General features: G+C 41.8%; 1 protein-coding gene across 4 annotated transcripts; it reads left to right on the top strand.

The window, feature by feature from the left end:
- Positions 1-21,851: 21,851 nt before the first annotated feature.
- Positions 21,852-107,359, top strand: MFSD14B (major facilitator superfamily domain containing 14B). 4 transcript variants are annotated; one of them, XM_044266020.1, is made up of 12 exons: positions 21,852-22,209; positions 56,679-56,774; positions 68,724-68,786; positions 80,861-80,988; positions 87,751-87,865; positions 93,467-93,685; positions 95,650-95,763; positions 98,361-98,432; positions 100,200-100,312; positions 101,836-101,933; positions 104,097-104,239; positions 106,890-107,359. In XM_044266020.1, exons 1-12 carry the CDS (start codon positions 22,102-22,104, stop codon positions 106,923-106,925), a joined length of 1,305 nt encoding a protein of 434 aa, XP_044121955.1. In that variant the 5' UTR covers positions 21,852-22,101; the 3' UTR covers positions 106,926-107,359. The 4 variants fall into 4 exon arrangements, with proteins under 4 accessions (XP_044121955.1, XP_044121953.1, XP_044121954.1 ...); XM_044266018.1 differs by having other exon boundaries at positions 98,361-98,405; positions 104,883-107,359; XM_044266017.1 differs by having other exon boundaries at positions 21,853-22,209; positions 104,883-107,359.
- The last annotated feature ends 11,111 nt before the right edge of the window (positions 107,360-118,470 follow it).

A 118,470-nucleotide genomic window follows, 5' to 3' on the forward strand; every position in this document is an offset into this window, starting at 1 on the left:
TAAAAACTTATGGAACTGTAAAAAGTTCAGTTTTACTATAAGTTAACTTTAAAAAGTTAAATGAAATTATAGGACACCAAATAATAATAATAAATCTATTACATGTTAAATAACACAGCTTGTGGAAAATAGTTACATTGAAACAAGGAGAAACTTAGCATGTCTGACTCCATTTGTTTCTATTTCCCTTGCTACTGTGACCTATATATAGCTTGGAAACTTCTGCTTAGCCCTGCACATGAGCATGGTGTCATCAAAGGAATTTTGCTTATAGCCAAGAATTACAAATCTGGTTTCTTACCCAAAAACTACCTCATCCAAGGAGGTAAGAAATTACATACAGAAATGACTACGCTATGTTTACGATTTACAGGAGTGACATGACCAGAATCCTGTAATAAAAATCAACTGACCAAGACAATGAAGCTACAAACCTTTGCTCGGATGTCAGTAGACGTCAGTCACCCTTCCACTCCCACCCCCTCCCATTTCCCTGCTCAAACCTCACTCTCAGGTAGATGGTTTTTTGAGGCATTATAGTCTGCCATCTCCTTGGTTTGTTAGTTTTCCAAATACAGTCTCTTTCCCTGCCCCAACATCTTGCGTCTTGCATCATGAAATCAGGTAACATGTAACCTTTGAGACTGGTTCCAATCAACCTCATGTCTTTGAGATCCAGTCAAGTTGTTGGTTCCTTTTTTTTTTTTTTAAAGATTTTATTCATTTATTTTACATAGAGAGATCACAGTAGGCAGAGAGGCAGGCAGAGAGAGGGGAAGGGAAGCAGGCCCCTGCTGAGCAGAGAGCCCGATGTGGGACTCGATCCCAGGACCCCGATATCATGACCTGAGCCGAAGGCAGTGGCTTAACCCACTAAGCCACCCAGGCGCCCCTTGTTGGTTCCTTTTATTGCTGAGTCATATTCCATTGGTTGGATGGCTATAGACCTCGGGTGGGGATTGGGGTGGGGGTGGGTGTTAGGGTTAGCCTGACTAGGCTCTGAAACAATCCCTGGTGTGTTGTGTGGCAAGTAAAAAAGACTTGGACTTGGTCACAATATTCCCAAAAGAAAAAAAAAATGTAGCGAGAAAGTTGGTATTGTCTTAGAATTTTGCAAATCTCTTTAATGTCTGCCTTGACAGATGACATTGGAGTCTCACATCTGCTTCTGCATCCAATCCCTTTTGGTTTTGCACATCCTGTAGGCTCAGAAAAATTCAATTGTACACTCATGAAGGTAATTTAGACAAATATTCTTAGTGTTATTCTGAGAATAGTCTGACCTTGTGCTTCCCCAGAAAACTGCTGGGAACCCTTTGGGTTCCCTAGACTATACTTTGAAAACCACTGGCCTATGTTATATCTTTGCACCAGAGGAATTGCCTTTCTTTGTATGTATATGTGCTGCCGAAGCGAGCACATGCCTTTCTTTGTATGATTAATTTTTAGAAAAATATTTCTTTATTCTTTACAATGTCATTTAACGTATTTATTGTGTGATTATGATACACAGTCATAATCTTTAAAGTCAAGCTTTGATGTTTATTGCAGTTAGAGGATTACTTTGATCTATGATTTCCCACCAATGGATTGCCCAGGAACATGCCAAAGATGTTATTTTCATTTTATGGGATTAAGAATGTTAATTATTTGCCATCAAAACCTGAACACTGCCATTTCTTTGTTTGAGTAAGTAATAGAATTCCTTTTAAGAAGTAACTCACCTTGATTGAAAAGATGTTTCCGGGGTGCCTGGGTGGCTCGGTGGGTTAAAGCCTCTGCCTTCAGCTCAGGTCATGATCTCAGCGTCCTGGGATCAAGCCCCGCATCGGGCTCTCCGCTCAGCGGAGAGCCTGCTTCCTCCTCTCTCTCTCTCTCTCTGCCTACTTGTGATCTTTGTCTGTCAAATAAATAAATAAAATCTTTAAAAAAAAAAAAAGATGTTTCCATAACTGTAAGTCATAACTGCAATGTTATGTGGCAGAACTGTTCTGTTTAGAACCCATTTATGGTCTGTAACTAGAAAGCTTTGCCTCCTCAGAAGCCATGAAATCAATAAGCAGCTTATTTGAGAATAGCTTTAAGTAATCTGCATATATATAAATTGAGACTGATTGCAGCATCAGAAAGAGCAGTTTTCCCACCTCTGTGAATGTTGGGCAATGCAAAATGAGGGCAGGTGCCAACGTCCTAGGGTTCTGACTCAGCAGGTTTGCTTGGGTCTCCGCTCTGAAAGCTAACCACTACCTCAGATAACAACGACGGTAACAGGATGATTTGACAGACTCTAAACTATATTCAGAGTTGTGTTTCCCCAGTAACCATGCTTATTATCCAGGATTAGAAGCTTACCATCAACGAACACTTATGGATGGTTCGACTCCATTTCCAGCCATTCTCACAACAAGTCAGGCGGTCAGTGGAAAAGAGAGAAAGACAGACTAGGCTAGCAAGACTCTCCTTTGTCCTGGAATATTGTGAATGAAGGGAAAGTTTTTCTTCTCTATCCAAGCCTTGTTGAAACCCTTGAAAGTCCAGACTCCCAGGGAGGACTCCATGGTCCAAGATCTCCTTTAGAGGGAATACTGGGTCTAGTATGCAGAATATGTCAAGAACTCTCACAGAATAGAATGGCTATTGCCAGGGGCAGCCAGATTGTTGGGGTGGTATAGGAAGTGGGGAGAGTTGGTCAAAAGGAAAAGGTACAAACTGCAAGTTATGAGATGACTAAGTTCTGGAGATGTCCTATGGAGACAGTGACCACAGTTAGCAATACTGTATTACTGGAGCCAGGGGTCTTGGTGAGTCAGTGGTCTTGGCGTGATGACCCCGCCTGATCACTCCTTAGGTGTTCTCTATCGCGACGGAAAACTTCAAAGAAATCATTAACTCTTTGACCTTTACAAGGAGGACACACATTATCTGTACTAGAAGGCATGTGTAAGGTGGCAGTGCAGGTCCTAGGAAAGAAAGAAGCAGGAGGGGCGCCTGGGTGGCTCAGTGAGTTAGGCCGCTGCCTTCGGCTCAGGTCATGATCTCAGGGTCCTGGGATCGAGTCCCACATCGGGCTCTCTGCTCAGCGGGGAGCCTGCTTCCCTCTCTCTCTCTGCCTGCCTCTCTGTCTACTTGTGATCTCTCTCTGTCAAATAAATAAATAAAATAAAAAAAAAAGAAAGAAGCAGGAAAGGGAGCAAAAAAACAGTCCTTCGTGGGGTCCCTTTAGTTTCCCTGTCTCAAAATCATCCTGTTGTACACCTTATATGAAGTATATATCAACTATACCTTAATAAAGTCAGAAAAAAATCATCTTTCAAGAATTAAAATAAAAGAACCCTACAACAACAATAAAAAGACAAAGAACCCAATTAAGATGTGAACATAGACTCGAACAGACATCTTTCTGAAGAAGACCTACACTCAACAATCACATGAAAATATGTACAGCATCAATTGTTAGAAAAATGTAAATCAAAGTCACAATGAGGTACCACTTCACACACGTGATTAAGTGTCAACATTAAAAATAAAAGAGCCAGGGTGCCTGGGTGGCTCAGTGGGTTAAGCTTGTGCCTTCGGCTCAGGTCATGATCTCAGGGTCCTGGGATCGAGTCCCGCATCGGGCTCTCTGCTCTGCAGGGAGCCTGCTTCCTCCTCTCCATCTCTCTGCCTGCCTGTCTGCCTGCTTGTGATCTCTGTCTGTGAAATAAATAAATAAAATCTTTAAAAAAAAATAAATAAAAGAGCCAGTTACCATACTAGCAAAATCAGTTTATTCAGTAATAGCAGAGGAATTGTAATTTGGGACAAGCAAACTATGTAAACCATGGACAAGTCTGGAGAACAAAGGGAAGGTCAACTTTTTTTTTTTTTTTAAGACTTATTTATTTGAAAGAGGGAAGGAGGGAGAGGGAGGGGAAGAGAGAAGCTTAAGCACACTCCACACTGAGTGGGGAGTCCAACACAGGGCTCCATCTCATGACCCTGAGATCACGACCTGAGCTGAAACCAAGAGTCAGACACTTAAGTCAATCTACCATCCAGGTGTCCCAGGAAGGTCAACTTTTATGAGGTTTTATGAGGAAACTTGTGTTTTGAACACAAGTTTATTTGAGAAAAAAAAAAAGACTCTGAGGTTGTGGTAGTTTCTCCTCAGCAAGCAGTGGTTAGTGTGCTGTTGTTGGGGTAAAAAAAGCTCCTTTTTTTTTTTTAAATGAAATTCCTACCTGTGTCCTCCCTTGTCGAGATAAGAATTCTCGCCATTCTTGCTGCTGGATATGCAGGCAGCCGTGAGTGGCGCACACTGGACAGTCCCCACCCAGGGCTCCCTGACTCCTTCTTAACTGAGGTTTTCCTTATCTGTTTTCATACAACTATAACAAAAATAAGGAAAACAGAAAATAAGTATAGGAGGCAATGGGGAGAAACTGGAACCCTCTCACACTGCTGGTAGAAATGTAAAATGGTGTAGCCAGTATGGAAAACAGTCTGGAGGTTTCTCAAAAAGTTAAACATAGAATTATGAACAAGCAATTGTATTCCTAGGTATATACCTGAAAGAACTGAAAAAACGTGGTACACAAATGTTCATCATATCACTATCAGTGACATTGGGAAGGTAGAGCCCAAACACCCATCACATGATGAACAAATAAATAAAAGGCTGCTTAATATAAATACAAAAGAATAGGGGTGTCTGGGTGGCTCAGTGGGTTAAAGCCTCTGCCTTCGGCTCGGGTCATGGTCTCAGGGTCCTGGGATCGAGCCCCGCATCGGGCTCTCTGCTTGGCGGGGAGCCTGCTTCCCCTCCCTCTCTGCCTGCCTCTCTGCCTCCTTGTGATCTCTGTCTGTCAAGTAAATAAATTAAATCTTTTAAAAAATAAATAAATACAATAGAATGTTACTTAGTTTTTAAAAAGAAAGAACATTCTGTGATATGCTATAGCATGAATGAAACTTGAAAACATGGTGCTAAGTGAAATCAGCCATTCACACACATACATGTACACACACTACTACATAATTCCAATTTATGAGATTCCTTGAGAAGTCAGATTCATAGAGACAGACCTAGAATGCTGGTTGTCACAGGCTGGGGGACAGAGACGTGAGCCGTTACTGCTGGGGTGATTGCTTGATGGGGGCCCGGTCTCCTTTGGTGTAATACAAATGATGCGGAGTTGGGCAGAGGGGATGGTAGCACAACCTTGTGAATGTACCATATGCCTCTGATCCCTATCCTTTATCTTTTCAAAGATTTATTTCTTTATTTTATAGAGATAGAGACAGAGAGAGCGCGACAGTGAGAGAGCAAGCAGGGGGAGGGGCAGAAGGAGAGCAAGAGAGAATCCCAAGCAGACTCTCCACCAAGTATGGACCCAGACACAGGACTCGATCCCACAAACCTGAGATCATGACCTGAGCCAAAATCAAGTGTCAGACGCTCAATCAACCAAGCCATCCAGGCACCCATGAACTGTATACTTTAAAATGGCTAATTTCCTGTTCCTTAAATTTCACCTCAACTTTAAAAAAAAAAAAAAAGGCAAGAGAGGCTCCTTCACGGTGAGGAAAGTCTGGAGACCAGTGTGCAGATCATGAAAAAGGAAAAAAAAAAAAAAAGAAAAAAAAAGATCTTTGGCACAATGTATGTATGCAGGCTCGGAGCTGAGAAGAGTTCCCTCAACCAGCCGGCCCCCCTTACTGAGCAGACATTGACCATTGCCATCCTTATCTGAGACTCAGGTTTTATTTGTTCTGATTGTAAGTATCTAGTGTTATCCCCAAGTCTGTATTCATGCTTCCTTCATTATTGCAACCAGTATCTTTTCTCGAGAACCAAGATGCTTGGAAAACCAAGAAAAGGAACTGGGTATTGCAAACAGCTTTGGCCTGGAGAAGAGGGGATAAGCGGAAAACAGAGCAAGAGTTAAGAGCGGGGATGCAGACAACCTTCCAGAAAAACTTGTGGGACAAGCACACATTCAGAGGCCTGAGAAAAGGCTAGACTTCCAGCATTCACTCAGGGGGCCTGGATGAACTCTTAGTATGTGGATATCTAGAGAACATGGGGACATCTGGTTTATACTGAGAAGCACAAACATATGGCAGAAATCTGCCTGTGGAGTGGAATTCTGGAAAGGCTCATGGCCCAGAACATAGTGCCTGCCTCCAGGCACAGCCCCTGCCGGTCCCAAGAAGACTGATGGTTCTCTAGACAACAACCACTCTCCCATAACATTCAGGGAGAGGAATTCACACAAAGGTCAGACCAGATTCTCAAAATCAGGCTCGCAATCCTTGCCTTTGAAATCCCAAAAGTTGCAGGAGAGTTCGTATGAAAAGTGCCACAATAGGAGTTTCCTGGGAAGGCTGGGGTTCGGTAGAAACTCATTAGCTCTGGCTGGTGGCAGTCCGCCCTAGCCCCAAGCACATGGACTCTCTGGGGTATCCAGGATTGTTGGCAATGACGCCAAAGCCCAGCTGGGGAGACCCATGGGACACAGGCTCCCCGTGGATAGGATGTTGGCTAATGCTGAGAACACCATCTGGCACAGAGGAGGTGATAAAAATACTGATATGTATCTAAACGAGTGAGAGAGGAGAGGGCTTGATCCCAGCTGCGAAGGAAGAGACCTTATTGAATCTCCACATGCAGGTCTCTAGGGAGCATGGAAAAGAATGCTGCTGGGTCAGAGCCCAGCCCTATCTAAGCCCAGAGTGGGGAGAACAGCTGCAATTCCTTACAAGCCATTCAAGTTGTTGTTGTTGATTGGATTTTTTTTGGTAGGCTCCACACCCAGCACAGAGCCCAGTGCAGAGCTTGAACTCATGACCTTGAGATCAAGACCAGAGCAGAGATCAAGAGTCAGAAGCTTACTCCACTGAGCCATCCAAGTGCCCTTGTTTTGTTTTGGTTTCAATCCTTCTATTTTCAGATTCAGATTTCAGATTTTCAATCCTTCTATTTTCAGAGTTCAGATTCTATTTCAGATTCAGATTTCAGATTCAGATAAAAAATTTTAAAAGGAGTCAGAAAAATATGGCTGAAGGAGTTTTTTTGTGTCTTCCTCTGGTGGTTTCTTGTATACTCCACAACAGTTTCACTTTCAATATTGGTTAAGTACCAGCTGTGGGATAGGACTTCTCAGTGCCTTACTGGCCGAACCCCATGAAGGCTGAAATACTGAAAGAGAATGTACTTCAGAGGTCCAAATGCAAGGAGCTCACATTATTGGCCCAAATTTGCACATTCATGGGACCATCAAGGAGCTTGCTAAATTCCTTTACAAAGCAGTGAAAGAAGCCTAAAATTAAGGACCACCCCCCAAAAAAAGACCTATTTATTTATTTATCTATTTGACACTGAAAGAACTGGAGGAGGGAGAGGGGCAAAGGCAGAGGGAGAGGGAGAAACAGGCTCCCTGCTGTCAGGACCCTGAGATCATGACCTGAGCGGACAGATACTCAACAGAGCCACTCAGGTGCTCCAAGGAAGAAATTCTTATCCAACAGACATCAGCGGTCCATTACCAGCATCCAGTGATGTACAGTCCTGTGTAGTCTTAGACTCTCAAACTTCCTCTGCTCCCTTCTCAGACTCCCTTCTTAGTAAGTCTGTAAGATTTCCAGGACTACATTTTTGGAAGACAACTTGACACTATTCATGAATTATAATTGACAACACATGTTTATACCCAGGCATCCATTTCAGGCACTAAAAAAATGTATGTGCAGACTTACTGATAATGTTCCCACCCCCCACAAAAAAAAAAACACTCAAAAAATTAAAAATGGAAAATAAATTGAAAACAAGTTAATGCTTACCCACAGGGGAATGATGAGTTAAGTCATGATCTAGGCAGACTGAGATACGTGGATGCTCACGACAAGGTCAGGGCCATGCTGACTGCCCCAGGTTCTTTCTCTAGAGAATAACACCACCACCAGGGCATCGTACAACTTGGGAGTTGCTGCTTCCTTGTTGAGACCACTGAGCTCTGACCTCCATCCTGTCCTTCTGTCCTGCTCCCCTTTGTCACATCAGAGGATCGCAACATCCTCATATAGTGAAGATCCACATACTCTGGCTTGATCTGACTTGGCCTCACAGCCCAATCATCAGACTTTTTCCCTGAACACTTTAGAATTCAGCAGCTCACCACCCCCACTGTTATTTCTCACCCAGACCCTGGTAATAGCCTCCTAACCAGTCTCCTTCTGTCCACTCTGACCCTATATCTTATTTGTCACACAGCATTGAAGAGATCATTGCACAATGCAAATTATTGTGTCATTCTTGAAACCTCTGATGGACTCCACCACAGTTGGCAAGAAGCTGACATTGCCTCATGGAGGCCACACCTTTTGGCTTTATCTTCCTCTTTGTTACTCTCAGTTCCCTCTCAGTCACCCTAAACTCGTTGCCTTTCTGGGCCTTACACAGGCTGTTCCTTGTGTTTCCAACACTCATGTTTTAGATCTCTCCAGAGCTGCTCCCTCATCATCATTCAGATCTTAATTTAAATATCTGCTTTTCGGAAAGGCCATCTCTAACATCAGATAAAAGCACCTTAAAAATTATTATCTTTTCCGTAGTAATTAACAGTGCCTTACACGATCTTATATTTTTGTTGAAATGTTTATTTCCTATCCTTTCAGAAGAATATAAGCTCCTGTGGGCAGGACTCTGGCTTGTGATTAGAACAATGCTCGGCTGACAACAGGGAATCAAAACGCGAAACAAGAGAAACAAGCATAGGGACGCCTGGGTGGCGCAGTTGGTTAAGCGGCTGCCTTCGGCTCAGGTCATGATCCCAGCGTCCTGGGATCAAGTCCCGCATTGGGCTCCTTGCTTGGCAGGGAGCCTGCTTCTCCCTCTGCCTCTGCCTGCCACTCTGTCTGCCTGTGCTTGCTCTTGCTTCTCTCTCTATGACAAATAAATAAATAAAATCTTTAAAAAAAAAAAAAAAAAAAAAAAGAGAAACAAGCATAACACACCAAATTGCTCACATTGGTTTCCCAGAGTATGAAGAAGGCAAGAGAGATGAGAAAAAAATAAGACTGTGAATTTTTTTAAAATATTTTATTTATTTATTTGACAGAGATCACAAGTAGGCCGAGAGAGACAGAGAAGCAGGCTCCCTGCTGAGCAGAGAGCCCAATGCGGGACTCTATCCCAGGACTCTGAGATCATGACCTGTGCTGAAGGCAGAGGCTTTAACCCACTGAACCACCCTGGTGCCCAAGACTGTGAATTTTTTAAAAATGTCCATGATAAGAATGAATGTATAGTGATAACTATTTTGCACATACATAAAACTGAGCATGTATGAATGTGTGCTTATGTTATCAGTGAAAAATTATTTATGACTTTTGTTAAAGATAGTAAGGAAGACTTTACTGAAGAGGGCTACTAAAACAGGGTTGTGTAGCTGGGGGAGAGAGAGAGAGAGTTGACTCGGAATACAACAAAGAAAACTGGAAACTTAACAGCCCAGCAAGTCCATAGATAGAAAACTAAGAGGAAGCATCAAGGGCAGAGGGGATTCTGGCCAAACAGGATCCTACTGAATTCTAACAGGATGCCTGCTGAAAGCAGGCTAGGGTGATCAGATGGAACTCCAACACCCCTGAAGGGGCCATGCCTTGAGCTTCAGTAGTATGATTGTCAACGAGCTAAGAGCATGTTGAGCAGGTCGTCCCTGCAGGGGACTGTCCGTGGGCATGAGTCACAGCAAATACATGTGGGCGCCCTGCTGGGGGTAGGAGCCAAGGCTATCAATAGGGAAGGCAAGAATATCAAAGACAAAAGTCACCCAGGTGCCCAGCAGCCTCTGCCAGCTCTCATGAAGCAAGATCACCTGGCGTTATAGTTCCAATGAGGAGGAGGTGCCCCTGAGGTGTGACTGATTCCTTAGCCCTCTCCACCATGCAGCTCTGTGACTGTCTGGGAGAACCTTACATGCAAGCAGAAAAGTTCCAGGATAAAGATTATGAATCTTCCATACATTTTTAAAAAGATACATACATTTTTGCAAAAAAGAGAGAGTGCATGCACACAAGCAGGGGGAGCAGCAGAGGGAGAGGGAGATGGTCCCAGAGTAAATAGTCTTCTAGGACTGGAATTGTCACCGTGGAGCGGGGACAAAGGAAGACCTATACTACCATCTATAAACAGCAGTAGAATATATCTAGGAAGAAAGATAGTTTCATAACATAGAAGAAAATCTATGTTATTCAATGAATCTTGGAACACTGAAAAACAAAATTAAAAAAAAGAAGAAGAAGAAAATCTACATTATGAAAGTCTACAATGACCAGGGCCCCCAATGTGGAGCTTGATCCCAGGATCCTGGGATCATGACCTGGGCCAAAGGCAGCTGCTTAACCAACTGAGCCGCTGAGGCTCCCTGAAACCATTATTACGCTTTGAAAATTTGATAAAATCCCTGATAATTGCCCTGGTCATTCAATATGTTATTATCTTTAATCTTCCCACACATCCATTTGGATGAAGTGTATTCAGTAATCAGTGGATGGCCTGTATGTCTGTTTTGGCAATTTAGATTGTATTTTCCTCTGAGTTTATTTTCTCTGTGTTATGGGTCTCAATAGGGCCAACGGCTTTCAAGTTGGATTATAAGAAACCCTAGCTTTCTACACAGGGTACAACTGGCCATTGGTCTTAATTCACATCATGGTAGTTACTTATTTATTTACTTCCATTATAATTCACATACAGTGTTATGTTGGTTTCAGGAGTATATAGTTGCACTTTTATGGAAACAAAGCTAAACTTGGGACCGCACTCTAACCAAAGGCTCACTAACAGCAAGTAAATCATAACCTGTTAAATAATGTCTTAAAGACAAAAATACTGTAGTAATCCACTTTGAGCATTTATGTGGTCATGATCCCTGTCATTGTCTTTGGGATTATGAAAGAATAGCAGAATACAAATCATCTTTGTTTAATAGATAAGAACACTGTGTTTCATGGAGATGAAGTAACTTGGTCAAAGTGACACTGGTTTTAATGGCTGAACTTTAGAGAACTGGAGAAATAATCAGAGCATTATTGGAGATTTATAATGGTGTCGTGATCTGGCTATCAAGCTGTTAGGTCAATGTATGAGTGTGAGGACTTCATAAATACAACAGCAAAAAGGTTCTGATATATGGAGAACTTTCATAATTTCTTAAAGAATTGTAGTGATAGGGGCACCTGGGTGGCTCAGTGGGTTAAGCCTCTGCCTTCAGCTCAGGTCATGTTCTCAGGGTGCTGGGATTGAGCCCCCCATTGTGCTCTGTCCTCAGCGGGGCGCCTGCTTCTCCCTCTCTCTCTGCCTGCCTCTCTGCCCACTTGTGATTTCTCTCTCTGTCAAATAAATAAAATCTTAAGAAAAAGAAAGAATTGTAGTGATAACAGTATCCCAAGATTTCCCAGCTGTTAGTAACACAGTGCTACCACATGAACATGAATGTCAATCCCACAGCTCTGAGCACCCTACCACCACATACACCTGCTGACACCTGGATTCGTTTTAAGCCCGCTGTACCCTTGGGCCTCTCTGGTGGTGGTACTTTTCATTGTGATGATCTCTTGCCCTTTAAGTCCTGGATGCAAGGCCAGAGGTAGAGGCTCAGCTTCCTTGTGGCCCCACAGCTCTAAGATGAGATGAATGTTCCTCTCTTAATTCAGGTCACAGTGGGTCATCTGAGTCACAGCCTTCCCAAAGCCTATTGAAACCATATCAGTAACTTGGAGCTGTTTTGTTCATTACTTATCCAATTTGACAAATCCAATTTGTGAGATAATATCAAATTGTGGTGAGGAACTCTGGGGCAATTCTACCTTGGTAGAATTCTGCAAGTAAGGCCACAGCACTCATTGCCCCGACACAGACTTGTTCCTAAGATGTTTCTAGTTCGGTTCAGTTTATGTCAGTCAGTTGAGTTTATTTCAACAGATATTAATAATTTGTCAACAGATAATAATAAAAGTATTTTTTCTCAAAAAGATGAAACTCTACAAAGAAATACGGCTGTTTGGTAAACAAATAATTGTAATAAGTAAAATAAAAAAAAAGAAGTGTGCAGGGACGCCTGGGTGGCTCAGTTGGTTAAGTAGCTGCCTTCGGCTCAGGTCATGATCCCAGCGTCCTGGGATCGAGTCCCACGTCGGGCTCCTTGCTCGGCGGGGAGCCTGCTTCTCCCTCTGCCTCTGCCTGCCTCTCTGTCTGCCTGTGCTCGCTCTCTCTCCCTCTCTCTCTGACAAATAAATAAATAAAATCTTTAAAAAAAAAAAAAAAAAGGAAGTGTGCAGTAAAAGGTAGTAGCCACAGAGAAAGACACCAGGAACTTTAAATTTTATTGTAATGTTAACTTAAAAATAAAACGGTCAGTTATTTTACCAGCAAAACCAAAGGTAAGCCAACAAATGGAGGAGAGAACTATGATTTCATAAAGAAGATGGAGGACGTTGGTAGGAGTTGTTTTCAATGAACACCCTAGAAGAAAAGCAAGAGTTAGGTGAGTTTCTCAGGGGCTGAGTTGCAGGGAGAGTTGATTTCCCTGGGGAGATGTAGTCAACATCTTTTCCTTTCGGAGCCTGAAACTGACAATTCTTCCCTGTTGAAGATTCTTCTGCTGAAGCCTGTACTTGACATTTCTTCCTGTGTTAATGTTGAATAGTACTGTCCCCTCCTTGGAGCTTCCCCTTCCAGTCTCTCAGTTCTACTTTAGTGAGGTTTCCCTTTATTAATTTCCACAGTAATGTGGACCAGGCTACACTGGTTAACCTGCACTTCCCAACCACACTCCACAGAACCAGAATAGGATCAAGTCCTAGGTGCATTCTACTGTTCTACTGGAGACAAATGGGGACAGAAAGGTGAGGTTCGAACCAACATTCAGAGCGCTAAAGCCACATGGGTGGAGCTAAGATCAGCTGACCAGGCTGAGGGGAGAAGCCGCAGGAAACAAGGAAAGCACCACAGTGCTCAGTGAGTCAATGACAGAAAGAGGAGGATCTTGGCTTTGTCTTCAAATGGAGTTTGGAGTTCTTGAATTTTCTCCCCAGGCAATTGGCTTCAGGGTTTTGATGGTTGCTCCTTAAAACAATGTTAAATAACAAGCAAACAAACAGAACCTATTCAAACACCACAGCATTTTTAGGTTATTTAAATCACCTTATCATTAGTTAACAAATACAAAAAATTTATCTGCCAGGATACTGCAGACAGGCTTTTTTTTTTTTTTTTAAGATTTTATTTATTTATTTGACAGAGATCGCAAGTAGGCAGAGAGGGGAAGTAGGAAGGCAGAGGCTTGACCCACTGAGCCACCCAGGCGCCCCAAGAAACAGACTCTTTTTTTTTTTTTTTTAAAGATTTTATTTATTTATTTGACAGAAATCACAAGTAGACGGAGAGGCAGGCAGAGAGAGAGAGAGGGAGGCAGGCTCCCTGCTGAGCAGAGAGCCCGATGCGGGACTCGATCCCAGGACCCTGAGATCATGACCTGAGCCGAAGGCAGCGGCTTAACCCACTGAGCCACCCAGGCGCCCCCAGACTCTTAATTATAGAGAAAACACTGATGGTTAGCAGAAGGGAGGTGGGGGAGGGATGGGTGAACTAGGTATTGGGGAGTAAGGAGTACACTTTTGAGGAGGACTGGGTGATGTATGGAAGTGTGGAATCACTATCTCATACACCTGAAACTAATAGAACACGGTTAGCTAACTGGAAATAAAATAAATGAAATATTAGCACATGCTCACTAACTCTTTGGGTGAGAATTATGTTTTTAACATTTAGACAATTACATGTTGACAGAAAAATATGCATGAGGTGCACAAAAGGTCCAAGGAAAGGGTATATGACACAGAAGAGGAGACATAAAGAATACCAGGTGGAGATAATGCCTGAGTTGAGGGGGAGGGGCACAGGTTATTCTAGACAAGAGGGAACCTTAGGTATATGAGCACAATGACATTGGTATGGGATGATACCAGGTGATGAGGCGGAGAGGCGGGCAAACTGAGATCCAGGGCCATCTATGTTGTGGTAATGAATTGGAGATTTATCTTGCATAAAAATAGGATACCTTGAAGAATTTTTAGCAAGGAAGTGACCCAAGATGGATTTGTATTGGAAATACCAATTTTATTTGAAGACTATATATATAGTTGGAAGTAAACCCAAAGATAAGGACACTAAATTACTGAGAGATGAGAAGGGCATGAACTAATAAATGGCAATGGCAGTGGGAGTGAGCAGGTGCAGAATGACTTGAGATATAGAATAAATAGGGCATGATGGTTGCTTGGATGTGTAGGGAAAGAGAGGTAGGAGGTGGGAAAGGCTATAAGTAACATTTGATAATTGATTATGAGGGGGTGGCAAGGAAAAGGAGGAGCTGACCTACATCAGCAAAAATTCCTGCTTTAGGCATAGAGATTGTATCAGGTGGCAGCAACACACATTCAGCATGTGAAACAGAGAGAAGTAGGGCAAGGAAGAAAGTCCTTAAGTTCCTCACCTTTTATATAGTTCACACACATTGTAGAATAAACTCTTTGTCTACCTGACCCACTCAAAATGCCATCCTTCCTTATAAAATGTTTGCCTGTCCCTTCCGATTCTAAATTATCCTAGTATCCACTGTAGCCTAACATATCCTTTTTTTTTTCAAATGGTAAATCATGGGATACCTGCTGACTCTATTGTCTAAGCATCTGCCTTCAGCTCAGGTTATGGTCCCAGGGTCCTGAGATCGAGTCTTGTAGCAGGCTCCATGCTCAGTGAGAAGCCTGCTTCTCCCTCTGCCTGCCACTCTTCCTGCTTGTGCTGTTTCTCTCTCTCTCTGGCAAATAAATAAAATCTTTTTTTTTTTAAGATTTTATTTATTTATTTGACAGACAGAGATACCACAAGTAGGCAGAGAGGCAGGCAGAGAGAGAGAAGAGGAAGCAGGCTCTCTGCGGAGCAGAGAGCCAGATGTGGGGCTCGATCCCAGGACCCTGAGATCATGACCTGAGCCGAAGGTAGAGGCTTTAACCCACTGAGCCACCCAGGCGCCCCTAAAGACAGGCTTTGACTTAAAGTCTATTTTGTACAATATAATTATACCACCCCTACTTTCCTTTGATTAACATTTGCATGTAATATTTTTCCCATCCATCTATTCTTTCTTTTTTTTATTTAAAGATTTTTAAAAAATGTATTTATTCGACAGAGATCACAAATAGGCAGAGAGGCAGGCAGAGAGAGAGGGGGAAGCAGGCTCCCCACTGTGCAGAGAGTCCGACACGGGGCTCAATCCCAGGACCCTGAGATCATGACCTGAGCCGAAGGCAGAGGTCACCAAGCCACCCAGGTGCCCTGCCTTTTGTTCTTTCTTTTTAAAAAAGTTTTCTGTAAAGATTTATCGTTAAGCAATCTCCACATTCAACATGGGACTTGGACTCATAATCCCAACATCAAGTCACATGCTCTTCCAACTGAGCCAGCCAGGCGCACTTCCCATTCTTTCAAGCTTAGCCCGTGTGTCTTTAAATCTGAAGGGAGGTCCCTGTAGACAGCATACCACTCCAACATATTTTTTTAACCATTCAGTCACTCTATGCCTTTTGACTGGTGTGGTTAATTCAAGTATATCTAAAGTAATTATTGATAATTAAGGACTTACTATAGCCCACTTATTTATTTACTTAGATTTTATTTATTTAAGAGAAGGAGAGAACAAGCCAGAGAGCACAGTCAGGGGGAGTGGCAGAGGGAGAAGCAGTCTCCCCACTGATCAGGGAGCGTGATGTGGGACCCGATCCCAGGACTCTGGGATCATGACCTGAGCCAAAGGCAGATGCTTAATGATTGAACAACCCAGGTGCCCCATCCCTTTTATTTATTTAAAAAAATTTTTTAAGATGATTTATTTTATATAGAGAGGGTATTAGCACATTTTGCTCTGACATGGCAATACTGATCAACAATTGTTAGAAGGTGGAAGAGGAATATTCAAGCATCATCCAGATGGAGAAGGCACTTTAAGACCAGAAAATGAAGAAAGCCACTCCGTATGATTTAAACAGTTTTACTCAGGCTAACTTAATGGCAGTGGGGGGTGCGCAGGGGGTGTCCGACAGATGACCGTCCAGGTGCTTTGCAGCTATTCTCTGACAAGCCCAGATCTCAATTTACAGGTTTTACAGAGTGAGTTAAATTGGTGCCATCTGTGTAGCAAAAGGGAGGGAGGGGAAGAAACTGTATTATCTCTCCTAGTTATCTAAAGAACTTTAGGGAACCTCCAAACAAGCCTTCCTGAATTCTCGTCATGGCATACATTAACCTCCAAAGCCCTGAGGGAGGTCATTGCACAAACAGAAGCAAGATGTGGGGCCAAAGATCAGGATTATCAGCACACCTACCAGCAATGACATCCTTATCTTGTACTGATTTTAAAATAAGCCTTAGTAGAATCGTACCTTGATCTATAATACCCTACCAATGTTACAGCAAATTTCAGTGGATGCTATGGAAAAGAAAAAAAAAACAAACTTCAAAAGTCTCCACTGCTCCCTCTAGAACAACTCTCTACTGTGAGAGTATCTTAAGAAAATGGCTTACAAATTTTTCTGGTTTTTGGTTCCAGGAGTCAGGAAATGATACTTAAGCTACTAAGTGATACAATCGTTATAATCAAATAGCATGACATTGTGCATACAGTTTCCTTCTTGTTTAGAAAACGGTTGAAATTAAATACTCATTCAGAAAAATAGGCAAGTCATAAGTATATAACTGATGAATTTTCACCAAATGTACCTATCTGTGTACCCAGAATCCAGATCCAGAAAGAGAACATGATCAGCCCTGTAGAAACCTCTACAATACTGATTATCCTGACTTTGAACAGCACAAATTAGTTTTTTGCATTTTTTTAAAAAGATTTTTATTTATTTGACAGACAGATCACAAGTAGGCAGAGAGGCAGGCAGAGAGAGAGGAGGAGGAGGAGGCAGGCTCCCTGCTGAGCAGAGAGCCAGATGTGAGGCTCCATCCCAGGACCCTGGGATCATGACCTGAGCAGAAGGCAGAGGCTTTAACCACTGAGCCACCCAGACACCCCATTTTTTTGCATTTTTGAATCATGTAAAAGGAATCATATTGTCTATATTCCTGTTTGACTTCTTTTGTTCAGCATCAACCTGTGATTCAATGATGCTGTTGAGAATAGTTATAATTCATTCATTTTCATCGTTGAGTGCTATTCTACTGTGTAAGCCACTGTGATTTAGGAGATAATGTATATATTTTCTCTCCAAAATAATACACTGACTGCATTACACTGTACAAATTCCTTTGTGTAAAACGGGGTTTCTCAACCTTAGCAAGGACATTTTGGCCTACATAATTCTTTGCTGTTAGGGACTATTCTACGCATTGTAGGATGTTTGTTAGCATGTCTGGCCTCTTAGCAACCTCTTCTCTCTGGTGATCCGGACAATAAAGAACATTTCTAGAAATTATCAAATGCCCCCTCGGAAGCAAAATTACACCAGTTAAGGACAGTTGGTTTGAAGAATCTGACAATTTTATAGAAACTTGGGACTGGTATATGTACCATTAGAGAAAGCCTACTTAAAAAAAAAAAAAGTTCCTCTTGTTTTTGCTAAGATTTAAGCATGTGAGCAAATAGCAAATCCGAAACTATTTCTTTTATTTCTTTAAAATGCATTTTAATTTTGGGGTTTGTTTGAGGGGTTGTTTTTATTTAAATTCCAGCTGGTTAACATACAGTTTTGTATTAGTTTCAGGAGTACTATATAGTGCAATCAATATCTGGTACTCATCACAATTCCCCTCCTTAATCCCCAAGAAACAGACTCTTTTTTTTTTTAAGGCTTTATTTATTTATTTGAGAGAGAGAGAATGAGAGAGAAAGAGCATGAGAAGAGGGAGGGTCAGAGGGAGAAGCAGACTCCCCGCTGAGCAGGGGGTCCAATGCGGGAATTGATCGTGGGACTCCAGGATCATGATCTGAGCCAAAGGCAAACACAACCAACTAAGCTACCCCAGGCATCCAAGAAACAGACTCTTACCTCTAGAGAACACACTAATAGTTAGCAGAATGGAGGTGGGTGGAGGAAAGGGTTGAACAGGTGATGGGGATTAAGGAGTCCACTTGGGACAACCCGATACGATTTCAACAAGAGAGGAAGTGTAAACAGCACATTAAAAGAGGCAACAAAGTCAAAGGCTTCTGCAAGGTCTGTGTGTGTAATATTTTCATGTTACTCAACTCTTCCCAGAGTCACTGAATGAGGAAAGACAATATCCAGAAAGAGAAAATAACTGAGAACTTTACATAACAACTGCAACTAACTATCTCAATGATCTCTACATACATATAATCATATAATGTGCTCTCTGTAATCATCACAACAGTCCCAAGAGGGTGGGTATTAATTACCCCCAATTTGTAAATGGGGAGAATGAGGATTACGGACTTTAAAACACTTTTTCGAGGTCACACAAGCAATAACTGGTGAAATAGATCCCAGCTCAAGTGGGTCTCTCAACTACTACTGCTACCACTTCCTTTTGTCTATTTCTTAAGAGTTTCCAGTGAAAAACCACAAGTGTGTGTATTTTTTTTATATTAAGTATCTGATCCACACAAGCCTCAACTATCAATTCCAGCTAAAGTTCTAAAACTTGACATAGACATACCAGGTAAAAACAAGAGGAATGTACTTGTTTATAACTCTCTGGATTGTCACTTGTTCCACTTGTCCTTATGAACATTTCTGCCTTCCAAAACAGGATTAGCAACACACAATATACTGTATGAATCCAGTAGAATGACGTAGGAAAGACTTCCACTACATACTATGGGGCTTTTCTTCCTAAATTCACCCTGTTTGAAACAGTATTAACTGGCTTAATTTCTCCTACAAGCATTCACTGACCATCTCTTACATTCTGGGCACTGAGCCAGGCCATGGGGCTACAGAGATAAGTGAAAGAAGTTCCTTGTTCTAAAGAAGTGTCTGGTATGATAGGCAGAATTCTAAGATGGTCCTCAGATTGTTGTGCTCTAGTGTACACATGCTGCATTACCCTTCCACCAGACTGTAGGCAGGACCCGTGAATACATGAGATATCACTTCTGTGTTGAGGCTACTCATTAGTTGACTTTGGGTAAATTAAAAAGGAGATAATCCTGGGTGGACTTCATCTACTCAACTAAGCTCTTTAAAAGAAGATGAAGTCTCGGGGCGCCTGGGTGGCTCAGTGGGTTAAGCCACTGCCTTCGGCTCAGGTCATGATCTCAGGGTCCTGGGATCGAGTCCCGCATCAGGCTCTCTGCTGGGCAGGAAGCCTGCTTCCTCCTCTCTCTCTCTGCCTGCCTCTCTGCCTACTTGTGATCTCTCTGTCAAATAAATAAATAAAATCTTAAAAAAAAAAAAAAAGAAGAAGAAGAAGGTGAAGTGTCAGAGAAATGTGGGAAGGAGCAAACTACTGCAGAGAGGACCTCTCAGCAAGTAACAGAACAGCCTCCAGACGCTGAGAGGAGTAGCTGACTAACAGCCAGCAAGAATATGGGGCCCTGGGATGCCTGGGTGGCTCAGTTGGTTAAGCAGCTGCCTTCGGCTCAGGTCATGATCTCAGCGTCCTGGGATCGAGTCCCACATCGGGCTCCTTGCTCAGCAGGGAGCCTGCTTCTCCCTCTGCCTCTGCCTGCCATTCTGTCTGCCTGTGCTCGCTCTCTCTCCCTCTCTCTCTGACAAATAAATAAATAAAATCTTTAAAAAAAAAAAAAAAGAATATGGGGCCCTTCGTCATAGGACCACAAGGAAATGAATTCCAGCAATAACTTGGGAGAGCTTGGAAGCAGACCTTTACTTGGTTGAGCTTCCAGATGAGTATGTAGTCAGCTGACATCTTGATTTTACCCTTGTGAGACCCTCAGCAAAGACAGTTAAAATCTGCCAGATTTTTTCCCCACAGAGACACTCAGATAATACACTGGTGCTGACTTAAGCCCCTAAGTCTGAGGTAATTTGCTATGTAACAATAGGAAACTAGAAAAGTATAATTCATTATATTTTTTTAGATTGGGAAATTGGTCTGTTTTCTTTTTCTGATTATAAAAGTATACTATTATATATTCATAGCCCCAGATCAGAAGCTTATATGAAAAATATTTTTAATCCTAGAGCCAATCATTATTAAAGAAATATTCATTCTTTTTTGATTAATGTTTTTTAAAAAATCAAACATTAATGTTTTACAATCTTTCTATGCTACAATATTGTATGCATATCGGAACTGTAAGAAATAAGTTTCTGTTGTTTAAACCATCCACCCTATGGTATTTTGTTAAGGCAGCCTAACTAACACACCAAAATTAACTAGCTCAAGGCCTGGGAAGGACCTAAGCCAGTGTGCAGACTGTGTCAGAGCACACAAAAATCTTTAAGATTGTGCATGAACTGTTTGAAATGTTAACTTTAAAAATAAAACTGCCAGTTATTTGACCAGCAAAAATGGGTTTATTCAGAAATATCAGAGAATTGCAATCTAGGGCAAGCAAGGAAGCTAGTGTTAAAACCATAGACAAGCCCCAAGAACCAGAGAGGAAGGTTCTCTTACAGAGAAAGTTGGGAGGGCTGTTACAAAGAAAAAGTCCACTGGAGTAAACCAAGGGTTTGAGGTATAATGGCTTTTCATTGGTTGGGCTGGTGGAGCTGGGGAGAGAACCCTTCTTCCTCCTGCTGGAATAAGACAGTAGCTAAAGCACCATAGACTTGCAAGGGGAGTCTCTCTCTGCTGGGTCTACAAATGATGCTCTGGCATGGGAGCTCAAGCTTATGATTTCCTTTTACTAACTCTCATAGTAATAACACAAGCTGTAAATCAACGGTGGACTGATTGGACCTATTTTATTGTTAGTTAAGTCTACCTGGGTTTCCCTAATAAGGAGAAAGACGTAAGGTCTTCAGAGTTTCAAGCTAATTCCTCTTCTTTCAAGGAGGCATTGAATGCTCAACCCTCTAGCAGGAAAAAATATTCTGACCTTACCTGTACTTCAAATTGGTGCAACAGTCCTACCTGTTTGTTACCTTAGCTTTGTAACTCCCAAGTCACTTACCTTTTGAAGCTTGGGTTGGCACCTGCAAAGTGATGTGGTATCTTACAAGGTCCTTTATGGCCAGTAATCACTAGAGCAGCATTTACGAAGCCCCGCTTAGTATTGTTTATTTCTACACATCATCACCTTGCCCAGAACAGGCTATTATCGTTATTTCAGACGTAAAGTTCTGTGATTCTGAGTAACCGGTTCATATCCGCCTCGTTGGAGCCATCCAGTAGCTACTGACTGGAACAGGGGCTTGCACGTTTCCTCCTACTGTCCTTCCCACGCATCCCACAGCCTCACCGAGCTCCGCAGCAGCTTCTGTAGATTTTGGGGAGGAACATTATATCTTAGATACAGTGCATACAGCACTTTCCCAGTTCTGGATTCCCGACCGGGGTGGGGGGAGTTTTTCCTGTGTCAGAACGTGTCCATTCTGTACCTGAGGAGGACACAAGGAATCATTCCAGAGCTGCCATAATTACAAAAATCCCGCGCCTCTAGGTAGGCTTGCCACACTGCGCGGTGTCTCAGGAAAGAGAAAGTACGGCTGGGGCGGTCCTGGGAGATGACGTACTTCCGGCGCGCGGCAGGTCTGGAGACGCGGAGGCGGGGCCGAGGTGGGCGAGGCGCTGCTGAAGGCCTTGGGCGCGGGCCCGGAGGTTGAGGCGGGAGCTTAGGCGCGGGGCGGGGCGTCCTGACCGTCCCAGGCGGCAGCCGCCTGCCGGGAGAGTGGTGTTTGCCGCCAGCGGCGTCAGTAGGTGCTGCGGTGCCTTCGCCGTCTCCTCAGCGGCTCCAGCCCCAGCCGCCCTTCCAGCCCTTCACGTCGCCGCTGGCGCCGCCGCCCGACGCGCAGGCCGCCGCGGGCCGCGGAGCCCATGAGGGCGCGGGCCCTGCCGCCGCGTTCGCGGCGTCGCCGTCGTCCGAGAGCGTCCCGAGCCGGCGCGGGCATGGCCGCGGCATGAGTGCCGAGCCGCCGCCGGAGCCGGAGGACCAGGCGGCGTCGGAGCCCGCGGCGGGAGCCATGCCGGAGAAGCGCCCGGGCGCGCAGACCGCCGTCGGCGTCTCGGTGAGCGCGGGCGTGGGTTGCGGCCGCGGTGCTCAGCCCGAGGCCCCGGGTCAGGGGAGCCTGGGCGGGGCCCGGGCGCTGGGCTGCGCGGTGCGGGCAGGGTACTGCGTCCCCCGCGGTTTGGGCAGACATGGAGCGTCGGCGTTGGCTCCGGCTCTCGGAAAGCCTGTCCTTTCCCGGGTCGGCCATTGGATTCCTCACCACTGGGCTTTCCCAGCGCCGCTCCTGGCCACACAGAACTCGAGGGGGTTATTGTTTCAAAGAGCGCTAGATACAGGGCCCCGAGTACAAATAATGTAGTTCTTTCAAGAATTTCCAGACGTGTGCCTGGCGATGAGATTTCCGTGGTGCATTTCCTGGCCGAGCCTGCATGGACGTGTAGGGGCTTCAACCGGGAAGTTGGCTGTGGAGGCTGGGCAGCACCGCCGCCGCTGCCTCCTCCTCCGCGGGGTCGCGCGGTTGCAGGGCAGGATCTCGCAGCCAGCTGCTGAGGCCAGGGCCCCGCTGCGGAGCGCGCGCAGGCCGGGCTCGCGCCCCGGTTTTACGCCAAGTTCAGGAGGCTTCCAAGCCCTGACCTAAGTGGCCCAGATTCGGCAGAGCAGGCTTTGTTAGTGGCGCTTTGGTTTGCTGTGGTGGAATACTTAGCAGAGATAGCAGAGAGCGCCAGTCATTTCTTAAAGACTTTTGGAGGGGGGGGGAGTGTATTTAGGACAGGAAATACAGAAACCTTACAGTGACTAGAAACTAACAAAGAAAACTAGAAATTTTAGGAAAATTAAGTGTATGCAGTTGGCTTCACATTTGAGCTTAGGTATTTGTATTTACTTTTAAAAAACGCTACATGATTCTTCCTTGGTGAGGTGAGTCTCTATTAGGAGAATTGGGAGGGTGGGTGAAGTAGGAGCAGTAAGTAGAACGGAGCCAGAAGAGCTGGTTTCTCGTCCTGGTTCTCTGAGAACCAGGGTGCACTAGACAAGGGCTCGACACAACCCTGACACTCAGTGTCTCCTCTGTAGCAGGAGAGCTTAGGAATGTTGAGGGACCCTCCTTGCTCAAGTGAATTCTAGTTTTTGAAAAAGCATTAGGAGTTCCTCGTTCCAAAGTCAAGATTTCCATAAAGAGAGTTTTGTGTTCGAGGGAAGGAAATTCCAGAGAATTAGTTTTTCTCGTTTTGTTTTTGGTTATTTAAAAAGTAGACTTGTCCCCCCCCCCCCAAACTAAACCAAACTGCCAGGTCCTCCTCCTGTCTTTGAATTGATAGACCGTAATTACTAACCAGAGGCAACGCCAGTAACGTGAGAGGTAGCCTCCTTCATCCCTTGCCATGCTTACAACTTCCAGTACGTTACCAAGTCTAGGTAATTCTACCAGACGCAGATTGTAGTTTTTATTTATTTATTTATTTATTTATTTATTTATTTGACAGAGAGATGACAAGTAGGCAGAGAGGCAGGCAGAGAGAGAGGGGGAAGCAGGCTCCCCGCTGAGCAGAGAGCCCAATGTGGGGCTCGATCCCAGAACCCGGAGATCATGACCTGAGCTGAAGGCAGAGGCTTAAACCACTGAGCCACCCAGGTGCCCCAGATTTTAGGTTTTTATTCTCTGCATCCCTATGGTTCATTTCCTCGGCATTTTGTGCTTAGATTTTGACTTATTTGGGGGGACCCTTGCTTACCTCACATTGGTCTGCTGTCCACGGTGTTGATCAGTGTGATCTAACATGTAAATGTGATAATTACTGCTGTCCTGAAATTTTTTCATTGGCTCCCTTGGTTTATTGGATAGAAAAATAACCTGGCAGGTTGAAGCATTATAGCATAGTGATTAGGTGAGCATGCTTGGAATCCCAGTTCCCACCTTTTATTACCTGCATAACTTTGGGCAAGTTACATAATATCTCTGAATTAATAATAGTATTTACCACAGAGGATTGTGAGGGTTACTGCAACCCTCCACCTAGTAAGTTCTCAATAAATATTAGCTGTTTTAAAGATTTTATTTATTTATTTGACAGACACAGATCACAAGTAGGCAGAGAAGCAGGCAGAGAGAGCGGGAGGTGGGGGGAGCAGGCTCCCTGCCGAGCAGAGAGCCCGATGTGGGGCTCGATCCCAGGACCCTGGGATCATGACCTGAGTGGAAGGCAGAGGCTTTAACCCACCGAGCCACCCAGGTGCCCCTAGAGCTAGAACTTTTGAGGGATGGTTACTCAAGGACACTTAGACACACTATTCCCTGATTCCTTTTCCTGTGGACCCTGATGCTAATATGATAATTTGGGCACAAGTACATTCCTGCCCAGTCTTTCCTGGTCTCTGAGGGTGCATGGAGTCAGTATTGATCAACTGCAGCAGATATGGACCGAGTTTCCTGACGCTGTATTTGTGAAATGATTAGCACGGGCAGGTGGCACAGTTCAGACCCTAGTGCTTTTTGGAATGTGTGGTGGCTGGGAAGGCAAATGAATGCCTTTAATCATGTAGGTTCATATTGTATCCTGGCAACCTAAATTATGCGTCTTTCCTGCTTGCACTTTCTGTCTGGTATCACTTCCAGGAGCTATGTTCTGCAGCCTCCATGACTTGATTTCATTTTAATGTATTGGAATTTCCTTAAAGCTTGATTCTAGTGATACTCATTATTTCAGATTCTTAGAAGCTAATAATTGTGGGGGAGACTGCCCATACACAGGGAACCTGCTGACAGCTTTTCAACCTTGTTTGGCAAAGAGATTTATTGACCAGGAGACTGGCAGAGAAATCTATTGATCTGAGTAATAAAAGGGAATCAAGTATTTACTTCAAGAGATCATTGCCTTGTAGAAAACAGATATGTGTTTAGCAAACAAGTTCTTGTTTTATTATTTCCTCTTTGCTCTATCCTTTCCTAATCATGTGTGTACAAACAACTTGAGATGTTTTATCAGAATTGTTTGCATTATCATTAAATGTATACTTTCCATTATACTTAACCTTCATAGCCAGGTAAGGGGAAAGTTTTTTTTGGCATCATTTACCCGTGAACATCTGATGAAAATTAAGAATTTGCTACGGAGAAAACACAACCACGTTTAGCATACTATTTCAGGATGTTCTTGGACTCCAGAAGCCAGTGCTTAGAAATGGGTTAAGAATTCTGTTATGAGGGCGCCTGGGTGGCTCAGTGGGTTAAGCCGCTGCCTTCGGCTCAGGTCATGATCTTGGGGTCCTGGGATTGAGTCCCGCATCAGGCTCTCTGCTCGGCAGGGAGCCTGCTTCCTCCTTCTCTCTCTACCTGCCTTTCTGCCTACTTGTAATCTCTCTCTCTCTCTCTGTGTCAAATAAATAAATAAATAAAATCTTTAAAAAAAAAAAAAAAGTATTCTGTTATGAGGTCTCCTCAGGATCAGTGTTGTTCTGGTGACATTTGCTGTCTCTTAAGTTGATTTTCCCAAGACTGTTTCCGAAGGTTTTCTATAAAGGTTAATTTTGATTTTTGAGAACAAGAATATTATTTATTATGTAGGTAAATGGAAATAATACTCAAGAGCAGCTTCAGGTAAAAAAAAATGCTAAAATGACTATGTTATGCTTATAAAAAGGTAAAAGAGGATCTAGGGACATAGGGAAAATTATTTCAATTGTTTCTTGACACTGTTAGGGACCAGTATGATCATTTCAGTAATAGTACTGTACTGGCACATTGGCATAGCAACCTCTCTTAAGTAAATTATGGCAGATAAGGGGAGAAACTGAAAGCATTTGTGAGTAGTAGATACAGTGCAATTTAGAAAAGCAAATACTTGGTGCTTTTATAGAAACATTTACTGTATTTTGTATTTAGAATTATGTAAATTTCTAATTAGCTCAGTATCATCACAGTTAGCCTTTGTCATAACACAGACTTACCCTTGCAGTTATGTTGTTCTCAGGTCTCGTATAGGCAGGATTTTGTAGATCTTGCTTCTTAGGGTATTTGAGCATCCTTTCCACCATTTCTCTCACTAGATTAAGTCTTTGAAGGTAGGGACTACAGCTGTGTTTCTTTTAATCTGAAATAGTCTTTAAGGAGATGATCAATACATGTTAATAAAGAAGTCAGTCTAGCTTGAAGCCAGTTTTTTGGCTTGTCAATGACATAAGCTTGTCTTTTTTTTTCCTCTTGTCATTTATATAATATGCTTTGGCCTTATAAAACAAGTTGGGGAGTTCTAATTTCTTTTCTCTGAAGGTTTTGTGTAATACTGGTAACAATTGAAGAACTTTATGGTTTTTAGGCTGGGGTAATGTAGTAATCTAGGTTTTCTATTTGATTTTTCTTTTCCTGTCTGTTTCAGTAAGTTGTATTTTGTTAGGAATTTGTCCATTTAACCTTCAGATTAACTGGCATGAAGTTGTTCCTAATAGCCTCTTAGGCTTTTTCAAACTACTCTAAGATCCTTACTGTTTTTATTGCTGACGCTGGTAGTTTTCACCTCATCTTATAATTTTTTAATAAAAATTTTATTTATTTGTTTGACAGAGATAGAGAGCACAAGTAGGCAGAGTAGCAGGGAGAGGGACAAGCAGGCTCTCTGCTGAGCAAGGAGCCCAATGCAGGCCTCAATCCCTGCACCCTGGGATCCTGACCCAAGCTGAAGGCAGCCGCTTCACTGACTGAGCCACCCAGGCATCCCTTCGCCTCATCTTTACAAAAAATAATAGTAATTCTCCAGTGTATCTGGGTAATGATCAGTTTTGCAAATGATGATCATTTTGTGTCTTCTGTATTTCTTTTTTTTTTTTTTTAAAGATTTTATTTATTTATTTGACAGAAAGAAATCACAAGTAGGCAGAGAGGCAGGCAGAGAGAGAGAGAGGGGGAAGCAGACTCCCTGCTGAGCAGAGAGCCCGATGCGGTACTCGATCCCAGGACTCTGAGATCATGACCTGAGCCGAAGGCAGCGGCTTAACCCACTGAGCCACCCAGGCGCCCCTGTGTCTTCTGTATTTCTGTTGTATGAGCTAGAATATCCAGGAAAAGGTTCAGTAGCAATGGTAAAAGTAAAAAGGTAAAACTTTCTCTTCGTAACAGAAATAGATTTTTTTATTGTTAAGGATGGTATAAACTATATGAGAGAAATATGTTTTATTACCTGACAGAAGCATCTTTTTATTTCTCATTCTCTCTTTTTTTTAATGCATCCTCCTCCTTCTTTCCCCCTCTTTATTCCTTTTTGCCTCGCTCCCCACTTTCTTCCAGTTCAGTGTCTCATAGAACCTTCACAAGTAGGCTACAAAGTTTGAGATGTGCCCTGGAGAAAGACATTGTGGCATGTAAGGGCATTGCTTTAGGAGAATTGGAGACAAATTTGTCATCAGTACCTGCAATCAACTCTAATAAATAATCTGCTAAAACATAGAACATCTGCGAAATTGTGTCTGCTTCTGCCTAGCTCCCTGACTTTTTAATACATAGTTTTATATTTGCTTATATTTCTAAAATAGCTTTATTGAAATAAAATTGACATAGTAAAAACTATGTTTAGAGTGTATAGGTTTGTGTTTTGACATATGTATACACTTGTAAAATCATTACCACAGTCAAAATAGTGAATATATCACTCCCAGAAGTTTCCTTGTGCCCATTTTATATCCTTTCTCTCCACCTACTCCGTAGGCAAGCATTTATCTACTTTCTTTCTTCTTTTTTTTTTTTATTTTTAAGATTTTATTTATTTATTTGACAGACAGAGATCACAAGTAGGCAGAGAGGCAGGCAGAGAGAGGAGGAAGTAGGCTTCCCACTGAGCAGAGAGCCGGATGCGGGCTTGATCCCGGGACCCTGAGATCACGACCCGAGCTGAAGGCAGTGGCCTAACCCACTGAGCCACCCAGGCGCCCCCATTTTTCTACTTTCTGTCCCTATATTTTACTTTTAATTTTTTAGCATATGCTCTTTTTGGTTTGGCTTTTTTTCCCCTCAACATAAATTGAGATTTATCCGTACTGTATATAAATCAGTGCATTCTTTTTTTGTTGCTGAGTAGTATTCCATTGCCGAGATGTGCCACAATTTGTCCATTCAGCATTGATGAACATTTGGTTTATCACCAGGTTTTGGCTAGTATAAATAAAGTTGCTGTGAGCATTTGTCTACCAATCTTTGTATGGGATATACTTTTATCAGAATGGAATGGATGAATCATAGAAACATACATAGGTGTATTGTTTAACTTTTTAAGAAGATTGCCAAACTCTTCTCTAAAGTGATTGTACAGTTTTACATTGTCACTAGCTAGCTCTGTGAGGGTTCCACTTCATCCACATCCTCAACACTTAGCTTTATTATTTTATTTTATTTTATTTTATTTTTTAAAGATTTTATTTATTTATTTGACAGAGAGAAATCACAAGTAGGCAGAGAGGCAGGCAGGGGGGGGGGGAAGCAGGCTCCCTGCTGAGCAGATAGCCCGATGCGGGACTCGATCCCAGGACTCTGAGATCATGACCTGAGCCGAAGGCAGCGGCTTAACCCACTGAGCCACCCAGGCGCCCTTATTTAATTATTTGACAGAGATCCCAAGTAGGCAGGGAGGCAGGCCGGGGGCAGAAGGGAAGCAGGCTCTCTGAGAGCCCAATGTGGGGCTCGATCCCAGGACCCTGGGATCGTGATCTGAGCCAGAGGCAGAGGCTTTTAGGCAATGAACCATCCAGGCGCCCCTCAACAGTTAGTTTTAGCCCATGTAATAGGTCTGCAGTGTATCTTACTGTGTTTTTAATTTGTATGTCCCTGTGGCTTATGATGTTCAACATCTCTCTGTAAGTTTACTTGCCATCTTTATATCTTCTTGTTGAAGTGTCTGCTTAAGTCTAGCCTATTTTTTGTTGTTGTTGTTGTTGTTAGGTTATTATCTTAAAATTGCTTTTGGAGAGTTCTTTATACATTTGGGATGTAAGTCCTTTATTAAATATATGCTTTGCAAAAATTTTCTTCCAAGCTGTGCTTCTGGAAGAACAGAGTTTTTAATTTTCATGAAATTTAACTTATTTATTTATTTATTTATTCTTTCATGGATAGTGTTTTTGGTTTCACATCTAAGAAGTGCTTGTTTCCTGTGTTTTTAGAAGTTTTTTAGATTTTTACAATTAGGTTTATGACCATTTTGAATTAGTTTAAAATATGGTGCAGTGTGGATGGAAGTTCTTTTTTTGTGTATGGATAACTGATTGTTGCGTGCTTTGTTGAAGAGGTTTTTTTGTTTGTTTGTTTGTTTTAAGATTTTATTTATTTGAAAGAGAGAGCCTGTGGTGGGGAGGGGTAGAGAGAGGGAAAAGGAGAGAGAGAATCTCAAGGTGACTCAGTGCTGAGCACAGATCCTGATTTGGTGCTCAGTCCCAAAACCCCAAGATACTGACCTGAGCTAAAACTAAGATTCCAATACTTACCCAACTGAGCCACGTACACCCCCTGAAAAGACCTTTTTTTCACTAAATTGTCTTTGCACTTTATTGGAAATTCACTTTCAGTTGTCCATATATGTGTCAGTCTATTCTGGATTCTCTGTTTCATCTATTTATCATTATATCAGTACCACTTAATCTGTATTATTGGAGGTACCTAATACTTGAAACAAATAGCGTAAGGCTTCCAATTTTGTTTTCTTTTAAAATTATTTTGACTATTCTAGGTCCTTTACATTTTAGAAGTATAGAATCAGATTATTGGCTAATACCAAAAAAACCCAAAACCCTGCTTGTATTTTCATTGGTATTTTGTTGACTCTGCTGATCAGTTTGGGAAGAATTGAAGACAACATTGAGTCTCCTCATCCATGAAGGAGGTGCTGCTCCATTTATTTTAGGTCTTTTAAATTTCCCACCTGTATTGTAGTTTTCAGTATATAGCTCTTTCACGTCATTTATCAGATTTTACCGTAGTTCATATTTTTTGATGCTATTGTACATAACCAGTGTAAATGTATTAAAAATGTGAACTCTTAAAAAATTCAGATTTATCGTTGTTTGTTGCCAGTATATTGAAATAGTTGATTTAAGAAATTCTCTTAACATTGCGATATGTTGCAATATTGACTATTTTAACCTTTTTTTTTTTTAAAGTGGGTTCCACTCTGGGCCCAGTGTGGGGCTTGAACTCACAAACCTGAGATCAAGGCCTGAGCTGAGGTCAAGAGTTGGATAGTTGGAAGCTTAACTCACTGAGCTATCCAGGTGCCACTTTGCCCTTTTTAAAAAAATTTATTTACTTATTTGAGAGAGTGAGCGAGAGAGCATGAGCAGATGGAGAGTAAAGACAGAGAGGGAGAAGCAGGCTCCACACTGAGCAAGGGAGCTCGACCCCAGGACCATGGGATCTTGATAAGAGCCAAAGGCAGACAGCTATCAGACTGAGCCGCTCCGGTGCCCCAATGCCTTAACCATTTTTAAGCATGCAGTTTAGTAGTGTTAAATATATTTATGTTATTGGGAAACCAATCTCTAGAACTTTTTCAGTTTGTAAAATTAACTTCTATGTCCATTACATGGCATTTACCCTATCCCCCATTCCCTAATAACCACCTTTCTGCTTTCATTTACTTTAAATTTGCCTACTCTAGATACCTCATATAAGTGGAATCACAGTCTTTTGTGACACTCAGCATAAGATCCTCACTGTTGTTGTTGACCCATGTTGAAATATGTTGTCTTTAAGATTGTTGAAGACTGGGGCGCCTGGGTGGCTCAGTGGGTTAAATAAAGCCTCTGCCTTTGGCTCAGGTCAAGATCCCAGGATGGGGCTCTGTGCTCGGCAGGTAGCCTGCTTCCTCCTCTCTCTCTGCCTGCCTCTCTGCCTGTTTGTGATCTCTGTCAAATAAATAAATAAAATCTTTAAAAAAAAAAAAAAAAGATTGTTGAAGACTGGTAGTGTGCCTCAGAATTTCCTTCAAGACTGAATAGTATTCCAGTTTATGTGTATACCGCGTTCTGTTTCTGCAGTTATCTGTTGAGTGTTTCATTGCTTCTAGGTGGTGGTGGGGATTATTTGACTATTGTGAATAATGTCTTTGTGAACATGATTGTAGAAATAAATTTCTCTTTGAGATCCTGCTTTCAGTTCTTTTGGAGACCTACCTAGAAGTGGAATCACTGGATTATTGGATAATTCCATTTTTAATTTTTTTAAAGATTTTATTTATTTATTTGACAGAGATCACAAGTAGGCCGAGAGGCAGGCGAGGGGGTGGTGGTGAAGCAGACTCTGTGTAGAGCAGAGAGCATGATGTGGGGCTCCATCCCAGGACCCTGGGATCATGACCTGAGCCCAAGGCAGAGGCTTTATTTAACCCACTGAGCCACCCAGCTGCCCCTCCATTTTTAATTTTTGAGGCACCACCATGCTGTTTAAATTGGCTGCACCATTTTAAATTCCTACCAACATTACACAAGGATTCCAGTATCTCTACATCCCCACCAACATCTGTCATTTTCTGGTTTTCATTTTGTTTTGGAGAGTAACCATCCTGATGAATGTGAGGTGGTATCTCATTTTGATTTTGCATTTCACTTATTAGTGATTTTGATCATCTTTTCATATGTTTATTAGCCTTTTTTTTTTTTTAAAGATTTTATTTATTTATTTGACAGACAGAGATTACAAGTAAGCAGAGAGAGGAGGAAGCAGGCTCCCCGCCGAGTAGAGAGCCCGATTCGGGGCTTGATCCCAGGACCCTGGGATCATGACCTGAGCCGAAGGCAGAGGCTTTAACCCACTGAGCCACCCAGGCTCTCCAGTCTTTTGCTTTTTTTTTTTTTTTTTTTTAAGATTTTATTTATTTGACAGAGAGAGAGATCACAACTAGGCAGAGAGTCAGGTAGAGAGAGAAGGGGAAGCAGGCTCCCTGCTAAGCAGAGAGCCCAATGCGGATCCCAGAACACTGAGATCATGACCTGAGCTGAAGGCAGCGGCTTAATCCACTGAGCCACCCAGGCGCCCCTTGCTTTTTTTTTTTAATTGGGTTGTTACTGTTGTTATTTTGAGTTATTGGGGTTCTTGATAAATTCTGCAAATTATCGTCTTATTAGACAACATGTGTTGCAAATATTTTCTCCATAGGTTGCCTTTTCACTCAGTTAATTGTATCTTTGTATGTTTAGAAGTTTTAAATTTTGGTAACATCCAGTTTACCTGTTTTTACTTTTGTTGTCTCTGTTTTTTGGTGTCATATCAGTATATCATAGTCAAATCCAGTGTTAAAAGCTTTCCCCTTATGTCATTTTGTAGGAGTTTTAGGTCTTTTTTTTTTTTTTTTAAGATTTTATTTATTTATTTGACAGGGGGAGAGAGAGAGCACAAGCAGGGGGAGCAGCAGGCAGAGAGAGAGGGAGCAGCAGCAAGCTCCCTTCTGAGCAAGGAGCTCCATACAGGCTCCATCCCAGGACCCTGGGATCATGACCTGAGCCAAAGGCAGATGCTTAACCAACTGAGTCACGCAGGTGCCCAAGAGTTTTATGTCTTACATTTTGGGTTTTGGTGTATTTTAAAAGTTTATGATTTTGATGAAGCCCAATATCTTCTTTTTCTTTATTTGCTGTGGGTCCATGTCTAAGAATCTATAACTAAATTCAAGATTTACCTCTGTTTTCTTCCAGAAGCTTTGTGGCTTTAGGTTAGATCATTTATCTGGTCTGAGTTAACTTTTGTATATGGGGTAAGGTAGAGTTCCAGCTTCATTCTTTATATGTGGAAATTCAGTTGTTTCAGCATCATTTGTTGAAGAAACTGTTCTTTCCATTTTTGAATGGATTTGGCACTTTTGCTAAAAATCAGCAGAACATAGATGTATGGGTTTATTTGTGGAAACTCAGTGCTAGTCAGTTGGTGTATATGACAGCCCCTCTCTCTTCTGCTCTCATGTGGGTAAGTCACTGATGTTTGCTGTGTACTGTGATCTTTGAGTTGGGGATCATGTTTGGGACAAATGGGAGTAGCTTTCTACCTTATCTTTTTCCAATTGAAGGCAGATTGACCTGATTCACAAAAGCCAGATGCTCTAGTTCATCTGATGTTTTCAGGTCATGTTGAGAAAGCAAGTGAGGGATTAGTGGAGATTGTTCTTTTGTCCAGGTACACCCTGAACCAGGCCAGACTCCTTAGTGTGAAAAGGCAAGGGGGTGGATAAGTAAAGGGCTGCACCTGGCCTGAGGAACTGTCTAAATTTGGCTCCTGTCACCTCTTCCTTAGGTTGCCACAGTCCGTGCTACTTGTCATATGTATGTGCTGTTTCTACTTGTGGAGAACTTTGGGCTCTCTAAGAAAGGTAGTTTAAATAATAAAGTGGTTAGTAGCATACACTCTGGAGGTAAATGTGTGGGTGGAACACCAGCCTAAGCACTTAGTAACTGTGTGAAATGGGCTAGTTACTTGAATTCTCTGCATCTGAGTTTTGTCACCTATAAAAAGGGAATAAAGCATAATTTAGGATACTTTTTGCCTTAGTATAGCTTGGGATTTTTTGTGGTAGCTCTTTAGAATGCTTAGAATTTAAAATTTTATTTTTTTATTTTTTTTTTTTTTAAGACTTCATATTTTTATTTTATTTTATTTTTTTTTATTTTTTTTTATTTTTTTTCCCAATTTATTTATTTTCAGAAAAACAGTATTCATTATTTTTTCACCACACCCAGTGCTCCATGCAAGCTGTGCCCTCTATAATACCCACCACCTGGTACCCCAACCTCCCACCCCCCCGCCACTTCAAAATTTTATATTCTATGAAATGGTAGCAGGGATAGTATCTTCTGTTGATACCATTGCCCCCAGCATCTAGCTGACATAATAGACCTCAACAGATGTATGTTAGTGAATTAACCACTTAGAATTGAATGTTTTCATTCTTTTTTTTATAAAGATTTATTTATTTGACAGAGAGAGAGATCACAAGTAGGCAGAGAGGCAGAGAGAGGGGGAAGCAGGCTCCCTGCTGAGCAGAGAGCCCAATGCAGGGCTCCATCCCAGGACCCCAGGACCAAGACCCGAGCTGAAGGCAGAGGCTTTAACCCACTGCGCCACCGAGGTGCCCCGAATGTTTTCATTCTTAAAGAAGATTGATACAGGTAGAAATACTTACAAAAGCAGTCCTTGGCATCTTGGTTTGCTTTAAGTCAGGTGGTGTTGGCAAATTAGAGAGTTTGAAAAGTTGAGTTAAAAGAAGTTATCTTACAAATGTTTAATAAATGCTTAGTCTATCCAACATCATAGTCATTGTATTTATTCAGCTAGTTAATGTAGTGCTGAGAAAATTTTCATAATTTTTGTAGAAAAGTTATTTTACCTGAAGAAGCAACAAAATTGCTTTTCTTACTGGCATTCCAGTATTAGGAGGAAGAAAGCAAAATGTTCAGGTATAATTATTTGTTTTAAAATTATTTGTGTTCTTCATCTTTGTGTTTATATTTTAAAAGATTTCTGATAAGGAATTTATTTTTGATGGAGCAAGAAGTACTAAGTGTCTGAATTTTTAAAATACTAAGAGCTTACAGTGAAACATACATCTAAATGCCTTCAGTAGTACTGAAGAGATGACTTTGAATCTTACGGGGTTCCAGTTCCAGTTTTCAATTAAAGGGCGCCTGGGTGGCTCAGTTGGTTAAGCTGCTGCCTTCGGCTCAGGTCATGATCTCAGGGTCCTGGGATCGAGTCCCGCATCGGGCTCTCTGCTCAGCAGGGAGCCTGCTTCCTCCTCTCTCTCTCTGCCTGCCTCTCTGCCTACTTGTGATCTCTCTCTGTCAAATAAATAAATAATAAAAATCCTTTAAAAAATGTATTTTAAAATCATTCTTCTGCCTAGAAGTACAGTGGAACCAACAGTTTACAGTTAGTCTTAGTTCCTTAGCTTACCCATTAAAATCAAACTAAAATACTTCATTTTTAATAGCTTAACATTGTTCATGGTGTAATGATACACTTGATAATAATGGAATTTTTTTTTATTGTACTTGATATGAGGTACAGGAATTGTGTGCTTATTTTGACAGTATAATATCACCAAAGACCCGAGTGGGCTCATCCATTCATTTACTCTGCTCTTCCCAGGGTGCTAGTTTTTGGTTTTTAGGATTGACCACATTTGGTCTCCAGTTGGCTGTCGTTGCTAAGTATCACATGCTTACACAACAGCGCCCTCACACTGGAAACAGTAATGTTTTGATATATGTCCCTAGAAGAGTGAAGGAAAGTCCTTAAGCCCCCTGACATATTTCCCCTCATATCTCACTGGCCAGAATTGGGTGATACAGTTCATTCCTATTTTAAGTCATTGAATTATCCTGGTCAAGTTGGCTCATCAAGATTGAGCTATGGGGGCGCCTGGGTGGCTCAGTGGGTTGAGCCGCTGCCTTCGGCTCAGGTCATGATCTCAGGGTCCTGGGATCGAGTCCCGCATCGGGCTCTCTGCTCAGCAGGGAGCCTGCTTCCTCCTCTCTCTCTGCCTGCCTCTCTGTCTGCTTGTGATCTCTGTCAAATAAATAAATAAAATCTTTAAAAAAAAAAAAAGGATTGAGCTATGGACCTGAAAAGTTCTCAAGCCTGTAGTGGCAGGAGGTGACTATGTTCTCTTTCCGCACACAGTTGCTAAATCCGAACACAGTTGGGAATTTGTTAACAAATATGTCTTGGGTGGTATGGGAAGTCAGCTTTTTCTGTCACAAAACCTGTTACCTGCTGAGTTCAGGGTACGTTTAGAGAAGTACTGTTGAGATCCTTGCCTTTGAGAGGTGTTGTGTAGTATAGGAGAGAGAATAGATACGTGTGGCAAAGAGGCTATGGGGGGGGGGCGCCTGGGTGGCTCAGTGGGTTAAGCCGCTGCCTTTGGCTCAGGTCATGATCTCAGGGTCCTGGGATCGAGTCCCGCATGGGGCTCTCTGCTCAGCAGGGAGCCTGCTTCCCTCTCTCTCTCTGCCTGCCTCTCTGTCTACTTGTGATCTCTCTCTGTCAAATAAATAAATAAAATCTTTAAAAAAAAAAAAAAAAGAGGCTATAGGGGTTTGGTGGGGAAGCTTCCGCCTCTGCTCAGGGTAGTTAAGAAGTGTCAGCAGCTTCTCAGATACTTTATCAGGTTACTGATATTTATAAACTCCCCTTCGTATTCCACTTACATTGGGGCCAGCAAACTTTCTTGTGTTAAGAATCTGATGTAAACATAGCTGTGGAATAATTTTGGAAATCATGAACTGTGAGTCCTCCCACTGTACTACTTTTTTTCAAGGTTGTTTTGACCCTTCTGGGTTGTTTACATTTCTGTGTGAAGTGTAGGATTATCTCATCAAGTTCTGTAATAAAAGACTGCTGGGATTTTGATATGGATTGCATTGAATATGCAGATCCATTCTTGGAGAATTATATTAACAATTTTTAAAAAGATTTTTATTTGTTTATTGATAGATCACAAGTAGACAGAGAGGCAGGCAGAGAGAGGGAGAAATAGCCTCCCTGCTGAGCAGAGAGCCCAATTCGGGCCTCAATCCCAGGACCCTGGGATCATGACCTGAGCTGAAGGCAGAGGTTTAACCCACTGAGCCACCCAGGCGCCCTATATTAACAATATTAAATATTCTTGATTCATGGGCATGGAATACCTGTATATTTATTTCAACTTTATTTTGTTTCAGTATACAACTTTAACTCTTTGTTAAACTATTCCTAGGTTTTTTATGCTGTTGTAAGTGGAATTGTTTTATCAATTAAAAAAAATCTGATGGTAAATATTTTAGGCTTTGCAGCTGTTCAGCTCTGCCAGTGTAGCACAAAAGCAGCCTTTGACATGCTTAAATGAATGAGCATTGCTAAATTTCAGTAGAACAATTTACAAAAACTGGTGGTAGATTTAGACTGTGGGTTATAGTTTGCCAGCCCCTGCTCTAATATTTCCTGTACTCTTTCCTTTCCTCCTCAGGATGCTTTTGGTATTCTCGTCCATTTATTTTTTAAAACTTTATGTTAGTGTAGTTTAGACTTACAGAACAATTGCAAAGATTATATAGACAGATTTCATAAACCCCACACCCATTTCCTTCTATCATTAGCATCTTAATTAATATGGTATATTTATAAAAATTAGTGAACCAGTGTCCATACTTTACCATTATCTAAAGTCCACACTTTATTCATATTTTCTTGGTCTTTACTGAATGTCCTTTTTCTGTTCAAGTATTTCATTACATTTAGTTGTCATGTCTCCTTAAGTTCTTCTGGGCGGTGGTAGTTTCACACACTTCACTTGTTTTTGATGACCCTCACAGTTTTCATGAGTCCTGGTTAGACATATTGTTGTAGGATATCCCTCAGATGGGATTCATTGGATGTTTTCCTCAATACTAGGGTGAGATAATGGGTTTGGGGGAGGAAGCCCAGAAAAATGAAGTGCCATTTTCAATACATTATATCAAGGATTAAAAAAATAATCACTGTTGAGGGGCGTCTGGGTTGCTCAGTGGGTTAAAGCCTCTGCCTTCGGCTCAGGTCATGATCCCAGGGAGCCTGCTTCCTCCTCTCTCTGTGTCTGCCTCTCTGCCTGCTTGTGATCTCTGTCTGTCAAATAAATAAATAAAAGCTTTAAAAAAAATCACTGTTGATGTTAACATTTTCCCTGAGGTAGTGTTTTTCACCTTTCTTTATAAAGTTACTCTTTCCGCCTCTTTCTATATTCACTCTTTGGAGGAGAGTATGTGCACCTCACATTCGAAGAATGGGAAGTTATGCCTCACTTTCTTGAGTGCAGAGTACCTATGTAAATTATTTGGGGTTCTCTGCTTAGGAGTTTTGTCTGTTTTCCCCCATTTGTTTACTATGTCATCTTTTTAGTATAAACATACTTGTTTTATAATTTGAGTTATAATCCAAAACAGCTTTATTTTGTTGCTCATACTGCTCCAGCTTTAGCCATTGGGAGCTCTTTGACATATCCTCATGTTTTTGTTGTTTTCTTAGGTTTTGTGTATTTGTTGTTAGTTGTTACTGTTGTTGTTTTAGCACTTACATTCTGGCACTACAAGATATTCCCAGTTCCTCTTGTATATTTCCTGCCTTAGTCCTAAAATTAACCATTTCTCCAAGGAGCCCTGGCTCCTTTGTTGGAAAATTGTATTTGAAATTAAGACCTGGGGGGCGCCTGGGTGGCTCAGTGGGTTAAGGCCTCTGCTTTCGGCTCGGGTCATGGTCCCAGGGTCCTGGGATCGAGCCCCGCATCGGGCTCTCTGCTCGGCAGGGAGCCCGCTTCCTCCTCTCTCTCTGCCTGCCTCTCTGCCTACTTGTGATCTCTCTCTCTCTCTCTCTCTCTCTCTGTCAAATAAATAAATAAATAAAAATTTTAAAAAAAAAAAAGAAAGAAAGAAACTAAGACCTGGGTACCAGATACTTAAAGTGCTGTTGGGCTGCCAGGGTGTCATTACTTTTAGGTTCTCAGGTGACAGGTCAAGGAAAATATCTGTGTGAATATTAGTCTGTGTATATACATATATCTATAAATATTTCTGTATGTGCCTGTCTATATCCGTGTGAAGCTAGAATAAGTTCATAATGATATCCAAATCTAATCTGTTATCACATGGCTCATTCTATCTCTCCCCCTTTATTTATAACCTTCCACTCAGGCAGTGAAAAAAGTAACTCCCACCATTTGCCATCCGTTTACTTAATTGTTCAGTTCCAGGACACTGGTTTCAGAATTGTTATCTCTACCCCTGTGGGGAACACATTTTTCAGTTAGAGTACAGTGCTTATGTGAAGTTTCTTTTGCCTTCAATCTAACAGACTCTACACATTCCTAATGTTACTTAGATCACAAACTTTCCCCCCTGCTCTCTCCAGTGAAGTTGATTCATACATTCCTAATACAGTTAGCTCTTTGTCACATTCTGCAGTCCAGGCTGAGATTCTCTGACCTCTTAAATATTTTTTTTAAATTAACATGTATTAAGGTTCACTCTTTGCATTCTGAAAGTCTGTGGGTTTTGATACAGATACACAGTGCCACTTATCTACCATTACAGTGTGACATGTAAGTTTCACTGCCTGAAAAAGTCCCATGTGGTTCAACTGTTTTAACTTCCCCTTCCACCCCTAGCAACCACTGACCTGTTTACCACCTCTATAGTTGTACCTAAATGGAATCATATACCATATAGCCTTCCAGACTTGCTTCTTTTCACTTAGCAGTATGCATTTAAATTCTGTTATCCAGCAATTGCATGGACTGCGTAAGTGACATGTTGGGCATCTTCTCATATAGTTATTTTCTGTATCATTTTTGGTTAGGAATCTATTCAGATTCCTCCCTCCCAACCTCATTTTATAATTAGGGGATTTATTAAGTCATTTAACAAGAAATCTGATGGAAAGAGTTTTGGGATTAACTCATTTAGCATATAAGCAGTATAATCAAGAACCCAGGTACTTTGTGTTTTCTGTGTATTGATTTGTCTGGCTCTTGTGGTCTCAAGGTGGCTGTCGTAGTTCCAGCCTTCATGAAGTCCAGAGGCAGCCAAGAGACTGCCTCTTTCTGCATCTTTCTCTCATCCTTTTTACCATTGCATTTTTTAAAAAGATTTTATTTATTTATTTGACACAGAGAGATCACAAGTAGGCAGAGAGGCAGGCAGAGAGAGAGAGAGAAGCAGGCTCCCTGCTGAGCAGAGAGCCCGATGCGGGACTCGATCCCAGGACCCTGAGATCATGACCTGAGCCGAAGGCAGAGGCTCAACCCACTGAGCCACCCAGGCGCCCCTACTATTGCATTTTTAAATTGAGATATAGTCACATAAAATTCACTATATTCAAGTGTACTATTCATTTATTTTAGTATATTCACAAGTTTTTGCAACTGTCACCACTGTCAGAACATTTTCGTCTCCCCAAAATGAAACCCAGTACCCATTAGTAATCGTTCTTCGTTTTCCCCTACTCTCAAGCCTTGGCGACCACTAATCTGCTCCCTCCCTTTGGAATTGTATATTCTGGGCATTTCACTTAAATGGAAATCATACTATAGTGTTGCCTTTCCTCCTGGCTTTTCTTAATTAGCATTATGTTTTCAATGTTCATCCATGTTGTAGCATGCATTGATACTTCATTCTTTTTTACGGCTGAATAATATTGCTTTGTATGGATATACCACTTTTTGTTTATTCATTCATCAGTTGGTAGACATTTGGGTTGTTTCCACATTTTGTTACTGTGAATACTGCTGTATGAACATTTGTTGATGAGTTTCTGTATGAATATATATTTTCAGTTGTCTTAGGTATTGGAGTACAATTGCTGATAATTATATGGTAACTGTTCATAATTTTGAGGAATTGCCAAAGTATTTTCCACAGTGGTTGTACCATTTTATATTCCCAACAATTCTGTATGAGGACTGTTTAAATCCTCATGAGTGCTTATTACTATATTTTTAAAATATCCATTCTGGTGGTTCTGAAGTGGTACCTCACTGGTTTTGATATTCATTGCCCTTGTGGCTAATGATGTTGAACATCTTTTCATGTGTTTATTGATCACTTGTGTATCTTCTTTCAAGGAATGTTTATACAAGCTCTTTGCCCGTTTTTAAATTGGGTTACTTGTTATTTTATAAGTGAGTTGTAAGAGCTCTTGATTGAAGTCCCTTATCAGGTATGAATTTTGCAAATACTTTATTCCACTCTATGGCTTGTCTTTTGTTCTTTGAGCAGTGTTTTTCACAGTGTAAGTTTTTAATTTTAATGCAGTCCAACATATTAACTTTTTTTTTTTTTGGCGTGGATAGTGAGGTTAGTGCTTTATATACAAACTCATGAAGCTAAGGGCTCTTCTTTTAGCTTTGTGATCTTTTTGAGTTTCCTTTTTAAAAAAATTTGGTAAAATAAACATAACTAAAAATTCACCATTTTAGCCATTTGGTAGGTAAATGGCACTGAAACCAGTGGCATTTAAGAACATTAACATTGTTGTGCAACCATTACCCATTGTCCTTCTCCAGAGCTTAATCATTTGAAACTGAGCTCTCTACCCATTGAACAGTAACTCATCATTTCCCTTTGTCTCTAGCCTCTGACAATCACCATTCTACTTTGTCTCTTTGAATCTCTACATTCTTGCCAACACTTGCTGTTTTCAGGTTTTTAAATTTTTTTTCTTTATAATCATAGCCGTCCTAATGACCATGAGGTACTATCATTGTTGTTTAACTTTGCATTTCCCTAGTGATAAGTGATGTGGAGCATCTTTTCATGTATTTTTTTTGTCCTTTGCCCATTTTTGCATCTATTTGGTTTATAGGAGGTTTTTTTTTTTATAAAGATTTTATTAATTTATTTGACAGACAGATCACAAGTAGGCAGAGAAGCAATGGGGGGGGGGAGCAGACTCCCCGCTGAGCAGAGAGCCCGATGCGGGGCTCGATCCCAGGACCCTGAGACCATGACCCGAGCCGAAGGCAGAGGCCTTAACCCACTGAGCCATCCAGGCGCCCCTATAGGAGTTTTTTTAAACATATAATCTGGGTATTCCTCATTGGATATATGACTTGTAAATATTTCTTCCATTCTCTGGGTTCCCTTTTCAGTCTGCTGATAATGCCCCATGATGCACAAAAGTTTCTTTTTTTTTTTCTTTTTTTAAGATATTTATTTATTTATTTAACAGACTACAAGTAGGCAGAGAGGCAGGCAGATAGAGAGAGGAGGAAGCAGGCTTTCCACTGAGGAGAGAGCCCGATGCGGGGCTCTATCCCAGGACCCTGGGATCATGACCTGAGCCGAAGGCAGAGGCTTTAACCCACTGAGCCACCCAGGTGCCCCCAAAAGTTTCTTTTTGATTAATCAGATTATCTATTTTTTTTTCTTTTGTTGCCCTTTTTTTTTAATGGCATGGAGGAAAGCATTGTCAAATCCAATGTCATGAAACTTCCCTCCTGTGTTTTCTTCCAAGAGTTTATAGTTCTAGCTTTTACATTTAGTGCTTTGATACATTCTGAATTCAATTTTTTTTAAGATTTTATTTATTTATTTGTCAGAGAGAGAGGGAGAGAGAGCGAGCACAGGCAGACAGAGAGGCAGGCAGAGGCAGAGGGAGAAGCAGGCTCCCTGAGCAAGGAGCCCGATGTGGGACTCGATCCCAGGACGCTGGGATCATGACCTGAGCCGAAGGCAGCTGCTTAAACAATTGAGCCACCCAGGCGTCCCTGAATTCAATTTTTGTACATGATGTGAGGTTAGGCCCAGCTTTATTATTTTGCTTATGAATATCCAGTGTTCCCAGCACCATGTGTTGAAGAGACTATTCTCCATTGAATGGTCTTAGGACTCTTGTTGCAAATCATTCGGCTGTTACACAGGTGTTTATTTCTGTACTCTTATTATTATATTCGATTGGTCTTTAATGTCTGTTTTTATGCTAGTACCATACTGTTTTGATAAGCTTTGTAGTATGCTTTAAATGCATGAAATGTGAGTACTGGGTTGTTGTTCTTTTTTTTTTTTTTTTTTTAAAGATTTTATTTATTTATTTGTCAGAGAGAGAGGGAGAGAGAGCGAGCACAGGCAGACAGAGAGGCAGGCAGAGGCAGAGGGAGAAGCAGGCTCCCTGCCGAGCAAGGAGCCCGATGTGGGACTCGATCCCAGGACGCTGAGATCATGACCTGAGCCGAAGGCAGCTGCTTAACCAACTGAGCCACCCAGGCGTCCCGGGTTGTTTTTTTTTTTTAAATTGTTTTGGCTGTTATTTCAGGGTCACTTGAGATTCCATATGAATTATAGAATGGGTTTTCCCTTTTTTGCAAAAAATGTAATTGGGATTTTTTGTAGGGATGACATTGAATCCATAGATCACTTAGGGCCATTCACATCTAGACAACATTAAGTTTCCTGATTCATGAACATGGAATATCTTTCCATTTATTTTTGGTCTTCTTAATTCCTTTCAGCAATGTTTTGTCATTTTCAATGTTAAAGTATTTTGCCTGCCTGGTTCATTTTTCTTGTAAAAGGAATCGTTTTTGTAATTTCCTTTTAGATTGTTCATTGTTAGGGTATAGAAATGCAACTGAGTGGTGCCTGGGTGGCTCAGTCAGTTAAGTGGCTGCCTTCTGCTCAGGTGGAAATGTCAGGATCATGGGATCTAGCCTTTCTGCAGGCTCCTTGCTCAGCAGGGAGCCTGCTCCTCTTCCACTCCCACCCCCAACCCCGCCTTGCACCCTCCCCATTCGGGGAGGTTGTCTCTCAAACAAAGATATTAAAATCTTTAAAGAAAGGTGCAACTGATACTTGCATGTTGATTTTTTTTTTTTTTGGGTCCTGCAATTTTGCTGAATTCATTTTTAGCTCTAATTTTTTTTTTTTTAAATAAACTTGAGGGCTCTCTATATGTAAGATGATGGCATCCCCAAACAGAAATGATTTTACTTCTTCCTTTCCAGTTTGGATGCTTTTTTTTTTCTTTTTCATATATGTAATTACTGTGCCTAGAACTCCCACTACTATGATGTATAAAATTGTGTTGAAAGCAGGAATCCTTTCCATGTTCTGATCTTTTTTTTTTTTTAAAGATTTTATTTATTTATTTGACAGAGATCACAAGCAGGCAGAGAGGCAGGCAGAAAGAGAGGAGGAAGCAGGCTCCCCGCTGAGCAGAGAGGCCAATATGGGGCTCGATCCCAGGACCCGGAGATCATGACCTGAGCCGAAGGCAGTGGCTTAACCCACTGAGCCACCCAGGCGCACCTCCATGTTCTGATCTTAAAGGAAAAGTTTTTTCAGCCTTTCACTATTGACTTTGATGTTAGGTGTGGATTTTTCGTATGTGGCATTTATCATTTTGAGATAATTTCCTTTTATCCTTTTTAAGATTTTTTTTTTTTTTATCATGAAAGGCTGTTGAGTTTGTGAGATGCTTTTTCTGCATCAGTGGAGATGATCATGTATTTTCCCCCCCTTCATTTTAATGTGATGGTGTTCCGTTGATTGATTTTCATAGGTGAACTTTTATTAATTCCAGGAATAAATCTCACTTGGCCATGGTATTAGAGAGAGCCCTTTTAGCAGGTTGCTGAATTTATTTTGTTAGTATTGTGTTAAGGATTTTTGTATCATTAGCATAAGGAAAATTAATCTGTAGTTGTCTTTTCTTATAGTATCTTCTTTTCTTTGGTACAGGTAAATGCTGTCTTCATAAAATGTGTTAGGAAGTGTTTCTTCTCTTTTGAGAAGACTTTGAGAGTGATTGATTTTAATTCTGCTTTAAATGTTTGGTAGAATTTTCCTGATGAAGCCATGAGGTCCAGGACTTTTCTTTGTTGAGTAGTTTTTGATCACTGATCCAATTCCCTTACTAGTTCTAGGTATATTCAGATAGCCCATTTCTTAATGATTCAGTCTTATTAGTAGGTTGGGTGTTTCTAGAAATCTGTCCATTTGATCTAGTTTACCTAATCCATTGGCTACAGATGCTCATAATACTCTCTCATAACCTCCCGTTTATTTCCTATTTTAGTGATTTAAATGTTCCCCCTGTTTTCATGGTCACTTTCCCTGTTTGGATAGTTTGATGATTCTCTGTTGCTTTTCTGTTCAGTATTGCATTTATTTCTGCTCTAACCCTTTATTATTTCTTTCCTTTTTCTTGCCTTGGTTGGTTTTGCTTTTCACAGTGAAAAGTTAGGTTATTGATAGCAGATCTTTTTTTTTTTTCTTAAATAATAAGGCATGTATAGCTATAAAATTCCCTGTAACCACTGCTTTAAAACAGCATTCAACAAACTTTGATATGTTTTCTCATTTTTGTTCATCCGAAAGTTGTGATCTTCTTGTGATTTCTTATTTGACCTATGGTTGTTTAGGTGTGTACTGTTTAATACCCACATATTTGTGAATTTTCCATATTTTTTTATGTTACTGATTTCTAGTTTCATTACATTGTGGTCCAGAGAATGTAGTGTATATGATTTCAATCTTTTTAATTTATTTAGACTTGTTTTATGGTATTTCTGTGTACATCTGAGAAGAGTATACTGCTGTAGTTGGGTGGAGTGTTCAGTAAACGTTAGGTCTAGTTAGTGTAGTGTTACTAAAATAGCCTATTTTACTTCCTTGTTGATCTTCTAATTGTTCTATTCATTATTAGAAGTGGGTATAGAAGTCTCCAATTATTATTATTGAGTTGTATATTTGTGCCTTTTATTTATTTATTTATTTATTTTTAAAAAGATTTTATTTATTTATTTGACAGAGAGAAATCACAAGTAGATGGAGAGGCAGGCAGAGAGAGAGAGGGAAGCAGGCTCCCCGCTGAGCAGAGAGCCCGATGCGGGACTCGATCCCAGGACCCTGAGATCATGACCTGAGCCGAAGGCAGCGGCTTAACCCACTGAGCCACCCAGGTGCCCCTATTTATTTATTTTTTAAGATTTTTATTTATTTATTTGACAGACAGAGATCACAAGCTGGCAGAGAGAGAGAGAGAGAGAGAGAGAGAGGAGAAAGCAGGCTCCCTGCTGAGCAGAGAGCCTGGTGTGGGGCTCGACATGACCTGAGCCGAAGGCAGAGGTTTTAAACCCACTGAGCCACCCAGGCTCCCTGTGCCTTTTATTTTTAAAGGGTATGAGTGCCAGTAGGTGAGGGAGCATGAATGATTTGTTACATAATATGAATATCCTTGATATTGACTATAAAGACATCTTGTAAGTCAACATGAAGGATTCATTCTCCATTGAAAAGATATGCAGAGCAATGAACAATTTGTAGGCATATACAGCTTTCTTAAAAACACAGGAAGTTCTGTTTCACTTGTAATTACAGAAATGCAAAAGAAAATGATATAACCATTAAGTCTAATTAGCAAAAAATATGTAGTCTTAGAATATGGGGAGATTCAGATACTGTATTGCATTTTATTTTATTCTCAAACATTGTTACTGATACTATAGGTTACTCTTTTTTTTTTTTTTTTTAAAGATTGTATTTATTGGGTTCCTGGGTGGTTCAGTGGGTTAAGCTTCTGCCTTCGGCTCAGGTCATGATCTTAGGGTCCTGGGATCGAGTCCCCCATCGGGCTCTCTGCTTGGCAGGGAGTCTGCTTCCTCCTCTCTCTCTCTCTCTGCCTGCCTCTCTGCCTACTTGTGATTTCTCTCTGTCAAATAAATAAAAATCTTAAAAAAAAATAAAGGTTGTATTTATTTATTTGAGAGAGAGAGCATGAGAGGGGAGAATGTCAGAAGGGGAAGCTGACTCCCCACGGAGCTGGAACCCCAGTGGGATGCGGGACTTGATCCCAGGATTTTGGGATCATGACCTGAGCCTAAAGTAGTTACTCAACCTCCTGAACCACCCAGGCGTCCCTGTAGGTGACTCTTTAAACTTTTTTTTTGGCAACCTCTTTGAAGCTTTTTAGTTTTCTTCCGTTTTGTTATGAATACTCCCCCATATTCATCACCCTACTTCAATAGTTAAAAACACACAAGACCAATCTTATTTTACCTGCGTTTTCATTAAACTGGTCCTCACATACCAGCTAAATTGAATCCAAGCTTTGTGTTTGTTTCATTTTGGCAAGAATACTTTATAAGTGGTCTATTTCTCGTGTGTTGCATCATACATCAAATAACCTTTGACTCTATGATTTAATTGATCGGGTTTCAGGTCTTATCAGTTTGATTATTCCCTTATAAAGTGCCTCATCAGCTTTTACCTCATGGTTTTAACAGCTATTAATGGTTGGACTATATTAGATTACAAAGTGGCAGGATTTTAAGTTAATCATTCTGTCATTCATTATCAAAAATTTTTTTAAATTTTTTTTTTATTTGACAGAGATCACAAGTAGGCAGAGAGGCAGGTGGGAGTGGGGAAGCAGGCTCCCTGCTGAGCAGAGAGCCCGATGCGGGGCTCTATCCCAGGACCCTGGGGTCATGACCTTAGCTGAAGGCAGAGGCTTTAACCCACCGAGCTACCCAGGTGCCCTATTATCAAATTTAAAAAAACCAAAACTTTTCTTAGTCAAATATTTGGTTATGCTAAGATGCAGAAAAGCAGGATAAATGCTTTCTTTTTCCCTCTCCTTCGTATTTAGCAGTTCTCAGAATAATGGCTTAGTTTTCTGGCATCCTCCAAAGATCTCTGGACTTGGAAATTTGAACACATTTAATAATGTTTTAATCAATGGCAGACATTACTCTCTTTACTCAGTCTTTGCCCAGTGGGAATTAACGTCAGGTTGGCTCCTGAATCCTTTCAGTATGACTGTAGTCTTCAATAACATCTTCGCTTTTGGCAATGTAAGTTCCAGAGTCAATTGTATTTTTTTTTTAAGATTTTATTTATTTATTTGACAGAGAGAGATCACAAGTAGGCAGAGAGGCAGGCAGAGAGAGAGGAAGGGAAGCAGGCTCCCTGCCGAGCAGAGAGCCCGATGTGGTACTCGATCCCAGGACCCTGAGATCATGACCTGAGCTGAAGGCAGTGGCCTAATCCACTGAGCCACCCAGGCACCCCTCAATTGTATTTTTTACCCCAAATCTGGAATTAGCTATTTGTCCAAAAAGTCCCATTTTTTTTTTAAGTGGGAAATGATATTTGAAGACCACAATTTTGGGCCCTGGGCGGGTGGTGTGGTATTCACTCCTGTAGGGTTGCTCATTTTTTTTCTAGGTCTTTTCAGTGGCTCAAACTAGAAAATTCTAACTTTTTCATTAAGGTAATGCAGATCATAATGTATATATTTTTTAAACCAAATTTAGAATTTCAGATTTTTACTATTTTGATTTAATATTTTATCTTTTCTCTTACAATGAAAATCTTGTTCCCTAGTGACAATAGCATGGTAACTTATTATATTCTACTTACACTTGAAAGTTTCAAAAAATAAAAAGTGTTATTACTACCAACATGATTACTCAAAACAGTTTAAAATTTCATTTTCTTTTTACCCTTAGGATATAGCTTCTAAGAATATTCCTTCAAATTCTGTGTTTTAAAGCAACTAAACCACAACTCTTGATACATGGGTAGGTTGATGTATTTAATTTGGATTTGATTTTGTTTTAGAATTAGCTGAAGCAGTTCCCTGGTTCCAAAGTTAAATGTATGAACCAACATAAGAAATCTAGGGCGCCTGGGTGGCTCAGTGGGTTAAGCCACTGCCTTCGGCTCAGGTCATGATCTGAGGGTCCTGGGATCGACTCCCGCATCGGGCTCTCTGCTTAGCCGGGAGCCTGCTTCCTCCTCTCTCTCTCTCTGCCTGCCTCTCTGCCTACTTGTGATCTCTCTGTCCAAAAAAAAAAAAAAAAAATCTAGCTTCCATCCTGTCGCTTTCATTCCCTTCTCTCCTTCCTGTATGTAATTGCTTGGATGCTTATTTTTCTTGACATCTTGTTTTTTTGTTTACTCAAATAAATGTGTGTGCAAACGTATTCATACTCTTCAGCCCTCTCTCACGTGAAAAAGGTACTAACATTGCACATTATTCTATACCTTGCTCTTTTGGTGTTTTATTTGTTTGGCAGCAGTAGTGTTCCCATAGCCTTGTGCACATGACACTTCATATTTTTGCCATATTGTCTGTGTGAGAAATCACTACAGTGGGGTTATTGCTTCAGAGGATAAATATATAAGTAATTTGGCTAAATATTGCCACATTGTTCCATTTCTCATCCCTTTAGCAGTGTAAGATCATATTGTCAAACTTCTGAAATTTTTACCATTCTAATAGTGAGGAATTAGATGAGTATGGCTTGATTTTGCATTTTTCTTGTAATAAAGTTGTTGAAGGGCTGTTCTATGAACTGTTAATATCTCTTACCCATCTTTTTGTTGGGTTGTTAGTCTTCTCGATTTTTCTAGAAACATTTTAAATGTTAGAGCTGTTAGCTGATTAGCTGACATAGTAAGTTGAAGTAGTTTTTTCACTCAGTTTGTACAGCTTTTTTTTTTTTTTTTAAGATTTTATTTATTTAGAGAGTTTGCATGAGCAGGCTGAGAGGCAGAGGAACAGAGAGAATCTCAAGCGGCCTCTGTGCTGATTGTGGAGCTGTATGTGTGGCTCAGTTTCACTACCCTGAGATCATGACTGGAGCCAAAACCAAGAATTTAATGTTTAATCTACTGAACCCTCCAGGTGCCCCTGTACAGCTTTTTGATTACAGTTGGTTGAATTTTATTTATTTAAGATTTTATTTATTTATTTGACAGAGAGAACTCACAAGTAGGCAGAGAGGCAGGCAGAGAGAGAGGAAGGGAAGCAGGCCCCCTGCTGAGCAGAGAGCCCAATGCGGGACTCGATCCCAGGACCCTGAGACCACGACCTGAGCCGAAGGCAGCAGCTTAACCCACTGAGCCACCCATGTGCCCCAGTTGGTTGAATTTTAATTATAATTTGATTACAGTTGAATAAAAAAGAAAGCAGTATATCCACATAATGGAATATTATTTGGCCATAAAATTGAATGATGAACATGGATGATTCTTAAAAACATGCTAAGTGCATGAAGCGAGGCAAAGTAGGCCACATGCTGGATGATTCCATTTATATATGATTCTAGAATAGGCAAATCCATAGAGACAGAAAGTATGTTAGTCATTGCTAGGAAATGGGGTGAGGGGAGATTGGGGCGTGACTGCTCTTAGATATGAGGTTTCTTTTTGGGGTAATGAAAATATTCCAGAATTAGATAGTGGTGGTAATTTTAGATTATTTATTTATTTATTTGAGAGAGAGAGACAGAGAGAGCATGAGCGAGGAGAAGGTCAGAGAGCGAAGCAGACTCCCCATGGAGCTGGGAGCCTCATGTGGGACTCGATCCCAGGACTCCAGGATCACGCCCTGAGCCGAAGGCAGTCGTCCAACCAACTGCGCCAAGTGGTGGTAATTTTACAACCTTGTGAATATACTAATAATCACTGTATGCTTGGAAATGGCTAATTTAATGGAATGTGATTTATAGCTCAAGGAAAAAATTAAAAATGCATATCATCACTCTAATCATGAGAACATTAAACAAATTCAAATGGGAAGGCATTCTACACAATAACTGGTAAAGAGTATACCAGTGGTCCTCAAAAGTGTCACGATCATGAAAGTAAAAAATAAAAGTCTTAGTAGCTATCTCAGGTTGGAAAAACCCAAGGAAACTGAGAACAAAATGCAGTGCTAAATCCTGGATTAGATCCTAAACCAGGAAAAAGAAAAGATGAGTGAGAAAAATGGTGACATTCAGATAACATATAAATTAGCTTAAAGTAGAATAGCAATGTTAATGTTTAGATTTGGATAATTATACTGTAGTTATCTAAGACATTAGTATTTGGGGAAGTTTGGTGAAGGATATACTGGAACCCTGTACTGGTTTTGTAACTTTTCTGTGGGTTTTAAATTGTTTAAAAAAATAGAGTGGGTGACTCAGTTGGTTGAGCGTCTGAGTCTTAGTTTTGGCTCAGGTCATCAGGGTCTTTCTCCTTCTGCCCCCCCCCCCGCCCCTTGCACATTCTCTCTCTAAAATAAATCTTTTTTTAAAAAAAATCATTTAAAAATAAAAATAATTATTAAATTATTAATTGCAGCAATATTAAAAGTGGAAACTCTCTAGTAAACATCAGTGGTGGAATGGTTAAAATTATGGTACCTCTGTACAGTGGAATATTGTGTAGCTCTTATAAAGAATGAAGATTTGCATGCAGTGACATGGAAATAGATAAAGGGTGGCTCAGTGGGTTAAGCAGCTGCCTTCGGCTCAGGTCATGATCTCAGGGTCCTGGGATCAAGACCTGCGTCGGGCTCTCTGCTCAGCAGGGAGCCTGCTTCCTCCTCTCTCTCTCTCTGTCTGCCTCTCTGCCTACTTGTGAGCTCTCTTTGTCAAATAAATAAATAAAATCTTAAAAAAAAAAGGCAACATGTGTATTATATTACCAGTTATGAAAAAGTATGTTTTTACCTATGAATGTACATGCATAAAAATATGACAGATTTCTGGGCGCCTGGGTGGCTCAGTGGGTTAAGCCGCTGCCTTCGGCTCAGGTCATGATCTCAGGGTCCTGGGATCGAGTCCCGCATCGGGCTCTCTGCTCAGCAGGGAGCCTGCTTCCCTCTCTCTCTCTATGCCTGCCTCTCCGTCTACTTGTGATTTCTCTCTGTCAAATAAATAAATAAAATCTTTAAAAAAAAATATGACAGATTTCTAACATTGTGAGTACCTATGAAAATTAGAACATGTAGGGGCTCCTGGGTGGCTCAGTGGGTTAGGGCCTCTGCCTTCAGCTCAGGTCATGATCCCAGGGTTCTGGGATTGAGCCCCGCGTCAGGCTCTCTGCTCTGCAGGGAACCTGCTTTCTCCCCTCTATCTCTCTGCTGCCTCTCTGCCTACTTGTGATTTCTCTCTGTCAAATAAATAAAATCTTAAAAAAAAAAAAGAAAATTAGAACATGTATATTGCCTTAAGGTTTTACAATGTTCATATATTAGTGTAACGGTTGTAATTTCTTAAGTATATATATTCCATATAAAAGAACGCAAAAAGAGATTTGTCTCCTGCTTTTAAAACATTAGGTGGAAGAGAAATGCTAAGTGCAGTTATGTATTCCTTTAATACTGGCTTTCATAAATTTGATATTTTGCTTCTTTGTATTCAGGCTCATGAGCTGACTTTTAGGAATATGTGTTCAGTGAATCTTTGGTTGTTGCTCTGTTCTACTTTGAATGAAATCCCAGGGAATACTTGTTTTGCACAGTGTTTGTTTGTTTGTTTGTTTGTTTTTGATAACTAGTTATAAACTTCTGAATAGCCAGAGTGATGTTAAACCCCTACTCACTTCTCTTTGGGAGAGAATTATGATAGGCTTATTTAACAGGTCTGAGTCTAGATGTTGTTTTCCTTCTTAAGCAACACAATGTTAATTCCTCAAATTAAGAAAAAAAAAAGATACTCCGTGCTTATTATTTCCTATTATGTGTAGTATACAGTCTTTACACAAAATGCTGGGGACCATGTTTTTTATTCACCTTCAGGCTAACTTCAGTATGTTAGGAAAATCATTAGTTCTCACTGAGGACCTTCTGGCTCCATTTTAGAACAGTTTCCCTTTATTGATTTTTCACAGTTATGTGTGGACTGAGCGATGAGACTGGAGAATTACCAAAGGGATCTCAAGAAAGTTTAGTTTAAACTTAATCATGAGGGCAAAGGGGAGGAGGTTATATCACTTAATGATTGCTACATAATAAACTATTCCCAAATTTAGTGACTTTAAAACACCAACCATTTATGACAATTCTTTGGGCTAAGGTCAGCTTGGGGTTCTTCACTGGATTTGTGTGGAGTCACTCATGCTTCCATAGTCATCTTCAGGCTTGATGGAGTTGGGTGATCTTAGCCTTGTTCCTCTGCCAGGCAGCTGGTAGTGGCTGTTCACGCTGGTTGGTCCAGCGTGGCCTCAATAGGGAGGACTTCATATGCTTTCCTCCTCTTGTGCCTATAAGGCATTTCCATGTGGTCTTGAAGGCCTCTGGAGTCCATATTGTCACTTCACCTGACATCTGTTGGTTTGTTGTTAAACCAGCCCAGATTGAGGGAAGTGGAGAAATAGACTCCACCTTATTATGGCATAGACAGCACAGTCATATTGCAAAAAGATTATTATGTGCACAGAAATTCAGAATTTGTAGCTCAGTTTTTATAGTCTTCTGCAGGTGTCATGTATTGACATATGTATTTTAGAATAGTCACTCTGTGGTATCCAGAAAGATTTGGAGAAGGCAGGGTAGAGAAATCAAGGTAGAGTGAAGAGGCCATTGCAGTCATCTGTGGGAGAGATGGTAGTAGGAATGAGTAAAGACATCACCATATACTTCTAAACATCTCAACCTGTTCCATACTGATTTATAAAAGAGCAAATGGAGAGACAAGCCATTGAACTAATCCAGAGAGGCTGCACTAGATCAGGCTCAACTGGAAATTTGTTAAAGTTTTTCTCATTACCTCAGATAATTTAAGTGAGAAAGTTGTGATACTTTTTTTCATCAGCATACTGGCCACCAAGAGCTTGAGAAGAATTGGATGGACGGCAGACTTACTCTTGTTACCTTCTTATGTCTAGTTGCCCACACCATACCAAGGCCTGCCTGCCTATCGTATTACATTTCTTTTATGTATCACAGGTATTGACTAGTAATAGTTGATAGGTCAATTAAAGTAATTAGATAGAGGTGAGAATAAGAACGTGTTTTTATTTTAGAAGAGGTGTTTGTTAGACAATTTCTAATCGATACATCTAAGCATATAATACATAAACAAAAAGGTAGCGTTGTCTGGTTTTTTGCAGGGTGTTAAAATAGCATAATATCCTAAAAATATATCACACAGTTTAAAGTGTGTGTCTGTTTTTTTTCTTTTTTTTTTTTTAAAGATTTTATTTATTTATTTGACAGAGACAGATCACAAGTAGGCAGAGAGGCAGGCAGAGAAAGAGAGGAGGAAGCAGGCTCCCTGCTGAGCAGAGAGCCCGATGCGGGACTCGATCCCAGGACCCTGAGATCATGACCTGAGCCGAAGGCAGTGGCTTAACCCACTGAGCCACCCAGGCACCCATGTCTGTTCTTGTATTTAATCAGCATTGCCATCACATGGATCTCTATCCCAGTGGTCTCCGTAAAAAGAGCTTCATTGCCTAGGAAAAAGCACCAAACCGTGGAAGCTGCAAATGAGAAATAGAGCTGCTTTCTTTGGCTTCCTGTTGTGTGCATTTTCAGAGTTTCGTGAGATTCTTATATGCATGATGCTTAATAAATAAAATGAATGATTCAAAAACAATTGACATTCTTGCCCAGTGTACGGAAGCAATTGTTTTTTTATAGTGTGTGGTTGGTGACTATCAGAATTTTTACCCAAACAGCTGGGAATTATTAGTTAATGCATATAGGCTCATTTACTTTTTAAAAATTATTTTTTGCCACCACTTCTACATCTTTTTTCTGTAGATTTTTAAAACAGATTCCAAACATACTCTCATTTCACAAATACATTACTGTGTATCTCTAAGAGATAAGGATCTTTTAAAAACACACCTTACTTCAAAACCATTATTACAAAGAGTATAATTCTTTTTTTTTTTTTTTTAAAGATTATTTATTTATTTATTTATTTGACAGAGAGAAATCACAAGTAGATGGAGAGGCAGGCAGAGAGAGAGAGAGAGAGGGAAGCAGGCTCCCTGCTGAGCAGAGAGCCCGATGCGGGACTCGATCCCAGGACCCTGAGATCATGACCTGAGCCGAAGGCAGCGGCTTAACCCACTGAGCCACCCAGGCGCCCCAAGAGTATAATTCTTTAGTATCAGCTAATACCCAGTCCATTTTCAAATTTCCATGATTGTCTCAGGATTGTCTTTTTTCAGGTAGTTTGAGTCAAACCCCAGAGTCACACAGTATTGCATTTGGTTAATATTTCTTAAATTTCTTCTAATCTGTGTACTAACATCATTCTCCCTCCTTTTTCTTTTTTTCTTTGCCCATACCATTTCCTTGTTGAAGAAACTGGAACATCTGCTTTAAAAATTTTTCCACATTTTGGGTTTTGCTGTTTAAAAGCTCAGAGAAAAGATATTAGTCTCTGAAGAAGAGATCCTTCTTCCATCGCCTATATTTTGTGGTGTGCTTAGTACTCTAGTGGGGTAAAAGGAGGGCTATTTGGATACATCATTGAACAAAGACAAAAATTTTTTCCTTCCTAGCATTTAAATTACCATTCCATGGGCAGTAGACAAAAATGAATCCTAAAGTTTGTTGGAAATCCTCTAGAAAACAGTAAGAGCATAACAAGGGGATAGGGAGGTGTGGGACCTTGTTGGACAAGGGGGATGTGGGGCTGAATGCCCTGGAAGTCTAAGAGGGCAGAGCAGAGGAGTTGCCAGGATCGGATTTACGTTTAAACGGAGGCACTGCCGCTGCTGTGCAGTGGGTGAAAGGGCAGGGGTGGAAAGCTACTCTGTAACCTGGAAAAGAGATGGTAAAGGATTAGATAGAGGGCAGTGCGGGGAGAGCCAAGGGTGAAGGCCAAGTTTCTATCTCTAGCAGCTAGAACGACTTCATGCGGAGCGTCTCAGAAGGTTTAATCAGAGGCAGAGGCTGATTAGTTACTGCCATTTCTGTTCACTATTCTGTTGGTAAAGGACTACTGAAAACTAGTGCTTTTTGAAGGTTATGTTCATGGCCTTTTGTTTTGGAGGGGTTGAATTGTTAGATGCTTAAATATTTTCTCTTTTAAATTTTGTGAAATGCTTTCTGTTTTTGCCTCATCTAATGGCATTTTAATATTTTATTTATTTATTTGACAGAGATCACAAGTAGGCAGAGAGGCAGGCAGAGAGAGAGAGGGGAGGAAGCAGGCTCCCCGCCGAACAGAGAGCCCGATGTGGGGCTCGATCCTAGAACCCTGGGACCATGACCTGAGCCGAAGGCAGAGGCTTTAACCCACTGAGCCACCCATGCGCCCCTCTAATGGCATTTTAAAGTACTTTTCATCGGACATTGTGAAAATTTAGAAATTTACAAGTTTGTATTTTTAATAACATTTGTTCTTGGCTCTTTGGAATTTTTCAAAACTATAAAAAATTAAAAGTAAAATTATATTCCCTTCTGGGCGCCTGGGTGGCTCAGTGGGTTGGGCCGCTGCCTTCGGCTCGGGTCATGGTCTCAGGGTCCTCGGATCGAGCCCCGCGTCGGGCTCTCTGCTTGACGGGGAGCCTGCTTCCTCCTCTCTCTCTCTGCCTGCCTCTCTGCCTATTTGTGATCTCTCTCTCTCTGTCAAATAAATAAATAAATAAAAATATTTAAAAAGAAATAAAAAAATTATATTCCCTTCATCTAAATTCAGCAGTTAACATTTTTGACATTTGCTTTAGGAAATATGTCTTTTTTTGTTTTTTTGTTGTTGGTTTGGTTTGTTTTTGTGTTTTCAGCCAAACCATTTGACATAAGTTGTAGACGTCAAGAACACCCATGTGATTATCTAATATAAAGTCCATATTCATATTTTATCCTTTTGTTCCCTTCTCTTCCAGGATCCAGTCCAGGATCCCCCATTTTGTTGTTGTGACTCTTGCCTCCTTCAATATGTATGAGTCTCCTGACCTTTACTTTCATCTTTTATGGCATTGGCATTTTTAAGGAGATTCCACGCCTGTTATATTATAGAACGTCCCACAGTTTGGATTTGTCTGATCATTTCCTTATGATTAGATTCCAGTGAAATGATGCAGATTTACTTCTACCTTTTAAAGACTTAAAAATATAAACATAGGAATAGTGAGGGGTTTACAGTCTTCTGTAAACATCACTTCCAGTTACTACCAAGTGGTAGCAAGGGGGGGGGGCTAATCTTGACAATGTCCTAAGTTTATTTTATACAGCATTTATTTTGTGTGTTAGATACCATTTTAGCAAAATGGATTTCTTTTATCTCGCTACTATTTTTCATAATAACTTTCTTCCTTTTTTAGCTACAAGGCTTTGGCAGACCAAGTGTATACCATGCTGCTATTGTCATCTTCCTAGAATTCTTTGCGTGGGGCTTGTTGACAACTCCAATGTTAACTGTAAGTATTGCTGAACAGGTCCTTGTTTATGAAAGCAAAACATAGGTTCTTAAGCATGTATCTCCAGGGCCAAATGTTTAGGTATGTGTTTGAGAGGCTCTCTTGATAGCGATTTGAAACAGCTTCTTCCACTGGGTTGTTTCCACTGTGTACACAGACTGTGAACTACCTGAGCAGCAAAATGCCTGGGCTGCACTTTAAGTATTCTTGGGTAGCAGGGTCCTCCCACTGACCCAGAATCTTGGAAGTGCTGTGAGTGAACTGTAGGTATTTAGGAATATGCACTAGGGGAAGTTATTACAAAGTTTTGTTGACCTTTGTAACTTACTTCGTGTGGATGTAATGGCCTTAGACCAAGAACTAGTAAATAGATTGGTAAGTACCTTGTAACAGTGAGAGTGATCATTGTTAAGAATGTTTAGATTTCCATATTTGGTAGCTGACTTACCTATAGCCACTTTTTGCTGAGGCTGCACTGAATTTCTTAGCAAGAACCTCGATGTTTGATATATGTTGTGGTTAGAGGAAGGGAGATGTGTAAGAAAGGATTGGCATGTAGATTTTGGGTGCTTAATTATTATTTTATTTTGTTTTTTAAAATATTTTATTTATTTGAATGAGAAAGTGCATCTGTACATGCGTACACAAGCAGGTGGAGGAGCAGAGGGAAAGAGAGAATTCCAAGCAAATTCTCTGCTGAGGACAGAGCCCCAGACAGGGCTCAATTTCAGGACCTTGAGATCACAACCTGAGCCAAAATCAAGAGTCAGACACTTACTCGACTGAGCCACCCAGGCACACCCCAATCACTAACAATCATACTAAAGATATTTTTAAATTGAAGAAAAAGATACTTTTTAATTGGCCTTATATTTCAGTTGTCTTAAATTGTTCTTTAAAAATCATTCGTGGTTAACTCTTCCCAATCACCATGTTGCCATGCCAGAGAATCCCTTTGGATACAGATGAACTTTGTTCCAAAATTAGCTTTAGAAAATAGGGTACTTTAAAGAGGCTGTTAGCCTCACATTAGACTTAGCTATTTTTATTCTTCTGGTGCATTAAAAATGAAATTTGATTAATTAAAATGACAGCTTGAATGGAATAGTCAAAAGATGCCTGTGTTTTTAAACCTCTGTTTTATTCTTTCTCATTACACTACCTTTTCCTTCCTAATGCTTTACTACAGAAGATAACTGGTTATTAGTTAGTGGGGTAAGTGGTCCCCATTTTAAGTTGAGAAGGCTGCTGTGTTCACCACTGTTTGGACTGCCTATGACACACTAACTGCTGAGGAGATATTTTCTTTGAATAATAGGAATATGCATTGTAGGCTCACATGTGTGTCCTTGAGGGATTTCTTTGAGATGTATTTTCAGTATGAGTATAGACATACCAGGCTACTTATTGTAAGGAAATAAGTTATTTAATTTTTAGTCTTAGCTCTCTGACTCTGTCCGTGTGCGTCCCCCGTGTCTATTCCCCTCACACCCCTGCCCCCGCTTATGTGTTAAGCGCCCTTTTTAAATTAAAAAAAAAAAAAAAAATTATTTATTTATTTTTTAATTTGACAGAGAGAAGGAGATCACAAGCAGGCAGAGAGGCAGGCAGAGAGAGAGGGGGAAACAGGCTCCTTGCTGAGCAGAGAGCCCAATGCGGGCCTCGATCCCAGGACCCTGTGAACATGACCTGAGCCAAAGGCAGAGGCTTAACCCACTGAGCCACCCAGGTGCCCTGTTAACCGTTTAAATAGTATTTTTCTAAGGCAACCAGGAATCTCCTATAGTGGCTCAGCAGGTTTCTCAATATGGAGTTAATCCTATAATCATGCTCTGGTAAGAATTCAAAGTGAAGTGAAGAACAACTTAATGTTTTTGAGGCCTTGTTAGAAATTCCAAAACCACTTTCCAGACAGTTAAAATCTTTGGGGACCTTTTTGGCCCTAGACCAGATTGTCAGATCTCTTTTAGTTTTAATTAATTAATTTTCGTATACATCCAAAGACTGATACTGCCCAATGCAGATAATTTTCCTAGGGGTTCTTTGTCCTCATTAGACCCTCGAATGCAGCCTTAGAAACCAGCTAAAATGCTGCTTTATTTCCTCTTTGCAGTTTCTGAGCAGTTTTGCTGCTTGCAAAGATTTGGTTAAAATAAACATGTGTGAGGAGTACAGGGTTGCTGGCAGAGAGCCCAATGCGGGCCTCGATCTGACACACTATATTGTCATAGAAGAAGTGTTGCTGAGTTAATAGTTGGGTTCTTTCTCTTTTTTTCTGAGCTCTTGGTGTTGCTAAATTAAGCTAAATGTCCTTTACTGTACTATCTCACTTAGCCTTTACACTATAGTTTGCTACCTCTATTTCTGTTCTGGCGGGTGTGGTTCCTTCCTAAAATATGGGAAGAGTCCCATATTTTAAAGAAAAAAGATTATCTCTGGCATATCCCCTCTACTTTCTGCCTTTTCTGGTTGGACAGAGAACTGATAATGTTAGGTTTTTTGATAAGGAAAGGATAAAATTAGGGTTTATTTCATTACAGCAGGAGTTCATTTATCCTCGTCTTTTATGTTGGGGTTTACTATTGTCATATAAGTAGTTCTTGGCATCCTGCATCTATCATCCACTTTGGTGTAACTGTTAGAATGATGGTTCATGTGTGGGTTTCTTCCATGCTATAACTAGTGGACAGCACTCTGTCCTGTTCCCTTCACGTGAGAAAAACAGCCTGATAAGGATTTGGAGATACAGAACAGGACCTGCATATTAATATGTTGTCCAGTCTGGCTGTCTGCGTCCTAGCACTCAGTAGAGTGGTCTGTTTGAAGCAGTATATGGAATTGGAGACTTTCCAAGATGGCGGAGAAGTGGGCGACCTTAGTTTTGTCTGGTCCCAGGAATTCAGCTAGATTGCTGTCAAATCATTCTGAATACCTGTGAACTCATCCTGAGATCTAAGAAAAGAATGCTCCAGTTCTACAAATAGAAAAGTGATCACATTCTGCAAGAATGACAAGACGGAAAAGCTCACCTCAAAAAAGAAAAAGAGACAGTACTGACAGCCAGAGACCTAATCAGTATGGATAGAAGTAAGATGTCAGAACTAGAATGTGGAATAATGATTATAGAGATACTAGCTGGCTCGAAAAAAGCCTAGAAGACGCTAGAGAATCCCTCTCTGGAGAAATGAAAGAACTAACATCTAATCAAGGTGAAATAAAAAAGGCTATTAATGAGATGCAATTTAAATAAATGGTAGCGGGGCGCCTGGGTGGCTCAGTGGGTTAAGCCACTCCCTTCGGCTCAGGTCATGGTCTCGGGGTCCTGGGATCAAGCCCCAAATCGGGCTCTCTGCTCGGCGGGGAGCCTGCTTCCTCCTCTCTCTCTGCCTGCCTCTCTGCCTTCTTGTGATCTCCGTCTGTCAAATAAATAAAATCTTTAAAAAAAAAATGGTGGCTCTAACTGCTAGGTTAAATGAGGCAGATGGCTGCCATTCCCATTGGAAATACGGACTTGAGCCCTGCTTATAGTCCTCCCTATCCCATTGCTGCTTTTCTAAGTAGGTCTTAGTTTGCATTCCAGGGCTTGGGGCTGTTACACAGCCAGGGTGCCAAGACTGGTGGCAGGTTCCCAGTCAGCCCCTGAATGCTTGGTGCTTAGCTGGCCAGGGTATTCATGGGGATGGGTAAGGTTTAATTTTCTGTTATGCTGGTACACAAAACAATTTGTGTTTTTACCCTGTGTCTAGTGATTTTGATAAATTCAGTTACTAATCCTAAATGTTCATCAATAGGTTTTTACATACACATTCATATATTTTGTGAATGACAGTTTTTAGCTCCTCCCAGTCCTTTTTTATTTTTCTTATTGCACTGCTGTGACATCCAGTACAGTGTTGACTAGAAGCAGTCACTGTAGGCATCCTTATTTCATAGATGACCTCTGGTGGAAAGTGATCTGAAATTTAAAATTCACCACTAAGCATGTTATTTGCTATAGATTTGTTTTTGCCGATATTCTTTTTCAGAGAAAGGAAGTTCCCTTCTTCCTGTTTTGCTTACAGTTATCCTAAAGAGGTATTAAATTTTATCAAATGAATTTTCTACATACAACCAGATAACAACTAGATTTTTCCATTATTTGAGTAATGTGGTCAATTATATTGATTTTTTTTAAAAGATTTTATTTATTTGACAGACACAGATCATGTAGGGAGAGAGGCAGGCAGAGAGAAAGGGGGAAGCAGGCTACCTGCTGAGCAGAGAGCCTGATGCGGGGCTCGATCCCAGGACCCCCGATCATGACATGCCAGGACCCGGCATTAGGTGCCCCATATTGATTTTTTTTTTTTAATTAAAAGATTTTACTTATTAGAGCTTGAAAAAGAAAAATTACAGGAAGGTGCTGGTAGAGGGAGAAGCAGACTTCTCCTGCTGAGCAGGGAGCCCAAGGCAGAACCTGATCCCAGGAGTCTGGGTTCATGACCCAAACTGAAAGCAGACGCCTGACTAACTGAGCCACCCAGGTGCCTGGTTATACTGATTTTTGAATATTAGCCCACCCTTGCATAAATCCCACTCAGTTTTGACATATATTTATAACTGGAAGCTTGTCCTTTGCTCCCCTTCACCCATTTCATCCTCCATCCTCTGCCTCTGGCAACCATTAGTCTATTCTCTGTATCTGTGAGCTTTTTTTTTTTTATTTGCCTCCACGTATTAATGAGATAATACGATATTTGTCTTTCTCTGTTTGACTTATTTCTCTTAGCAAAATGGCCCTCAGGGTCCATTGATGTCTCAAGTGGCAGAATTTCCTCTTTTAAGGCTGAATGATATTCGTGTGTGTGTGTGTGTGTGACAGTTTCTTTTATTTTTTAAAATTTTTATTTATTTAGGGACGCCTGGGTGGCTCAGTTGGTTAAGCAGCTGCCTTCGGCTCAGGTCATGATCCCAGCGTCCTGGGATCAAGTCCCACATCGGGCTCCTTGCTCGGCAGGGAGCCTGCTTCTCCCTCTGCCTCTGCCTGCCACTCTGTCTGCCTGTGCTCGCTCTCGCTTCTCTCTCTATGACAAATAAATAAATAAAATCTTTTAAAAATTTATTTATTTATTTGACAGAGAGACAGCAGGAGAGGAAATATAAGCAGGAGAAGTGGGAGAGGGAGAAGCAGGCTTCCCACTGAGCAGGGAGCCTGACGTGGGTCTTGATCCCAGGATCATGACCTGAGCCAAAGGCAGATGACTGAGCCATCCAGGCGCCCCGTATTTTTTATTTATTTTATTTTATTTTTTTTTAAAGATTTTTATTTATTTATTTGACAGAGAGAGATTACAAGTAGGCAGACAGGCAGGCAGAGAGAGAGAGAGGAGGAAGCAGGCTACCTGCAGAGCAGAGAGCCCGATTCGGGACTCGATCCCAGAACCCTGAGATCATGACCTGAGCCGAAGGCAGCGGCTTAACCCACTGAGCCACCCAGGTGCCCGATTTTATTTTATTTTTTAAAAGATTTTATTTATTTATTTGACAGACAGATCACAAGTAGGCAGAGAGGCAGGCAGAGAGAGAGAGGAGGAAGCAGGCTCCCCGCTGAGCAGAGAGCCTGATGCGGGCCTTGATCCCAGGACCCTGAGATCATGATCTGAGCAGAAGGCAGAGGCTTTAACCCACTGAGCCACCCAGGTGCCCCTTATTTTTTATTTATAATTGAAGTACAGGATAATACTAGTTTCAGGTATACAATATACTAATTTGATAGTTTTATGCATTACAAGATGCTCACCATAATAAATACTTATCATCTGTCACCATACAAAGTTATTGCAATCTTAATCACTATATTTCCTGTGCTCATAAGCTGTTATAAGTATATTGTCTTAATTTCTAAACATTTGGGGACTTTTCTAAGTTGTATTATCAGAAATCATATTATGAATTATTTTAGTTCTTTGAAATTTATTGAAGCCTGTTTGGTATACTCATATAGGGTTAATTCTGGTAAATTTTCCATGTGATCTGCAAAGAATTAAATATGCCCTGGAGTAGTATTCTCTACAGGGTAAGTATGTTAAATTTGTTAATTTTGTTTGATGTCTTTTGTATATTCACTGGTATCATTTGTCTACCTGTTCTGGCATCTTGGAAGAGAGATGTATTTCTCTCCTACTTTTTACATTGTTGTGCAGCTAAATTCTGTATTTTTTTTTAAACACTGCGGTACATTGTAATGGTTTGTACAGTCATTATTTATCCTGGAGTTACACATTCTGGTGTTCTTCCTTCTTCTGTATTTCTGTGCCTTTTCCAGTAATCAGTTCTTGAAGACTTTCTTTTTTTTTTTTTTTACCTGTTTTGCTTTGGTGCAGGTCCCTGTGCAGCACATTATTTTTAATATATGTAGCATTTTTTTAAATCTCTTGGAGGACACTTACACTTGTTTTAAAACTTTCTTCTGTTTCCTATCACAATTTGGTTATTTGGCAGTAGGGTAGATTGTCTTTTCCTATTTATGCCTTTTAATGATTTTTAGATTTGTTATTGAATTTTATACATGCTTATATTTACAGATGAGGGGTAGATCAGAGATTGTGAAAACAAGTATCTTCTGGGGCCAGCAAGTAATGTAAATATCAGAAGTGGTGTGGAATACGTGCTGCTTTGGCCACAGCGGTCACTGTCTGCTTACTCAGCTAATCAGTGATGTAGCACTTCAAGCTCCATGTTTTCAAATCTTCTGACTTCTTGTGACATGCTAGAAAACCATATGGTATATGACTTTTTCCTGAAATTTACACACTGACAGTTACTGCACTTTAGGAAACACAAAGACAAATCAGAAAGAATATCAGCTTGCGAGTTTGCCACCTGTGCCCTAGACACCTGTGGTAGTTGGAGTATTGTTCTCCAGCCCAGGTGGAAGGCCCTGTTCCTCAGAACTGAATGCAGACATTGCTTGTAGGAGCCCCTGATTTCTGACAGTGTGGTTGTTCAGAGAGCCCTCTATAACTAAGTAGTTTATTATGTGATCTTAGGGCTTTTTGCTACTCTTGGCAGACCTAAGGGACCTGGGGCATTATTATTTTTTAATCCTACCCATTTGGTTTTGCAGGTAACCCATTTAGTAGTCTCAGTTCAGAGAACTCTGCTGTTTGATTCTTAGGTTGGGCTCTCATAGGGAGCATTGCAGCTTTAAGAGCAAGATACAGGAACTCACTTTATAACCTTTTATTTATTTTTTTTTAAAAGATTTTATTTATTTATTTGACAGCGAGAGATCACAAGTAGGCAGAGAGGCAGACAGAGAGAGAGGAAGGGAAGCAGGCTCCCTGCTGAGCAGAGAGCCCGATGTGGGACTCGATCCCAGGACCCTGAGATCATGACCTGAGCCGAAGGCAGCGGCTTAACCCACTGAGCCACCCAGGCGCCCCACTTTATAACCTTTTAAAAACCTGTTGAACTATGGCTGGTTTTCCTCCTCCTCCAGTTCTGGTTCTTGTTTTTGTTTTGGTTTGGTTTGGTTTTTTTTCCTGGACTCTGGAAAATTTATGTTTTCAAAGATCTTTTTTTCCCTCCCACCTTCACATGTTATTGTTACTTGAGCTCTTTCAGGGTTTCCTGTCTGCTGTGTGTCATCCACTATTCCTAGCTTCCCAGGAATACTGTAAATGTAGTTTCCTAGAAGTGGAATTTTAGGTAAAAGTGCAGAATTACAGCTGTGCGTATATAATGTGTAAGCAAATACATACATACATATATGTCTCCGTGCTTACATACATTCAGTTATTTGCTTCATTGTACCAGAAGTCAGTTCAACCCTCTAAACTTGCAGTTATTAGGAAATACCATTATAGAGGTGCCTGGGTGGCTCAGGTCATTATCCCAGGGTCCTGGGATTGAGCCTCACATCAGGCTCCCTGCTTAGTGGGGAGTCTGCTTCTCCCTCTCCCTCTGCTGCTTCCCCTGTTTCTGCTTTCTTTCTGTCAAGTAAATTAATAAAATCTTTTAAAAAAAAACAAAACATTATATTTAATGCTTCCAGTAGTCTTGAAGAATAAAGGCAATTTCTTCCTTAAGTTTTAGTTTATATAGGAAGAAGTTAAAAATGAAAGCTTTGATTTTATCAGAAATGTTTAATATACTTTTTATTGCTAGGTTTAATTTATTATGGTAACAGTTACTGTCTTTTGTAGTTAAATTATATACTGTATTTAATTTTTTTTAATTTATCATAAAATGGGTAGAATATTACCTTTTTTATTTTTTAAGATTTTATTTATTTATTTGACAGAGATCAGAAGCAGGCAGAGAGAAAGGGGGAAGCAGGCTCCCTGCTAAGCAGAGAGCCCGTTGTGGGGCTTGATCCCAGGACCCTGAGATCATGACCCAAGCCGAAGGCAGAGGTTTTAACCCACTGAGCCACCCAGGTGCCCCTCGTTTTTCCTTACAGCTGCTTTATTTTATGAAGGCTTACCTTATTTTTTTTTTTTAAGATTTTATTTATTTGACAGAGATCACAAGTAGGCAGAGAGGCAGGCAGAGAGAGAGGAGGAAGCAGGCTCCCTGCTGAGCAGAGAGCCCGATGCGGGACTCGATCCCAGGACCCTGAGATCATGACCTGAGCCGAAGGCAGTGGCTTAACCCACTGAGCCACCCAGGCGCCCAAAGGCTTACCTTATTTTTATTGATTTTTGTTTTACTTCCTTATCCAGTAAGATTTAACCGCTATCTTCTCCACTTTCCCTCCAATTAGAAAAAAGCAGAAGAGGTTTGAAAAGCGCTGATTGGAAATTCTTAGAGGAACTTCCTGCATCGTCTCTCACATAGCCAGATACCCCATCAGATCTTTGTAGTTTACCCTTCAGCCCAATAAATGCGCACTCCATTGTTCATATATGGATATGGTTTTGCCAAATTTTAGTGCCTGTGTTCTGTTTCTGCTGCGTCATCTGCACAAGTGAATGCATGTTCTGGTCCATTTGAGTGTAGAGTTGTTTTAAGGGAAGTCAGAGGACAGAGCTGGAGGCAGGGGAGGATCAACACTGGTGCAGCAAGCAGGCAGCCCTGGAGTTGGTGTGGTATTAACTGGCACTTCCCCCACCTTCTGTTTCGCTCTGGCAGAAACTGAGGAAGTCTGTGAGCAAGGGGAGTCTGAGGAATGTCTGTCTGCTCTCAGCCTCAGTTCGACAGAATATATAAGAATATATAAGGTTGTGAGGCAGTGGATACCCATACCCAATGGCATGCTCAGGATCAGAGAAACATTTTTAAAAATACATTGACTTTCTTGTGTTTTGCTGTTTCACTGTATTTTTGTGATGCATGTAACAAATGATACTGTGAAGTAGTTCTGATACTGATTTGGATCCTGTTTTCTTGAAAGAAAATTTTATATCTCTGTATCCTATGAAGTGTTATTTTTGAGATTTTGCTGAGAACTTGAGATTTTTAACTTGAGCTATTTGCTTTCATTTATTTGCTTTCTTATTTTTCCAGTACAGATAGGTAGAGTTCAAATGCCACTAGCTGAGATGACAAACCTTTTCTAAACCTTAAGAATAATCTTGTTAGGAAAAAGGTTGGAAACAATTTCTGTGAAATTGTTTCATTGCATTCCGTGTGAACTTACTGAAGTCTGTCAGTATCTTCACCCTAATCTAGGACAGCAGTGTCAGCACAAATGAGGTGAAGAAATGTAAATACTTTGTTTATTTACCTCCTTTATTCTAATGTCATTAAGTCTTCTTTTTTTTTTTTTTTTAAAGATTTTTATTTATTTGACAGACAGACCACAAGTAGGCAGAGAGGCAGGCAGAGAGAGGGGGGGAGCAGGCTCTCCGCTGAGTAGAGAGCCCGATGCAGGGCTCGATTCCAGGACCCTGGGACTGGGATCATGACCTGAGCCTAAGGCAGAGGCTTTAACCACTGGGCCACCCAGGCGCCCCCCTGTCATTAAGTCTTCTAATACACAATGAAAAATAAAACCTACAGGACACATCATTTTGTTGTGTGCATCACTGTTTGTTTATATTCACCATTTTCTTTGCTGTTTATGTTGCATCTCAGATCTTAACATCTGTATTATTTTCCTTCTTCTGGAAGTACATTATTTTATATCTCATTAGGTGGAGTCTGTAAGTTAGTAGACGGACTGCTTTAAGTTTTGCTAGGTTAAAAATTGTGCTCAAAGTACATTTTAGCCAGGTATAGAATTGTAGGTTAGCATTTGTCTTTTCCCTGTTATGTTGATGATAGGATAGCATGCTTTTTTTCTGGGCTCCATTGTAACTGTTATGAAGACATTTTAACTGGAGCTCAATTGAAGGCAGTCTGTATCTCTTGCTGCATTTAGGATTTGTTATTGTTGTTGTTTTTGGTTTTCTGATTGTGAGTTTGGATTTCTTTTTATATTGCTTAGAATTTATTATGCTGCTTTAATCTCTGCCCTGATATCCATCATTGGTGTAGTTCATTCTCGGCCATTGGCTCCTGAAATGTTGTGTCTGCCTCATTTTCATTACAAGACAAGTTTAATTGAAATTGTGTCATATTTTCTTATAGGATCCTCTGTGCCTTTTACTTTCTCTTTTATTTTTTGTCTTTTTTTCTCTCCATGCTGCATTTTGGATAGTTTCTTTTCTTTTCTTTTCTTTTTTTTTAAGATTTTTATTTATTTGTCAGATAGAGAGAGAGCAAGCGTGTGTGCACGAGCACACGCGCACAAGCAGACAGAGGCAGAGAGAGAAGCAGGCTCCCCGCCAAGCAAAGAGCCAAATGTGGGACTCGATCCCAGGACCCTGGGATCATGACCTGAGCCAAAGGCAGTGGCATAAGCGACTGAGCCACCCAGGCATCCCAGGATAGTTTCTTTTGACCTACTTTTGGGTTCAATAATTCTCAGCCACATCTAATCTTGTTAAACATATCCATTGAGTGAGTTCCTAACTTGAGTCAATGTTTTTTTTCTGTTTTGGATTTTCTTTTTGTTCTTTTTAAAAGCTGTGTGCTTTCTTAACAGCTTCTAGTTCAAAAATTTCAAGCTTATTTTCTATATCTTGGAACATAGTAAAAAATATATATATATATGTGTATTTTTAAAGATTTTATTTATTTGAGAGAGTGAGCATGCACATACCAGTGGGGGGAGGGGTAAAGGGAGAGGGGCAGGCAGACTACTTGCTAAATGAGGAGGATGACGTAGGGCTTGATCCCAAGCCCCGAGATCATGAACTGAGCCAAAAGTCAGATGCTTAACCAACTGAGCTGCCTAGGTGCCCTAAGCAAATTCATTTTACCTTATTTCTGTTAAGTAATTCCAGAATGTGAAGTTGTTGAGAGTCTGTTTCTATTATATACATATTCTTTGTTGCTGTTCGTTGCTCATGGTATCGTATTTCCTTTTGTATCTCAGTACCTTTTTTTTTTTTTTTTTAAATGCCCTGGTCATTGTATTTGAAAAACATATATGTGTGGTTGATTTGAAGCCTAGATGATGCGTTTTGAGGATTGATTTTAAATTTTTTCTGTTAGATATCCAGAGGTGCTACAAGTTCAGAATCCCTATGATCCAAATTGAAGGCTTGGGGTTTACTAGACTACCTAGGTCACATGAACCTGGGCTGCAGGTTCATATATTGAGCTTATATAACCTTTTGTGGTACCTGCTTAAAATTGTTAGTAGTGAAAGGTGTAGCCAATTAACAATTTATGTTTGCTGCAGATGCTTTTGTAAGAAAAACATCTGAGTTCTCCGTGTCTGTTCTTGCCTTATTTAGATTTCTGCCTCATTGTTTTTTATGTTTTCATACTTTTGGGTATTTTCCATATTTCACTGATACTTAAAGTGCTTTCATTCCAGGGTTCATCTTATTTACCTAACCTAATATTAACAGAGGCAAAAATATTACCTTTTAATTTGTTGTCGAATTTTTCTTGATGTGTGTTTGCTTTTTGTAGGTTCTACATGAAACATTTCCTCAACATACATTCCTTATGAATGGTCTCATTCAAGGTGTAAAGGTAAGAACAGTTTTTGTGTGGTTCACAAGGAACCAAAGACAGGAATCCTTAGTAGTTTAACTCTGGACGTTTGAATGAGAGGTGGGGAAATAATCACTATTTGTTCTTGAGACCTCAATCTAAACTTTTACTTGGATTATCAATGTCATAATGAAATATAACCCAAGTCCATAAGGCATAGAATGGTTTACTGGTAAAAGCGGTACTTCATTTTTATTAACATGTACACAGCAGTTTATAAAGAGTTTATGTGAGGCTTTTAATTCCCTGCCTATCATGTTCTTTTCTACTTTTGAGATTGACTTTGATATTGAGGAAGAAGGCAGCATCAAGATTTCATCAGCTATGTAGTAGTCTTTCGTCAGAGCTTGTTTGTGTTTTAATCAAAGCTAAGTTCTTGACCATGTAATTATTAATTCATTGTTTAATGTGACATTTATCAGAAAAGTTTATAAATCAGAGATTAAAATAGAATGTTATGTTCCAGTCCCATTTTACAGTGTGATTAGTATACGGGAATAGTGTCTAATGTGTTCCTCTCAGCTTAGACGGCTTTGATCTGTGAGCTGAGGAGCACACTTCAAATTATACCCTATTTTTATTTATTTATTTATTTTTTAAAAAAAAAAAGATTGTATTTATTTATTTGTCAGAGAGAGGGAGAGTGAGAAAGCGAGCACAGGCAGGCAGAGGCAGAGGGAGAAGCAGGCTCCCCCTGAGCAAGGAGCCCGATGTGGGACTCGGTCCCAGGACACTGGGATCATGACCTGAGCCGAAGGCAGCTTAACCAACTGAGCCACCCAGGTGTCCACTACCCTATTTATTTATTGAATTTGCAGCTTTGAGCAGTGTTATTTGTAATGAATGACATTTATTCTTTTCCTATTTTCAAAAAGAATTTGAGAGTGCTTACAATAATGGCATTTTATTTTTTTTAAGATTTATTTACTTTAGGGAGCATGAGCAGGGGAAGGGGCAGAGGGAGAGAGAGAGAATCTCCAGCTGACTCCCCACTGAGCCCATTGTGACCCTATGTTTTCACGTAACCCTAGAAATACACCGAGGAGTACTAGAAATGCTGGATCATATGGTAACTTGATCGTTTTAATTGACAGCTTTCCTAACCCTCCCTCTGGCAAGTTCTATGGGTGACTTAAGCCTTGGACAACGATTTCTTCTATCTCTACACTCACTTCCTGGATGACATTATCAGACTCACCACTCTCCGTTCTCAAATATTTCCCTAGACCTTAGACTTACATAGCCAGTTGCCTTATTGACACCTCTTTTTCCTTGGCTGATAAGCATCTCAAGGTCACCATGCTGAAACTGAGTTCCCGATCTTCCCCTTTAGCGGGAGGGGCTCCCAAGTCTTCCTCTTTTCGATTATTGGTCATGCCATTCTCACTCAGATCAAAATCCCTGGAGTCAGCGTTGACTCCCTTCTCTTCCCAAAATCATTCCATCAGTAGATTCTGTGTTGTGCCTCCAAAATAGATCTATAGTGAAAACATTCTCTGGTCTCCTTTCAGTAGAGATCCTGAGAAAATAGAAGCCAGCTGTGGTCTTAACCAATCCCATCCCCGCTCAGTTGTCTCCTCTGGCATCATCCTTGTTCTCTTCTGCACTCCTGGTGACCTTTCTCTAAGCAAAGCTTCCTTAGCCTGTGCTTGCCTGGGGCTTTGCAGGTTCTGTTTTTTTCTGCTTGATTGCTTTCCCCCCAGATACTGACCTCACTCTGTAAACCTGAGCTTTTCACCCAGATGTCATTTTTTAGTAAAGCCTTTGCTGACTATTGTGTTGAATAATGTAAGCTGTTGTCATCACTTTAGTCCCTCTTCTCTGCTTTTTCTTCAAAAGCACTGTAATTTCACCTCTGACGTGCTGTATATTTTGCTTATGTTGTTACTGTATGTCCTTCTCAACCTTTCTCTTGAGACTAGAACCTTCTTGAAGGCATGAATTTTTGTCTGCTTTGCTTACTGCTGTCCTCAGCACCTAGAACAGTTCTTGGCAAATGACACATGTTCAGTAAATATTGTTGACTTAATATTTCTTTCTAGTCTTTTTCTACACATTTTTAAATAGTCAAGATCCAGCTTACACAGAAACTAACAATTTATCTTTGTTCTTGTATCAGCCATCACTAATTATATAGCATAATAATTTCTCTATGACATTAAAAAATCATACGAAATATAGGCAGCCCTCTTTTTGCACATTCTGGTATGCACAGATTTCAGTTATTCAAGTTCATTTAAAACATACCAATCCCTGCAACAGTACAGCTCAAATCTCCCTCACTGTGGTCTGTTAACTGTGAGGAATAGCATGAAGTACGAACTGCTGCTAGCTCCTCAGTCCACAGAACACTGCATAAATCCCAGGTGAAACACCATCGTCGGTAACCATTCGTGGCACTTCAGAATGTTGGTGACTGGTCACTGTGCATCTCTTAGTTCTTGCACAGAGAGCAAAGCATGCCGCTGTGTTGCCTCCTTGGCTCCAGTGATAAACCCCTATAACACTTTACAAAAATGGATCATTGAAAAGGAACTGGCCAACAAGAGTGGAAGTGCAGTGGAGTAATTACTGATAATGCTAGAAGTGAGATTCGTGTAGAACCTCTGCAGAGTCATAGAAGAAATAGGCTGGTTGGGTGTAAATCCCTAGGAACTTATTAAGATAAACTCAGCAGCATAAAGGAGAACAGTGTGATGAAGATGTCCCCGGGAAGTGATGTCAGCAAAATGCTTCAAACTGAAGGAACTCACAGAGACGGTATTTCATAACACTGAAAACATAAAGGACAAAACATTGCAAGCTGATTGAAATTTAGAAAGGCATCTGACCGTTTGCCAATGCACAGAAAATACTGACTGCACATCATATGTTATATGGCTTAGTAGGACAGCAAGCACTGTTCACGTGACTCTTGATAAGTTTTTTATAAGGAAATGAAACACTTTATTTCCTAAGGTTTGAGATTACAGTCTAAATAAATATTAGAAAAATTTTTTTCTTTTCATTAGTTATTAAGAGATTTATAACATACATTAAAAGAATTACTTTAAGATGGAAGACCATTCCATGCTCTTGGATTGGAAGAATAAACATTGTTAAAATGTCTGTACTGCCTAGAGCAATCTATACTTTTAATGCCATTCCGATCAAAATTCCACCGGCATTCTTCAAAGAGCTGGAGCAAATAATCCTAAAATTTGTATGGAATCAGAAGAGACCCCGAATCGCTAAGGAAATATTGAAAAACAAAAATAAAGCTGGCGGCATCACCTTACCTGATTTCAAGCTTTATTACAAAGCTGTGATCACCAAGACAGCATGGTACTGGCATAAAAACAGACACATAGACCAGTGGAACAGAGTAGAGAGCCCTGATATGGACCCTCAACTCTATGGTCAATTAATCTTCGACAAAACAGGAAAAAATATACAGTGGAAAAAAGACAGTCTCTTCAATAAATGGTGCTGGGAAAACTGGACAGCTATATGTAGAAGAATGAAACTCGACCATTCTCTCACACCGTACACAAAGATCAACTCAAAATGGATAAAAGACCTCAACGTGAGACAGGAATCTATCAGAATCTCAGAGGAGAACATAGGCAGTAATCTCTCTGATATCAGCCACAGCAACTTCTTTCAAGATACGTCTCCAAAGGCAAAGGAAACAAAAGCGAAAATAAACTTCTGGGACTTCATCAAAATCAAAAGCTTCTGCACAGCAAAGGAAACAGTCAAAAAAACAAAGAGGCAACCCACGGAATGGGAGAAGATATTTGCAAATGACAGTACAGACAAAAGGTTGATATCCAGGATCTATAATGAACTCCTCAAACTCAACCCACACGAAACAGACAAACACATCAAAAAATGGGCAGAAGATATGAACAGACACTTCTCCAATCAAGACATACAAATGGCTATCAGACACATGAAAAAATGCTCATCATCATTAGCCCTCAGGGAGATTCAAATTAAAACCACATTGAGATATCACCTTACACCAGTTAGAATGGCCAAAATTAACAAAACAGGAAACAACATGTGTTGGAGAGGATGTGGAGAAAGGGGAACCCTCTTACACTGTTGGTGGGAATGCAAGTTGGTGCAGCCTCTTTGGAGAACAGTGTGGAGATTCCTCAAGAAATTAAAAATAGAGCTTCCCTACGACCCTGCAATTGCACTCCTGGGTATTTACCCCAAAGATACAGATGTCGTGAAAAGAAGGGCCATCTGTACCCCAATGTTTATAGCAGCAATGGCCACAGTCGCCAAACTATGGAAAGAACCAAGATGCCCTTCAACGGATGAATGGATAAGGAAGATGTGGTCCATATACACTATGGAGTATTATGCCTCCATCCGAAAGGATGAATACCCAACTTTTGTAGCAACATGGATGGGACTGGAAGAGATTATGCTGAGTGAAATCAGTCAAGCAGAGAGAGTCAATTATCATATGGTTTCACTTATTTGTGGAGCATAACCAATAGCATGGAGGACAAGGGGCGTTAGAGAGGAGTAGGGAATTTGGGTAAATTGGAAGGGGAGGTGAACCATGAGAGACTATGGACTCTGAAAAACAGTCTGAGGGGTTTGAAGTGGCGGGGGGGGGTGGGAGGTTGGGGTACCAGGTGGTGGGTATTATAGAGTGTACAGCTTGCATGGAGCACTGGGTGTGGTGAAAAAATAATGAATACTGTTTTTCTGAAAATAAATAAATTGGGGGAAAAAAACAAATACAGAAAAGAAAAAAGAAAAAAAAAAGAATTACTTTAAGAAATGGACTCGGATGATTTGGGGTTAGCAAGTCTGAAATTTGTCGGGCAGGCTGAACTCAGGCAAGAGTTGATCCTATAGTCCGTCCTAAGGCAGAACTCATTCTTCTCCTGGAAACCTCAGCTTTTGCTGTTAAGGCCATCAGCTAATTGGACGAGCCTCTCCCCATATTGTTGAGGGTGATACCCTTTACTTAAAACCAATGGCAACAAAATAACCTTCACAGGAACCCCCACACTACATTTGATGAAACAACTGGGTGCTATAGCCTAGCCAAGGTGACAGCTCACAGTAGTTGTAGCTACACTTTGTCAGAAATGTTACACCAGGGCGCCTGGGTGGCTCAGTGGGTTGAGCCACTGCCTTCAGCTCAGGTCATGATCTCTGGGTCCTGGGATCGAGTCCCGCAGTCGGGCTCTCTGCTCAGCAGGGAGCCTGCTTCCCTCTCTCCCTCTGCCTGCCTCTCTGTCTACTTGTGATCTCTCTTTGTCAAATAAATAAATAAAATCTTAACAAAAAAAGAAAAAGATTTTTTAAAAATTTCATATCAGACTGAGAGCCAGGTATGACTTGGCAGGTGAAGTCTCGTTATGACTGCTGGTTGATAGCAGCAGGTGGACTGACTGTAATCATTTTCATCATTAAAACCAATTGGTCTGGGCGCCTGGGTGGCTCAGTGGGTTAAGCCACTGCCTTCGGCTCGGGTCATGATCTCGGGGTCCTGGGATCGAGGCCCGTGTCGGGCTCTCTGCTCAGCGGGGAGCCTGCTTCCTCCCCTTTCTCTGCCTGCCTCTCTGCGTGCTTGTGATCTTTGTCTGTCAAATAAATAAATAAAAATCTTTCAAAAAAACAAAAACAAAAACAAAACCAATTGGTCTGATGACCTGACGTTTGCCTTGTAACTTTTTGAAACTTTTTTCTTCAGCAGCTATGTTTTATATTTATGACAAAAGTACACATATCAGTGTCCCAGACTCAGCAGGTCATGTGTCCAGGGTTTTATGCCTAGAGTGATCAGTAGGAAGAGGGTGGCGCTAAAGCAGGAAGTGATGATCTGGTCTAGCTTCGACATCATAGTGAAGGCTGGGGGAAGGGGAAAAAGTAGAAGGCCCAGCAGGCCAGCTAATGGGGTGGCCACAGGGGTTCACATGCAGATGTGCTCCTTCTCAGTCTAGACTTGACCATCAACTTTGATTAAGGAAATGGCAGGTAGATCCTCTGCCAGGATGCTCTTCCAGGGATATTTAATATGTCAAGTTTCTGCAGTGCCCGGAGCTGCTGCTCATCTGTCTCATTCTGCTATTTAAATGAATTAAATCAGCAATAGTAGCTTAGCATAAGTAAACACGGAAACTTTTGATTTTTTTTTTTTTTTTGGTTTATTTATTTGAGAGAGGGAGTGCGCACAAGTGAGGGTAGGGGCAAAGAGAGAGAGAGAATCTCAAGCAGACTCCCTGCCGCGGGGCTCCATCTTACAACCCTGAGATCACTACCTGAGCCGAAACTGAGTCAGATGCTTAACTGACTGAGTTACCCAGGCGCCTCTCAGTTGATGTTTTTAAGAATTAAAGAGTCAAAAACAAGATATCTTTAAAGTTCCCTCACGCTACTCTTTGATATTCGTAGGTACAGATTGGTTTCCCTACACACACACACACGGAATAATTCTTAATTTGGACAAAAATTTAAAGATTATCCTTTTTATTATCTGCAAATACAATTGTCAGACAACCTACTTGAGAAGTGACTTCATGTTTTAAGTACAGTCTTTTCATGGTAGACTGCTAATTCATCCATTTAATAAATTAGCTGTGGGGCGTCCGGGTGGCACAGTCAGTGAGGCATTCCGCTCTTGGTTTCAGCTCAGGTCATGGTCTCATAGTTGGGGGACCAAGCCCTGCATCAGCCTCCACACTCAGCATAGAGCCTGCCTGGGATCCTCTGTCCTTCCTGTTTGTGTGCTTTCTTCCCCCAGCCCCCAAAATAAATAAATCTTTAAAATAAAATAAACATAAGAGTACCCACAAGTGGGAAAGACGTGTGCTTTAGGTTGGAGACCCTGAATGTTAACACATTAAGAATTGGTTTGAATTGTGGACTTATGGGTTGGGACTCGGGTTCTGGAGCCACCTCACATCTGAGCCGAAACCTGCCTCTGCTGCTTACGAGCCTCGGGCTAGCTGCTTACCCTGATAGTGCCAAGTCGCAGCGTCAGGACACGTGTGTGGAAGGTGTGGAAGAGTCTGGCATATGTGGATCCTAGCTGTTACTGTTAACTACTTTAGAACGTACACTGAGCTTTCTGGAGTCAGGATTTGAAGTAGGGACCTACTACTTGTAAGTAGGAAAAGTCAACTTATATTTTATTCAAAACAATTTCACTTTCATCTGCTTTTTATTTATTTCTTTTAGTGACTCTTTCCTACTTTGCTCCTTTACCTCAGAACAAAACAACACGCCCTAGCCTTCCTGCCCGTATCATTATTTCCTTGAAGGCTCTGGCACCAACTGTTCTTTGACCCTTCTCCAGCTTTGCAGTTTCACTTTTCCAAACTTTAATCGAATTAAAATCACTTTATGTGTCACATTTCTCATTTGCCCTCTTGCATTGATTGACGTGTACCCTCTGAAAGGGAGCTCTGTACTGTGCGGGGTCTCAGTGGGCCGGCCCTAAGTCAGAGAGGTAACCCTGTGTTAATACTGTTTTTGCGTGAAAATATTTGTTCTGGTCAATTACACAAATAAAAACACAGTTCCATTAGTGTATGATTTTCTCTGATCTTTTAAGAACTGAGAAATTGAACAAATCTAAAATTGATCTAGAATCTAGAAAATGAACAAATCTAATTTGGGGGCAACAGGTCTACATGTTGCAAGTTCCTCATAGCTTATTAAAGAATACTGAAAATTTGTCATAGTATGTGAACCTTTTCAAGGAAAAGTGAAAATTTTCAGAAGTAGTTAAATGACTTTGTACTCTATTCTGTGAAGCCATTGCTCCCTCACATTCATTTGTAAAGTTAATTATGCTATTTGAAAGAAAACAAAAAATATTCTTAGGTTTAAAAATACTGACCCAACTGTTTCAGTCAAATATTTGCCAACTGCATATGTTAAGGAAAACGTATGCTTAAAACTTTTATGATGGCTATATTAAGCGTAAAATTCATGTGTGTTTGCTTCAGGTAAGTTTTATTTGTCATTCTATGTATGCTTTAAAATGTTACTTGGAAAAAAAATGTTACTTGGGTAATTGCATTTAGTTGAACGATAAACTCTAATTAGAGCCGAAAAGTCACGGCAGAAATACTGGCCAAGGCACCTGAGTGGCTTACGTTGGTTAAGTGTTTGCCTTTGGCTCGGGTCATGCTCCCGGGGTCCTGCTCAGTGAGGAGCCTGCTTCTCCCTCCCCCTGCTGCTTCTCCAGCTTATACCCCGCCCTCTTTCCCTCTGTCAAGTAAGTAAAATAAAATCTTTATTTTATTTATTTGACAGAGATCACAAGTAGGCAGAAAGGCAGGCAGAGAGAGAGGAGGAAGCAGGCTCCCCGCTGAGCAGAGAACCCGATATGGGGCTCGATCCCAGGACCCAGAGATCATGACTGGAGCTGAAGGCAGAGGCTTTAACCCACTGAGCCACTCAGGCGCCCCAGTTAAATTAAAATCTTAAAAAAAAAAAAAAAAAATACTGGCCAATTAATTATGCCACCGTACATACCCACGTCTGCTGGGAAGTTAACTAACTGTAGCGACTGTGTGAGCCGTTGGTGAATTTTCCCGTCTGCACCCAGACTCCGACACACCGTGTTGCATCTCGTACTGGTTGGGCTGGGACAGCATAGTACCCACTGGTCCTCATTATGTTTGGATTTCATGTTTGCAAATCCACCTACTCAGTGAGTTTATCTGTGACGCCAGATCAGCACAGTGCTTCCGTGGTCATTCATGCCCCCCTGGGTGAGGGAGAGTGTCAGGTACCAGCCCCTCATTTCTAGCTGAGTTGGAATTTCTGTCTGTTTGAGGTTTTACTCTGTACCTGTGTCCTTGTGGTCCATTTAGTGCCACGTTTTTTGCATCTTCGTGTCTTTTGTTGGTGATTTGGCTATTTAAAATGTACCCAAGGGTAGTGCAGCAGTGCTGACTAGTATCTTTAAGCGTGGGAGGTTGTGATGTGCCTTACGGAGAATATACTGTCACATGAGCCTCATTCAAGGCATGAGTCATGGTGCTGTTGATTTAGAGTTCAGTGTTCAGCAGTCAACAATGTATATTAAGGATAGTGTCTTTAAAAGAAACACACATAAATCATGGTTGTGTATTGATCAGTTCATGGAATTAGGTGACCAGAGCCTTACAGGAAGCTGAGGAGCAGTGGCTCCACATTCTCTAGTTCAGTGTTTCTCGCAACCTTATAGAACATAACCGCTGTGGTAATGAGAATCAGTGGTATTCCTGATCCAGAAAAGGGGTCTGGGGTCTGTTTGGTGTTACTTTTTAAACATTTTGTTCTCATTTGCAGATTCTGTCAGGGTACAAATACCCTCAGTCTGTTGCTCTCACAATGTGGCCTGATAGCATCTGGGGCCAGGTCGGGTAGTAAAGACATCACTCTGGCGTAGGAAAAGTGATTTTTAGAAATTCATGTTTTCCAAAGAGCCAAGTACAGTTGACCTTGAACAACCCAGGTTTGAATTGCATGGGTTCACTTGCAGACTGTTTTTTTCTTTTGGTTGTCATGTATTTTTGGTTATGATCTTTCTAACATTTTCTTTTCGTTAGCTTATGAATACGGTATGTAATACATAAAATATACAAATAATATACAAAATACCATTGATCAACTGTTTACATTATTGATAAAGCTTCTGGTCAACAGTTTAATTTTGGGGAAGTCAAAAATTATATGTGGGTTTTTTTTTTTAAGATTTGATTTATTTGAGAGAGTACACAAGCAGAGGAAGAGGGAGAAGCAGGGAGCCTGAGGTGGGGCCTGATCCTAGGACCCTGGGATCATGACCTGAGGTGAAGGCAGACACCTAACGACTAAGCCACCCAGGTGCCCCCATATGTGGATTTTTGGCCACATGATGTAGAGGGTGTTGGTGCCCCAAACTGTGTTCTTCAGGGGTCAGCTGCATGAGATTATATGTTAGAATCTTTATTAAAAAGGCGGTCCGGTGCCTGGGTGCCTCAGTTGGTGAAGCAACTTCCTTCAGCTCAGGTTATGATCCTTGAGTCCCGGGATGGAGTCCCGCATTGGACTCCCAGCTCCACGGGGAGTCTGCTTCTCCCTCTGACCTCCCCTCTCGTGCTCTCTCTCTCACGCTCTCAAATAAATAAATAAAATCTTTTAAAAAGGGGGGGGTATGTTGTCCCAGAAGGTGTTTTCAGTATCTATTGCTGTTACTAAGAATTTGATTAAAATAATATTTTTAATGGATAAATTACCATTTAAAATCCATAATCTGGAAGACAGCATTTTTTTTCTGTAAAAACTGTGTTACTTTAAATATTTCTTTAATATTTGGCCTTTTTAAAAGATTTTATTTATTTACTTTTCAAAGAGAGAGGGAGAGAGAGCCCAAGCAGGGGAGTGGCAGACAGAGGGAGAAGCAGGCTCCCCACTGAACAAGGAGCCTGATGTGGGACTCAATCCCAGGACCCCAAGATCATGACCTGAGCCACAGGCAGACGCTTAAGGGACTAAGCCACCCAGCCATCCCGCCTTCTCATTTTTTTTGTTTAAAAATGGCATATTTTAAAACATTGTGTGAAGTCTCAAGTGTGGGAAGTGTATGCAGGCACAGCGAAGTCCCGTTGGCACAAAGGAAAAGGGCATATCAGAATAAGAAGTACTACATATAGCCAAAGCACAGAATGTGCATTAGGTGCCGGATTTTGGAGGGTACTGTGTGTATGCAATGCTGAGCAATTTCAGATACAGAGCAGCAGGAAGTATAATGAACACCCATGAACTTACCACCCAGTTTCATTATTTATCAACATTTTCCTACTCTTGTCTCCTCTGTTTCAGTTTTCCCCTACTTAATTTTTTTAATAAAAGCTAAGTTCAGAAACTCATTATTTCACCCATAAGTGCCCGCTGAAAAATTTTAATCTGTGCACAGTGGAGGCTATGGCAGGGTTTTAAAGATTTTTTATTATTATTTTAGAGCGAGTATGAATGAGGGGGAGTAGCAGAGAGGGAAGAAGGAGAGACTCTAAGCAGTCCCTGCACTGAGTTCAGAGCCCGATGCAGGGCCCAGTCTCAGGATTCCAACATGACCCGAGCTGAAACCAACGGTCGGACGCTTAAGTGACTGAGCCACCCAGGTGCCCCAAGACCACCCAAGACCAGGGTTTAAAGAAGGGATCCAACCAACGTTTGCAGCTCATAAGGGGAGCACATCCTGTAGGGAGGGTCAGGGTCGGGGCCAAGTGGGCAAGAAAGTGTCTTCACTGCAGCACATGATTTGGAGCTATGCATGTAATTAAGTTTCTGGCCTCTTCCTGCATGCTTGGTGTGTGTTCATCTCATGGGCCATCTGTAGGTGTACATACTTCATATCACTGCTTCTCCAGAAAAATAAGCTCCCCCCCCCCCGGCCATTTTCCATTTTCTAACAGCATGCTTAGAAATTCGTTAGGATGTTTTTGTTTTTGTTTTTGTTTTTTTCATTTCCAGTCCTGTTTTTATTTGGGCAATAAACAAGTGAAATTGTAATGGTAAATTGACTGCTCTGGGCAGTTAGACCATGCTAATGGGCTGTCTTGTAATGATGTAGGGATTTTCATTGTTCAGTTATCCACTGTGTAGTACATCATCAGTTTTTGATGTAGTGTTCAGTGATTCATTAATTGCGTACAACACCCAGTGCCCGTTGCAGTAGGCGCACTCCTTAATACCCATCACCCAACTACCCTGTCCCTCTGCTCTCTCCCCTCTGAAACCCTCCACTGTTTCCCAGAGCCCATAGTTTCTCATAGTTCCTCTCGCTTTCTGATTGCTCCCCCTTCAGTTTTCCCTTCCTTCCCCAGTGGTCCTCCGTGCTATTCCTTGTGTTCCACATATGTCTAAAACCATATTATAATTGTCTTGCTCTGCTTGACTTATTTCATTAGAATGTTTTTAAATGACACTTTATATTTAATGTTTCAAATTAGTCTGTTTTGGGGCCAGTGAAATAAATTGGAGCATTCAGAAAGTAAGAATTACAAGTGATTGGGGGACCACATTGTAAATTTGACCTTTGTTTCTGCTTTCCCATCCAGGGCCTGCTGTCTTTTCTGAGTGCCCCCCTCATAGGCGCTCTGTCTGATGTGTGGGGGAGGAAACCCTTTCTCCTCGGCACCGTGTTCTTCACCTGCTTCCCAATTCCACTGATGAGGATCAGCCCTCGGTGAGTGGCTTTGTTTTGGGTCACATGTGAAGGATACGTCTGCAAAGCATTTCTTAACCATTTCAAAGCAATCGATACTTGTATTTATATTTGAATTCTTTGGTAATACTGAAAGCCGATTTGGGCTCCAAGATGTTTAAAGATGTCGCTAAGGGGGGCGCCTGGGTGGCTCCGTGGGTTAAAGCCTCTGCTTTCGGCTTGGGTCATGATCCCAGGGTCCTGGGATCAAGCCCCGCATCGGGCTCTCTGCTCAGCAGGGAGTCTGCTTCCACCTCTCTCTCTGCCTGCCTCTCTGCCTACTTGTGATCTCTCTCTGTCAAATAAATAAATAAAAATCTTAAAAAAAAAAAAAGTCTCTAAGAGCAGTCTCTTAGAGCAGTCTCTAATATTGTAATGTTTCATCATTTGAGTGTTCAGTGTTGCCATCAGGTCAGTTAAAGGATTGGGTCCTGGGAGGGGCTGACAGTCCCTGTAGTCACCCCTTTGGCTCAGCTGACTGCAGATGTGTTGTCATCTCATTCACTGCTCTCTAGGGCCCCGATGAAAAAAGTTTACATCAATAGACACGAGTCACTTTTGAGTACACGGTAGTGAGACCAAGAGACTGTTCTAAATCATAATGTGAATTTGATCTTATTTTTTCTTGATAAATAGGGAGAGAATACTTATAACTAAATACCAAAGATGGTTTGGAATTTGCACCTGAGCTGTACCTTAGTTGTTTTTCTTGGTTCCAGAATATGGTATTTGGCCAAAATTTCTGTTGCTGAGCTGCTCGTCCTAAGTTGTGAAGAACACACCTTAAAATGAAAAGGTGTGTGTGTGTGTGTGTGTGTGTGTGTGTGTGTTAATGCATTAATATTTCTTTTTTGGATCATGTGAAAATGTCCTTATTTGATCATAAGATAATTTTATATCAGCATTTGTTACATTATAAATATGTTGGTTTAGTGGGTCCTTTTATTTTCTGCGAGATGATGAATTTTTATTAAATAATTATTGAGTCTTTCCGAGAACAAGTCGTGCTTTTCCATGCTTTTCCAATAAATGAGGGCTTTTTTTAATGTCCTCTCAATATCTTAAAATGTTTTTTTGTTAGATTTTCCACTGATTTTGCCTCTTCCCTTCCCATTTTCATACTGTTGCTTTTGCTTATATTGATTAATGAATAATGCTAAGTAAAAGTGATAATGGACTTAACATCTCATGTATATAAAGCAAATATTGTAATGTTTCATCATTTGAGTGTTCAGTGAATTGAAAAATATTGTTACTATGAAGAATTATATTAATAGATTTTCTTTTTTTTTTTTAAATTTTTGTTATGCTAAGTTGGTCATCATTAGTCATTAGTCCTTGATGCAGTGTTCCATGATTCACTGTTTGCGTATAACACCCAGTGCTCATTGCAATACGTGCCCTTAATACCCATCACGAAGCTAATCCGTCCCCCATCCCACTCCCCTCTGAAACCCTAAGTTTCCTGGAGTCCATAGTCTCTCATGGTTTGTCTCCCCCTCTGATTTCCCCCACTTCATTTTTCCCTTCCTATTCCTAACGTCCTCTATGCTATTCCTTATGTTCCACATATAAATGAAACCGTATGATAATTGTTTTTCTCTGCTTGACTTATTTCACTCAGCAAAATCCCCTCCAGTTCCATCCATGTTGATTTAGAGGTAGGTGTTCACCCTTTCTGATGGCTGTGTGGTAGTCCACTGTATATACACACCACATCTTCTTTATCCATTCGTCTGCTGAAGGGTATCTCAGCTCCTTCCACAGTTTGGCTGTTGTAACATTGCTGCTGTGAACATTGGGTGAATGTGCCCCTTTTTTTTTTTCACTACATCTGTATATTTGGGGTAAATACTTAGTAGTGCAGTGGCTAGGTCATAGGGCAGCTCTGCTTTTAACTTCTTGAGGAACCTCTACTGTTTTTCTTTCTTTTTTTTTTTAATTAAAAAAAATTTTTTTTTTTTAATTTATTTGACAGACAGAGGTCACAGGTAGGCAGAGAGGCTGGCAGAGAGAGGAAGGAAAGCAGGCTCCCTGCTGAGCAAAGAGCCCAACTCGGGGGTCCATCCCAGGACTCTGGGATCATGACCTGAGCTGAAAGCAGAGGCTTTAACCCACTGAGCCACCCAGGCGCCCCTCTACTGTTTTTCCAAAGTGGCTGCACCAGCTTGCATTCCCACCAACAGTGTAGGAGGGTTCCCCTTTCTCCACATCCTCACCAATGTCTGTTGTTTCCTACCTTGTTAATTTTAGCCTTTCTGACTAAAGTGGTATCTCATTGTGGTTTTGACTTGAATTTCCCTGATGGCTCATGATATAGAACATTTTTAATGTGTCTGTAAGCCATTTGTATATCATCTTTGGAGAAGTGTCTGTTTGTTCATGTCTTATGCCCATTTCTTGACTTGAAAATTTGTTTTTTTTTGGTGTTTGGAAAGTTCTTTATAGATCTTGGATATCAGCCCTTTATCTGTAGTATCATTTGCAAATATCTTCTCCCATTCCATGGGTTGCCTCTTTGTTTTGTTGACTCTTTCCTTTGCTGTGCAAAAGACTTCTATCTTGATGAAGTCCTAAAAGTTCATTTTCACTTATGTTTCCCATGCCTTCAGAGACATATCTTGCAAGAAGTTGCTGTGGCCGATGTCGAAGAAGTTACTGCCTATGTTATTCTCTAGGATTTTGATGGATTCCTGTCTCATGTTGAGGTCTCTCATTCATTTTGAACTTATCTTTGTGTACGGTGTAAGAGGATGGTCTAGTTTCCTTCTTCTGTATATAGCTGTCCAGTTTTCCCAGCACCATTTATTGAAGAGACTGTCTTTTTTCCATGGGATATTTTTCTGCTTTATCAAAGATTAGTTGACCATAGAGTTGAGGGTCTATATCTGGGCTCTCTACTCTGTTCCATTGATCTGTGTGTCTGTTTTTGTGCCAGTACCATGCTGTCTTAGTGATCATAGCTTTGTAATGTAGCTTGAAATCAGGCAACCTGATGCCCCAGCTTGTTTATCTTTTTCAGTATTTCCTTGGTGATTTGGGGGTCTTTTCTGGTTCCATACAAATTTTAGGATTGTTTGTTCTAGCTCTTTGAAAAATGCCAATGTTATTTTGATAGGGGTTGAAAGATTGCTTTGGGCAACATAGACATTTTAACAATGTTTATTCTTCCAGTCCATGAGCATGGAAAGTTTTTCCATCTTTTTGTGTCTTCTTCAGTTTCTTTCATAAGTATTCTGTAGTTCCTTGAGTATAGATCCTTTGCCTCTTTAGTTAGGTTTATTCCAAGGTATCTTAGGGGTTTTGGTGCTGTTATAAATGGAATCGATTCTCTAAATTTCTGAATCTACAGTTATATTATCAGTGTATAGAAAAGCAACTGATTTCTGTGCCCTGATTTTGTATCCTGCCACATTACTGTATTGCTCTATGAGTTCTAGTAATTGGGACATGGAGTCTTTTGGGTTTTCCACATAAAGTATCATGTCATCTGCTATGAGAGTTTGACTACTTCTTTGCCAATTTGAATACCTTTTATTTCTTTTGTTGTCTGATTGTTGTTGCTAGGACTTCTAGTACTATATTGAAGGAAAGTGGTGAGCATGGGCACCCTTGTCATGTTCCTGATCTTAAGGGAAAGCTCTCAGCTTTTCCCCATTGAAATGATACTCGCTTTGGGCTTTTCATAGGTGTTTTTTATGAATTTGAGGAATGTTCCCTCTATCTATATACTCTGAAGACTTTTAATCAGGAAAGGATGCTGTACTTTGTCAAGTGCTTTTTCTGCATCAATTGAGAGGACCATATGATTCTTGTCTCTTCTCTTACTGGTGTGTCATACTGATTGATTTGTGAATGTTGAACCACCCTTGCAGCCCAGGAATAAATCACACCTGGCTGTGATGGATAATCCTTTTTTTTTTTTTTAAAGATTTTATTTATTTATTTATTTGAGAGAGAGACAGTGAGAGAGAGCACGAGCGAGGAGAAGGTCAGAGAGCGAAGCAGACTCCCCATGGAGCTGGGAGCCTGATGTGGGACTCGATCCCGGGATTCCGGGATCATGACCCGAGCCGAAGGCAGTCGTCCAACCAACTGAGCCACCCAGGCATCCCGGATAATGTACAGTTGGATCCTGCGGGCTAGGATCTTGGTTTTTGTTTTTTTTTTTTTTTAAGATTTATTTATTTATTTGACAGATCACAAGTAGGCAGAGAGGCAGGCAGAGAGAGAGGAGGAAGCAGGCTCCCTGCTGAGCAGAGAGCCCGAGATGGGGCTTGATCCCAGTACCCTGGGATCATGACCTGAGCTGAAAGCAGAGGCTTTAACCCACTGAGCCACCCAGGCGCCCCTAGGATCTTGTTGAGTATTTGGCATCCATGTTCATCTTGGTCTTTAATTCTCCTTTTTGATGGGGTCTTTGCCTGTTTTGGGGGCTCAGGGTAATGCTGGGCTCATGAATTAGTTTGGAAGTTTTCCTCCTGTTTGTTTTTTTTTGAAACAGCTTCAGGAGAATAAGTATTATTTCTTCTTTAAATATTTGGTAGAATTCTCCTGGGAATCCATCAGGCCCTGGACTCTTGTTTTTTGGGAGGTTTTTGATCACTGCTTCAAAAGATAGTTCATTCTTCTGCCTCGTTTACCCTGGCAGTCAGAGTATCCAGTGTAGACTGCATTTCATTCATATTATTTTTATGTTTGGCCTGATTAGATCTCATTTCTGCTCTTAGAGATTCTATGTCTTTGCTAATATTTTTCTCAAACCTAAATATCGACTTCATAATTGTTGCTCTGATGTCAGTTTCTGACATCTTGGTTATATCCATATCCATTAGGTCTGTGGCAGAGGCCACAATCTCTGATTCTTTCCTTTGTTGGGGGTTCCTCCACTAGTCCTTCTGTTGTGGGGGGTGGTTGAGGGAATGTACAGAGTCCAAAGTATTAAGCACGACCCAAGCAAGATGCACCTGTTTTATAGGGACCTTAGGGTTGTCAGCCTCTTCTTCCAGCCTGTCTTCTAGGGATGGGCGTGCTGCGGCTGTTACTCAGGCAACCCTGCTTGGGCAGAGTTGCCATGCTCCCTGTTGGGGTGCGGGGTGTGGGCTCAGTGAAAACTGGTTTTGGGGGGCTTTTGTTCCATGGCTGCTTTCCCAGGCGGCTTTCTGCGTTTCTTCCAAGAGTCAGAGCAGTAGTGACCACATCCAAACCTCTGTCTCAAGACAGAAATCGCAGTCTGCTCTTCACTGAGCTCTCCAGGCCACACTGTCTCCGATTCTGTCTGCACTGCTAAAACCCACAGCCTCCGCAGTCTGCACCCCACAGCAAAACTCCCAGTGGTGACAGCCGGGGACGGGCATGTCTCTGCCCTTTGTGCTTCTAAAACCACAAGCCACCCCCAGTTCCACACGCCTGGGGCCTGCACTCAAGTCTCTTCCTGGCCACCACAGGTCCACCAGTCTGTACCTGGTTCCCAGCCCCGGGCGCTCTTGCCGCCTGTGGTAATCACCTTCCCAGCGCCAGCCAGCGCAGGGCGGCTTCCTCTCCCTCCTGCTTATCTTCCAGTGTCTGCGCAGCATCACGGCTCCTCCTCGCCTCATACCTTGAGATTGTTGGAGATACTGTTTGCGGAGATCCAGATATATATTCTTACATCTCAGGCTGATTTGTGAGTGTTCAGAATGGTTTGGTAGATACCCAGCTAAATTCAGGGGACTGGTTGAAATAGAGTCCCCTACTCCCCTGCCATTTTTTCCCCGATCCCCTTATATTATTTTCTAATAATATATTTCTAATAATAATTATTAGATTTTCTAATACTGAAATATCCTTATGTCTCAGGATAAACCCTACATTTTGTTCTGTGGAATTTTGTTTGGTCGTATCTTAACTAGATTTTTTTTAAAGCATCTGTGCCTGTGAATGAAATTTTAGTCTTAAATGCATTAATATTGTTATGATTTCTGCTTTTATGTAGCTCTTTTACTTATTTTTAAGATTTTGAGAGAGAGCGAGCATGCGCATGTGTGTGCAAGAGCGGGGGGAAGGGCAGAAGGAGAAGAGAGTTTTGCTCCCTGCTGAGCAGGGGCCCCGCATGAGGCTGAGGCCCAGGCCCCGGAAATCATGACCTGCGCCGAAGGAGACACTTGACCAGCAGAGCCACCCAGGCGCCCCTGTGTAGTAGCTCTTTTAAGTTATTTGCTGTATGTGTCTTTTTCTTAGCTAAAGCCAGGAAAATTTTAGTTCTTATTTCTCTTTTATTGGCTGCCTTTAAAACCATATCCCCTTACTCTTTCATTTTTTTCAGCTGCATGTACTGACTCCCTTTAAGCAGTTACAGACTTGGTGTGTTTCTCCTTCTTCCCCATCTTATCATTTTATTAGTTGTCCTTTGTATCTTTAAATATACATATACATGTGTTTGTTTTTAGATTTATGTTTTGGTTTATAATCTTTTTTTTTTTTTTTAAAGATTTTATTTTATTTATTTGAGAGAGAGAGACAGTGAGAGAGAGAATGAGCGAGGAGAAGGTCAGAGAGCGAAGCAGACTCCCCATGGAGCTGGGAGCCTGATGTGGGACTCGATCCCGGAACTCCAGGATCACGCCCTGAGCCGGAGGCAGTCGTTCAACCAACTGCGCCACCCAGGCGTCCCTGGTTTATAATCTTTACATGATACTTTGGTTCTGATTATAAAAATGTATGCATACTACCTTTCTCTTGGTAATTAAAATAATCTTCTTATAGGTGGTACTTTGCGATGATTTCTGTGTCTGGAGTCTTCTCGGTCACATTCTCTGTGATATTTGCCTATGTAGCTGATGTCACTCAAGAACACGAGCGAAGTACTGCTTATGGATGGGTAAGAGGACAGTTTATGTTTTTTAACCAGAGAAGTGATTAGCATCCTATTTAAAAATGTATTGGAAAGTAAGATTTAAAATAAGCTACAAATACTGATTTACATAAGAGAAAATCTAAAGCAATTGAAGTTTTAAAAGGAGATTTATGAAGTTGAAAATAGCAAGATGGAAATTACTAGTAATATATCCTCTGGCTTTAGGGTGGGAAATTTGGCAGGAATGTGTGAGTTGTCAGCTGCAAAATTATTTCAGAAGTTGATCTGCTTTGTTTATTTTAGCTTATCTCTTGAGGAAATATAAATAATAAACAGGTGCTAAGCACGTAAGTCCCTGCGAAGCTCGTTGGAGTCGAGAGATGCTGCACCTCAGCCCTGCTAACCCACTGTCAACTGCATTGCTTTGCTGGTTGTGTGTCTTCGATGCTTCTTTGGCAGATGGTACTGTAGAGAAAGGAATTTTTTCGGCACATGGTTGTTGAGTACGTGACACGAGTTGTAGGAGACCTTGTTTTTGGATAGTTGAGTATTAGAGAATCATTTCTAATTTTCTGAGGTGGGATTATGGCTTCATGGTTCTGCAGGGGAAGACAGACGTGTACAAGAGGACAGGCTGAAGCCCTTGAGGTCAGAGTGTCAGGACTAGAGTGGCTGGGGGCGGGGAGGGAGAGGCCCTGTGAGCGTCTGTGGGTGTGTGTCCGGGGCTGAACTTGCTGAGGCACGTGGCAGTTGTTGAGGGGCGACATTTTCCCTTCTTCTCTTCTAGGTTCGTTGGCTACCCTAGTCATAATTAAATTGACATCAAACATTACGGGGGGGGGGTTAATTTTGTACAGAGCTCCACAAAGACCTGAGAGACCCAAAGGCAGTTGGGCAGTTGGAGCTGGTGTGCCATCCTGCGCTGAGGAGAAAGGGGGGTGGGGCCTGGGGCTTCAGAGGGAAAGAAAACCGTTCACAGGAGGAGGAGAGCAAAAGTTTGGAAAATAAATATTTGCCATGCCATGCAAATAAACCTTTCTGATACAAAAAGTTATCTCTGGCAGTTATCTAGGAAGGTAGGCCCCCTATCTAAATTCTTTCTGGCTCTGAAAGAGAAGCCAAAAAGCTTGCCCTGAGGCTACGGCCATAACACCCTGAACAGGCCGGATCTCGTCTGATCTCTGGAAACCTTCCTGAGCCTGCTGGGTCTTCATTGCCTTCACCCAGAATAGTCTGGCGCAGAGGGGTGTAGTTGGGGTGGCGCCTTCTCCCCGTCCGCGTGCCCCGGGCTCTTCTCTCAGCCTCCCGTGTTGGGAAGTGTTTACAGTGAGAAAAGGTGGATGAAGAAAAATCTGCCTGGGTTCTGGAGCAAGTTGTAGGAGGACTGAAGGCCAGAAACCCGGGTTACTTCTTTTCCCCACGCCTTTCTCTCTCTCTTGAATCCTACTTCCTGGAAGACAGTGAGGGGTCCTAGTTGTACAGAGGCCAGTCACTGCTGTTCCATAAGACACAGCAGCAGCTCTCCGTTTGCTGACTTCAGACATTAGTTTAAAGACTTCTTTGCCCGCACTACCTCCCCTCCACCTGCTTACTGCCTGCTTTCCCCTCGCCTTCATCCGCCCTCCCGCCCAGAAGGTCGCTCCTACCACATCCTGAGCTGGTCTCCGGCCGCCGTCTCCAGAATGGGTGCCAGAGCGCAGCGGGAGAGGCTGCTAGGAGCCTTCCACAAAGGCCGGGGGTTGCATGGTGGCTCGGAACAGCAGCGTTGAGAAAGGGCCAGAAGCCTCATTCACCATGTTTGTGCAGCTTTTCTACATGATGGGAAATACCCATTGAGATACTCCTTTCCCATCATTTTTTTTTAACCCAAACCCTAACTTGGTCATAGGAGTCAGGATGTTGGCCAGTGACTAACCTTTATGTGTACCCTAAGTTGTCAGATGTTAAGATGACAGAACTTAAAAAAAAAAAAAGAAAGTTTGCAGGCTGCTATTCCTTACAGGAATCCTCCCTGCAGGAGTATTTTCTGCCAGTTATCTGCAAGACCGGCAAGTCTAGCTGGGGTTCTAGATCCGTTCACGAACGTGTCAAGTACGTACACCTCCCTCCATGCAGCTCCCGGTACACCAAGACGGCGCCGGTTCTTTCAGGGCGGTGGCGAGGAGGAGGTCCGTGATCCGTGAACTGCATTTCCAGGGCCGCACGGAGGGTGAGGGCCGTTAGGGATGTAGGCACCTGTGCAGACGAAGTAACAGGGCTGCTCTGAGTTTTAAAAAGATACAGCATTTTGCACAGCAGTTCGCGGGGTCATAGAGCCAGAAACTCAGTCCTGCAGAAGGTGCTGAGCCTCCGCTGCTGGAGAGGAACAGCCTGAGGAGATGGGGGGGCGGTTTGCTGCCGCCGCCCTCTGCCCTTCCTGACACTTGAAACCTGGCCACCAGCTTTTTTCCTTTCATTTCCATATTCCACGTGATTAAATTGGCTCCCAGAATACTTACTATTATTACATAGAGAGTTTCACTTTAAATTCTTACTATTTCTCACCATGAAATCTCTCCCTACGTTTTACTGTTCCCGTTTTTGAAGCAGCTCATCTCTCAGGTGCTACGCTCAGGGCGGAGACGACGGAGGCGCAGCCGCCAGAGACCGGCCGGAGGAGGGACTCGGAGCGCCGAGGGACCCCTCGGAGGGGCCCGAGGGGCCGTGAAGTCTGGGCTGCGCAGGGAGGCCTTGCGGGCCTGGCCTCGGTGCTGACGCATCTGCCCTGCTGTGCCCGCTGTGCTCCTTTACGGGGCTTTCGACTCGGATTCAGATACACCGAATCTGAAGTCCTACGCTCTTTGGTTTTTTTTTTTTAAGATTTATTTTATTTGAGAGAGAGAGAGAAGCAGACTCCGTGCTGGGCAAGGACCCTGAGACCAGGACCTGAGCCGAAATCAGAGTCGGACACTTACCCGACTGAGCCATCCAGGTGCCCCCGAAACTCATTTCTTAAACTCTGTTTTGAAAGCTTAGAAGAAGGATTCTCACTAAGATTTCCGCCTCTGCCAGTTTGAGGTTTTCTCTGTAGCAGTTTAGAAATAACGAAATTATGGAAATACTAGAAAATAGGGTACTTCCTCAGAGCAGTGTGCAGGGTGCGTCACACGGAAGGGAAAGATGAATTAGAAAGTGACCGTGGTTCGGACGTGCGCGTTATTTCTAGATGAGCGTTAGTCTCAGTCCATCGGAAGCAGCTGCTGTGGCCCTTCCCAGGTTTTCTGAGGAGGAGCTTAGTAGAATGCAGTCATTTTCCATTCAAAACTCATGTATCAGGTGTGTTCATATATATTAAATCATTGTCCTAGGATAATAAATTTAATTCCATTGTTTGTAATGACCAAATCTTGAGTTATTGAAAAATTTTTGTTTTAGAAAATGTCCATTTGGCTAGAAAACAATTATGATGGTAGATTTAGAAACGTCATTTTGACAAATGATGAAACAAGTTCTTGTTTTCTTCTTTAAATTCAAGTGATTGTTAGATCCTTTAAACTTGGAATGCTGTGGGATTATGAAAAGCAGCTTCAGTTGAAATGAAGCAGCTGTAAGTCTAACTGTATGCACATTTTGGCTGGAAAAATGAAAGATTAGAAAAGGGCTCCCATTCTTGCTCATCATATGAATTTAAGAGTTATTTAGGAATCACACAGAGAACATTCGGAGATGGAGAGGTTAAGAGAGTTGGGGGAAATCAGGAGGAGACTGAGAAACAAATTGAGGGTTTTGGAGGGAAGGGGGTGGGAAGAAAGAGCCTGGTGGTGGGTACTAAGGAGGGCACAGATTGCATGGAGCACTGGGTGTGGTGCATAAACAGTGAATTTTGGAACTCTGAAAAAAAAAATGTATAAATAAATAAATAAAAGGTTATTTAACCTAGGGCACCTGGGTGGCTTAGTTTGACTCAGGTCATGATCTCGGGGTCCTGGGATTGAGCCCCGCATTGGGCTCCCTGCCGTTCTGCCTACTTGTGCTCTATCTCTGTCAAATAAATAAAATCTTAAAAAAAAAAAAAAGTTACTTTTCTATTGTTATTTGTACATTGAGTACAAATTTTTGGTTTACATACAAAAATGTGAAGACTAACAAAATGAAAACTTACGAATTTTTTGCAGAAATGAGGTGGTTAGCACTGGAGGACCCGGTGGCAGTGCTGTCTTAGCAGCCTGCATGTCATTGCAGTTTATAATGTACTTCTGTAAGAGCCCTCATCTTCTCAAAATAATAGGAAAAACCTGCAGGGCAGGAGCTCTGTCTTCTTCTGATACAGAGTGGGTACTTGGTAAACACTGAACCAAGTAAATGTTGAACCAATTCCTGCTCCCCAAGTTGGAATTCTGGAAGCGTCCTTTTCTCCCCCAGTTTTTTGTTTTTTTTTTTTAAAAGATTTTATTCATTTATTTGATAGAGATCACAAGTAGGCAGACAGGCTGGCAGAGAGAGAGGAGGAAGCAGGCTCCCCGCTGAGCAGAGAGCCTGATGCGGGGCACGATCCCAGGACCCCGGGACCATGACCTGAGCCGAAGGCAGAGGCTTTAACCCACTGAGCCACCCAGGTGCCCCAGTTTTTATTGGATTTCTGCCTTCTGTAGTATTTTTAGTATAAAACGAATTTCAGAGAGATTGTATTTTCAAATTCATTTGCGGGTGATGGGTGCAGGAAGAATGTCATAGACTAACCAGGTGTCATAATTTTAACCATAATGACTTCAGTGGTTTCTTTTAAAATCCATTCAGAAGTTTAGATAACCAGTTTATACGTCTATTTCTGGTACTCAGTCTGGTTATAATTTAGAGACTGTCCATTCTGACCCTAAAGCTTCTGAGCATTCAGGGTACATTCCAAGATAGAGGAAGCTTCTGCATTAGGAAAAGCATGTGATGAAGAGACCCCACGTGGACTTAGGTGTGAATGTGATCAGGCGGTTCTGTGATTCCTGGGGTAGGATGGAGGCGGGGAGTGACAGAAACGAAGAGCTCAGGGATCTCCAGTTTAAATAAAGTTTCAGCCTCTCTCTCAACAGATCTCTTTGTTGCTAACAGCCCTTTTTCTCTAAGAATATCAGGGATTTTTTTTCCCCCTTCTCTGTGCTAATGAAATGGTCACCAAACAATAAAATGGTAAAACAGGGTACATTTTTCGACTGAGGTCAGCACAGTCCCTGAGTAATCTGTGGGTTGGCCCAGCCCTGCAGACGTTTCCTATCCATGCCTTTCTCCCCACATCCCTGTCTTCCAATTAAAGAAGACTAACGTGTATGTTTTATTTATGGAGAAGTTTTTCTCAATTTTTATTTCTGATAATCGAAGATGATTTTTTTACTCTTGTAGCTTCTCAGGATATCTCCAGTTAGTTCATAGTTTGTGAACAAGTCCTTAAAAGGAAATGACTCTCTCTCATTCTTAAAACGTTCGTGCAACACGTTCCTTCTGTTTTGTTTAAAGCCAGGGAAGGATGGCCATCCGTACATCTGGGGGACCCTGTGTAAGAAGCGGGAACAGGGGTGTGATGGGGCTGAGTGTGTGCTTTCTGCAGGTGTATATGGTAGAAGGTGGGACTCTGGGTGAGCGCGTGCTTTTCCACAGGTCTCGGCCACCTTTGCAGCCAGTCTGGTCAGCAGCCCGGCCATTGGAGCATACCTTTCAGCCAGTTACGGAGACAGCCTCGTTGTGCTGGTGGCCACAGTGGTGGCTCTTCTGGACATCTGCTTCATCTTACTGGCTGTTCCAGAATCTCTGCCAGAGAAAATGAGACCGCTTTCCTGGGGAGCTAAGATTTCTTGGAAACAAGCTGACCCGTTTGCGGTAAATATCCATTTCTTTCTCCAGTAAAAATAGAAAAAAAAATTAATCGCCCGTAAGGCACTGAAGTTGTCTATGCGCCCAGGAATATGTAGGATTTGTATTTCTTTCCTTTTTAAAATTTTTTTATTAGGAAGAGAGGGATGGGCAAAAGGAAAATGAGAGATACAGTCTCGTGTGTTCCATGCCCAGCACGGAGCTCAACTTGGCGCTCAGTCTCCTGAGTCAGACACTTCACCGACTAAGCCACCCAGGTGCCCCTGGAATTTATTTTTAATTCAAGCATGTGGTAGGTACCCTAAGAAAAGAGAGAAAAAAATGTCCGCTTAGTCCCTCCAAATGTAGAGAAGATGTTTTTTCTTACTGCATGGTTGTTTTTACTTTTTTTTTTTGTAAACAAAATGAAGGTAGCCATTCGAATTGTTCATTTTCATTCACTTAAATTCAGAAAAGATGAATAGATTTGGTCTGCCTAAAGTAATTATTTTCTAGGTTGTTAATATACATCCACTTTGACCAGAGGCTTTGAACCTGTATTGTGCAGGTTGAACAGATTGTTTTCTGTAACTTTTAAAAAATTTTAGGCTTTTTTTTGGGGGGGAGGTGGGGAGGATCCTATTAACAAATAGAAAAAGTACTGAGAAGAAGAATCCTATCCCTCCCTTTTTCCTACCTCATCTGACTTCAAATTGTTCTTGAAGAAAATATGTGCAGAAAAAAACAGAGATTTGACTGCAGTTTTTAATAATCCAAATTGACTTTTTAGGAAAAATGTGTAAAAAGGAAAATAACTCATCAGATTCTTTTCTGAAAAGGTCCCTCAGGTCCCAGCCTGAGGACCCTGCTCATTTTGTTTGTGCTGTGATAGCAGACATGGAGAAGGCGGCCCGGCTACGGCCCTGTGGGCTCCGGCCGGCTTCCCCCTTTCCTGTCACGCAGTGTTCAAGTTACGTGTGGCGGCTCCTCTGTGAAGCAGGAGGACTCTGCGGCCCCAGTCCTCTGCCGCCCGAGCACGCCTCCAGGGCTGCTGCAGCGCGTGCCGGGAACGTCCGTAAATGAACCAGTCACGTCTGTGCAGCAGGTCTCCGCAGACATGAGCCGTTCCGCTGTGCATCATATGAAGGTTGCAGTTTCGGTGACCCTGGAGTCCAGGGAAGCACCCTCCAGTACTTAGCGACACACCTTTTGATCTTAGCAGCAATTCTGTGTAAAAAGGAATGTAAGAAGGACTTTTAGACAAAGTTGTAACATTCAAAAGTTACTGGTCAGAGACTCTTGTTGTCACTGACCCGCGGTGGGAGCATATTTATTTGTCGACCAGTTTTACAGGAAAATTGAGTATTAACATCTTAAAGAATATAGTAAATTTATACATTATAAAAACCCTGAACTGTTTATGGATTTAAAAGTATTGTATTTTGAATGAAGGAGAGAGAGGAGAATTTCTTAAATCGTTCTGAAGCAGTGTTTGGTCAGCGTCCATTTATAGGGTGTGAACCAGTATGGCTAACAAAGATGAACAAATATTTGTGGGGTTTTTTTTATTTTGTTTTTTTTTTTTTTTAAGATTTTTAAATTTATTTGTCAGAGGGAGAGAGAGTGAGCATAGGCAGACAGAATGGCAGGCAGAGGCAGAGGGAGAAGCAGGCTCCCCGCCAAGCAAGGAGCCCGATGTGGGACTCGATCCCAGGATGCTGGGATCATGATCTGAGCTGAAGGCAGCTGCTCAAAACAACTGAGCCACCCAGGCATCCCTTTTATTTTGGTTTTAAGCTATAATATTTCAAACATAAAACTTTGAAATTAGAGGACTTGTAACCATAGAGTTAATGTTTCCCTACTTTTGTAATCCCTTCAATTTTCATAATCCACCGTAAAAAAACAAATCAATGAAGCCCATGTCCTGGAATGCCAGTGACTCTAGTGTGGCCGACTGTTGATGTGTTTCTCTTTCTGCTTATTCCTAGTCACTGAAGAAGGTTGGAAAAGATTCTACTGTCTTATTAATTTGCATCACCGTATTTCTTTCATACCTTCCTGAGGCTGGACAGTATTCAAGTTTTTTTCTCTATCTCAGACAGGTGGGTAGTGTGTGCCTAGTAGGTTTAGAACATGAAGAAAACCAAAGGTTAGGATCTGTCTAAAACTATTTTGGGGAAAACCGTATACAGAAAAAATGTGGACTTGCTTCCAGTATAGTAAGTCTAGGCCATGACATATAATTAGCAGTCGAGGAAACTTTAATATGATATTTTAAAATATTATAAAGTGTTTACTCTTGAAAAAATTTCCCTGAGAATTAGCATAAGCAAAATCTATCATAATGTTTTAAATCTTCATTAAATTTCAGAGAGAGGGCAAGTTTGATCTGACCTGGGCCATCTTCAGTAGAGGCCATATAACTCAGCGCTGCTGTAGACGTCACAAGCAAGAATCAAAATAATCCCTCCCTGATCTTTTTCTCTCTAAAAGTTTGAACTCTCCCTTGTCTCCCAAAAAGGCAGTTGACGTAAGGCAGTTTAAAAACCAGCTCCCTTTCCAACTGTTTCCTTACTTCAGTTCTCTGGGATTGTGCAGACAGGCGTTGCCTTTATGAGCAATCCTGCCCTGGTCTTCACTGATTTCCCTGGAAGTCCTTCTAGGCGCTCCCTCCACATGGCAGAGCAGGCCTCCTCCTAAGATAAATTCCTCTACTTTTGGAGATATTTTAAATTGAAACTTGTTAAATTCACCATTCTCACAGTTTTCCTGAAAATGTGAGACTATTATTTTATATGGTGGCATATAAGGAAAACTGTTTTTCAACCAGTTCTTTTCAGTTTGTTCATTCTGAGTGGGCAGATGCTAGAGATTTAGTGGGAGGACTGGTGCAATAGCATGTTTAATGTAGAAAATTAATCTGAATTTCTAATTAAATTATGCATTAAATTAACTGCATTTAAATGTAGGAAAAATGGGAAAGTTAAGGATGTGAAAAATCTTCTCATTCCTTCAGAAAAAATAATTAGAGTTATTTTTTTTCTACCCTTTCTTTCTGTACATACTGCTTATGTCACTACCACCAGCACTGAACAGTAAATCAGAATCATTTTCTGTTACTTTGCATTTGTGCGTGCTTTTAAAAGCAGTTCACACACACACATGAGTTAAAATTGCATGAGGTATTTCTCAATCATATATCTGATAAGGAACCTGTATCAAGTATTAACTTTTATAAATGAATAAAAGGACAACCCAATTGAAAAATTTCAAAAAAAGATTGAATAGATACCTGTCCAAGGAAGATTCACGAATGGCGAATAAGGACATAAAAAGATGCTTAACATTAGCCACCAAAGAAGTGCAAATCAAAACGAGCTACCGCTTCACACCTGCTGCAGTCCGACACACAGAAGGTTCGGGGAAACGCAGACTCCCACAGGCTGGTGGGAAGTAAGATGGGGTGGAAGAGAGTCTGGCGGTCCCTCAAGCTATTCAACGTAGGGTTTCCAGCGAGACTGTTCCTACGTATGTAGCCAAGAGAAATGCAAACAAAGGTCTACGGAGAAGCTTTTATACAAATATTTATAATAGCCAAAAAGCAGAAATAGTTGACGGAATGTATTGACAAATGGTGGCGTATCCGCCCGGCGGGGGGTTACGGCCGGCGGGGGGAAGCAGTGACGCGCTGTCCCTGCGGCAGCGTGGACGCCCTGGGAAACACTGTGCTAAAGCAGAGATAGCAGGGCCATATGTGGCTTGATTTCTTCTACATGAAAGGCTCAGAAAAAACAGACCCAGAGACCGGAAGTGTATCACTGGCTGGACAGAGGGACAGGCGGGGGGAATGGGACTCCCGATGGGGCCGGAGGACTGAGGGCGTCTTCTGCAGCGGACTCGGGTGACGGCCGGCCGGCTCTGAGTATTCTCAGGCCACTGAACGGTACACTTCTGATGGGGGAACTGTGGGATACTTAAGTCCTGTCTTGATAAAGTTGCTTTCAATGTATGTTTATACTTAGATTTACAAATACAGGCTGAGAAATAATCCCTAAATAAGGCTACTTTCCAGGTTCCTTTTTTTTTTTTTTTAAAGTTGCATTTAATTAGTGAGTAATAGGCTTTTGCTTGTTGGCAGCACTGACCGGGGAACCTGAGATTCTATCTCTTTTATTACCTCGTTGTGTGACTGGAAGCAAGACCATCATTTATTAAATAATAAAATGCATACAATAATTTTTAATTCCTTTTCCTGATTTTTACAGGATTTCAGTAGAGGGCAAAAATATTTGACTATTTTAAAACTTGGTATTTAAAACCTAAAGTTTTAGGCCTGTCAGAGGTTCTGTTAAGGTAAAGAGGCTTAGAAATTATTGCCAGCTCACTTCAGTTGCTTCTAGAATCACCATGGAAGCTTTTTAAAACATGCCTGGGCCCAGAGAGTCTGATTTAATTGGTCTCAAATGGGTCACAGCATTTCATTGCCTGCCCTCCTCCTCTTCTCTGTTGCCCACGTGATTTAAAGGGGCAGCCGAGGTTGCGAGCCACTGACTTGGCTACTGAGAAGATTCTCTGTTGGGAGAACCAAAAGGCAGATCATTTTCTTCATGTTCTCTCTAGTGTTTGATGATAGTTTATTTGTCTCATATTATTTTTATAGTATCTGTATTACAAAAGTATTTCCTTTCCTCTTCCACAGGTCATAGGTTTTGGATCTGTCAAGATTGCGGCATTCATAGCTATGGTAGGCATTCTGTCTATTGTGGCTCAGGTGAGCGTCATTTCAGCCATTTTTTTCTTTATCACTTTTATCTGGAAGTAACTGGATTTACAGGAAACTACAAAGAAATGTTCGTGGGGAGCCCCTACAGCCCTCTGTCATTAACCCCCTCCTCCCCTGCCATGCTGACCTCTCCTGTATCTGTGGTACAACATCCGCCCCAGTCCAACAGCACCGGTACAGTCTACAGAACCCTCTTTTTTTTTTTTTTTTTTTTTTCTGGAGAGGCACGGTGGGTTGCGGGGGTTGTGTAGAGGCAGAGAGGGTCTGGAGCAGACTCCATACAGCACAGAGCCTGACACGGGGCTCAATCTCACGATCCTCGAGATCATGACCTGAGCTGAAATCAAGAGGCGGATGCTCTGGGGCGCCTGGGTGGCTCAGTGGGTTAAGCCTCTGCCTTCGGCTTAGGTCATGATGCCTGGGATCAAGCCCCACGTCGGGCTCTCTGCTCAGCAGGGAACCTGCTTCCCCCCTCTCTCTCTGCCTGCCTTTCTGCCTGTGACCTCTCTCTCTGTCAAATAAATAAATAAAAATCTTTAAAAAAAGAAAGAAAGAAAAGTAGGATGCTCAACCAATTAGTTGAGCCATCCAGGTACCCCAGAACCATGATTGTTAATAGGATGTTGAAATTGTAATTTAGGAGGAATTTATTACAACTTTTCATTAGTTTTTAGGATACCTGTTACCTCTACTAGTCAGTTCAGCAAGTACCATCTTGCTTTTACAACCGCCAACCATCTAACTCCAGATACTGCAAAAGAAGCTTAAAATATAGAAACACTTTTTTGGTTAATGAGGAAAGTTTAGTAGCAGGAAAACAAAAGTGAAATCAGTTAATTCTTCCAAACTCTGCTATCGCCAGGACTGAAGAGATGTGGTAAATGGGTGCATTAGAATATAGGAAATGAGTAACCGTTCAAATTTCGCCATCTACTCTTGTAAGTCAAGGACCACAAAAGGCAGGATATATGCCCATTCAGTGAACTCACTGACATGCCTGGGTGTGTTCACAGTATCACGGGGAAGTGCCTAGAGCTCATTCCCTGAAATGGCTTCATGCGGCTTTATAGCGTGGGGGCCAGCCGAGTGCTCTTCAGGGAGAGACCAGAAGGCTGTGAAACTGTGTTGCCCAAACATTAGAGCTGACAAGGCTCAAAGGACTGCAGTAAGGGGGGAAAAAAGCCTATTCTGTCAGTGAATGTGAATGACGTTGAACTCGCAAGTTGCTTATGATTCTGGTTTGTATTTCTAGCAACTCTGGCTATTGAGTCAGTCCAGCCTCCTCTTTCATCCTCTGCCTTTACGAACAATCTGAGCTAGTCGTTTTTAGGAGAGCATGTATTTGTTGAAGTCAGATTTGCCTTCGTCCAGCTTTCTGACACGGTTAACTTCCCACAGAATCCCGCGTATTCTGTAATGTGTCCAGTCGGGGTTTGCCCTTCCTGGTGGTGAAGTGACTGGCGTCCCAAGGAGTCCAAGTCCTGTCCTTGTCAATCACGATAATTGGTGAACAGCTCTCATGACCTTTTGGAAAGCGCTAGCAAAGCATTAGATAAACAGGCTTTGGTGAGGGGCTGAAGGCTCGGAGCCCCCACAGCTCAACTCAAGCTCCGTCGGTACCGCGCGGCTTCCCCACACTCGGGCCAGGCTGCGCACCCGTAGCGGCCCCTCTGGTCATGGTCAGTGGGCCCCCGTCAAGCTGGCATCAGAGCCGTGACGCATGGCTTCACGGGATTGTCCCCTTTGTTTTTACAGACCGTCTTTCTTACCATCTTGATGAGATCGTTGGGGAATAAGAATACTGTCCTCCTGGGCTTGGGCTTCCAGATGTTCCAGTTAGCCTGGTACGGTTTTGGATCTCAGGCCTGGTAAGCCTCTCCTTTGGATCCTCATAAACTAACAGAAGCATCTTTTAGAGAAACGCGAGTTGGCTGAATGTGATGGGAGGGAAGCAAGGATTATTTTGCTGGTGGTATACTCGACATTTCAAAAAGGGTGTTTAGACTTAATTTGCAGAAGGATGGAGCTAAGTAATCTCACATTACTTGTTAAGATTGCCTTTGCCTCAACAGTGAAGTTCTCATTTAATTGGATGTGTACTTTTTATTTTTTATTTTTTTTTTAAATTTATTTTTATTTATTTGTCAGAGAGAGAGAGAATGAGAGCGAGCACAGGCAGACAGAGAGGCAAGCAGGGTCAGAGGGAGAAGCAGGCTCCCTGCCGAGCAAGGAGCCCGATGTGGGACTCGATCCCAGGATGCTGGGATCATGACCTGAGCCGAAGGCAGCTGCTTAACCAACTGAGCCACCCAGGCGTCCCTGGATGTGTACTTTTTAAACACATGTGTCAATTTTTAGTGACCTCACATAGTCCACAAGGAAAAACAACTGGCTATAGTGGGGTTCACTGCTGTAATTAACTGAATGACTCTGGGTAGTGACATAACCTTTATAACCTGGAACATCTGAGATGAACACTAAGATCTCCTCCAAAACCATGTGTGCCCTGAGGCGGTTACTATGCCCACATATTAGATGCCCACAGACAGGAAGTTCAGAAAAAGCCCTCAGGAGTAAGAAACGTATGCGCCTGCTTACCGAAGACCTGATTTTCTGTTTTGGGTTTACGTACGAGAGTTGATCCTCGCTTTACTCCTATAAACTGATGACATAAAGTAAAAGGAGCTAGAAACGTTCTCAGTGGTTCAGTGGTTGATTCTTCTTGTTCTTGAAGATTCTAGTCACGTACATTTTGGTACTTCAGTAGCTGATTTGATCAGACTTGTGCTATGTTTAAAAGATTTTGCTGACCTGCAGAGTTTTTTCTCTTCAGTAAGGATGTGTACATTAGCCTCCCCAAGGAGATCTGGCCAGACAGGTTTTTGGCCCCATTAGGACCTCACTTTGCTCACACTCGTACTTTTATACTTCAGTTTCTTTCATAGTGACCCTGAACTTGGGTCTCTGTTGTTTCCGTTGGTGGCACGTGACACTTGCTTGAGGGGTAGCAAACCGAGCAGCCCAAGGGCAGTGTGAAGGTGAGAATTACAGACAGAAAACTGGAATATCGCTGAGGAAGATGTGGTATTTATAGAAACAAATCTTTCTGAACTTCACTGAACTTACACATTTAAAGATGGTAATGGGCAAACAAGGAGGAAGAACATATTTTGAGGGAGGGAACATAAAGTAGTGAAATCTTCCCAGCTGTGAAGTAATCACTATTAACAGTATGATGTAGGACATTCCAGGTTTTAAAAAAAAAATTCCATTTTTTCTTAAAGAGGGAAAAATAAATACAACCTAACAGGAGAAAATTTTGCCAGACTGTATACTGTACGCTCCTCAGGGCTGGCCTGCCGCCTGACTGCAGCCGCTCTTGTCATTGCAGGATGATGTGGGCAGCAGGGACGGTGGCCGCCATGTCCAGCATCACATTTCCAGCGGTCAGCGCCCTTGTCTCTCGGAATGCAGAGTCCGATCAGCAAGGTGAGGTCACTGTACTCTTGCTGTTTTCCTCGTTCAGCTTATACCTGAAGGAAGAGAGGCTCCGAGCCTCTCTCCACGTCACAGAGCAGGTGACAGCCATGTGGTCCCTTCTTGGCAATTGTACCTTTCTGTTTTCCCTCCTGCTTTTTTTTTTTTAAGATTTTTATTTATTTATTTGACAGACAGAGATCACAAGTAGGCAGAGAGGCAGGCAGAGAGAGAGGAGGAAGCAGGCTCCCTGCTGAGCAGAGAGCCCGATGCGGGCCTCGATCCCAGGACCCTGAGATCATGACCTGAGCCGAAGGCAGAGGCTTTAACCCACTGAGCCACCCAGGCGCCCTTCCCTCCTGCTTTGATCCTACATTCCTTAAATCTGGACTAAGCGGTTAAGAAATAGAACTGTCCCCGCCCCCAGAAAGAACTATCCATTTTCTCCTGTCAGTTTTGAGTCCTTGTGTGTGTGTGACCACCAGAGTGAACTGATCATTTTAAAGATGTCAAATGATGACAGACTGGACAGTAAACAAGGAGTTCTTTATTTAAGCACCATAATCACCAACATTTCTTTAAATTCAAAATCAAAGTTCATTAGCTTAAATTAGGAAATGATTTTTTGAGGGGGTAAATATGTATACTTATTATTAAATGCACAGTGAGAAGCATAATTAAAATGGAGACAACCATGTGGAAAATAGCCCTCTACCATCTAGACTCTTCATCCTTCTAGAACCTCTGGCTTCTATCAGGCAGTTCCTGCTGCCAGAATTAAATCTTTCTGGGGCACCTGGGTGGCTCAGTGGGTTAAAGCCTCTGCCTTCAGCTCGGGTCATGATCCCAGGGTCCTGGGATCGAGCCCCGCATCGGGCTCTCTGCTCAGCGGGGAGCCTGCTTCCTCCTCTCTCTCTGCCTCCTTGTGATTTCTGTCTGTCAAATAAATAAATCTATCTTTAAAAAAAAAAAAAAAAAGAATCCTTTTCTTCTCCATCTGTTAATGGTTCACCTAAGTAGTCAGGAAGTAGTAAATTTTATAAGGAAAACCTTTTAAATGCATTAGAATTCTTTAAAAAGTTTTAATAAAGAACTAGATGGAGGGGCGCCTGGGTGGCTCAGTGGGTTAAGCCACTGCCTTCGGCTCGGGTCATGATCTCAGGGTCCTGGGATCGAGTCCCGCATCGGGCTCTCTGCTCGGCAGGGAGCCTGCTTCCTCCTCTCTCTCTGCCTGCCTCTCCATCTACTTGTGATTTCTCTGTCAAATAAATAAATAAAATCTTAAAAAAAAAAAAAAGAACTAGATGGAAAGATTAATTCATTGAACTACTTTTCCACATCAAACATTAGCCATCTTACTCGTACCCCTGTTTTAAGTGTCACTTGAAGACTATAGCTGTGTGACACTCTTTGCGAACTCCCTTGGCTGTGCCCTTGGGGCGTGTTATGTCAGAAGCAGCCAGCCCGCTGGGGAGGCGGGGCACTGCCGTCCTCTGTGACGGCACCATCTGGTCTTTCACGACATGAATTCTCTTTGGCTGTTATTATGCTTCTGTGTTTTAAAGCAGATGTTCCTAAGTGTCAGTGTACAACATTACTGGAACATAATTAAGTTGAATCATATTTGAACAGTTTGACTTATGGAAACATCCATTTTCATGAATTAAGCTAATATTATATCTGCTACATTAGAAACCAGAGATATCTAGAAGTTGGCACTTCTGGGATTTTTCAGCGCAGGTCACCATGCGCAGCAGAGTCTGTGTGAACGTGCCAGGAGTACACAACTTGAGGACTGCCGTGGACTCACACACAGGGCTCCTGGAGACAAAGGGCAGATTTTTGCTATAAAAGGACTGTCAGATGAGTAAAGGAGGAAAAATCTCAATCTCAAAAGTGGAAATTGCCTATAAATGAAGACTATTAACGTTTTTTTTATTATTCCTCATTTATAGGAAGGATCTAGCTGTTACGGGGAGAATTCAGCCCCCAAAGAGATTTCACAAACATCACGGTATTTCATCTCCATATAGATCTTAGGGCAGAGAGAACACTAAAGGACATAGTAAAACCAGTAACACCTTTGTGCACCAAATGAAACTATGATGGGCGAAGTCCCTAATCTTGAGATACTTTTATGAGAGGTCTGGCTCCCTTCTCTTCCTTCTGATGCAGGAGTTGCCCAGGGGATCATAACTGGAATAAGAGGGCTGTGTAACGGCCTGGGCCCAGCACTGTATGGCTTCATATTCTACATGTTCCATGTGGAACTGACTGAGTTGGAACCGGAACTGAGCTCTGACAACGCTGCCCTGCAGGTAATTTGGTGATAAGTCTAGTTTTATAACCATTGTGTCTGATGGTAGCAAAATCTGAACTTGAATTTGGGGAATGTTCTTGTTCGCACAGTGTTTCTGTTGTATGTGCTACGCTCAGTGCTTCCTGGGATCGAGGAAGGATCAGTTCAGTGATGCAGTATCTTCCCCAAAATCTGTGTCTTAATTTTGTTCAGAGTCCATTTTTACCTACACAAATCCTCTTATAAGAATGCTGGTGAATGCCACCGAGGCCAAGTAAAATGCGGAATGACCTAATCCTTGCCAGGAATTGAGCTGCAGTGCTGCTTCTGTGTATGTCTTCCGTCGTTCCTGCGGTGGACATTTCTGTCTGAAACGGTCCGTGGTGGTCATGAACAGAGCGCAGGCTGTGAGGTCCTGGGGTGGGATTTGGAGCCCGCAGCTGCCACTTAAAAGCTGTTGAGAAATGGTGCGAAGAACAATGGTTAGTTGCCCTCTGTCATGTTCTAAACACGGGCTCTCTCAGAATTTGCCCTGAGCCTTAATAAAACATTTGCTTAGGAGAAAATGATTTACTTTTTGATGGTTTGGGGGAGGCCAGGGCTAATTTTGGATTGCAGACTAACCAGACGCTTTCTGTCTGCCTGTTTCCCCTGCCCCTCAGGGAGCGGCCATCCCAGGCCCACCGTTCTTGTTTGGGGCGTGTATAGTTCTTATGTCCTTCCTGGTTGCCTTATTCATCCCTGAATACCGCAAAGGCAGTGGAACCCAAAAGCGCAGCAGCAGCGTCAGCGGCAGCCTGACGAGCCCCCCCGAGCGGGGCAGTGACGAGGACATCGAGCCACTGCTGCAGGACAGCAGCATCTGGGAGCTCTCTTCCTTCGAGGAGGCTGGCAGTCAGTGCACGGAGCTGTGAGCTTGGCAGAAGGGGGGACGGTGTGGACGCGGCCTCCGGGAGCCGCGCCACACGGAGACTTCGTGGTGCTGGAGGGGAGATGCTAGCGGCGTCCTTCAGGGCCCGGTTTGAGAAGTGACCCTCTCCATCCCTCTGCCCCCCGCCCCCACTTCTGTTCCTTTTCTTCTTTTTGTGGTATATTAGAACAAGATCGAAGGTACTTTCCTGCAAATTTTGCGATCTTCAAAGTCCTCTGGAATCCACACTTTAAATTAGAAACCTTTCTTACCGTGGTGGGACGGCTTTCCTTGAGTAACTCTGGAGGCAGAACGATGCCAGTTCCTCTTTCTCCCTCTCCGTGGAAGGCGCGGGGTGGGGGTGGACTGCCGTCTCCGGCAGGATCCGAGCTAACAAGTCCCTGCTTGTTCTCTTCCTTCCTTTTCTCCTTCCTTCCTTCCTTCTCTGATCCGTGCCCACTCAGCCCACGGGTGTTCCCGAGTGGCTGCTCTAAGAGTCACTCGGTATCAGGGATCTATTGCCTTTGTTCAAAGGTCAACGAAAACGCGAGTCTTACTCTCCTTCTCTCTACTTCCTGTTCTTGGCTAGAATGAAATTCAGCATCGACCCCTCTGGACATTAATACTGATCAGTGATAACCTTTATTAGATAAAGGGATATTTTCTTAAAAATGGAAATTATGAAGAACTAGCAACTCAGACCGCTAAACCTGGTGTTTTGGTCAGATCCAAGGTGATTTTACGGAAGAAAAACACACACAGCAAGTATTCTGGTGGCAACACACAATTTGAAGGGAGTTTCTGAGAAAGTTTTCAGTAAGAGAACTATTCCTCCGTGAGAACGAGAATTAGTGGCCGGACACCAGCGGAGTGTACATCCAAGTTCAGGCTCACAGAACACGTGACCGCCGTCTCGCTCCTTGCGCATCTTGTCTTCTCCGTTTTCTCGCTCATCTCACTCCTGCCTTAACTGCTCCGTTGTATGCGCCTGTTCTGCAGTCAGGTCTTTAGTTCCATCTCTTTGTCTGACTTTTGAATTTCATGGGAATATGCACATCGGATTCTTAAATATGGTGGTCTAAGAAGCTCAGTTTAACAAGTGTCTTGCAGATTTTTTGAGATGTTTTATGGACAGAAACCTTTACAGATTTATATGTATTTTGCTGCACCAGTAAATAGACCATTACCTAGGGCCCACCCACTTTAACAGAGCACTCCCCTGAAAGTTTTATAGGTATGAAATATATATGTAGATATTTGTAAGGAGTTTTAAATTTTTTTTTGATGGGGTGCTGTGTAAATCTTGTATTTATAAATGTAATGAAGGTGTTGAAAGAAAAATATATATACAACTTTTATAAAAGGATTGTGTACTGACTGAATACATTTAAAAGAAAATATATTTTGAAACCTGTTCTGCTATGAACAGAGATAACATATCTTTTTACTATGCTGTTGGTTTTTAAGTTAAGCTTCCTAATGCATAATAAATTTGCAATGGATACTTCTATGTCTTTTATGTTTCTTTGAAGGAAACAGTACCATTGATATTTGGGTTCTCTTTCGGGTGGGTTTCAACTACATTCTTAATCTTTAAGCTAATGCAAAAAAGGGGTATATTTTCAAAAAATTTTTGATTTTTAGAAGACTCCCTTCAAAAACAAACCGTACCTTTTAAATTTAAAATTTTTTAAAGGGAAAATAATTTTTTAAAGGGACACAAATTTGTACACCCATTTATTGGCATTATTCACAACAGACAAAAAGTGGAAGCAACCCGAATGTTCGCTGTTGAATGAACAGATAGAGGAAATGTGGCATTTGGATACAATGAAATCCTCGGCCTACGAAAGGAAGCAAATTCGGACTCACGCCACAACACGGATGCGCACTGAAGACGTGCTGAGTGAAGTAAGCCAGTCACAAAGGACATACACGGTGTGGTTCCACTTTAGTCAAATTCAGACAGAAAGTAGAGCAGTGGATGCCAGACTGGGGAGAGTTTCAGTTCTGCAAGATGGACGTGGTGAGGACGGTCGCATGGAGGTTTGAATGTACTCAGTGCCACTGAACTGGAAAAAATCGTCAACTTAACGTTACATGTATCTCGCCACAATTTTTAAAGAATGCTCTCATAACCTCCTTACTCCTGTTTACCAAAATTACGGTTTCTCTAACCCAGTATTACGAATGTCAAACTGGAATAAAAATCTGGTCATTTTAACCACATTTACAGTTCAGTGGTTTTTAATGTATTCACAAGGTTGCACGGCTGTTAGGGCTATCTCTCAAACATTCCCCTCATCCCAAAAAAGAAACCCCATATCCAACACCAATCACTACCAATGCTCCTTACCCCATTACCTGGCAACCAGTAATACATTTTCTGTCTCTATGGATTTGCCTATTTGGGACATTTCATATAAATGAAATACAATTATGTGTGACCTTTTGTGTCTAGCTTCTTAAACGCAGCCTGTTTTCAAGATCATCCACGCTGAAGCGGGTGTCACATCCCACTCCTCTTTCAGGATGATGAATGTTCTGTCCTAGGTGTGCACCACATTTCTTTTGTTCACTGTATCAGTCAAATGCAAATGGATACTTAGCTTGTTTCCATTTTTCAGCTATTATGAACAATGCTAGTATGACAATCTTGTCCGAGTTTTACGTGAACGTGCTTTCAGTTCTTAGGTATGTGACAGACTGTAATTGCTGGTTTATATGGTAACTGTTTAACCATTTCAGGAACCACCAAAGTCTTTCTCATGGCAGCTGCACATTTTAGGTTCCCATCAGCAATGTAGGAGGCTTCAGTTTCTCCATATCCTTACCAGCACTTGTTCTCTGTTTTGTGATGTACAGATACTCAGGTTGTTTTAAAGTGGTACCTCATTGTGGTTTGGATCTCCATTTCCCTGATGACTAGTTACGTTAAGCATCTTTTCATGGGTTGTTGGCCAGATGTGTATTATCTTTGGAGAAATGTCTATCCAAGTCCATTACCTATTTTTGAACAAGGATGTTGTTTTGGGGGGATGTTCTGTTGTTGAGTTCTAAGAGTTCTTCATACTCTGGATACTAGACTCTTGGTGAATATTTTCTCTCCTTCTGTGGGTTGTCTTTTCTCTTACTTGATGATGTCCTTGAAAAGTTTTAATTTGGGGCGCCTTGGCGGCTCAGTCAATTGAGCACTGGGCCTTGGTTTTGGCTCAGGTCATCCTCTCAGGGTTATGAAATTAAGCCCCATGTCGCCGCGTTACACACTCAGGGGGCGAGGGGGAGGGTGTCTGCTCGAGATTCTCTTTCTCCCCCTCCCATCTCCTTCTCTTTCTAAAATAAATGAAATCTTTTTAAAAAGTTTTAGTTTTGATGAAGTCCAACTTCTCTTTTTTAATTTTATTGCCATATCTAAGAATTCTCTACCAAATACAAGGTCACAAAAATTCACCCACATTTCCTAAGTTTTATGCCTTGTCTTTGACCCATCTTGAATTACTTTTTATATGTGACGTGAGGTAGGATTTCAGTGTCAGTCTCTTTCACGTGAATGACTACTCCGTGATCTCAAGACCACTTGATGAAGAGATCCTTTCCCCACTGAAGGTGTCGGCAGCGCTGTCCAAACCCTGCCAAACAATGAAGCACGCGCGTGGTGAATTCTGTCCCGCCGTCTGTTCTTCTGCCAGCTCCACATGGCTTCGACAGCCCGGTTCACAGCAGTAAGTTCGGAGATGAGCAAGTGTGAGTCCTCCGGCTTTGTTCTTTAAACACTGTTCTGGCTGTTCAGTGTCTGTTTCATATGAAATTGAAAGTCCGCTTCTCCCCTTCTGGCGCGGGGAGGCATCCTGACGGGCTGCGCCGAAGCTGCGGATCGCTGTGCGCAGCGCTGCCGTCTGAGCTGTCCCGCAGCTCTTCCAGGCGCGCTCCTGGGGTTTCCGGTTCTCCAGGCCATCGCTGCCCGTGTGCTGCCCGTGTATCCGGCACCAGTAGTTCTTTTATTGGGGGGATCCATCAGGGTTTCTTACTTTAGTGTGTTTTAGATCACATCCTCTCCAGAGAGAGGTTTCTTCCTTTCCCGTTTAGCTGTTTTTTAGTTATTTTTGCCTAATTTTCTGGCTAAAACTTACCGTGCTGAGCAGTGGCTAAAGCAAGTCCCCTTGTCTTACTCCTGATTCCAGGGAGAAATCTTCCAGCTCTTCACCCCTGAGTGTGATACTAGCTGGAGGATTTTCATAGATTCCCTTCGTTATGTTGTGGGACATTCCCCCTCTCTTCCTGGTTTGTTGGGTGTTTTTTGTTTGTTTTCTATTTTGTAATTAGGAAAGGATGTTAGATTCTGTTAAAGGCTTTTTCTGCACTCATATGACTGGTTTACTCTTCATTCTGCTAATCTAGTGTCTTACACAGACTGATCTTAGGCTGATCCACACTCGCATTAATTACTAAGATGAATTTCCCACTTCATCATGTTGTTTAACCACTTTAATATGATGCTGGATGCAAAGCACTAATTATTTTTCTTGTTATTTTTGGATTTTTGCATCTATGTCCTTAGGGACCGTCGTGTTTGCTAGTTCTCTGAGGTACTGTACTCCATGCGGAATGAGATGGGAAAAGTTCCCTTTTTTTCTCAAAGGGTGTAAGAAAGATTCGTACTGGCACGTACTCCAACGTTCTGGTAGAAAGCTACTGTCTGAGGGTGTCCTACACCAGTTATTTAAACAGAATTTAATGAAAAGAATCATTAACGAGGCAACCAGAAGAGCAAGCTGACTCGAAGGCAGTGGTTCTCAGATGTCAGCGTGTGTTAGGAGGGCTTGGGGAGCACAGATTCCTGATTGGGCATCGGAGTTACTGACTCAATAGACCAGGTGGAGCCTGAGAATATCTGCACTTCTAGCACGTTCCCGGGAGGACGTGACACTGCTGGTCATGGACCACAGGCTGAGAACTAGGGTTCCATGGAGTCGGGGGTAACAAAATGCAGTTTCCCTGGGCCGAGGGAACAGAGCGTTCACCACTCCGTGACAACAGCAGTCGTATGGAAAAGGGCTGCCACCTGGCCAGTGTGCATTTCTGGGCTTGGCAGTACGTTCTAGGGGCCAGTAGTTAGGGCTGACAGTGTACCTGGTTCTGCCCGTGCTGGGGAAGTCGCAGACTGGGCTTGGCTGCTGCTCTCGGGAAGAACCACCCCTGCCAGCGTGGAGAAGCGCCGTCAGAATGAAGCTGTGGGAAATGGAAGACAGGAAGGAGTCAGTCCGTCCCTCCTCTGCTTCCGTTTGCGGCTTCTGTCTAGCATCCTTTATGGGCTTAGCACGGAGCCTGCCGCTACGCAGAACAGCTGTGCCAAGTCAAGAACAGGGCGGAACTAAGAGACAAGGACTGGAGCCCTCAACATGCCTGCTACACGCTACACATCCGTGAACTTCTGATCCCCACCAGCACCTCTCCCGTGATCCTGATCTGCATCCGCGAAAGGATCTAGATCTTCACAGTTAAGCCCTTTTTCCGGAAGCTTTCGTTTTTTCCCTAACTCTGCCACTGGGTACAGCTCAACAACATTGGGGTAAGGGAGCCAACCCCCTGTGCAGCCAAAAATCCACATATATCTCGACTCACCAAAAACTGGACTACTGATCACCTACTCTTAACCAGAAGCCTTACCAGTAAGCCAATTAACACATATTTTGTATGTTAAATGTATTACATAATGCATTCTTAGACTAAAGTAAGCTAGAAAAAAAATGTTAAGAAATCTTAAAATACATCTGCAAAATCATTTCATAAGAAGTCCACGTAGAGTGGACCTGTGCAGCTCAGTCCCTGCTGTGCACGCTCAGCCACACTGAGAGGTCTCCGAGAGCTGCCGGGGTTCCAGACAGGGCACGCCTTTCACCCGCTGACGTCAGCAAGCCATCTGCCTGAAAAGGCCAAGAGACAGCCTCCTCCTCAGTGCAGCGGGACCACAGCTGTGTCACCTTGTGGCAGTGTTACCCATGGTCCCCCCAGCAGCTGCTCTCAGAAGTGCAGACGGTTTAGGTGTGACGGTGAGGAAAATCCACGCACTGCCTTAGTCTGAAGCCCTCGTATTCTGGCTCTGAGAGACCGCACCGTGGACTGTCTCCTGCAAAGCACATACTGCCCCATTAGAACTCCATTCTTTAAGGTTTGGGGCTTTTTTGTTTTGGATTCTTTCTTTTCTTTTGACTAAAATTAACATGACCATGTATTTTTGTATAAAACAGCTAAAGTTCACAAGCTTATAGAGCCTGAAACCATGAGATAATGGCTACATTACAATACACATCATGAACATCAAGCGTGTGTGTGTGTGTGAGAAATACCTCTATCAATGACACTAAAGCTGTTTTTAAAAGTCTCATGAGAGGCGGAAGCTGGGAAGATGGTGGAGTAGAAGGACCCTATGTTCCCCTGTCCCAGAGATACAACTGGATAACATATCAGCATAAATAACCCAGAAAACAACATGAAGACTGGCAGAACAAACTCCACAACTAAAGTTCGAGAAAAGGCCACATTTAAGAAGGTTAGAAAGGGCAGAGACATGGCTTGGGTGCAAAAACAGACTCCAGCCATCTCTGGTCAGGAGGGGCATGCAGAAGGGTGAAAAGCAGACTATCATGCCAGGGAGCCGGGGGAAGACCGATCCCCATAACCACTGGATTTGAAAGTAAGGGGCCAGATTTTGTGAGTTCTTAGAACCAACGGATTTAAAGCCTGGAATTTTAAAAATCAGCAGGCTTGGCTCTGGGAGAGCCAACAGGACATTAGGAAGCTTAACCCCTGCCCCTTAAAGCCACATCACCACTAAGAGCCAGCGAGACACTGCAAGGGGGCAGAGAGGAGGGGATCCCAGAGCAGGGACAGGAGAGGTGCAGAGATCCCTCCAGGAAGAGAGGAGCTGGCAGCCGCTCTTTCTCTCCCCTGCCCCTCACCATAAACCCGAGCAGTACTGACTTTCACTCCCTAATGTGCGTACACCAAGTGCCACCCACCGGCTCCACAGTGGATCCTCCCTGCCCAGTCATGCCCGCCTCAGTCCAGCCGCTGTGAGTCACCCTCCCTGAGACTGGTACAAACCCCACCAACACCACCTTTCCAAACCATACATCTTGCAGCGCTTTGGTTCCGGCAGCAAAAGGTTTCACTTGGCAAACAGACAAGCACACACCTTGTTAATACGTGCCATACCGCAGCTGGGTCCAAACACTACCCACAACACACAAAGAGCCTCTGCAGACAACTGGAGTGAAGGACAAAGCAACCAGGACACGGGAAACAACGCAGGAGACACTCCCTGAAGCACCTGGCCCTGGGCAACAGGAGACCCTGCACTGCAGGGCACTACAGGACCTCCTCCTAAGGCCATCACCCTCAAGAGCAGGAGACACAGCCGACTGCCCTAATACACAGAAACCGAGAGGTGGACAAAATGAAGAGACAGAGGAGTATGTTGCAAATGAAAAAAAACAAGACAAAACTACAAGGACCTACACTAAATGGAGAGAAGTAATATGCCTGATAAAGAATTTAAATAATGATTATAAAGACATTCACTGAACTTGAGAAGAGAGTGGAGGACTTAACAAAGGTGTTACCCTTAACAAAGAAAGAAAAAAGAACCAATCATAGATGACAAACACAATAAATGAAATTAAAAATACACTTGATGGAATAAACAGCAAGCTAGATGAAGCAGGGAAAGACAGAATAAAGGAAAGGAAGCTGAGAAAGCAAGAGACAAAAAAGTTATGCAGATTCAGAACAGAGCTAGGGAAGTCAGTCCACCAAGCGTAGTAGCATTCATATTACACAGATCCTAGGAGAAGAAAAAGGGGTAGAAAATTTATTTAAAGAAAGGATAACTAAAAGCTTTCCTGAGGAAGGAAACAGACATAAGGATCCAGGAGGCCCACACAACTCCCATCAAAATCAACAAAAGCACGGGGCGCCTGGGTGGCTCAGTGGGTTGAGCCGCTGCCTTCGGCTCAGGTCATGATCTCAGGGTCCTGGGATCGAGTCCCGCATCGGGCTCTCTGCTCAGCAGGGAGCCTGCTTCCTCCTCTCTCTCTCTGCCTGCCTCTATGCCTACTTGTAATCTCTCTCTGTCAAATAAATAAATAAAATCTTTAAAAGAAAAAAAATCAACAAAAGCAGGACAACACCAAGATACGTTGTACTTAAATTTGCAAAATACAGTGACAAAAAAAATCTTCAAAGCAGCAAAACAAAAGTCCTTAACTTACAAGGGAAAACCCATAGGGCTCACTGGAGATTTCCCCAAAGAAACTCAGCAAGCTAGAAGGGAGTAGCATAATATATACAAAGTGCTGAATGGGAAAATTCTACAGCCAAGAATAATCTATCCAGCAAGGCTATAATTCAGAATAGGAGGAGACAGTTTCCCCAAACAAAACCTGAAGAAGTTCATAACCATGAAACAAGCCCTGCAATAAATAGTAAAGGGACTCTGTGTGCAAAGATCAAAAGTGACAAAGATGAGAAAGGAACAGAGAAAGAGTACCCAGAAATGGACCCTCAACTATATGGTCAGCTTTTTTTTTTTTTTTTTTAAAGATTTATTTATTTGACAGACAGAGACAGAGTGAGAGAGGGAACACAAGCAGGGAGAGTGGGAAAGGGAGAAGCAGACTTCCCGCTGAGCAAGGTGCCTGATGCGGGGCTCAATCCCAGGACCCTGGAATCATGACCTGAGCTGAAGGCAGACACTTAACGACTGAGCCACCCTGGTGCTCCTGGTCAATTGATTTTTGACAAAGCAGAAAAGAATATCCAATGGAAATGGACAGTCTCTTCAACAAATGGTGTTGGGAAAACTGGACAGCTACATGTAGAAGAATGAAACTGGACCATTTTCTCACACCATACACAAAGATAAACTCAAAATGGATAAAAGACCTAAATTTGAGACTGGAATCCACCAAAATCCTAGAGAACACAGGCAGCAACCTCTACGACCTCTATGACCTTGGCTGCAGCAACTTCTTGCTAGACACATCTCCAAAGGCAAGGGGAATAAAATACCAAAAATGAACTTTTGGGGCTTCATCAAGATAAGAAGCTTCTGCACAGCAAAGGGATCAACCGAATTAAAGGGCAACCTACAGAATAGGAGAAGATATTTGCAAATGACATATCAGATAAAGTGCTGATATCTAAGATCTATAAGAACTTAACCAAACTCAACACCCCAAAAAACCACACACACAAATAATCCAGTCAAGAAATGGGCAGAAGACATGAACACACATTTTTCCCAAGAGGACATACAAATGGCCAAGAGACACATGAGAAAATGTTCCACATTACTCACCATCAGGGAAATACAAATCAAAACCACAATGAGATACCACCTCACCGCAACCAAAATGGCTAAAATGAACAAGTCAGGAAATGACAGATGTTGGTGAGGACGTGAAGAAAGGGGAACCTTCCTACAGAGAGGGAGACAAACCATGAGAGACTCTTAACTACAGAAACAAACGGAGGGTTGCCAGGGTGATAGGCACTGAGGACACATGATGTGATGAGCACTGTATGTTACATGCAACTGATGAATTACTGAACTCTACATCTGAAACTGATGATGTACTATATGTTGACTAACTGAATTAAAAAAAAAAAAAGGAATGAAGAAAATCTCCAGAAACAATGACAACAGGTGTAATAAAATGGCAATAAACATATATATCAATAACTACTCTGAATATAAATGGACTAAACACTCTAATCAAAAGATGTACAATGTCAGAATGGTTAAAAAAAACAAGACCTATCTATATATTGCCTACAGGAGACTCATTTCAGACCCAACGCCAGTGCAGATTGAAAGTTAAGGAATGAAGGCGCGCCTGGCTGGCTCAGGTGGTTAAGTGTCTGACTTCGGCTCAGGTCATGATCTCGGGGTCCTGGGACTGAGCCTCGAGTCCGGCTCCCTGTTCAGTGGGGAGTCTACCTCTCCCTCTGTCCTGCCCCCCTGTGCTCCCTCTCTCAAATAAATAAATAAAATATTTTCTTTAAAAAAGGGGATGGAGAAACATTTATCATGAAATTGGAGGTCAAAAGAAAACTGGAGTTTTAATACTTATATTGGACAAACAAGACTTTGAAACAGAGACTGCAACAAGAAATGAAAAAGGGTACTATATCATAATAAAGGGGACTACTCAACAAGAAGACACAATCATAAATATTTATGCACCAAATTGGGGCGCCTGGGTGGCTCAGTGGGTTAAAGCCTCTGCCTTCGGCTCCGGTCATGATCCCAGGGTCCTGGGATCGAGCCCCACGTTGGGCTCTCTGCTCAGCAGGGAGCCTGCTTCCTCCTCTCTCTCTGCCTGTCTCTCTGCCTCCTTGTGATCTCTGTCTGTCAAATAAATAAAATCTTTAAAAAAAAAAAAAAAAAGGAAGTATATAGCAATACAGGCGTACCTCAAAAAGCAAGAAAAATCTCAAATACACAACTTAACCTTACACCTAGGAGCCTAAAAAAAGAACAAGGGAAGACTAAAACCAGCAGAAAAAAGGAAACAATAAAGAATCAAGCAGAAATAGGGGGTGCCTGGGTGGCTCAGTGTATTAAAGCCTCTGCCTTCAGCTCAGGTCATGGTCCCAGGGTCCTGGGATCAAGCCCTGCACTGGGCTCTCTGCTCAGCGGGAAGCCTGCTTCCCCTCCTCTCTCTCTGCCTGCCTCTCTGCCTACTTGTGATCTCTGTCAAATAAATAAATAAAATCTTTAAAAAAAAAAAGAATCAAGCAGAAATAAATGATATAAAAACTAAAAAACAAAACAAAAAAACCCCAACAGATCAATGAAACCAGTAGCTGCTGCTTTGTTAAAACTGATAAACCCCAGGGCACCTGGGTGGCTCAGTGGGTTAAGCCTCGGCCTTCAGCTCAGGTCATGATCTCAGGGTCCTGGGATCGAACCCCGCATCATGCTCTCTGCTCAGCAGCTCTCTGCTGAGAATGTCTCTGCTTCCTCCTCTCTCTCTCCCTGCCTCTCTGCCTACTTGCTATCTCTGTCAAATAAATCAATAAAATCTTTTTAAAAAAATCGATAAACCCCTAGCCAAACTTATCAAAAAGAGAAAGGATCCAAATAAACAAAATCACAAATGAGAGAGAAATAACCAACTCCACAGAAATACAAACAATTTTAAGAGATGATAATGAAAAACCGCACACCAATATATAGGACAGCCTAAAGAAATGGACAAATTCCTAGAAACATAAACTACCAAAACTGAAGCAGGAAGAAACAGAAATATGAACAGAGCAATCACCAGTAATTAAATTGAATCAGTAATCAAAAACTCCCAACAAACAAAAGTCCAGGACAGACTGCTTCACAGGTGAATTCTAACAAAAAAAGAAGAGTATCTCTTTTTAAGAGTTTCTCTTTTCTTCTCAAACTAGGTGAATTCTAACAAACATTTAAAGAACAGTTTTACTGGGCACCTGGGTGGCTCAGTCGGTTGAGCGTCTGACTCTTGATTTCCGCTCAGGTCATGATCTCGGTCATGGGATGGAGCCCCACGTTAGGCTCTGTGCTCAAGAGAGTCTGTTTGTCTCTCTCCCTCTGTTCCTCTTTCCCTTCCTCATGTGCGCACACACTCACTCTCTCAAACAAGTAAATTTATTTTAAAAATAAAGAGTTTCTATTAAGAGTTTCTCTTCTCTTCTCAAACTGTTCCCAAAAATAGAAGAGAAAGGAAAACTTCCAAATTCATTCTACGGGACCAGCATTACCCTGATACCAAAACGAGAAAAGAAACGACCCCCCCACCCCACAAATAAAAGAGAACAAACAAGTCTGTATTTCTCATGACTATAAATCCAAATATCCTCAACGAAATACCAAACCAAACCAAATTGAACAACTCATGTAAACAATCATTCGGGGGCTCAATCAGTTGACTAGGCATCTGACTCTTGATTTCAGCTCAGTCATGATCTCAGAGTCCTGAATCAAGCCCACACTGGGCTCTGCTCCATGGGAAGTCAGCATGTCTCCCTCTCCCACTGCCCCGCCCCTTGTTTGCTCACTCACTCTCTAATAAAAATCTTTTAAAAATGTAAAAACTTTTTTTACAAGCATTCACCACAATCAGGTGGGATTTATTCCCAGGATGTAAGAGTAGTTCAATATTCACATATCAATCAATGTGATATATACATCAATAAGAGAAAGGATTAAAAAAAATGATCTTTCCAATAAATAAAAGATATCTGAAAAAGTACAATGCCCATTCATGGTAAGAAACCTCAACAAAGGGGCACCTGGGTGGTTCAGTGGGTTAGGCCACTGCCTTCAGCTCAGGTCATGATCTCGGGGTCCTGGGATCGAGTCCCGCATCGGGCTCTCTGCTCAGCAGGGAGCCTGCTTCCCTCTCTCTCTCTCTGCCTGCCTCTCTGCCTACTTGTAATCTCTCTCTGTCAAATAAATAAATAAAATCTTTAAAAAAAAAAAAAAAAAAGAAACCTCAACAAAGTAGGTTTAAAGAAAACATAACATAATAAGGGTCTTACATGAAAAACTTGCAGCAAACATCATACACAATGGGGAAAAGCTGAGAACTTCTATGCTAATATTAGGAACAATACAAGGATGTCTACTCTCATCTCTTTTATTCAATACAGTATTGAAGTCCTAGCCACAGCAATTAGACAACAAAAAGAAGTAAAATGCATCCAAATAAAGAAAAGTTAAAACTTTCACTATTTGCATATGACATGATACTGTATCTAGAAAATGCAAAAGACCACCAAAAAACTGACCAGAACTACTCAATGAATTCAGTAAGGTCACAGGATACAAAATCAATGTACAGAAATCTATTGCTTTTCTATACACCAATAATGAAGCAGTAGAGAGAGAAATTAAGAAAATTCCATTTACAATTGCACCAAAAAAAAAAAAAAAAGATAAAATAAATACCAAGGAATGAACTTAACAAAAGAGGCGAAAGATCTGTACTCTGAAAACTATAAAACTCTTAGGAAAAAATTAGAGAGACACAAAGAAACGAAAAGACATTCCATGCACTTGAATTGGAAGAACAAACAAGGTTAAAATGTACTGCCCAAAGCAGTTTACAAATTTAATGCAACCTCTACCAAAATACCAACAGCATTTTTCACAGAACTACAGCAAACAATCCTAAAATTTAGCTGGACCAACAAAAGACCCCAAACAGCCAAAGCAATCTTAAAGAACAAACTGGAGCTATTAGAATCCTAGAGTTCAAGATATAATACAAAGCTGCAGCAATCAAAGCAGTATGGTACTGGTA

Source organism: Neovison vison, chromosome 9 (assembly GCF_020171115.1).
Source record: "Neovison vison isolate M4711 chromosome 9, ASM_NN_V1, whole genome shotgun sequence".
NCBI classification, from domain to species: Eukaryota; Metazoa; Chordata; class Mammalia; order Carnivora; family Mustelidae; genus Neogale; species Neogale vison.

Excerpts from the sequence above, each read along its gene's own strand:
- MFSD14B (XM_044266017.1), top strand. The coding sequence starts at position 22,102 with ATGAGTGCCGAGCCGCCGCCGGAGCCGGAGGACCAGGCGGCGTCGGAG. Across the intron at positions 22,210-56,678 it reads AGACCGCCGTCGGCGTCTCG|CTACAAGGCTTTGGCAGACC; the intron begins GTGAGCGCGGGC and ends TTCCTTTTTTAG. Across the intron at positions 87,866-93,466 it reads GAAGTACTGCTTATGGATGG|GTCTCGGCCACCTTTGCAGC; the intron begins GTAAGAGGACAG and ends GCTTTTCCACAG.